Below are 144,179 nucleotides of genomic sequence, written 5' to 3' on the forward strand. Positions count from 1 at the left end.
TCATTTGATAGCAAATCATCTCCATAATACAAAAAAATGGGGGGATAAGATGAATATTGCCCTTCACAGATATTGGTATATAGTTCATAGCTTATAATACTTACAAATAAGGGCTAGGTAAACAGGGGAAAAAAAATGTTGGGGTGTAGTTCTTTCATATAAACCTAAAACGAGTGCAATGTAGATTTTAGATCAACGTAACTGTATTATTCTTTCAGAATCGAGTTTCAATATTAAACAATTTGTTATCATTTTAAATATTCTTGATATAAAGTGACTAATGCAAATGCGAAAATCATTTTTGATACAGTGGTATTATCAATATGATGTAGTTGTACCATGCAAAATACATCACAGCGTCCATATTCCACCTAATATGCTTATCTTTATATGTGCAAAATGGCAAAGTGCAAACCATCCACCCACCAAACACCAGATAAAAACAAGTAAAACCAAAATTTGGTAAAATCTGCTAAAATCCTGTACATGGAAGGTAAAACCATCTACACAAAACCACTTATATACACGTTAAGATATCATAAAAAAGGCAATAAAAACAATCCAATATATATGTACACATAAATTCATGATGAGGTAAAGTGCAATTTTTATGACATAGCAGCATAAACTATAATCAATTAGTAATATTATTCTGTAAACAAAGTTCAGCTCTAAAACTTATCACAAAATTATTACAAAAAGTTATATAAATCTTCTCCTGTATTCAAACCGTTCGGTATTTTAGTGTCAAATTGCATAATGTATCGACTTTCCAGTTGTCTCAATTTTTTATCCCGGTTTCCCCCTCTTAAATCTTTTGTCACCGCATCAAGTACAAAATAAGTTAAGTCCTTGAGATTGTTATTATGGACAAGCTTAAAGTGGCGGGCCACAGGGTAACTGGCGTCCGAATTGACAATTGCCCGTAGATGTTGTAAAATACGGTTTGCAACAGGTAATTTTGTGCTGCCAATATACTTGAGTTTGCAAGTACATTCTAGGATATATACAGCATATTCTGTCTTGCAAGAAAAAAGACTTTTTAATTCATATGGTTCAGTGGAGAAAGCATCTAGTATTTCTCTCACATTGTTTCCAAATTTACAAGCCCGACATGAGCTGCATTTATAGAAGCCTTTTCTATTGGTTAGCCAGTCACTCTTGATGTTACTTTTAGTTACTACCTCTGGCATGGTTTTCACCAATATGTCCCGCATTGATGGGGCTCTTTTATACGTAATGCTAGGGACTTTTTCAATCTCAGATGCCAGTGTAATGTCAGATTTTAGAATAGACCAATTTTTTGTTATTATCTGTCTTATTCTTTTATGTTGGCAGCTGTAAGCCATAATTAATCTGATCGGTATCTTTCCCCTGGCAGTCTCAAGACTATTGATTATCAAATTTTCATTAGGTGTGGCTATTGGAGTGTCAAGTTTTAGCAAAGCTTTTTTTAGGTCTTCCATTTTATATCCTCTGATGACAAATCTCTGTACTGATGCATCTAAACAAGTTTTTAGATCATCAGTATTATTGCAAATTCTTTTAATCCTCAAAAATTCCCCATAGGGGATGCTTTTGATAAGGTGTCTGGGATGGGTGCTGCTGGCATGCAAAATCGAATTGCCAGCCGTGGTTTTCCTATGTAGTCTGGTATTTATTATATCATTAGAGATATAGATTTCTACATCTAGGAACTCCACTTTTGTTTTACTTACATTGGCTGTGAAATTAAGATTCAATTCATTCACATTAATTTTATCAATGAAGCCTTGTGCTGATTCTGCAGATCCCTGCCAAATGACACAGACATCATCTATAAACCGCCACCAGGCAACTACTTTGTTAGGGAAGCTTTTTTCTAGGATGGGCTTGAGGACATGCTCCTCCCACCATCCCACATGCAAGCATGCAAAACTGGGGGAGAAGCATGCCCCCATTGCCACACCCCTAAGTTGTTGGTATACTGTTGCATTAAAAAGGAAGTAATTGTGTTTTAGACATATTTCAATCATTCTCAGGATCATTTTATTGTGTTCATGGAATTTAATTTCTCTCTTAGATAGGTAGAAATTAACTGCATCTAAACCCTGTTCATGGTTGATACTGGTATATAGGGCACAGATATCCATGACAATGAAACAGTATTGATCACACCAGGCTATTTCACTAAGTTTTTTCAAAAAATGACCTGTATCCTTAATGTATGAGTCCAGGGCTTCAACATAGCTTTTAATAAAAAAGTCCACATATTTAGAGATAGGCTCCAACAGTCCTCCCTGGGCAGATATAATTGGCCGCCCTGGTATAGGATCCACCTGTTTATGTACTTTGGGAAGAAAGTATAGGGTAGGGGTCGTTGGGAAATCATTTTTTAGAAAGTCATATTCCTCCTTGTTAATAAAACCTCTCCTTTTCCAATTGACCATTCCTTAAATAGTAGGTCTTTAGTTGTCGACAGTTCCCTAGTACTGGCTTTTTTATAGCATTCTAGATCATTCAAATGCTTATTAGCTTCATCAATGTACATGTTTCTAGGCCAAAGAACTATGTTTCCGCCCTTATCCGCATTTTTTACAATTACATTGTCCGCATCAATTTTTTGTATATTGTTGCTCCTTGTAGCTTTTATTAGATTTTTTAGTTTTCATGTCTCTGTTAAGTTGCTTGAGGTCATCAATGACCACCTCACTAAAAATGTCTATCGCATTGCGTGGCATAATGGGTACAAAGGTAGAGCCCGGCTTGAAGGGGCTCTCTGCATGACATGTGCTTATTATACCCATATCTCTTAACTCCTGTTGAGTATTTTCATAATCATCACCATCAGATGTCGCCGCCAATGCTTGTACTGTTCTTAACCCAGCGATATCAGAGACTTGAAATTTTGTGCTAGGTGTGTTAGAAAGCCTGATGTCCATTGCCCTGTCATTGGCGTTTTTAAGTTTGTGAAACTTGACCAATTTTAGTTTTCGTATAAATTTGAACACATCAATTCTAGCTTGAGTGTATTGGAAGTCAGTTTTTGGACAGAAAGATAGACCCAAAGCAAGTAGCTGTAATTCTGCCTTGTCCAAGTCCAAGTTACTTAGGTTGATCACTGTGTTATGACTATTTATACCTTCTTGTCCTATTGGGGTTGTTGCACCTTCCCTCTCCCTTTCCCTCCTCTGTTTCTCCAATTGCCTCTTGCGTTTCCGCCTCTGGTTGCGGCGTTTGTTCCGGTTTGATTGTGCGATTTTTGTTGTGTCCCCCTCGAACGTAGGGAATATCTGCGGTCTTCCACCATAAACCCCAATTCCTCAGAGGGGGTAAAGCTTGCTTCGCTCAGATTTATTCCCACGTCATCTATGGATTCCACACTGCCACTGTTGCTGCTTATTGGGGTGGTTATTGAATTTGTATCCTCAGTAGAGATAGAAGATATTTCCCTTTCAACATTGCTTGCAGTTGTTGCAACTTTTTTGGGCAAGAGCGCTTTTCTTTTTACACTATCGAATTTTTTCGAAAAGGTAAAGATTTTCCCGGTCTCGTAGTCCTTTTTGTCTCTTGCAAATTTATAGATTTTCCTATTTTTGATGACTTCCTGTTGTTTATTCAAGCGTTTGGTGATATTTTCCTTTTCTTTTTTGATCAGATCTTGCTCCTCAAATGCTTCTAATTCCAGTAAAACTTAATCTATCTCTTTTAAAATCTCCACTCTGTCAATTTCAGCGTATTTTATCAGCAGGCTCACCATGTTCATTGAGGCATCAAGATTATTTATTGCCCATTCTTTTAACAGCTCAGGATTTGGTTTTTTGAAGGAGGGTGCTATTAGTACTCTCAACCCTCTGGGGACTCTTCCAGCTTCTTTAAACTTTTGTAGGGATTTACTCTCCCACCATTTGGTAAGTTCCGATTTCTGCAATTTCTCTAATTTTTTCAAAACACTTCTTACATTTGCATCTTTTTTGTCACTTTGTAAGTTTTCCTTAGGTTTGTTTTTATCAATCACATCCACACTCGAATAGAGAGCTTCAGCCATTGCTTCGCGGTCACGAAGCACGTCCGCTGTCTCCGCCATTGAAGCGCTGATGAGGAAATATTTATGAGCACTGCAGTTCCCTGTGAACGCGAGTTGTCACGAACAACAAACTGTCTCAATATTTTACTTGCACTAGCGTATTCCCTCTCCCACAACAGAATGCTTTATATTGCACGTTTAACGTTCAAGCGGTTATCGCTCACCTCGCACACTGCTTTTTCTTCTAGCCGTATTCAAAGTCTTCAATCCTTTCGTTTTCACGGCTTTGCATTCAAGCAGGTCCCGGCTTCAGCGTATACCGCGAACGTCTTGCACGAATCACTTTCAAGGGGGGACTGTCTCCTATTACTCCTTCCGAGTTCACAGAAATGCCGTCAAGACGGCGTCCACCACATTGAGACAACCAACAGCGAGGGAGGGTCCGTTAAAGCCGGTTGCAGCAGAAAACCGGCCGGATTGTATGCAGAAAGACACTTCCTAGTGTTCACCGCCTCACGGACGCCAAACCAGGACACGGACCACACGGCAAGTTTCGATTTCAAAGTGCTTTTATTTCCTCACACCAACAGACATGACGCGTTTCGTCCGGTAAGCCCGGACTTGATCACATACCATGCCGTGACCACCACAGTGAATAAATACAGTTTTCCCTTTTACAAGGCTCCTCCCATCTCTATCATAGACATGAAAGATAGACTAAGCTTCAACCAACTGATTCTATTAACAATGTTGTTTAACTTTCCTTTTTACGAGCTTGCCAATAATTTTCTTTAAAAGTGGCTTTATCCTGGAACATATATATCAATACATATACAATATATATTTCGTCATTTTGTCAGATATACACATTCAGGGCTTAATATCAGACAGTGAATTTCAACTGCATTTGTACCACTTAGTAATGGTGGATTTTTTGCAAGGAATGTGTCCTTTCTTTATGTTCAGGAATGGATGTATTTAAATTCTGCCTAATGGTGGCGCCGCCCTCTAATTGATAAAGGCGGCTGGCAAAACGCGTCTTTGAAGTGTGTTTGTCCAATAAAGAATATTGGACGCATCCCTGCGAGTGCTGTGTGCTGTGTACGTTCTGTACCCAATAGCTTTGGTCTGCAAGGGACCAGCTTGGTGTCCGTCGCCCCGCCTGAGCAGCACCCGGTAGCGAGTGAAGGGAAGGTGATGGAAGACAAGCCTACAATATATATATATATATATTCACTGAAAAAACCATAGGTTATAGACCATATATAGTTAGGAATTCGCATTTACAAAACCTTATTTTACTCACACAAAACCATTGAAATTCCATATATAGTTAGTTGCACTAACTATATATCGCGCACCCGCAATCCACTGCTGATGATGTCACATATTACATCATTCATGACATGGTCAGTGACATCACTGATGACATCACTGATGACATCTCAAATGACATCACTGATGACATCTCAAATGACATCACTGATAACATCTCATTTGACATTACTGATCACATCACTGATGATATCATTCATGTGATAATACGATGAACATCTTCAGACTCTAATATAACCTTAGATACAATCAGTGTAAACAGACACTCACAGACTGTCACTCATCCATGGAGTTACTCACACACCTAGTCAGTCATGCAAAGAATCAATCACACCTCCATTTCCTCAACTATACAGTTATACAAACTTTACTTATTCAAACATATACTAACACATATTTACTCTCTTATACAATCCCTGATACAAGTTCACAATGATCCATACAGCCACTCACACATTCACTGGCTCTTATGCACAGTTATTTATATATGTCAACTCTCACATGTACTGTGTTTTACATATGTACTTACTTTGACATGTAGCACTGAGATATCCATTCACTCACCAATACACTCATGCACACAGTCAACCGCCCATACAGCTGTCTCCACATGCACTTTTGAAACCATACATCTAGTGAATCAACTGCTCACACATCTATGCACAGAGTCATACACCTCCCAGCCACCCACACACACACTCAGTCTCCCATACAAATACTTGGGCAACCAATCAATAACCCATATAGTTACTCATATAGCTACTTATCAACACATGCAACAGGTTACAGAACAACAGACATAATGATGCACAAATTAAGACAGTTTAGTCACTAACCCATGCACTCAGTGAGACACATTTCATCACTCACTCATACAGTCAGTCATGCACCTACTAAATCCTTCATCCAGACACTTATACATCCACTCATTCTTCAATATGTAAGACATATTTTAACTTTACAGAAACATACAGTCACTGGATGTTGTCATCAGTGATGTCATCAGTGATGTCATTTGAGATGTCATCAGTGATGTCATCAGTGATGTCACTGACCATGTCATGAATGATGTAATATGTGACATCATCAAGCAGTGGATTGCGGGTGCGCGATATATAGTTAGTGCAACTAACTATATATGGAATTTCAATGGTTTTTTGTGAGTAAAATAAGGTTTTGTAAATGCGAATTCCTAACTATATATGGTCTATAACCAATGTTCCCTCTAATTATTTTCCTCTGTGTGCGGCAGAGTAAGGTCTCTGTGCGCTGCAGCCAAGGCTATGTGCGCCTAGAACCTGACCGCACGTGTAGACCAGGGCTTTGAGTGGGATGAAAATACTCGGAGATCTTTCAAAGGGGCGTAACCAATGCAATTAAGGGTGTGGCTTAAAAGCAATTAACATAAAAATACGTGCTTCGCATAGTGTGCCACCCTACTGATATTTTGCTGCTTTTCTGTCATTGCATCCAGATATATAATACAAGTAACATTACACCTACAAGAAGCCAAGACTATTGGCTTTGTCAATGGTTGTTTCATGCATCAAGTTGTATATAATATTGAAAATGCTTCCGCTCTTGTGGTTGGGGTTGTGGCTTAATACTCGAGCTGTCAATTTAGGAGATGGATTTTAAGTCTTGGGTGAGCCTAACATCGTGTGATTCTGGGCAAATCAATTATTCTCCCCATGCATACAAAAAATATATAATAATAAATCATGTAAAGTGCTCCAAAACTTTTGGATGGAGTTTGCACTATATAAAAACTTGCTACATTTCTTTTCTAAATGCGGGGTAGAAACCATACCAGATGGAGAAAGAATGAGGAAAATAGAGGCAAAGAGAAAGGGAGGGCAGAAAGGAAGAATGAAATATAGGAAATATGAAAAGAAGGAAGAAACTGCGACAAGAAGGCGAGGTCCATAAAAGGATGGACACAAAGGTGAAAGGTTTGAGAGATGGAAGAATAAAGTTATATTTGTATAGGTGGGTGCACGTAAGAATGGATTGAAGGATGAATGTTTGGATAGATGGATGGAAACCTGGATGGAAGGGTGAAAGGATGGGTGATTGATAAAAGGTGGGTGAAATGATGGATGGCTGGATGGATGGGTGGGTGGATGGATAGATGAATGGATGCAATGGTAAAGGAAGGATGGATGGATTAGATGAAAAGACAGACGAATGGGAACATTAATAGACAGATGAAATGGACGCTGGATGAAAGGCTTAAAGGGTGGAGAGATTAATAGATAGGAGGGATGAAAGGACCTATTTTAGGGAGGACAGACCTTACTAGGTTCACTCTCCTGATGGAATTTGAGGTACCAGTCGAATTTGGGGGGGAGGCGGTTTAGTTTGCTATTTGCCCACAATACATCTTCGACAACAGCTAAAGGCTGTCTATAGGCGAGACATGAAAAAGCCTGGCGAGGGATGTGGCCTAAGGGCTAAAGCTGCTGACTTTAGCACCAGGGAAACAGGTTCGAATCCCAACCTTGGCTCACCATCCTGTGATTCTGGGCAAAATCACTTAATCTTCCGGTGCCTCAAAAATAATGTGTAATATCTGGTTCTCTTGGAAAGTGCTCTTATGCCCCTGGGCCATGCCTGTGCAAAAGAAAACAGCAAAAAATGAAATAATAGCATAAACCCCTAGATTCAAGTTAGAGCCAATCAGATAATAATAATTGAATACACTCCCTCTACAATTGTGTACTATGGGACTCATTAGCCAATTAATGCCAACTCTACAAGACACTCTAAAAGAACAAACTCTACTAAGGGTTAAATAAAGACAGTTACCTGCTTCTAGACTGCACGCTAGGGATGCTGTATTACACATGTATAAATGATTGTGATGATCTGGTAAAACACAGGTATCGCAGAAGCTACATTAGCGATTTTTAAGTAATGCCATCGAAGGTGACACGGTGAGTGAGAATGTTCCTCTCCAGCCCACCCTCTAAGTGAGTCAAATATGCCTGCAATTAAAAAAAAATCAGGCTCAAAACCTACCCATTAGTCATTCAGCTTCAAAGGCCCAAATTAAGAGACTACAAAGCCATGTCAGTATTATTCTAAATGCCCCATCAAGCTGTAAATCAATGTTTCCAAGAACACACCCTTGGTGTGCTATGAAAGGGAAGATCTGCTGTTGCTCTACCACCCTGTTGTTTAAAGTGGTTAGCCCCTTGTGATAACCCCCATGCAGAATCTGTAATAGTTTTTGCGATGCACACAGGAAAGCTGGTTACTGGCCACACAGTTGAAAATTAGCCCAGATGCTTAGAGTAGAGAGGGTGGAAGCCCATTTATCTTTATTTTGTAGAGTGACTGGGATGTTCACGAAAATTATGTGCATACTTTTCTTCAATATTGATCTTTGGACTGAGAGCCTTTATTCCCGCAGCCTCAGCCTTAGAGTCGTCGACGCAGCTACAGTGAAATGGGTGCCATTCTGCTCCATCATACATACTCTAGCTTCCCACTCACCCACTCTGGCCATATCGCATTGTGTCAGGAACCGAGCTTCTGGGGGCTATCCACAAGCAGCAAAAGCTGTCAAGATCCACACCTCCAAAGTTCATCTTGTTTCCCCTGAGAGCCTTAGATTTGCATATTGCAATATTCTGTTTGGCAGATGTGAGCCTGGACATAAAATGGCCTCTTACATTGATAGGCAGCAGGCGCTAGTCTGACTTGAACATTGCATACCCACCTCCTGTGAAGCTCTCAAATGTACTAGCATGCTGCTAATGGGAGAGGCCTGTCAGAGCCTGCACTGGCCATTCTGTAAGGGAGCTAGCAATCTGGCAGATGTGTCAACAGAGGCTCATGAGGCTCAGCAGGTGTTCAAGTAGGACCCCCCAACATACCTACAGCTGTAGAAGAGAGGTGCTGGCATAGGAAGAGCAGGCAGGCATAAGCATCACGTGGCAGGAGCTGGCCACAGAGAGGGAACCCCAAAGGATGATAAGATGCACTCCGTCAGAGCAGGATTCTGGGAAGGCAGCAGGCCACAAGCAGCAGATTAATGGAATTATGCGAGACACTACTCACGCGCAGGGCAGCCCTCCTTCGACAGGGTGATGGGGTACAATGAAAGCAGGGTCAGATTGGGATCACAATTAGGCCTGGGCACTCCCAAAAAGTGGCCCATGTTCCAAACCTGGTTAGTCTCACTGGAATCTGACTCGTTATTTTTTGTTATGGTTTTGTATAGCGTGAACTCGGTCCAAAGTCATTCGAGGTTTGAGCACCAGTTACATTACACAATATCTCTCTGTAACCCTGGAATATTCCATTATGATTTCTGTGGAACTCCCTCGTCCATGCATGAATTCACAGAATTATATGTCTCTCTGTGCACCTATGCCCCAGTCATCCATCTGTTTATTCATCTATTTGCTCTGTAATCCGCCCATAGATCCATCTTTGGCATCATTCTTGCAAGGTCTCAATCCCCCATCTGCACAACCCTACATGCGAAATGGTTAATCAGCAGTGACTGCACTGGGAGGAGGAATGCAACTTTAAAAAGAAAAATTTAAAGTGCGCTGTTAGCACATTGTATCCTATTTCTGCCAGAGAGAAGGGCCTGTGTGAAGTTGCAGCGGCCCCAGTGCCTATGTTTGGGCGGCCCGTGGCCAGTGCACGGAGGCAGGGTGTTGCACTTTTTTCCACCTCGTGCTGCTTCTCTGGCATCCTGCTGTTGTGCAAATGAAGCAAGTGTGAAAGCACATGTGCTTCACACGTCGTGCTTTCAGACGCGCTTCATTTCTTTTCTAAATACAGCGCTGCTGGGTGCTGATTGTGGGCAATTGTGAAAATATTCCTGTTAATTGCAGCGCATGACGGGCGCTGTGATTAACAGGAATACTTTCACAAAGGTCCGGGACCCCGGACCTTCATTTTCAGGGTCAAAACTTGAAATAGGAGGAATTTATTGCACCCAGTAAAATATTTACTAGGGCGTTATAATACAACATATGTGGAAAGCTTACCCCGGTCAATTGGTGAAGGGCAAACCCAAAATAATCTTCCTTTACTATGGCGGGAATTGACGAACGATAACCGCTGCTCTTTATAATGTTTGTGTACATTAGATATATAGATGCACCATTGTTTAGTGTTTAGCATTGGTATTTTTCTCGACGCCAACACCTCTGTGCCTATTGATTCCCGCGCTGCTAAAAGGGGCCATCTGCTAATGTGCTGCGAATAGTAAAGAACCCTATCTTCTAATCCCCGTCATTTCCCTCGATGTGTCAGCCTCTGACGATAGTGTCAGCGGCATATGAGACATACGTAGGATTCTCCCCACTGCCTCTCGTTTCGCAGTTCTTCAAAGTCTGTGTCAGAAGAGAGATTAGGTAAATTCCTTCCCTGCTTTGCTGCCACAGACGTGAAGTCAATCCACAATAAAATGCTGCACAAGCACAGTGCTTCATATCGCACAACGGCGGCTGACCCTCATTTGTGACGTACTTTACAGTTGATGAGGACCCATGTGAGAAACCATGCAATGCAGCCACTTTTACTTACTAACTGAGCTAGTCAGATAATGCGATACGACAATTAAAGTGGTGTGTTTTTCTGGAGTGTGTTTGCAGGTTCCCTATGCCTTTTGGTGATGAAATAACAAAGCTCATTAACATGCAAATTGTCGTTTAAAGAGCCGTGAAGTACTCGGTGGCTGTTGGGTACCCGGGAAGCTTTCTTAGCCGGGCTGACACACGACGGGGGTGTGGGGGGCTGAAACTGAAGCCCTTTAAGCACAAAGGGCTTTAAGTGCCTGCACGCACCATGTCTCTTCCTCTGTCTCCCGCCTGGATTTCGCGCCGCTCGCGTTTAAAAAGCGGCGACGCGAACGATCTTGTAGGGATGTCTCGGACAGTGTGCGCGCTAAATCTAGGACACTGCGCGCTCCGGTTGACCATCGTGGGCGCGCGCTCACGCGCGCAGGTTAGTGGGAACGGTGTCTATAACCTATGGTTTTTTCAGTGAATTTTCAAGGTTTTGTAAATGCTAATTCCTAACTATATATGGTCTATAACCTATGGTTTTTTCAGTGAATTTTCAAGGTTTTGTAAATGCTAATTCCTAACTATATATGTCTATAGCCTATGGTTTTTTCAGTGAATATATATATATATATAAACATATATCATCTGTATATCTATATAAATGCAAACATAAATGCATGCATACATATACTTATATGCATACAGATGCATGTTATTTACATGAAAGTTGAAAAAACACTAATAAAAGCAAAGCTAAAAAGCCACCTCATTACAAACAGAATGGCTTTAACTTAAACGAGGGCGAGATCTATTGCATTTTCAATGCTTGTTTACTTTGGTTCCATCAAGAAGGCATTCAGATGTGTCACACATTTGCCATAAATTCTGAATGTTAGCACTCTAGTTGCACATTAGATCACTGTAGTAAAGCTACTGCTCACCAGGGACGTCTGCTGCTGGTATTCAAAGTGCATGTTTCAGTCTGCATGTCAGAATTTTTTTAATGAAATAGAAGAGGATTTGAGAAGTCACTCAAAATGTGCCCTAATTTTTCTTTCTGCAGCACTAATAATACCTTCTATTGCATAATATACCCCCTCATTTTGTTCCTTTTTAAATTAAATGTTTTAAGAGTTACCACTTTATTCCCATCACGATGGCTCCAGGTGTGCTATACCTTTGTAATAAGTAGGACTGTTAGCGCTCTAGTTGTTCTTTAGAACACTCTGGGACATTCTGTCATTGGGCTATACTTGGGCTACATCTGGGTGATATTTGGGCTACATTTGGGCTCTTTTGTCTCTGGTGGCCATTTTGGGAGACTGCATGTCAGAATTTTTTAATGAAATAGAAGAGGATTTGAAAAGTCACTCAAAATGTGCCCTAATTTTTCTTTCTGCAGCACTAATAATACCTTCTATTGCATAATATACCCCCTCATTTTGTTCCTTTTTAAATTAAATGTTTTAAGAGTTACCACTTTATTCCCATCACGATGGCTCCAGGTGTGCTATACCTTTGTAATAAGTAGGACTGTTAGCGCTCTAGTTGTTCTTTAGAACACTCTGGGACATTCTGTCATTGGGCTATACTTGGGCTACATCTGGGTGATATTTGGGCTACATTTGGGCTCTTTTGGCTCTGGTGGCCATTTTGGGAGACTGCATGTCAGAATGTTTTAATGAAATAGAAAAGGATTTGAGAAGTCACTCAAAATGTGCCCTAATTTTTCATTCTGCAGCACTAATCATACTTTCTATGGCAAAATATACCCCCTCATGTTGTTTCTTTTTAAATTAAATGTTTTAAGAGTTACCACTTTATTCCAATCAAGATGGCTTCAGGTGTGCCATACCTTTGTAATAAGTAGGACTGTTAGCGCTCTAGTTGTTCTTTAGAACACTCTGGGACATTCTGTCATTGGGCTATACTTGGGCTACATCTGGGTGATATTTGGGCTACATTTGGGCTCTTTTGTCTCTGGTGGCCATTTTGGGAGACTGCATGTCAGAATGTTTTAATGAAATAGAAAAGGATTTGAGAAGTCACTCAAAATGTGCCCTAATTTTTCATTCTGCAGCACTAATCATACTCTCTATGGCAAAATATACCCCCTCATGTTGTTTCTTTTTAAATTAAATGTTTTAAGAGTTACCACTTTATTCCAATCAAGATGGCTTCAGGTGTGCCATACCTTTGTAATAAGTAGGACTGTTAGCGCTCTAGTTGTTCTTTAGAACACTCTAGGAGGCTGCAGTAGAACACAAAGGAATCAACTGACAGTCTCTGTCCTTGTTGGATGTACATGTTTTACTGAGAATGTCAGACTTCATTTTCACATGACTGAGAAAGATAATGTGAATTTACAGAAAATATGCTTTCAGTTTAGCTTATAGATCCCCTTCCAAACCACTGTGGGAAAATCATGAGATATTAGTTTTCTTTCAAACAATATTCATGATATCACAGCAGAAGGTTTTTTCACATGGTAAAATCACCTTAGAACCCACCACAATTCCTAAAACGAGTATGGTACCATCAACAAATGATTTATAATGTAACTAAAGTCCTAAAACCCTCTATTAACTACAATGCTTTTTAATGAGGTGCTATCATGTATATTGGTCCCAAGATGGCTGCCAACACTTCTTGGATGAAGTGCTGACAGCCAATCAGATCAGATGTGTAGTTAGGCTCTGCCCAGATATATATCTTTTTTTTAACCTAAATTACTCAAAATCCACTGGAGCACATATATTGAGACCTAGCAAAGGCACATCGGGCTAACAGTCCCTACAATTTTGCCAAGTTTCGTGCAAATCCATTCAGCCGTTCGAGCTAAAAGTGAGGCCAACCGCCCTATGGGAATTAACATGGGAAAAACGCGTTTTGGGACCCCCCTTTTTTCTCGGCCCCCCCTTAATGAAACCCCCCCAAATTGTCAGGGGCTGCTCAGAAACAAAATGTTCCATTTTCCTGAAAATTTCAGCCAATTCCGTCCACAAACGCCAAAGTTATTAGACATAGAATTTTCAAAAATCCCATAGAGAAAAAATCCTAACTATATATACCTACTGGCGACCGCCAGTAGGTAATATATATATATGACCACCATTCTCAATAGTTTTTTCATTTTGCAAATGTTGTTCATAGAAATCTCTGGCAACTGGATACTGTCTGTTATTGTGCCGGATAGCCTTAATATGTTCAAGGACACGTTTTTTGACACAATGAATCGTGCTGCCAATGTATGCCTTAATGTCCTGAGAATGGTGGTCATCGATGATGTTCCTACTAACATACGGGGGGCAATCGCAAGCTTGCTCTGCGGAACCTAGAGTCCAAATATATCATTGACCTGGAAACCATGATTCCGCATGGACTTAATACCAGTGAGGAGTTAGCTATCCACCTGCACTGATCATTTTTCCTTGTTATGTAAATAGAGAAGTTTTGATATAACAGTACAATCATATAATGTATATAGATTTTTGGGATATATATGCTGTATTTTTATATCTGCTGCCGTTCGAATTTTAAATTTCCTAGTGTATTTTGATACAATTAGTTGATTGTATTATTTTGTTTTATTTTTAGGTTGTGGCACATTTTATGGTGAAGGTGGTTTTCTCTTTTGGACGTTACCTGATACGAGATTATCTGTATATTCATATCGTGAAGTACTGCTGTTAAAACATGCCCACTGGGGCGAGACCTTCCCTTTCTCCTTTTGATACAGCTTATTATGGGACCGTTATGATGACGGACTATGTGTTTTCCCACTTGGGCGAGATGTATGCTTTTTTGATTACAAATTATGCAAAAATCCCGTATATGCAATGAATTGTTGAATATAGTTTAAGCTGACAATTAGAGATATACTATTGAACATATGTGGTATTTCCCCAATTGAACTTACTGACGATATTGATAGGCTAAAATGGCGGTACCACCATACATCACTGTTTTACTTTACTTTATCACGGTGGTTTAAGTCCTTAGTTTGTGTTTATTCACTGAAATGTATTTGAATGTGCTAACTGTGATGCTTCCTTAGCGTGATCAAGACGTAAAGTCGAAACGCGTTGCTGTGCAGTCTAACATACGAATAAATTACCTGCAATCCATGCGAGGAGTCCGTGATAAGTCTTCCTAAGTGGGGAAGTGCTGTGGTGCAATATTGTACAGGGCTGCCGGTGCCCTGATCACGGACCGCCCTGCAAGACGGCTTCTTTCACTACCGGAGCCTTTGCTGTTCATATATATATATATATACATATAAAAATAAAATATATAATAATATTTATTTGTAAAAAAATTATTTTACACTACATTAACTATAACAGTAGGGAAAAAGTTGGAGAGCGTAGGGGATACAATTACAATTCCCACTCCAGAGAGTGCAACAGCAGGGAAAGTGTTGGATAGCGAAGCGGAATAATTTACTATTCCAACTCCACATACTGTAACAGTAGGGAAAGTATTGGATAGCGGGTGGATAAAAATTACTATCCCCACTCCAACAAGTGTAAATGTAGGGAAAGTGTTGGATAGCAGGTAAAAATTACTATTCCCACTCCAGTAATTGCAACAGTAAGGAAGGTGTTGGATAGCTGGTAGGGTTAAAAATTACTGTTCCCACTCCAGTGAGTGCAACAGTGAGGAAAGTATTGGATAGAGAGGGGGTAAAAATTACTATTCCCACTCCAGTGAGTGCAACAGTAGGGAAAGTATTGGATAGCGGGTGGGCAAAAATTACAATTCCCTCTTCAACGAGTGCAACAGTAGAGAAAGTGTTGGATAGCGGGTGGGAGTAATTTACTATTCCCACTCCAGTAAATGCAACAGTAGGGAAAATGTTGGATAGCCGAGGGGAATTAGTATTCCCACTCCTGCAAAATAATTGATATTAATTAAGAAATAATTAATTGGTGAAATAATTTACCTCCCACCATATTCCCCTACAAACAACAACACCCATTTGGTAAAATAATACACAATTAACAAAATTAATTAACAATTAATTAATTAATAACAATTAACAAGCAGTTTATAAAACACCACAAATAAATTATATCACACAATTAACACTATAAAATAACTTTAAATAAAAATTATATAAAAAATAATAAAAACTTTATTAAAATTAAATTACTTCCCACCCACCCTACTCCCCTTTCAACAAACAACCCACTCCTGAATTAATAACACTTTAATTAACACAATTAGCAATATAAATAAATACATTCAAAAATATTAATTAATAAAAGTTTTAACTAATTAATTTTAATTAAATAACTTCCCACTCTATTCCCCTATAAACCCACAACCCACTACGGAACTGAAACACAAAATTATTATTTTTTCAATTAATAACTTTACAAAAATTACTAATTAATATATTATTATTAAAATACTTCCCACCCTATTCCCCTATAAACCCACAACCTGCTACAGAGCTAAAATACGCAAAAATGTATTAAAATAAAATTATTACTTGTATAAAATTCAAACATACATTAGAAAAATAAGCTATACTTTTAACGCATATACTAACATACAGAACACCGAAAACAAATGTGATATTATAAACAACAATATTTTTACTTACTATATTACTAACTTCAATATTAAGTAAAACGACATTTCTTACCTGCATGTCGATATTCTTGTTGACGATATTCTTGCAGGTCGATATTCTGTCACATCGAAATTCAAACATCAATATTATTGCATATCGATATTCAAAACTCGATATTATGTCTGCATACCCCGTTCCCCTTCCACCACTCCTGGGAATACATCTACAAACCCTCAAAGGGATGCACTCAACAGTTTGAAGTTCTCTGTGCTATGGTAAAGTATAGGAATTGTTTTAAAAAAGTATACTAAACTTTGTAATAAATTAGTAAAAATATTTTATGTTAGATATTAATGTAAATACATTTCCACCAGCGTATGATGCAAAAAGGAGATGTGCTGCTTCAGTGCTTTGATGGCACCTCAAACATTTCAGATAATCGGGGAGCATGGACAGTGACGGTTGCCTTTTTTGCTTGCTCTCAGACTTAACCCAAATTGGTTTGTGATCTTTGATAAATTGGTTACGTATGCTGAGCTGAAACGTCAACTGTATCCAGGTGGCATATGAGTATTTGTTTTCTGGCCACAATTACTGTGGAGACGTTGGCCTTTACTCAAAACCTTTATCAACCATTTGCTTATTTGTGGGCAATTATATGATTTCAAACAACTGCGTCTCTGCAAAATGTAGGTTCTTGAACAATTTGCACTAGCCTCTACGCCATTCAATTTGCTTTAATCCCTTCATATATAGTAGCATAGCCAAGTTTATGTTTAAATAGAAAATAAAAATCTTTCTTGTCTATGTCTCCATAAAACAAAATGTAGTTAAATTGTTTTGATTCTTACACCGTTCCAACTAATATGATGGATATTTACATAATCTCACATACTGATGTGTGGATTAATTGATACGGGTACAAAATATTCTAATAACCGAGGAGTAGCCATTGTTCCTATTTAACATCAAGCATGTAAGGATTGAAATGTTGCATGAAAATTACCTAACCTTTAGGGCACATACAATGTTTAGTATTGGTTATCTTTTTAAAGGAGGAAAATTGAGTGAAGAAAATCTTACTTTTTTCAAGAATATTCTCCTGTAGAGCTTGTTTAACATTTTTGTTTCTCAAACTGAATATGAATGGATTAAGTGCAGGTGTCACAAAAATGGTAAGGACGCTTACAATCTTGTTATACTCTACTGAAGATCCTCGGATTGGTCTGACATATATGAAGGTCACGCTGCCATAGCCCAGACTGACTGTGGTGAGATGGGCAGCACAGGTAGAGAAAGCCTTCCGGCGCCCACCAGCTGAGGGCATCCGGAGGATTGTTATGATGATGTAAGCATACGAAACTATTGTCATGATTAATGAACCCAAAACGACCAGAGTGAATGTAATGAAATCAACTAATTTAAGAAGCTTTGCATCTACACATGAAAGTTTGATCAGTGCCACTGCATCACAAAAGAAATGGTTTATTTTGTTGGATCCACAGAATACCAGCCAGAATTTTAAAACAGTAGGCAGAAGTGTGGACAGAAAAGCTCCAGCCCAACTAAAAATTAGCAGAGAAATACAGGTTCTCCAACTCATGAAGGTCAAATAACGCAGCGGAATACAGATTGCCACATACCGGTCCAAAGACATGGCCGCCAGTAAAAGGAATTCAACAGTCCCCAGTAAAAAGTAAAAGTAGCACTGAGTGAGGCACCCAGCAAATGAGATGGTCTCATCCTGAAGCAGAAGGTTAGCTATGACTTTTGGGACCACCACAGTTGTCATCATAATCTCCAAGAACGAAAAGTTTGCAAGGAAAAAATACATTGGATTATGAAGGCGATAATCCATGATGATCAAGGCTATTATGAGAAGATTTCCCATCCATATCAGAAGATATATCAGCAAAAATAGCAGAAGCAATACCATCTCCACTTTGCGGAGTGTGGGAAGTCCCACCAGAAGGAAATGTGTCACCGTAGTCTGATTGTACCTTTCCATGCTTAACTTCACGCTCATCTGCAAAGAAAGGAAATGATGGGCAATAATTAGTGTGCTATAGGAACGCTAAATATAATGAAGTACAGACTAACCAGAACCCACTCTTTACACTTCAACAGATGCAAACTAATGTATAGTTAGTTAATGCCAGACATGGAATACCCACAAACAGGCTCAGAGGAGCTCTGTGAAGTCCCAAAAAGCGGAGGCATGCAAAATGGAATAAGCCTGCAGTCTGCCGGTGTATACCCATTATTTTCTTCACACCCTGGCCTGCAGCAGAGGTCATGTTGTTTTCATCAGATTGCAGGGTAGAATTCTGGTACAACTGCTATAAAAGGTCAGCATATTTGCAGCAGGCGTGACACAAGGTTTGGAGGTTTCCTTTGTCAACTGTAGAGTAAGGAGTGTAACATGCAGGTCACAGGTTTTTATTCAGGTAGTAACGTTTTGAAAGACTGGAAGGTGAAGAAACATAGAAGCAAAATAGTTTTTTCAATGAAGATGTATTGCTCAGAGTGATGTCAAAGACCACCAGCAGAGCGGTGAAGGGTGCCTTTGCAAGCATCAAAGGCTGTCAAAGCAGTTAGACGGGCGGAGGAGCATCAGATCAGACAATGAAAGTGTACCCAAGATAGTAAAATTCCTTGCTCAAGAACAGCTTTGGGCAGCATAGAAATAAGTGTATTCCACCAGGTTGATTGTTAGTATACAATAAAGACTCACTGCTGAGAGCGTGTGCAGTAGAACTGAGTTTGGAATAGGATTACATTTCTTTGGAGCCTGTAGATGAAAGTTAAACACTTTTGAAATTCTTTCTGTAAAAGGCATCATGGATAGTGAAGTATCAAGAGGCAACCAAGTGAGTGGGATTACAGAGGGAGGGAGAGTGTTGTAAACAGGAATCACGCTTCAGGGAGACACATCTGGTAAATATTAAGTATTTATTTGTAGAGCAAGGAAACAACGTGGACCTCGCCAGCTGACCAGATCTTAACTGTCAAGACTGGAATATCACTAGGCAGAGGTAGAACACTAGAATGTGCAAAGGTTCTACATACTACTTAAAGGGATAGCATAAGTGAGATGCAATAATAAGTATTTTACAACACACCTCCTTTCCTTAGGGTAATAAACATTTTGGTATAACATTTAACATATATAATCATTCAAATATACTGGAAGTCTACGAGAACGTGAACATCTTGTATTACCTGAATTTGAATAGTCCTGTAATACATCAAAAGCATTACCACCACCTTCCTCCCTACGATTCACCGCAGTTGAACTTGAAGGTACTCACATTCCTTCTGGAGTAGAAATCATGTAACCACTATTATACATTGAATCATGAATATTTTGACTGGATACTGAATCATGAATACTTTGACTTGTGGTTTCAGAAGATGTTGATTTCTGATACAGAGCCACTCTGTGAATATTCCACTTCTCATCATTGTCCAGAAATACATAGTGTGGAAAAACTTTTTTAACATAATAAGGTCCTCTGAATTTGGAGAGACCTTTAGTTATCCTTCCTGGTTTAACTTTTACCAAATCGCCTACCGATATTGTACTCATGCAGGTACTACGGGATGAAGAAGATATCTTTTCAACTAGACTATTCTTAAGCCAAGAGGGTGTAAGTTTCGTGCTAGCACGTCTACCTCGCACGAGTTCAAAGGGACATTTTCAATTTTTTTAATGAGCAGTAGTACGATAAGCCCACACCATCTCTTGTACTATATAATTTGAAAAAGAGTTTGAAGAACATGTCATTTGTATTATGCCTTTTACAACTCTGTTGGCCCTCTCATAAATACCATTTCCTTGAGGATTATAAAGCGTTGTTTGATGAAGTGACACTCCACAGCTAGATAAAAACATCCACATTTTTTTGGACGTAAGTTGCATACCATTATCTGTAATGAGTACAGATGGGAAGCTCTCATCGAAAAATAATTTTCTAAGAAAGTATATAGTACAATCAGTGGTTATTTCTTTTACAAACTCAACAACAAGCCACTTTGAAAACACATCAATTGCCACAATTGCAAAGCGATGAGAGAATGGTAATTCATCCATTAGACCCATAAAGTCCAGACAAACACTGTGTCAAGCCTGACCTGGAGATGAAATGTGACCTTCATTAGACTTACCAGCAACTTTTAGTCTTTTTTCTCCTTCCTTACAACAAGAACAATTTTCAACCTAAGATGCTGTTTGAGTGTCAATCCCTGGCCACCCAAACTCTGCTTTAATTTTGAGTTTGGTAAAAGTCTGACCTAAGTGTCCCTCGTTGCCACCACGGAAAAGCATTTGAAAATGCCCATAGTAATATGGCGGGCGGTGTAACTCATTGTCCGCCCCGGCCGCAAGGCAACCGGGCGGAAAACAGACGGGCGGTGTTTGACACCGCCGCGGTCCCCCCGCCATCCAAATATGGCGGGGGGAATTGGCCAGTGGATGTCAGGCGGATTTTACCGCCAGGCTGGCGGTGACCACCGCCAGCCTGGCGGACGAAATCCACCCGACATCGCAATGACCCCCTAAGTATTTATTTGTAGAGCAAGGAAGCAACGTGGACCTCGCCAGCTGACCAGATCTTAACTGTCAAGACTGGAATATCACTAGGCAGAGGCAGAACACTAGAATATGCAAAGGTTCTACATACTACTTAAAGGGATAGCATAAGTGAGATGCACTAATAAGTATTTTACAACAGAGAGCAAGCAAAATATCTATTGACTTTTGTTCCTTAAAAAGTGCAGGATCAAAGGTGTTTTTGAATTTGGATGAGAACAGAATGAACACTGTCTTTTTGAGTTGAGTTTTAGAGATAGTTGGTTCCCCTCCATGTTTGTAGATTGGTGAGCAATGCACGCATCACAATGATGGTTTGAATCAATGAGGTTTATAAAAAGAGCTGTATTTTCAGAGAGTATTGATAAGACTTGTACCCTCATATTCAGATCCCACAAGCCCAGTGTACAGTTAAATAACATGGGTGCCACAATAAAAACCTTGAGCTGTGGCAGCAAACCTGGCAATGAAAGGAAGGAGAAAAACCAGTTCAACCCTGTGCCATGGCTTCCCATGTGGAATTCCAAGACCAACAGTGGGTGCCCATGGTCAACAGAGTCTAAAGGTACCAAGACAAGAGTCACCCCAACCAGTATTCAATTAACATTTTCCAGGAAGTTTAGCTGTCTCAATGATCCGACCCACATGGAAACAAGATTGGCAGCAAAATATTCTGAATTAGAAAGGGTGGTTAGCTGTAGGCATGCATATTTGTTGGTAGCTTTGCCTCACTATGGTGGGTTGGTTACAGGTCTGTTATTGGAAGGGAGAATCTGATCGAGGTAAAAAAAAATAAGAATATATGTAATCTGAACACATTTAAGATTTATTGTGAAACTGCCCAGATAGGCAGGCCCATTATTTCACAGCAACAATGGAATCTTCTGGTTGATAATGTTCAATGGTACCAATTCTTGAGGGTAATGGATAAGACGGAGGTTCTGTCTAATCCGGGTGAGCTCTACTGGGAGTAGATTCGAAGCGAGACTATTGTGTGGTTGTTTTGGGACTAAATTGCTTCTGGAGATGTGTCAGAGAAGACTGAGATTCTAATTGTGTAGATCTTATTGTTGAAATTAGTCAGAAATTTATTTCTGCCATCTGTGGAGAATAGCACCAGTGCTTAATTTGAGGCGGTAGTTTTGGGTGCTCAGCACAGCACTTAATTGACACAAGACTCAAGACACTACCACATGGTGGCGCTGTTTGTATAATATGGAGAGGACCACAACTGTTGTTTATTAAGCAAATACACATTTAAACAACTAGTACCTGCCTCACAAGCCATTCTTACAGCATTGGGGGCCTCAAACACTCTGAATTGTCACACTTGTAGCATTCTGATGGCTAGTATTTTTGTAGGATGTTGCAAAAAACACAGTTGATGGACAGAATGCAGAACAATGTCTTACATTCACCCCAGTACAAAGATCTGGGCCTACATCCATCGTTTTTTTGCACTCCACACCACCCTAGGTCAGAAAAATGGCTATATGTAAATCAGCCTTCACCCTGTGCCTCATGGGAACAGTCCAGCCCGAACTACCAAGCTATGTCTTTCCTAGACCGGAATCAAGCATCCAAGGACCGGTTTCTGGCTATCAGCCTTCTTCAGCCTGAATAGCTTGACTCCAGTGATGTGGAGATCCTGGGACTAACGTCTGAGCATACCCAGCCCACTCGGTTGAAAATTGCAAAAAACACAGTTGATGGACAGAATGTAGAACAATGTCTTACATTCACCCCAGTACAAAGATCTGGGCCTAAATCCATTGTTTTCTTGCACTCCACACCACCCTAGGTCAGACAATGGCTATATGCAAATCAGCCTTGACCCTGTGCCTCATGGGAACAGCCCAGTCCGAACTACCAAGCCATGTCTTTCCTAGACCGGAATCAAGCATCCAAGGACCGGTTTCTGGCTATCAGACTTCTTCAGCCTGGATAGCTTGACTCCAGTGATGTGGAGAGCCTGGGACTCACGTCTGAGCATACCCAGCCCACTCGGAGTGAAAATTGCAAAAAACACAGTTGATTGACAGAATGCAGAACAATGTCTTACATTCACCCTAGTACAAAGATCTGGGCCTAAATCCATCGTTTTTTTTGCACTCCACACCACCCCAGGTCAGACAATGGCTATATGCAAATCAGCCTTGACCCTGTGCCTCATGGGAACAGTCCAGCCCAAACTACCAAGCCTTGTCTTTCCTAGACCGGAATCAAGCATCCAAGGACCGGTTTCTGGCTATCAGCCTTCTTCAGCCTGGATAGCTTGACTCCAGTGATGTGGAGAGCCTGGGACTCACGTCTGAGCATACCCAGCCCACTCGGGGTGAAAATTGCAAAAAACACAGTTGATGGACAGAATGCAGAACAATGTCTTACATTCACCCCAGTACAAAGATCTGGGCCTAAATCCATCGTTTTTTTGCACTCCACACCATCCTACGTCAGCCAATGGCTATATGCAAATCAGCCTTGACCCTGTGCCTCATAGGAACCGTCAAGCCCGAACTACCAAGTCATGTCTTTCCTATACTGGAATCAAGCATCCAAGGACCGGTTTCTGGCTCTCAGCCTTCTTCAGCCTGGATAGCTTGACTCCAGTGATGTGGAGAGCCTGGTACTCACGTCTGAGCATACCCAGCCCACTCGGGGTGAAAATTGCAAAAAACACAGTTGATGGACAGAATGCAGAACAATGTCTTACATTCACCCCAGTACAAAGATCTGGGCCTAAATCCATCGTTTTCTGCACTCCACACCACCCTAGGTCAGACAATGGCTATATGCAAATCAGCCATGACCCTGTGCCTCATGGGAACAGTTCAGCCCAAACTGCCAAGCCATGTCTTTCCTGGACCAGAATCAAGCAGCCTAGGACTGGTTTCTGGCTATCAGCCGTCTTCAGCCAGGATAGCTTAACTCCAGTGGTGTGGAGAGCATGGGACTCACGTCTGAGCATACCCATCCCACTCGGGGTGACAATGCAAAAAACAACAGTTGATGGACAGAATGCAGAACAATGTCATACATTCTTCTCAGTACAGAGCTCTGGGCCTAAATCCATCGTTTTTTTGCACTCCGCACCACCCCAGTTCAGACATGGCCATGTGCAAATCAGCCTTGACCCTGTGCCTCATGGGAACAGTCCAGCCCGAACTACCAAGCCATTTCTTTCCTAGACCGGAATCAAGCGATGGATTTAGGCCCAGATCTCTGTACTGGGGTGAATGTATGACATTGTTCTGCATTCTGTCCATCAACTGTGGTTTTTGCAATAGTATTTTTGTAGGTACTGGCATTGGCAACGAAAGCAGTGGCCATGAGTGGTGCAAGCTGGGGTGGGCTCCTGATGAGGGCCCTGGAAATTATTTGTTTAACAATTTAAGCACTGAATAGTCCTCACTTATATTCAGCAGGGATGTGGGATTAAATTATCTTAAATAGAACAACAGACGATTTAGGGAATTCCTCTAATTACTTTTGTTTGAAATTTGGTTTTGCTGCTTCAATGGCATGTTTGTAATATTTCAGTCAGGATTTTAGTTTTGTTAAAACTAACTTTAAGTTTTGCCATGCATTTTATGAACGACTCTCCTTTTGGAGTTCAATTTAGCCAAGAACCATGGTTGGCTGTAAATCCTAAGTAGAGTTTTCTTTTTTTTTGTGGAACCAGTGAGTTTACTCTTGAGGCTATGCTCTTATTGTAATTGTTGGGCATGTTATTAATGTTAGTTATGGGTATGCAGAGTGGCAGTTTAGGTATGAAATGCCCATGAAGTGCTGCACAGATAAGTTCTTAAGTGGGCGTTTGCAGACTTTCTTTATAGGAGTCTGACCATTGTATGACTGTGAGTGATCCAGAGTTGTAAGGCTATTGTTGGATGGCTAGATTAGTTGATATCCCCTGATGAATAGGGTTTGATCAGTGTGAGAAGCTGGTGTGGTATATGATGTTCACTAATTAAAGTGGGCACCTTTCACTAGTCCAGACAACCCTTATAGTGATTTCATCGGTCTCAGACAACCTTAGAAAGCTATCCAAGTGGTAGCTGTGGAGAGCAGCCTTCAGGCTTAGTCTTGAAGGAGTGTAAAGCAGCTTGTTATACCAAAATGGAATCTTATAGTATAGAATAAATGAAAAGAGAACCACACAGTAGTTATAAAATATGTATTTATTATATAACACGACACAATCTAGTACGTTACAGTATCTCCTACATGGAGATAGACACAAAGCACACAATACTGTAGCAAAGAAATGACAGTAAAAAGCACTAATACACAATGGGCCCCACAGGGGGACCAAACCATAGACTAAGGAAGTGGTATAAGAACCATGGCTCGAGTCAGGTTGATGTCGAGAGGACGTAGCATTTCTGTGACCCCAATGAACCACCCATGGTGCGTAGATAGGGACCCCATGGAGTGCGTGTGCAGTGGGTGAACAAGTCTATGTGCAATTGGAATTTTAAGGATTAAGGACCCTTCCCAGTGGACTTCAAAAAAACCCCATGGAAGCACAGAAGGTTGAAGAGCCACCCCACCAGTGAATACCGAAGTACCCAACTTACCTATCCTATAGGGGAGAAGTGGTGTCGGAAACCGCTGCCAAACCCAATGGAGGACTTCGAGAAAGTGCCGCTGCTGGAAGAGGAGAAGGTGTCCGTTGAAATCCAAGCACGGAACCTTGTCGATGAGTACCTGAAAGAAGATGGGACAGAGTCAGGGTCACTTGAGAGTGACCAGAGGCATGGTAGACGAACGCCCACCAATGTTGGGTGCTTCAGGATAGTTGACGATGACCTTGACTCTGCAGCTGCGGGGACCAGGAGGCGTTGAGAAAAATCAGGAGCCAGATGCAAGATGTCCTACAAAGGATGTCTAGTGCTGAGGGGTCGGGGTCCAGCGGGGGCACCAACAAGCCTTGGCAAAAGCAACCCACGCAAGAGGTCAAGGAAGTGTACAGTTCGGATCAGTAAGGCCCAGGAGACTCACCACCGCCAGGGGAGTCAGGGCAAGCCTGGAGCAACAAGAGGAGCCCAAGAAAATCAAAGTTGACCCTCAATTGGACACACAGGCTGGAGGCACAGGAGTTGCAAGAGGACCTTGAGCAGCTTCACAAAACAACAGGCCACAGAGCAAGGTGGTTGAAGAACTTTCTAGGAAAGGTTTACCAGAGGTTGGGGCTTTTCGGAGCCCAATGCACTTGCACATGCACTTGGACCCCAGTATCCAATCTGGAGTGCACATAACATAACAGTTTAGGGAGAAAGCAGATAGACTGGGGTCCTGATTAGCAGGATTCCAGTCAGACTAGTCAAAAACAGCATCACATAAAACAATAAGTGAGGGTAACCATAAGAAGAAGATCCTACTTTCCTACAATTATCGATGGGTTGGCAATGATGAAATAAAGTGTGTCCTTTTGTGTGTGTGTATGTTGATAATGTTTGTGTAACAAAGGAAAGTCAATTTCAAAGTCACGTAGGAAGGTGTTATTCGGGGATAACCTGAGGTTTGTTAATACATATTCAAAAACTGTGACTGAAATAGGTCTTTAGGATATGTGGGCCGTAGATATATGTATGTAATTAGTGCATGATAAAGAAATGATGTTGACACCACCAACTTGCTTAATCTGTGTGTTCTTTCAGATTATGGCATTTCTTTGTGGTACTGACAGGTGCTATCATTAAATCATTCATACAGCATAAGTAAATACATAGAGACAGCTAAACATCATTGCAACAGGAGACTCAATCAAAGGAAGGAAAGGTATTCTTATGTTCTTTCAAATCCCACTGCTACTTAGACACACAAGAAAATATACATTCTAGGAAATGTAGATTCTCTGGTGAGGAATGCACAGTTCTTGTCAATGAGTTGGTCAAAAAGGTGCTTGGCATCTGTGAAAGCCTATTCACTGAGACCGGCCCCTTGCACAAATTGTGATGGATATGACCAACTAATTCAATGTTCCTATGATGCTTTCCACATCAGAGCAAGGATGCAAAGAAGCATTAGAATTACCTGAAATTGCCGGTGCCTGATGGGATAGGCAGGTGATTGTATGGAATTCTGGATAGAGGGTGCATGTGCTGATAATAAATACAGCGCAAATTATTGGAGAAAAATGCTATGTCCATACTTGGCTTGACAGGAGTTTCAGGAGAGCTCTTGGGTCACGGAAGCCTATAGATGGTAAGTGTATGGGCTGTGTGAAATTTTAACCAGGCACACATGAGTGGGCTAATCCTACTACACTGCATGATTAAAATCTATGCCCTTAATTCTAATCCAGTGTACACCACTCGGCTCCTAGATATTCGCACTGGAAGACAAGACGAGTGCTACCTTGGATGTATCAGGATTCAAGAGAGAATACGCTTAACAGAATGGATCTGAATAACTATTTTGAGTGGTGACATTGGAAAAGGACAGGCTCGAATACTGTTGGGGCCACAACCACCATATGAATGAGCGAAATACATACTATACACATCTTCACTACAAGCGCTATCTTTCGCTATTATCTGTTGGGGGACTATAGCATCACATCTGAGAAGAGTGAATTAATAGCCTTGAAAAAGCCCTGCGGGCGAAACGCTCGTCGGCTGCTGTTTTTCCTCATATGAACTTTGGATATTAAATACCAGATCTCAACCTAAGAAGATTTGTGTGGGTACTCTTTTGAGAAGCTTTGGGTTTTAGAAACTTACTGGATGCTGAGACTTCATGGACTGTTCTAGAAAAACATTGACATTACTTGATTTGTTATAACTATATGGTGTGCTTGGGTGTTATGCATACATATTGCTGCAGGAATCAGTTGGCCTCTATACCCAAGCTTCTTTTTTATCTGGATCCTGGAGCTCTTCTTTTGTCCTCTTAGTGGAATTCCATTAGCCAGAAAGGTCCTTAAGGAGTTTTGGAGTTCCTGTCAGACCCCACAGGATATTGCAGCATTTAATTTAAATATTTTGAGGAATAAAAATGGAAATGTTGCGCCACACAATTACATATAGTACTTCATTTTTGCTGTAAATACAGTGATTAAAATGTAGTTGTTTTTCATCTTTTTATTCTTTTTGCAACCTTGGAGACAGTCTACTATGCCTCTTCATGCAATCCAAGGCTTAAAAAACAGGTACCTGATTGGCAAACCTTGCACTCCCACTTTGAAAACGATTGTCGACTATGGGCTGGAAATCACCAACAGCCTACCTCTCAATCAATAAAGGCTATGGGTAAAAGAATGGCCCAAAGCTTAAAGGATGATGCTGTATAGGGAAAAATATTGAGCTTGATGCTAGCTAACATGTATCGGGCTATAGATGTACAATATGGGGGAGAACCAGCGGGGCAATCAAAGCAGTTCTTTAATAGAATAGAATAGAATAGAAGCCATTGTAGAGCGCCTGGTTACTCAAAACAGAGTGTCCCCGCGCTGAAATATACCTTCCATAATGCACCCAGTGTGACCCAAAAGGCATGGATTGTGAAAGTAAAAGACTGAATCCTGGGCTCCTTGAATTTGCACACAGGGGACCCGACACATGGAGTATAAATCAAGCTACCACTGAATCATTACCCTACCATGACTATTCACAGACAGTAAAGTTAAAAAGATAAAGTGCACATACCAGTCTTCGCCTACGCCATATTAGACATACTCAGCGCCAGTGCAGAGTGACCCAAAATCTTTTAGTTGAAAAGGTGACACAGCTGAATGGCTGTGAGATTCAACTGTGAGAAGGTGTCCTGGTATATGCTGTCAACTAAATAAAGTGGGCACCTTGTACCAGTCCACACGACCCTTATTATGTATGAGGTCAAAAATACCCTTTAGAAAGCTATCCTAGTGGGAGCTGTGGAGAGCAGCCTTCAGGCTTAATCTTGAAGGAATGTAAAACAGCTTGGTTTACCAGAAAATCACCTCCTGAATGACTAAATAAAGGAGAACCAGACAGTAGGTATATAAAAATATGTATTTACTAGTATAACACTCTCTACTATCTCCTACACAAGGATAGAACACAAAGCACACAATATGTAATCAAAAGAACAATCGTAAGTAGCACAATACACAGTGGGCTCAAGGAGGGAGACCAAACCATATCCTAAAGTAGTGGTATAACAATCACAACTTGGATCAAGACACAGTCTAGAACACGTAGAATGCTGGGACACCAAGGAACCACCCAAGGTGAGTAGATAGGGACCCCAGAGAGGATGGGTGCAGTGTGGGAACATGACCGCGGGCTCCCCACTATTCTATGGGAAAGTCATGGTTGCAGTTTTAAATTTTAAGGACCCTTCTAAGAGGACTTTGAGCAAACCCTTTGGAACTTGAGAGTTTGAAGAGCCACCCCACCCGTGGATACCGTAGTGCCCGAATTACCTATCCCAGGGAAGCCGGTGCATGGGTCTGAAGTGGCGTCGGAAACTCTTGTCGTTCTCAATGAAAGGCAGTGAAGAAGCACTGCTGACTTGAAGGTGAAAAACATCCGGTGGAATCCGAGCCTGGCTTCTAGCAACCTGAAAGCAGAGGAGACAGAGTCTTGTTCACTTCAGAGTGACCTGGGGCTCGGGAGACGAATGTCCACCGATATCAGGTGCTTCAGGTGCAAAAAAGGGATGCTTGACTCGAGGACCAGGAGCTGGAGATGAGCTGTCCCATTAAGGATGTCGAGTGCTGAGGGGTCGGTGTCTGGCAGGAGCATCAACAAGCCTTGGAACAAGCAACCCACGCAGGAAGGTCAAGCAGGTTAGGATGTGGACCAGCAAGGTCCAGGAGACTCACCAAGCAATGGAGAGTAAGGGCATGTCTGGAGCAACCAGGGAAGCCCAACGGAAATCAAGATGACCTTCAGGAGGACCCACAGGCCAAAGGTCCTCGAGTAATATTGCAAAGTACCACCAACAAAGCACTCAGTGTGAGGAGGCCGCAGTTCTTTGGTCCAAATACTGCGCAGGGTCAGGACTACACAGAGTCCAAAGCAGAAGCTCGGGAATCAACTGCAACTGCAAATGGACGCAGTGCACAGGAGCTCAGGTTATGCAGACCCCACAAAGGTATACTGGCCTCAAACTCGGTGAGAGGGCAGATCAACCTCAGGGACCTTCGGGAACCAACCTCCTGTGTTGCTGAAATCTTAAGAGTCTGCAGGACCTCATGAGCAGCTGACCAATCAGTTGCGGTTAGGTGCCTGCGAAGCAGGGGAGTGACTCCTTCACTCCGTGGGAGATTCTTCAGTTGTCTTAAGCGCACCACAGGTCCTACATGGAGCCTGTATGGAGCAAAGGCCAAAACTAAGCTTTGGACGGAAAGGGGGATGAAGTCGAGCCCAGTCGAGGTTCAGCGAAGTCCAAGGTGTCCAGACGGTCGACGGTCAGTGGTTTCTTCTTGTAGAATATTTTCCACGTAAAATCTAAAGTCTTACAGCCAGGTACACCCTTTTGTACCCACGGGAGAGGGTTGGACAGATTCAGGGGACCATTCTAGGGGAGGGGCAGGACAGAGGGTTGGCTACACCCATGTCCTTAGTCCAGTTTCACACCAGAGGAGCCAATGGCTCCCAGAACTAGTTTGGGCGGGACTATGCACAGGGACACCAAATGTGTCCCAAGTGCAGACTTTCAGGCACTCTCAGAGTGCACCTACCCAGCCCCAATACACTAAATCTTGTCTGGGAGGTGGTCACACCTCCCCATGACAGGATGCCAATTGTGCTGCCTTTCTCTGCTCGAGCTTGGCTCAGCAGAAGGAGGGCAAAAATGTGTTTCTGGTTGGCAGCATCCATTTTGTGCCGTCCGGGTCGAGAAGGTTGGCACCAGTAAGACCAGTGACCTCACAAAACTCGCTTCAGAGGGGTGGAATCACACTCCCACACCTGTTACTGATTCCAAGGTGCTTGATGCTAAACACAATATGTTTCTATGCAGCCATTTTCGAGATAGCATTTACCGCGAGGTTATAATGCACCTCTACCTATATGTCCGGCTGAGTAACAGACAACCCAGGAGAATGGTTTCCGAAGGCTGCAGAGAGGCTCTGTTCATGCAGGGGTACCCTTTCACATAAAACTCAGAACCCTCCTTTCGGGATTGTTAAGTTCTGCTGTAGGGGTGACTTACATGTTTTAAGTGTAGTGATTAATAGATATAGCGAATCTATATCTATAGTGAGTGGTGCAAGCACCATCGTACGCAAGATGCAGGAGCAGACCTAGAGTTCCAGTTTGCATGGTCTCTCAGGGGTGGCATAATACATGCTTCAGACCATGGGAGGCCTCTGGGGTACCTATGCACTGGAACATGGGTACCATATACTAGGGACTGATAAGGGTACCCCAGTATCCAATCTGGAGTGTGCCAAAGTACATGCATGTCAATTTAAGGGAGAAAGCAGATAGACTTGAGTGCTGATTAGCAAGATCCCAGTTAGACTAGTCGAAAACAGTGAGACATCAACAAAAAGTGGGGGTAACCATAAGCAGCCGATCACAATTTCCTACACCAACCTCAGTCCTACCAGAGAAAGGTAGGACTTTTTTTGCATCAATTTAAAGAAAGACAAAGGTAAGATAGTAACTAACTATAAATGCAGAGGGCCAAGTATACCAACACTGCATTGGTTTGTAATGCAAACCAGGCACAAAGTACTGATTCTGGAATTTACTTTCAAGCACAAAACATTTTTTTACACTGAAAAGCAGCTTCAAAGTAACACAAAGTAACTCTTTGCACTACTTTGCGCTACTTCGGATCAATGGGAGCATACAATGGTGATATTTGGGCATTCCCATGCACCACCCACGGGCTTTTGATGAAAATCCTTATCTACTAATAATCACAACAGATTTGCGACAAAAATATACACCTCCTTGAGGCAGGAGTTAGATTAGAGAAACATTTTCCTTTGTCAAAACCTTTCTAAATGTTCATGTATTCTGTACTGCAAAAAACTCATACAAAATAAGTGTTAAAATAATTAAAAGCATAATATTTCGTACTGGAAGGGTCTTTTTCCAATCCACAACCTAGGTTTTACATCATACACACTCTTGCACCATGGTGCAAGAGTGTGTTGTTTAGTGCAAGGCAGCTTACAGTGCACCAGGGCAGGGAGATAGAAAAATAGTGCTATATCTTATTAGATAGGGTGCTGCTCTGCTCTCTCCCTTTGCACACAATACGGCACAGCAGTTTTTTTTGCTGTTCTGTGTTGCCAAAGTTCTGTGTAAATTTAGGGTAGAAAATATATTAATTGCACAGCAAGGATGACAAGTTCTCTGAGAAATTGATGTAAGGAAGTTGGGTTTATCGGAAACAGTGATAAGTGATACCAATGTGCTAAACAATTTTCATAAATTACTTTAAAAGTGATATAAGTCTGTCAGTGTAACTATTTGTTGTGCAACATTTTATATTTGTTATATATAGGACCTGAAGATACCAGTACTTGACAAATATTTTAAACCATTGACCTTGTCAACCTCTAAGTTACAAGTGAGGTTTCATGATTTTTTTTCAACCAAGAATCATATAATACACAAAACAGACAATGTGCTGACAGTTTTATAGCACATTTCCTTAGTCTATGTCACTTAATTCAACAGACTGCAAGGTTTCTCTGCTTTTATTGCAGCAGATACCAGGAAAAATGCGGGGATCAGGTTTCACAGTCAATTTCTCATTTATTTAGCAAAATGCGAAAAGCTGGAGTGTCTGTTCTGTTGTCAGATAAGAGAGGAGTAAGACATCAGAACAAGCACAAGCATTTGCAATGCAATCTGTCTCGTCTTTGGGACCTTATATGTCTATAGCTATGCAGCACATTAGCCTGGGTGCTGAAGCATCTACTCTTCTTTAACATGGAGGGAAAGTAAGCACCAAACTGCGTGACACGCCTGGAGAGAAATATTGCCTTTCAGCAGTAAATGTTATAGTCCAAGGCTCTGTGTTAATGTAAAATCTGGGCCTTCAGTGGTCATATCACTGAAAATACAAGATTTGAAAAAATATATATTATGTTCTATTGGTGCTCGTGGAAGACAATTTTTATGGACTGGAATTTAGAGAATGCTAAAGTGCCTCTAGTGTTTTACTGACCTCTGCTGGTCGTTTTCTATCAAAAAAGTTAAATAGAGGCAGTTGCCAGGAAAATTCAAAAAAAGAAAGTCCCTCAGCAGAAAGCAATTTCAGTATTTTACTGACCTCTATTGGACGTTTTCTATCAAGACAGTTAAATTGAGGCAGTTTAACAAGCAGAAAGCAATTCTGGTATTTTACTGACCTCTACTGGCCGTGTTCTATCAAGGCAGTTAAATAGTCTCAGTTGAACGGGAAAAGAGTCCCTAAGGGGAAGCAGACAAGTCCTAGAGCTGATCTCCAGAGCCCACAAAGTACATACACATATGAGTATATACTAAAGTTTATACAAGTGGTCTCGAATATTCGACCTAAAATACGCTCTACTGCTCCTGTCACTGCACAGTAGCAGGAGAGTTTCCACTGCCACACACAGCCCCATATTCTTTTTTAAATTGACATGTTTTTAAGATGGCACAAGCTACCTGGTAAGTGTAGCTAGTTAATGTTTAAATACTCTTAAATGTTCGTCTGTGATGGCTACCAGTCTTACATCTCTGCACAGCCATAAGAAATGCACTAGGGACTTCATATACAAGATGTAATATTCACAAGAACAAAACACACTAATTTCACCATATTCTCTTAAGATGACAGATAGGAGGCATATTTCTTCACAGTGACCCGGACAAGGGTTCTATAGTTCCACAAGCTGGAAGACTGAACTGACTCTGCCGACTGTCTTACGGATCTTACGAATCAAGGGTTCAGTGCCACTGATGTAACTGTCAGCAAGTCAATCCAGTAGGCCCCCTCCATGTGCTGGAAGAGGAAAACACTTGGGATAACCAAGAAGATATTAACAGGTAACACCACACAGACCCCAAAAACAATATTGAACTGAGCTACCATTATGCATAGTGTCACCACCAGTTACCGACCAGGTCAATGCCATCATATACCGGTACATCACACTTTGCAACCAAGAGGCCAAGCAGCATGCCTTGACTGATATGGAGGCCTAATGGTTTGTCATACAGGTGCATGGCCAGATGAAGCAGGCTCCTGAAGACTGAACGACAAAGGACAGCAAACAGTGCATGAATCACTGCTCATCCCTCTGTCAGAAGCCACATTGAAGCTTAAAATATATCAGCTGGCTATTCAATCCAATGACATAATAACCAAGTTGTTGGGGGTATTATCCATGCTTCTCAAGAGGCAGGTGATGACTCTTTCAGAAATTTCCCTTTTTGATGTCTCTGACAAATCTACTCTATTAGGAATGCAATGAACCTTCCCAGTGTTCCTCCCTGACCCAGAAGGTTCTCAGCTGACATCACCTAAATTCCCAGTCCCCTTTACAGACAGAGTGCTTTACAGTTGAATAGAGCAGGGGTCCCCAAACTTTTCAGTAGGATGGCCATATCGTATATTTTAAAAATATTCACAGGCTGACAATCAAATTAAAAATGAATGAATAAGGTTTATTTGGTTCTTTTTTGTAATCCACAGGATGTGATTCAGACAAAAGAGAAATGTTACAATTCCAAAGAAAAATGTTGTGTTTAAACTAAGAAATGATATATAATGAGTAAAGAAAGTTAAACATTAGCTTACACACTGACAAAATAATCAATTACATAACTGTAGATAAGAAAGCAGGCTGTTCATTTCTTAATTAATTTTAACCCGTTAAACGCTGCGTAGAATCCGCCACAGTGCAGGCATTTACATGCGCGTGCGGGGCGTGTCGGCCAACGGACGTGTGCAGCACTACCGAGCTAGTGCTCGCGACGGCCGATTGCCGACGCACGCAGCAAATGGGTTAAAGAATAGTGAAGATTCAAGAGGCTCTGCTGCCACATAAAGGCTGCTAAAGGAATTAGATATATATTTTTCTTTAATCATCGGAATCCAAGGCTTTGAAATACAACAGAGAAATGACATTAAAGCCTATCAATGCTAAAATTGCTGCGACTGGATAAAATCTTGTCGCGGACTGGATCTGGCCTCCAGGCCATAGTTTGAAGACCTCAGAATTAGAGGGAAACTTAGTCATCTTGAAAATTATTCCTGGAGTGTGTCTGAAGTATGAAGGTGAATGATGCCACTCTGCATTGATCTCTGTCCCAGCACCAGGGTTGCTTGGCTGTTGTTAATAACATAAGAGAGTGATGGAGTACGATGGCTTTTGATGCGTGGGTAATGTTTCATATGTACAGTGGATAAGTGTGGCTCACTGGTTAGAGCGGCAGACTCTGAAGCAGAGATCAGGCCTGGGACCAGGGTTCAAGTCCCGACGCGGCAGGGTCTTGGGCTCAATGTCCGCGGACTTGATAATTCTCGCCTCGGCGCCTACTCTAATCATGCGTCCCACTCTGCTACTCTGGGCAATAGCTTGCTTAATCTCCACAATGGCCCCTACATCACTGGGATGCCTGGCTTCACCTTGGGGGAGCCCAGGAGGGGCATCTCACAGGGAGAGCCAGGAAGGGTTCCACAGCATTATACAGCGCCGGGACGCCCCGTTGGGGCAGCTGTGCGCTTTACAAAATACACTACACTACATATACATGTGAGCCAGGATCTGTGCGACTAATGCCAGTTCATATAGTGAGCAGAAAAGGGAGTGACTGGACCTTTATGATTTATACACGTTATTGAATTAACATGAAGACCAAACACATTTCTTCTATTTTTTGATCAGGTATTTTTATTTTACCTTATTATTCAACCTATTTTTATCTGATTTTCAGAGTTTATGTGAAAAAGAACACAGTGTGGTCATATCAAGTTTTCATACATAAATGCAATATAATCATTACATTAATTACTACATATTTACAAGTAACATGGACAGTGCAACATTGCTACAAAAAACATCCAACAAAACGACAAAATCAATTTCTAGGCCAAACTCAAGGGGTATGGTACATTCTTCTGGATCCTAGACACTCTTAAGAAGTACTATTATTATATTCGGATTTGTAACGGGCATGGCTGCCCCAGCGATGGGTCGTCCCAGCGCCACCAATGACAGTTGAGAGTGAGCGTGGAGGGAAAAAAGTTACACCGGGAAGAGCCAGGTCTTTATGGCTTTTTCGAAATGCAGAATGATTCTGGATCACTCTGATAGAGACAGGGAGGGAGTTCCACAGTTTCGCAGCAAGACTGCGAAAAGAACGACCTCTGGCTATAGCTCTTGAAACTCGAGGAATACAGACCGGGGCTTGGTCGGCAGACCTTAAGCTGCACCGGGGCACATAGAACGCTAGCAAATTAGCCAGACCCAAAGGTGCTTGTTGAGTCAGAATCCTGTGAGACACACAGAGTGTTTTAAACTGGATTCGTTTTTCGACTGTCAGATAGTGTAATTTAGGAAGAACATGAGAAACAGAGCAACATTTCGGGAGTGCCACAAGAATGCGTGCCGCTGCATTCTGAATTCTCTGCAGGCACCTAATACTGGACTTATTAGCCCCAAGATAGAGAGAATTACCATAGTCCACTCTAGATCTAGACAAAATCGTCGCCTGGACAAGGGTTTGACGCACTTTAGGAGGCAAAAAACCCAAGAGAAGTTTTAAACCTTGTAGGAGCCCGAAACAGATCCCTGCCACAGCTTTTGATTAAATGTTGAAGGTAAGAACACTGTCAATCCACACACCAAGGTTCTTTACTGCCTCTATGGGCAAAGGTTCTGGTTGGATCCGGCCAGCAGTGGGCGGACCACATGTCCCGGTCCTTCCGAACAGCAAAACCTCTGACTTACTGGCATTTAACTGCAAGCAGTTTAAAGCCATCCAATCTGCAACCTCTAGCAGGTCCTCCTTAAACTTTTCCAGGTTGTGACTACATTTGTTAGAGAAGGCAATCACCAATTGGGTGTCGTCAGCATACTACTTTTAGCCACCAAAGCAAGAGGGTGAACAAAAATGTTAAAAAGCAAGGGGTTCAGTATTGAGCCCTGAGGCACCCCCTGTTGCAGGGCATGCTCCTGCGAGAAGAAAGGTGGCACCAAGACCTGGAAAGATCACCCCTCCAAGAAGGAACAAAACCAGGCCAAAGCCAAACCCCTGATTCATATTTCCTGTAAGCGCTTTAAAAGTATCAGGTGGGAGACAGTGTCGAAAGCGGCACTTAGGTCCAAAAGAGCTAAGGTCTCGGAATCGCCAACATCAAGACTCCCCCGGATTTCTTCTGTCACTAACAACAGATCTGATTCTGTACTATGGCGAGCTCGGAAACCATTCTGCGAAGGATCCAAGATGGCATTATGCTCAATAAACTCAGTGAGAGTTGTATTCACATGAGATTCAACCATCTTAACCAAGAAAGGCAGCTGGGATATAGGGCGATAGTATAAATGAGGTCTCTTACACAAACAAGGGGAACATTTCAATATCTATGGCAGGGGTAGATGAACATAATGCTCCGTCTAGAAAGAAATTAAGTTCTCAAACCCTCAATGTTTTATATTTTGCCAACACATTTCAAGTCCTGGGCAATAAGTACAAGGGCTTGTCATATAGTTACTTCTTTTCAATATATTGTGTTAAGTTAGCATGAGTTTATTAAATGTTTGCACGCCGTTTTTCATTCTTGCTTCACTTTTGCACACAACACATAATTGTTGTTTTAGCTTTCAACCCAGAAGAGCTTCGTGATTTACTAGAGAAATAATATGTTATTGCTCTGATATCAGTTTTGTTCTGCACTCTGTCTGCACACCGAGTGCTGAAGGCTACACGGATAACTTAACCCAGTGTTATTGTAAGGTCTGATCTTCGCACCCTTATAGACATAATACACATGCTGTTGCCAAATTCGGGCTCTAGGCGAGTTTTATATTGTGATGCTGCACGCACAAAAACACACTTGATATGCTTCGCATGCAGAGAGCTGGTGGGAGGTGATGTGATTATCCTGCCACTGAGATTTTAAGGTATGGGCCCGCCCTGCTAAAACCCAAATGAGACCTTCATAGATATAATATACTATGCTAAATAGGGAGAGTGTGAATTAGACATTGTTAACTTCTATTCATTTCAGCATATTAGTATGCTCTCACCATTCGCCTTTTATGGACTGATAACTATGCTGATAACTTTGTTGCTTATAATATGTTTGTTAGTATTATACAAGATACTGCATTTGAGAACCTTGCATTAGTAAATAAATATTTCAAACATGCACGTGTCCTCTTTTACTCCTCGTTCTGGTTTGTGATGATTATATAACGAAAGAGTGTTCATGTGTTCCACGATTCCTGAGGTACTCTAAGTTCATGTTCTGGTCTGTCTAAGCATTGGGAGTTTGTTATGACCAATGAGACACTGTAGCTAGCTCGGTAAGGGGATTTTGGGTACTGAGGTGAGTTTTGGGCCATCCTAATTCACAGAGGTTCCCGGTCTCTATGCACAGTTCTGTAGGAGAACAGAATTCCTGCTACATGGCGCCCATACGTTGTTGGCCTTATATCATGACACTCGAGTAGTATATCATTCAATCCTTAACCCCTTCACTGACGTTTCCGGTAAACGGTGGTGTCGGAAAGACCTACCTATTTTTGAAATAGGTCTTTTAAAGCTTGAATCTTTCTAAAAACGGTTTCCTTGAATTACTACCCAGTTGTGCTACAAAGTTTACTTTGTTTTTTCTCTTTCCTGTGCGGTCATGGCTTCCGTGGACATTCCGCTGCATAGTCGCATTGCGGTGCGAGATCATTTGCGGGCTTACAATGTTCCTCTTGAATGCTTGGCTGTGATTATGGTGGTGAGTGAGTTTCCGCATGCGCCATTGTGGTCGGTGCCATGGTGAACGATGGGTTCAAGTCCAGTGTCGTGCACATGCAGACACTTGGAGACTGCACTGCACAATTGGCAGAGCTTTGTGCTTTGATGCTTGCATTGGAGTACGCAGATCCTAGGGTGACTACTCTTATCGTAAGTGATTCTTACTACTGTGTCCAGTCATACAATGAGAACTTAATCTATTGGATTCAGAATGAATTTCGTGATTCCAAGGGTAGCACAATAAAACATAAAATTATCTGGGTCCGAGTGGCTGAGCTTAAAGAGCAGTTGCCACTTGTGTTTGTGATTCATACTCTCGGCCATCAGCGCGTGGGAGTCCACGCTGTCGGTAATTCGCTTGCTGATGAAGCAGCGAAATCAGCAGTATCCTAATATTTAGTTGCAGCAGTTACACGGTCCAAAAGTAAAATAGATGATGACATCTTGGCGGCTGTTGCTGCCACTGAGAAGGGAGGTAAATATCCTGCGGGGTTCCCTTCGAAGTACACATACCACTTAAGTCCCGATAAGGTTCCTTACGTGAAAATTGCTGATGTTGGCGAACGTTTAATTCCCAACTCGGAACGCAGAGCTACTTTGATTACAGTGGCTCATGAAGGTATGGCGTCTGCGCATGCGGGCGTCTCGGCCACTGTAACTCAGCTACAACAGAGGTTCTGGTGGCGGGGACTGTACAAACAGACGCGTGATTATGTCCTTCAATGTGACATTTGCCAGCAGATCAAGCCTTCGACTGCTGCGCGTCCGCCACAGACACAGTTGTACATTTCTAATAAACCAATAGGATGCCTTTATTTAGATCACTGCGGTCCTTTTTCTTCTGATACTGCGTATAAGTGCATCTTAGTAGCAGTTGATTCATGCACACGCTTTGTGTGGGTATGGCCCCATCGCAGCGCTGATTCACGGACTGTCATAAGAGATTTGCGTGTCTTTGTAGGGATTTTTGCCTGTGGTACCTTCCATTCGGATCAGAGTCCGGCTTTCGCCTCTAAGGCGTATAAGGATGCTATGGTTTTGTTGGGGGTCCAAGTCAAGTTTTCGTCTCCGTACAGACCTGAGGGTAACAGTGTAGTGGAACGAATGAACCGTGACTTAAAGCAATCTTTGACAGCTCGAGTTATAGGCACTGGCAGAAACTGGCTGGCCCACCTCAATGGCGTGCAGCGTGCTCTTAATAATCTCCCTAGAAGGTCTCTGGGTGGGCGGACCCCGTACGAAATGCTCTTGGGTATCAAGATGTACGTCCCTGACCTCGACGGTCTAGTCTGCGTGGCTCAAGCCATGGCCTTTGACGTAGATGAACATTGTGCTGTTTTACAGGACATACAAAAGACCAGAGACATTCTTGCAAAAGAACATTTGCCCTTCACATCGGATGATGCCTTGCAGATCCCGGTAGTTGGCTGGCTACCCAAAGTGGGAGAACTGGTTCGAGAGAAGATCGACAACAGGAAAGAATTTGGTCCTTCCTATCGAGCACCGGTCCCCGTTCTTGGAGTGAAGGGCACGAGAACAGTCATTTTACCACCACTTCCAGGTCGTAAGGAAAACAGGTTTATCTCAATTGACAATGTCAAGATACACAGGGTGACCGATTCTTCATAGTATGACACCGGCAGTCTCATGTCCTTCGATTGTGAGAAATTCTGTTTTGGCCATTACTGCAGCTGCTGAGCCAGAAGTGGCCTTAGAGATGCCTGTCATTTCCAATCCTTTGCTAAACAATTTCCCAGTTAATAACAATGATGACCTCCATTATTCCTTTCCTGCTGATTTATCGATGCCTGATTTACAAACACGTTTGGCCACAGACTCTAGATTCTCATTTGACTCTGCTTCAGTGACTTCGACAAAACCCTCCAGTTGTGCAATCTATGCCTCTTTATTCAAGAAACATTTTTTGGTTCCCCCTTGGACATATATTTGGCTAATGCTTTTTTCAGTATACCTTTTTATGTCAATTGGTTTTGTGTTTTATTTTTTTGGACTCATGGATGGACACTATGTTGAGGAGAGAACATGCATTCGGCATCTTAATGGAACTTTGGCCCCCTTATCCTCTTCACATTCTGCACACAGGCTGAAAAGAGACTTGAACTTTGTTAACATCACAGCATAGCCGGTTCTTGATGGGATTGTGTGGGATGCAGTTAAATTTCAAATTCATGGCCCAACTGAAGTGGTTAATGTCCCAAATGTACTTAGAGTAAACATGGGGGATGTGGTTAAACAAAACATACGTTCTGATGATTGGAATGTTCAGGCCGTAGAATCATTATTTACTGATTTAAAATATTATGCTGCCTTTGATGCTGAGGATTTATATTTAGAATCTGCTAATTATGGTGGCTTATTTTGCTTTCAACATTATGGTAATCATTTCCTGCATAAAACAAGTTCCAGAAGGAGTACTGTAAATTACACACAGTGGGAACATTGCCCAGCACCATTACAAGGCAGCTCCAATATGTTTTTGAAAAAATACACTTACTTTATCGACTTTAATCAATCAAGTCCTGAGTCCTTTTATTTTAAGATGACACAGAAGCCCATGTCCAAAGTTAGACTTACCAATACTAAATTGTTGTATTCGAAGTCCTTCCTAGACAAGTTAGCTGTAGAAGGCCATGAGCTATGGAAGGAAACCATTGACCTTAAATCGGTTTGGGGTTCTAAAAGTTGGCAGGTACAAGGCACTGAGGCTTTGCACCGTGCATGTCTCATACCGAATCACATGTTGTATTTGAATTCTACTATTTCTCAGACAACGTGCTTTGGATTGGCTACTTCAAAAAAGTTAAATACCCCTACTGTCCCTGATTTGGAGGAATATCCTGGTTGGGATAATTATACAAAATTTTCCATTAGAGAATTGCAAACGTTACTAGGTAATGCATCATTTAATGTGTCCAGTTTTGATCCAAAGGGATGGCTGCTATGGCACAGAAGCTCTGACTCTTGCCAGCATCGCTTTCTGGGTTTAACTGAAGCTTTTACACGAATCAGGCCTGATCCACGTTTTGATCCTGACCACACTGTTACAACATATTCAGTTGGCAAATTATGTCAAAATTGGTTACAACATTCTACATTAGCTGCTGTTAAATTACATCTATCTAAGCTGACTAATGAGGTGGATATTAATGATTTCATTAAAGGCCCGGCAAGTGGTAGATCTAAACGTTGGATTTATGCTGCTTACAATGAAATTTGGAAGCTATCACAGATTGAAGCTGCTAAGCGCCTGCGAGCAATTGATCAAGCAAATTTAGAAAAGGTGCTTGCAGTTGTCGATAACAGTATTAATATGCTTTCTTCCCGCATATACACGTTGAATAACATTGTTTCTTCTGTAGTTGATATTGTAAATGATGAGGTGTCTGTTTTATACCATGGCCAAAATCAACTGCGTTCTGTGATGCTGTTTGCATGGACTCTACAGACTCTCAAATCTGGCCGTGTGCCATGGAATTACATGAACGTTTCCTCCCTCTTTGCCCCATTTAATTTGACTGACAAACAGCGCATGCTTTCAATGCGAGATGCATCATTTTCCATGTTACACATTGAGAGGTTGGAATCTTTACTGTTCTCTGTTGCTGAGGCCGCTGATGCAACGTGGCTTATCCACGGATTAATTACATTACCATTCGCGTTGTACAAATTCACTAGTTGTATGCGACATGTGGCAATAGGACGCTATGAACCGTTAGGAGGTGCCTTCCTCCATGAAGCATGGTCTCTTCCCTTCACATATAGGTGCCTGAAGACGGCAGAGAAGTTTATCTGAATGGAGAAGAATGCACAGAGTCCCCTGACCATTCATTAATATGCAGACACATTCAATTGCATGGTTCCTGCAACCAGGAGCGGCCTAATCTGGCCTGTGTTTTGAAAGGGACTCCTGTACCCGCAATAGTTCCCACGTTTACACTTTTGGCAAATGGTAGTTATTTGCTGTTGAATAACGAGGAGTGTTGTGGTCTTATTGTCGGTATCGCTTATGTGGTAACTGTATCTGAGTGTGTGGTGTGCTGCAAAAATTTAATGTATCCCCCTACGCATGGGAATTCAGTTGTTTCCATCTGGCCACGCATCCCAACCTTGAAAGCAGAGTTCAATGGTATGACTAGAATAAGAGCCCTTTTGTCTCAGAAAGAGGTGGCCCTGAGTTCGGCCCGAGAAACATTCGTCCTTCACATAGCTAACACACGCACAGAAGTGCAAGCGCTTTTAAATACTGATTTACCGTTACATTTCAGCGAGTTGGTTCATCAAATCTTTAATGCCTCCTCCACTTCCGGCCTGGCTCACTTTTTTAAATTAGTTTGCAGTGGTCTCGTGACTTCATTTGAAAAAATATTTGGGGTCATCCCTGCCATTTTTCATTCTATTTTTTCGAGCTTGTTCGGAGGATTCCCTGTCTTGCTGGCTTTAGCTGCAGGCGTTTTGGTGATATTTTGCTTCATTAAAATTGGCTGCCCATCCTGCATTAGGAGCAGAAGAGCCCCTCCTGTCACTGCTGCGCAATCGGATGTTTGATTACTATGGCACCCTGCCGCTTGCGACCTTAAGCACGGCGTTTGGATTATCATTTCGATTTTCCTGTTTCTCATGTGTCCAGCCTGTGTTTCATTGCCTGAGCTGCGATTTCCACTGGGCCCTTGATTTGTGTCTCCGTTTGGCGGTGTCTCCTGAAGTCGACTTTAATCATCTGATGAGCCCCGTAGTTGCTCACGAGTTGGTTTGTACTGGCGAAAGGATTATGGCCTTGGCAGCGATGCATGGACTAATGGGTCGTTGGGATATAATTGCAGCAGCGCATGAGTTCTTGGCAAGGAGCTTTCTTGAGAACCCACTGAGTTGTCCTCTGATGTTAATAGAGGATCCAGTGACGGAGCAGCACGTATGTTCCTTCCCACTAATTAATTGGATGGCTGAACTGTTTTCGGATGATGACAGTGATTTCTTATTGGAGGCTGTGGCTGCATATTTTGCATATTCGATTCTATCGTAAGATGCCATAGAGTTTATTCTACTTATTTCGGCACGTGCTTTTTATATTTTTGGACAGTGCCATTCTTTCATGTGTGAACAATTTTTATATACGTCCCAGACCTATTGGCTTATATTTTCAAAGGTTGGATCACTTACATTTGGCCACTATAGGCCTGCATTTATACGTTTGGAGAATAGATTAGTTCATTATTATTATTGAACTCTGTTTTCAGGTTAAGCCCCTTCCAGGTTCTGCCTTTAGATGATTTTTTACAGTGCTCTGATCATTGGGGGGGGGGTGTCATACAGTTACTTCTTTTCTATATATTGTGTTAAGTTAGCATGAGTTTATTAAATGTTTGCACGCCGTTTTTCATTCTTGCTTCACTTTTGCACACGACAAATAATTGTTGTTTTAGCTTTCAACCCAGAAGAGCTTCGTGATTTACTAGAGAAATAATATGTTATTGCTCTGATATCAGTTTTGTTCTGCACTCTGTCTGCACACCGAGTGCTGAAGGCTACACGGATAACTTAACCCAGTGTTATTGTAAGGTCTGATCTTCGCACCCTTATAGACATAATGCACATGCTGTTGCCAAAATCGGACTCTAGGCGAGTTTTATATTGTGATGCTGCACGCACAAAAACACACTTGATATGCTTCGCATGCAGAGAGCTGGTGGGAGGTGGTGTGATCGTCCTGCCATTGAGATTTTAAGGTATGGGCCCCCCCTGCTAAAACCCAAATGAGACCTTCATAGATATAATATACTATGCTAAATAGGGAGAGTGTGAATTAGACATTGTTAATTTCTATTCATTTCAGCATATTAGTATGCTCTCACCATTCGCCTTTTATGGACTGATAACTATGCTGATAACTTTGTTGCTTATAATATGTTTATTAGTATTATACAAGATACTGCGTTTGAGAACCTTGCATTAGTAAATAAATATTTCAAATGTGCACGTGTCCTCTTTTACTCCTCGTTCTGGTTTGTGATGATTATATAACGAAAGAGTGTTCATGTGTTCCACGATTCCTGAGGTACTCTAAGTTCATGTTCTGGTCTGTCTAAGCATTGGGAGTTTGTTATGACCAATGAGACACTGTAGCTAGCTCGGTAAGGGGATTTTCGGTACTGAGGTGAGTTTTGGGCCATCCTAATTCACAGAGGTTCCAGGTCTCTATGCACAGTTCTGTAGGAGAACGGAATTCCTGCTACAGGCTCTCATCAGGGCTTCTGACTTTTTTGGTCGATGGTGTTGTCTGGTAATTGGTATTGTTTCTATCAGACTTGGGCTTCAGTGAAAGGGGTTGAAATGAATTCTTGAAGAATTATAATATATTGAATACCCCATATTGAAGAAGCTACACACTGAGTACGTGCTTAAAGGTAATAAGGATTATGGGAGTGTGAATAGCCTGTTATTTATAAATATGGCTTTAGGTATAATTAGACCTTGATGCCATACGTTTTCCTATTGCAGAGGCGTAGAGCAGCCGTTTTTACATTTTAATCCTTGAGGTGCCAAGAGTATAAAGGTGGAAGGTAATGTTTCCTCTGGTTTTTAATAACCACCATTGACCAGAAGAATAAGCTTTGGTCTTTCAGTAATAAAGGTCTTTATCTTTACAGAATAATCCCCAATTAAAGAGTGATGCCTTAGTGAGAGAATAATGAACCGTCACATAAGATTCTGCAAGGAATATATCCTGCAGTTAAAATCGGATGTGTCCCCTGATATCCCGACAGGTACATATCACATGATAACTAGGAATGCTTATATACATGAGTTTAGATACATTTAGATATGTATGTACTATGGTATAAAAACATTTTTTTTTAAAGGGGGGGATGGAGGAACATCCTTTACTCCTGATGGATGGAGAAAGACTTTTCCCTCTTCTTTTTATTTATAAACTCCATCTGTGTGTAGACTGAGTGAAAGAGGTATATGTTATTCTATGTATGCGTATATATTTTGTTGTATGTATCACCAGGATATAAACACTGCATTTATTTACATCTTTCAAGGGTTAACTGATTCTTTTTTGTGATTGTGTATATATCCAAAATTCCATGTGGGAGATATTATTCCTTGTCCTGAGTAAGCTGGTGTTTCAAGCAGTGATACCGACCGAAATGTGTCAACACAACTGTGTGAAGGCACGCTGCAGATTGTGAAAACATTTGTTACTTTTATTGTTCACGCTTTCTGTATAACAATTACATGTTGAGCAAATTATCTTGATTTAATGTATGGGCCTTTATTGATGATTAGAAACTATAGTCTTGAAGGTTCTCCATATTATCAATTTTGTTTAATAAATGTCAGAATGTTTTTAACTTAACCATGGTATGATAATTTACTGTATTTGACCATATGTTTGGTTAATTTTAATAAAATATTTTCATAATTGTGAGCACTTGCCCTTTGATAATGGTGGTGTTATGTTCTGGTGATATATTTGTTCACATAAGTGTTTTTACCTTGGTGTACTAAGCTGCCCAAAGGTTATCTTTTCTTGCCTACTGTCCATTTGGTGCCCTACTCTTTTGGTGTTATAGGGGCCCCTCTCATTGTTTTTGTTTTCAGTTCATTACCCGACTGACAAATTTCAGTGGTTTACTCGCTGGTGCCAAAAATATAACTTGTTTCTCTGAATTTCATTGTTTTTTACACGTTCCAATCCCAACCAGCTGTGGTTGCTGAGCTAGGTGCAGCAAGGGTGGATGGGCACAATAACTAACCTGTGGCCAAGTCCTACTCCAAACTACCACAGGTGAGCAACACCACTGTTTGCAGCCTTTGCCACGTGCAGCAGCAGTTCGGCACCCAACAACCACTGCGCATGGCCTCTGGCCATGTGCAGCAAAGGTTGGTTGCAGTGAGGCACTATGCCAACCTGCAGCAGGCATTGTGCAGCATGGGTTATGCACAGGGCTGGCTTGTAGCCAGGCCCTACCTCCTGCCTTCAAAGCAAAGTACTCCTTTTAGTGTTTGGGTTTATTTGTGTATTGTTATATATGTATATATATATATATATATATATGCTGCCTGAAACCTGCAAGTGGGAGAAAAATGGTGGTTGAACCCAGCTACTAAAAGAGCTGTGGGCGAACTCTCGAGTTGGCTCTGACTAGTGAGTTTTCCGCTGTGTTAATCACTTTTTTCTCTGAAGTTGCTTCATTTTTTCACACATGTGGGTAGCCCTGTCCACTGCCCTGAGTTTGGTCACCTTTGCCGTTGGGCCCCCTTGCTGTCGAATATTGTTATCATACCATGAAACTCATGAGTGAAAGCCAGTGAGACTAAATAATAGAAATGCAAAGTTTAACAAGAATTGGAAATGCAATAGGCCGTGCATTTGCATGAGTTACAGCTATTGGCGTTGTAAATGATAATGTTGTTTACCCATGTGTTATGGAGTGTATGCATGTGGCGTGCAGTGTAAATATGTGGGTTGTATTGGAATTGTTAGTTGTGGAATTGGCTGCTTTGTAGTGGAATTATGTGGTATGGTGTGCAGGGGAATTATGTGGTATGGTGTGCAATTGAAGTATGTGGATAGTTACTGTTTTGTAATTATGTAAATGGAGCTGGAAATAGGTATAACCACAAGAAATGCCTTTAAGCAGAACAACCTAAGGACCTTAAATTGATGCTCACCGATTATGACCTTAACGCCTGACTCACATAATAAATACGACAATTATACTAAGAAGGGAAAAAAGGCCTAAAGAAAACGATTAATTCATCAGTAATAACACAACTACTTAAGCAAATTAAAATTAACATTGCCTGTAAACGGGAAAAAGGCCTAAGGAAGAAAACACATTATATACCTATAGCGTTGAAAAGCGTTTCAGAGGATACCAATGTCCTCATCTTGAATTCTGTTACAAGGGATGGAGGGTGGGGAAAATTACAAGCCCCACGGCGGGGCGAGGAGCGAGCCCAGGAAGTATGGGGCACAAAGAGGATGCTTCCCGCGCTCCCCAGGCTCTTAAACCCCCCCTTTGCCACGGGTCCCGCCCCCTTGACCCGGAAGCATAAAACCGCTTCCGGGCCAAACGGCGGGACCAATCAGGACGGATGAAGGGTGGCCGGGCCCAGCCATGTGTGCGTTTCGTTAATGGTGCCGCCCCCTAAGGACCTTAAATTGGTGCTCACAGATTATGAACTTACCGCCACAGGCCGGCATAGTTGACCGACTATCTGGCCCCCCAACCTCATACACTGAAAGGTCATACCCTCCTAGCAGAACCTTCTACCCATGCCATTATGTTCCCTATCAATAGGGCATTCCCTGACTCTGTCAAGTGGACCCGATCCCGCAATTAGAACTGTTCCCCCCAAATGCACCCATGAGGTATACTCTGTAGATGAGGAGTTCGAAAAAGCTTGTCTATTTTATTGTTGACCCTCTTTACAGAGTGATTCAACGCCCTGACTGATTCACCACCCCTCCATTGAAGCCTCGGTATCAACTGTGACCACACTATAGTGCAATCCGGTAACAGTTTCGCCAGCCAACCTGCCGCTGAGATGATTTCTTCCAAAAGGACCCTTCTGCCCAAGTCGACTAAATCATTCCCCCCCAGGTGCAGGATGACCACTGAGGGCGGTGAGGTGTGTCTTCTGAGTAACTCTGACATGTAACCCCTAAGTTGATTAAGGCGGAGCCCCCCTCTGCCATAGAAGGAAACACTGAGACCCCCGCACTCCGCCCTCCGTCTGCCCTCTCCTGCAAGGAAAATTGGTTTAGCACGTTTCACTTAAGAATGACCGACTACCCATACTTCAGGTGTCCTCCTTTTGTCTTCCTGCTGTTGTCAAGATGTTGATGATTGGCTCCGATGACCCTGAAGAAGTTTCCGCCCTTCGTCACAGGCCCGAGAAACTAGAAGATAAACAAAGGCAAAGCAGGCATCAGGGGGTGTCGACTGACCTTACAACATGTGCAACCGCACATAACGCTTATAGGCATTGGAAGACCATCTCCCAATCCTCTTCACACTATTGACATTCAAACTCCTCGCAGTGGCCTCGGTGGTTGCCCCTATCCAGGAAAGGTGTCCCAAAATCCTTGGGGTATAAACCTGCCTTGGCAATACACATAGTTAAGACTCTTTGAAACTGAAACCTGGTCAGATGGGTACCATCCGCATGCATTAGCAATGCTCCCCTCGCCTCACCTGCTCGTTGCTTGATTAACGCTTCTACATGTGACACCGGGCAGCACGGGTTATTCGGTGCCCGATGCAGTACTAAGCTCTCCCCCCTGGCCTCTTGATCAATCTTGGATTTCTGGATGGTGACCCGCATTGTGTCACCCCGTATACTGGTATCTCTCAGCTGAAGACCTCCTATTGTGTCAAGTTTGTTGCTAGCAACTAGTTCGCCTACTCAGAAAGCCCCGTAAAAGGCCAGGGAGAAGGCAGCCTTGAATAATATCACCTCTCCCGAAGAACTGCATGTGTTGGGGAGGGCGGGGAATACTGCTGCCAACCGTTCTAGACCAATCGGTCTTCTGCTATCGGCGGTGTTTGCCTGTAAGCGCCGCCATCCCTTGAAAGCCTTTTGTATTATGAAGCTGTCCGTAGGATCCCTGGTTCCCCTTGCTTGTGCGAAAAAGGAAACTGCTGCCTTATGTCTGCTGGCTGTCGCCGCTGAGCACCCTTCCTTGTGTAATGTGTCCATGTACCCATTAAAACTAGCCTCCTGATCCCATCTGTCCTCCCAATCATGACCCAGAAATGTACAGTAAGACCTGAACGCCCCTTCGTAAGCTGTCCTGGTCCTGGGAGCTAGGCTGGCTGCCACAAGGTCATGTAGTTGGAACCCTACCTGATTAAATGAAGAATATATGATGTCAAGGCTTCTCAGTGAGAAAAGTGGTAAGATTATCCTTTCCCTGTTAATCTACTTTGACAGGCCACGATGGGTTCTATTCCTCTCCATGGGCATCTAAGGGCCACCTTGTCGATATCAAGATCCCGCCCTCAGATCTCTAGCCACCTCTGTGAAACCCCTTGCTAAAATTATCTTTACCCTTTAATTGTAGATACTCTGATGCTCTAGTAATTGTATGTTCTGAATGCCTGCCTAGTTGGTTTCTGCTGGCCCTGGGCTTATCCATAGTTGCCCTTAGTGTCCCTCCTATTGAGGAGAAATAGTAAGAATTCTTACGCTGTGAGTGACAACGCTTTCGGAGCCTTGATACACACTTCAAATGAGTTTATCATCTCAACTCCTTTTGCAATATATATATGTATCATGAAATCATATCTTGCCTGTTGAAATATGTCTAAATCTATCTTTATTGCTTTGGTTCCACGGCCTTGACTGCGCCCCCGCAGTTCGCTGGACCTGTTTGGGGAGAAATCGGTGCGCCCGGCGTGCTGCTTTCGCCGCTAGCCAACATGATTTGTGCAACCGTTCTCTGTGCCTCTGCACTAGGGTCAGCCGCCGTGGGTAACATTTCCCCAATCCCCAACCATGGAAGCACTGTGGCTATCTGTGCCGCTAATTCTGGTGGCACCTGACCCGCCCCAGGTGATGGGCTTGCTGGAAGTACCGGCGGGACAGTGACGGGGACTGGGTTACTCGGTGGCGCGACTGGCAGCAGGACAATGACGAGGACAGGGTTACTCAGTGGCGGGACCGGCAGCGGTACAATGACAGGGACTGGGTTAATGGGTGGCATGACTGGCGCTATTGGCACGCTCACTGGGATTTGCGGAGAGGGCGTGGGTGACCCAGGTGCCACAGGCGCTCTATTTGGTACCAGCCTCGGAGACCCCCACCCACAATGGGCTTGGGAGGGCAACCACCACCCTTCCTAGGTCTGCTACGTTTCGGTGGCGTCTCGAAATCCCCCCTTGGTTTGGGCGGTACTATGGTCCGTTTAGGCCTTCCCGTCAGACCTGCCTGAGTCTCAACCTTCGCATCCAGCTCAGCGACAGTCCTATCCAATTTGTCCACTTTCCCCAATCTCTTGTCCATTGCTGACATTCTGCGCATCATTGTTCTAAACATTAATTCCATGGGCGAATTCCTTGCACCCCGTCTGGCAGACATATTGCTCTTACACCTACACTACACAGTGCGTTCTGTTAGCTACAGGCACAGTGTGCGCTGTACCTGTCCAAGTCGGAGGCTCATGAGCTGGCCGTAGGCACCACGCAACTGTGACCGCACACACCAGCTAGCCTGGAGTGTTTGGGCGAGCGAACTCTGGCCCCGCGGCCCACCAGAAGCAGTGAAATGCAGGCCTGCCCGCGTCCTCAGGATCCGCCGTCCACCGTGAGCTCCCCAGCTACCCGGTCCGCAGCGGCCCTTGTCTTTTTCTCCTAAAATGAGAAAAATTGTTAAAAACCGAATTCAGGTTATTCAAAAGGTTGGGGAATTTTTTGTCCCAAACTGTGTAAATGCTTCCTAAATGCTTTGCATTGACATTTTTAAATCACACGGGCTGATTTAAATGCAAAATGTGCTCCCCGCGGGTCCCTTAATCAAAAGCCTGCCAGTGGGATGTAGCCAACAGTATGCTAAGCAAAACAAACTGCTATACAAAGAGTATAATGTAAAACTTGGCCTGATCAGAAGGTATGCTAATGCAAAACACGCAGTTGTAAAAGGAAAATACTGTTGTCTTAAAACTGTTTTATCAAGTGCAAAAATGTATGACCAGAAACAGCTATCAAGCTTTCTCTGGCCCCAACAAAGTTCACCTGGTTAAGTGATTTGCCCAGAATCACACCTTACAAACAATTGTGTTTAATGCACAGTGATTTGCCCAGAATCACACTTTTCTCAGCCTGACCTTTTCAAGTTACAATTACAATCATTTAATATGTAACTATAGTCTGCCCCCGCCTAAATAAACAGCAATCCGATATTTGCAAACAGCAAACCCAGCACTGGTCTCCCATTCATTTGCTGCCCGAGCCGACCCTGCTTCGCACCGCCCTAATTGCCGAGAGACTCGTTACGAGTATATTTCCCCGCTTCCTCTCGCTCTGCCGGGCCAATCTTCTAACGGCGTACCGCGAATGCCCGCAACGTACCTGTATGTTGTTTAACCTGTTCCACATAAAAACCCGCTCTTTGTGCCTGATGCCCAATGCTCAGATTCGCTCCCCACACCGCACAGCTTGACACGAAGCTCCGGCTGCAGTCCCGGAAACCTGGAAAATGTGAAAACCTGCAATGAAATAAAGAATGAAAATTACAAGCCCCACAGCGGGGCGAGGAGCGAGCCCGGTAAGCGCCGGGCACAAAGAGGTCGCTTCCCGCGCTCCCCAGGCTCTTAAACCCCTTCTTTGCCACGGGTCCCGCCCCCTTGACCCAGAAGCGTAAAACCGCTTCCGGGCCAAACGGCGGGACCAATCAGGACGGATGAAGGGGACCCGGGCCCAGCCATGTGTGCGTGGGGGCCGGGCGGCCCCCCCTTTCCTTTCCAGCTCTTTAAATGCGGCCCCCTGGGGAAGTAGGGTCGGCAGAGGTGTTTGCACATAAACAGGAAGGACAAGGTGTTTTTATTGTCAAGGGTTTGGGCTTGGGGTGGGGTTTAGGGCTAGGGCTTATAGGGATCAAGGGAGGAGGTTTTCATCCTCTTCTTGTCCATAGCGCCAATGGTGAAGGGTCAAGAAAATTGTTGGAGGATAGTAGGAGGTATAGTGGTAGATTTGTAGGCCCAATCGGTCGAATAGTGTGGGTAGTGTGCGAGAGGCAGCCCTGTTGTGCGGTGATCGTGTTTAGCAGCCCCCTCCCATACCCCCCCTCAACCTTTCCACCCCCGACATGTAATTCAGCGTAGTGTTGCCGCTCACCGACCGGCCGGGATGGCTGCTCTCAATGCAGAGGCAGTCCGTGTCGCTTTGCAGGTCCTGAGCCGGGCAGGGAGGGCGGATCTCCTGCGGCCTGGAATCTTGGATCAGGCGTGGGTCGGGATGACCCGACCCCGAGGTCTGCATCCATGGGGGTCACCGCCGGGGTGGTGGCATGCCAGAAGCGCTGAGGTTGAACCAGAGGAACAATTGGATTATGATGAGGAGATCAATGATTTGAAGGAAGGGGAAGTGCGTGACAGTGTGGAATGTCACATTGACAAGGCCAATAGCTTGGCATTACTGAGACCCATTTGCTTTGCTAATGCTTATTCTTTATAGTTGCTGTCTCTTCTTGACCTCTCACAAGTCACTCATGTCAATCTGAGTGCGACACGTCTGCACCCAGTTTTTAGGATGGACGAGTGTCTGGGATCTGTAACCTAAGCCTCATTGCCCAGTACACTGTCCCCTGGGTCAGGTTATCACCTGCTATTGAAAGTTCCCTACAACCCATCTCCACTTCAGCCCATGTTAGCATATCCCTCATCCAACTGCTTATCTGTGTTTCTTGTAGCCTAATCCAGTGAATTCCTATTTTGGATATAAATAAACTACTTTTTATCAATTTCCTTCTACAAGGAAGTCACTTTACAAAACTGATTCCGTATTTCTTCGGTATGCCTTCAGGATACTCTCTCCATGGGACACTTGATAACAGTGTTCAGATCAGAAATCCCTTTTTTCAGTTCTTTGCTCAAACCTATGAAATAATTAAAGTTTCATCAGCCACGTATCACAATGAGCAGTATCAGACTACAGGAGGTAGCCCATATACCCCAAGGAGACTAGGGCAGTAATGTGTCGCAAACCACTGTGTAAAAAGGGTGTTATTTAAAGGTCAAATACATGTAGCACAATAAATTGCTGAGAATTACATCTAGAGGGGAGAAAAATAGGGAGACAGTCTCTTGTGAAATAAATTGTATTTCAGTAAATATACGTTTGACATATTAAATTTCATATGTACAAGCCCATGGGGTGGTAGCACTGTGTTACATTGAATGTCATGAAACCTACACGATACTGTGCACAAGTGCTCGTGAAGGGTTTTGACGGGCGCAGGTGACACCTTACTTGGTATATATAGCGATAGTGACGGGTGCACCACAGAACAAGTGGGATGAAAATTCTTTACGTATTTAGGCTACCCTAACAGTTAATGGTATAGAGTACAAAAATAATCGAATGGGGTATCCGTGAAGGAGGGCGCCAGGAGCTCCGCTGTGGAAGTCAACGCGGATTTAGCCTGTAGAAGTATTAGGCCATCATCGGGACCAGGTTACGGTTACATATATTGCAGTGTTAATATCCATTGTTGCGATATATGATAAAGTCCAGAATGACTGATAATAGAACCTGAAGATAAACTTAGTTGGATGTCGGTAGGAGTACAAGGATTTGAGCCTGACTAATGCCGGCCGATTGATGTGCCTTGCCTCTGCTGACTCCGTAAAGTAACATTAGCAGCATCTTCTTGGCTTTCGCAGTTGGAGCGATGCCTTGGACCCCTACGGACATCCAACTAAGTTTATCTTCAGTTCCTATTCTCAGTCACTTTGGACCTAGTCATACATCACAACTCTGGATCTTAACACTGCAATACAAGAAACCGTAACATGGTCCTGACGATGGCCTAATACTTCTACCGGCCGAAACGCCGTGAACTTTGACAGCGGAACTCCTGGTGCCCTCCTTCACGGATACCCCATTCGATTATATTTGTACTCTATACCATTAACTGTTAGGGTATTCTAAACATGTAAAGAATTTTAATCCCACTTGTTTCGTGTTGCGCCCATCACTATCGATGTATATACCACGTCACGTGTCACTTGTGCCGTCACAATCCTTCACGAGCACTTGTGCACAGTATCTTATAGGTTACATGACATTCAATGTAGCACAGTACTACCGCCCCATGTGCTTATACATATGAAATGTAATATGTCAAACATGTATATTTACTGAAATACAATTTATTTCACAAGAGAACGTCTCCCTGTTGTTTTCCCCTCTGGATTTAATTCTCAGAAATGTATTGTGCTACATTATATTTGACCTTTAAATAACAGCCTTTTGAAAAGCTGTTGTTTGCTATGTTTCACAATGATGCAGTCTTTTTAACCACATTTTAAAAGTGTGTCCTTAAGATAATACTCCAATAGCGAGGTGGTCTCAGCTAGGGACATTGTGTTCATAGATTATCTTTGTCACATCATGCAAGTATTCTCCTATTCTCATTTTCATATTCAGTGGACTTGGGATTTTTATTTATTTTTTTATTATTTATTTTATTTTTTACATTTGTACGGCGCACAGATACCCACAAAGGGTTTCCCGGCGCCGAGACTGTGATACTGAGCTGCACCTTTGAAGAGTGGAGGACAAACTGACAGTTATTTGTCAAAAAGCCAGGTCTTAATGCTTTTCCTGAAGCTGGAGAAATTTTCTTCCTTGCGGATATGGGGGGGAAGAGAATTCCAAAGGGTAGGCCCCAAATAAGAAAAGGATCTTCCTCCAATTCTAGCCAATTTGAACCTGGGCACTGCAAAGTTCGCTGCAGTTAAAGATCGCAGGCTGCGTTTAGGAAGGTAGGGACTGGCAAGATCTTGTAAATATTTGGGAGCAGTGCCGGCTTTAATTTTAAACATGTAGCTCAGGGCTTTGAACCTAACTCGGTTCTCCACCCTGAGACAATGCAGGTCCCTGAGGTGCTTTGAGATCCTTGCTGTTCTGGGGATTTTGCACAGCAACCTAGCAGCGGAATTTTGGACGAGTTGGAGTCGTCTTAACACTGCTTGGTTTGAGCCCAGGTAGAGGATGTTACCGTAGTCAAGCCGAGTTGTAATAAGAGCATTGACTACAGTCTTCTGGGTGGCAGGAGGCAGCATCCATAAGATTTTACGCAACCATTTAAGGATGGTAAAACAAATGCCCGCCACTTTATTGGCCTGCTGCTTCTTGGATAGTGAGTTGTCAATGGAGACCCCAAGGTTTCTGACCTGGGTAGCTGGTGTAGGAAGAGTGCCCAAAGACGGTGGCCAGTGGAGGGCACTCCAGAGGTCCTTATTCTTTCCTAGTAGGAGGATCTCCGTTTTCTCTCCATTAAGCTTCAGCTGGTTGTTTGACATCCAGCTGAAGATTTCCTGAAGACCTTGATTGAGCACAGATGGAGCTAGAGGGTCAGACTTTGAAAGTGAAAAAATAATCTGTGAATCATCTGCGTAGGTCATTAAGGCAAGACCGGATCTCTCCGCTAGATCGGCAAGTGGACGGAGATAAAGATTAAAAAACAGCTGACTCAAAATTGAGCCCTGTGGCACACCATGGGGGGAGTTAAATGTGTCAGAACAGGCCTGGGAGGAAGAAATCTGGAAGGTGCGATGGGACAGATATGACCTTATCCATTCCAGCGCTGCGCCACCGATACCATTTTCCCCCAGCCTGGCTAGCAGTCTGGAGTGAGAAATGGTATCGAAGGCCGCACTTAAGTCCAGCAAGATACGTGCAACAGTTTGGCCATCGTCTAAGAGTTCCCTGATCTTCTCTGTTACTCCAAGAAGGGCAGTTTCTGTGGAGTACCCTGCCCTAAATCCGGACTGAGAGGAGTGGAGTAAACAGTTGTTTTCTGTGAATGTTGTGAGAGCACCATGAATGTGTTTCTCGAGGCTTTTAGAGAAAGCGGGAAGCAGGGAAATCGGGCGATAATTGGCCAAGACCTCCGGGTCGGCAGTGGGCTTTTTTAACAATGGACTCACCATGGCATGTTTCCATGCCGCTGGGACTGTAGCAAGTTGAATGGATGCATTGAGTGTCTCCGTGATGATTGATAAAGAATAATCATCCATCTGATTTATGACACTCATTGGAATTGGGTCACGTGGGGAGCCTGATTTGATGGATTTCAGTAGTGGTTTCAGAGTGTCCAAGGTGATGAGGGGCCAAGATTCTAAACAATGCCCTCCTGTATTAGCTAGAGTAGTGTCTTCCTGACCATCCATAACTGTATTGTTTTTATTGATATTGGAGATAATAATTTCAATCTTATCAACAAGAAAAGAGGCCAAATCTTGGCATTTTGGAGTACTAAGAGGACAGGCCGCTGCCATAGATTTTTCCCCGGCCAATTCCTACACAGTATCAAAAAGCGTATGAGCTCTATTGGTGGCCGCATTGATGGTATCTGCAACATAGGAGGCTTTGGCTTTCATACAGGCCGAATGATAGATGTTCCTAGCCTTGCGATAGGCCTCCTTTTTGCTCGGGTCATACTTTTTGCGCCATTGCCTTTCAAGTGCTTTGCATTTTGATTTTTCTAACTTCAAAGACTCGGAGTACCAAGGGGCAGGAGGGCGATGCGCCTTCCCTCTACAGCGGGATGTGGGAAGGCAAGCGTCAACTGCATCCTCAAGCCACTTATGTGTAGCGAGTGCAGTGCTTTCCATGTCTTGGTCGTGGACAGGGGGATTTTTCCTCAGTGCAGTATGCAGCTCAGTCATGTTTAATGTTTTCCAGTTCCTCATGAGGATCCCTGGGCGAACCGAGGAAGGGCGTGTGGGCTCCTTTAATGTAATACTGAAGAGTGTAAGATAATGGTCGGACCAAAAAATAGGGTCAGTCGTTAGCCATTTCAGTTCCTGCATATTAGAGATAATAGGGTCTAATAGGTGACCAGCTTTGTGTGTGGGGCCCTTATTAAGCAAAGTCATATTTAATGCTGCAAAATCCTCTAAAAGATTTGTACAGGCAGTATTGGTTACATCCTCCAAATGGAGGTTGAGGTCCCCCAATGCAGTAAGGTTTTGAGCATTAAGGTGGTAAGGTGAGATATGGTTAGCAAGATTTGCGGCCCATGAGGTACCAGTCCCAGGTGGCCGATAAATCAACACTCCGGAAAACGTGAAGTTGGGACTAAGAGCAATTTTGAAGAATGCCGCTTCGCAGTCGGGTATATCGGCTGTTTCAATGTTGCACGTAAGCTCTCTACTATAGATAATTGCGATGCCCCCTCCCACTTGTCCCACTCGATCCCTTCTGACGATGGCATAATTCGGGGGAAGGGAGGTAGCCACATCAGGTCCTGCACTGTCATGTAGCCAAGTCTCTGTCAGGAATACAGCACTCGGCTTTTCATCTAATAAAAGGTGAAAGATATCAAGTTTGTGCTGCGGTAATGATCTGCAATTGACGGTGTAGAACCTACATTCCTTTGGGTTCTTCTCAGGGGGGTGGGCTGTCTTACTGATACTATGCCTAACCCCAGGGTATGGCTGTAGATTGGTCAGAGTAAAAGCGCAGTGAGGGGAAGATAGCAGTTCTGGGTGGGATGGGCTTAAAATAGAGCAGTTCCTATGTCTGCTGGGGCGCAGAGCCCTTAGCTGGTCAGCAGATATCATACCTGTAGTGTCTTGGACTGAAATGAGCAGAGGTCCTTGCCCCGAGACCCGGCCTGGGGCGCAGGATTGGCGCCACCCTGCGCGCCAACGCTGCATGCTGGGGCCGACGAGGGGCTAAATAGCCCTGCAGAAGCGGAGGTCTAGGCCCTTGTTACAGAGCCATTGAGGGACAAGTTCTCTCCCCTATTTTATCCATGTGTGCCCTTCTGACTAATTCGTTCTGCCATTTCATAAAGCATCCATCTGTATTTATTGTTTCCTGGTCATCTATCTGTGGCATTATCAAGTCGCATGCCAGGCCCAGAAGGAGGAACAAAAAGTGGCCCTCCCTGCATGTTATGGCTATTGTATTTTCTTCTCACAAACAAAGCCCCTGCTTTGGTGGTTTATAGCTCGAAAAGAAAAAAGTAGGCTGGGCTCAGACTGATAGTCATGGGTGTACTTGCGACTTCGCCAAAGGCCTACATTGACCTGGCAGGGTGGTGGGCCACCAACCACAATTTAAGTGACTCCCAGAATTATTATCTGATTCTATATAAAGATTTAGAAAATTATCAAATACATTTATACCGTTTTCTGTCATAAGAAACGTAGATATTTGTTTACCACTGACTCCCATTACTGTCATTGTATGTTAAAATGTCAACATAACTACATATTAGTGGCACTAAATATACTACGTAATTTACCTTTGAACGCTTAGAAGGCTACCTAATTTTACTATTTATGCTGTATAAGTCAGCCAACCATGCTCCACAACTCCAGTAGTTCTCAATAAACGATAGCTGTCCAATATTCCAGTTATGCTGCACAAATATCGTCAACTTTCATTTATGCCACGGGGATGAGGACTTCCGAAGGTCACAAGTTGCCACTAGATTAACGATTTTAGTTGGTATGGGAGCAGGGATAGCCCTCATGCTAAGGATATTGCCATAAATATACAATTTTCTATATCTCCCCAATGCCTCCTTTTTTTCTTCGCTTCCAATGAACAACACAGTGTCGGTGAGCAGAGGGGTCGCAAATATGAGCAAAGGACACAGACATGTTATGATGGCACTTTATGGCAAAGTAGTAATTTGGGGTGGTGGATGAGAAACTGCAACTTCCCTATTTCCGCACCCAGCCAGGGGCAGCCTTAAGACGCTATGACTGGTACGGCCACATTGGGCGCTGACTTGGAGAGGGGGCGCCAACCTGTCGGGTAGGGAGGCAGGGGGTGTGGGGGGAGCGCTGTATTTAGCATTAATAGGGTGACCAACCGTGCGAAAATTTCACAGACTGCCCGTTATTTGGGCCTCTTGTCCGTTGTCCATCAGGAAATCTTTCACGCACGCCTTTTGTCCGTAATTCTGGGCCTTGGTGCAAGCTGTCGCCCCTGCAAGCAGCCACATAGTTCTCTCACTGCAGGAGGCCAGCTCGCACTGCTGTGAACTGAAAGGCTCGCGGCACAGATTGCTAACGGCCATTATCATTCTGTTGTCTGCCTGATTATCAAATACATAATGATAATGGGACCCTCTGTACAGATACAACACTTGCTGAGTCTCCTCCTGCCAGAGGTCTTCATACAGTGAGGCGTGCCCCCCTGGGGGTCTATGACTGAATTCCCAGGGGGGTGCAAATGCCTTAGCAAAGAACTGTAAATGAAAACGGCCTGGAAGTGTGGCCTTCTTTATTGGTGCAATTCCAGGCGGTTTTCATTTACAGACTTAAAGTGTAAAATGTACAAATCATGCTATGGGGGTTGGGGTCATTGAGAGTGGTGGCAGGGTCAAAGAGGTGGCTGAGGAGAACAAACTTCTGTAAGGGCTTTGTTATTTCATATTCAATTATGACGGCAAAAAAGTAACCCACACACAATGAAATAAAAAATAAATTCAGGTTTAAACATCGTGTTATTCTGGCAAATCCCTTAATCTCCGGTGCCTACAAACTAATGTGACCTTGTGTAATGTAATAGGTGCTCATGGCAGTCTGCATTTGTTCAGAAACTAGTGGTAAATGAAGGCATCCAAAGGTATTAATGTAAGACGTCTGATATTTCTCAGAAGATACATCTACTATGTCACAGCAGTAGGTACACTGAAAAAACCTGGAAGGGTCCAGAAAGATACAAATGAAAAAGAATCCAAATTGGTATAACATACATTATATTTGCGAACAGTGTGGCAAATTCAACAAATGGATATGCTAGGGTCAGTTCACCCAAACCGATTTACGTGTTCCTGAGTGTCTGCATGATGCTGGTGCCTCATCTTCAGCACAAGGGACAGGATTCCTCTCTGTTCATAACAAGTTGTGCAGCCTGTAATAGATTTACTCAAAACACAGCTGTGATAGAACTGGCTCTGGTCTAATACCCCTGAGGTAGTTGAGCCTGTGGATGAGTGTTCTCAAGTAAATTTAAGAAACTTAGAATCTGAGGTCAGTTTCCCAATGCTGCAAAAGTGCTCCATTTTCCAAAGTCTTTTGCCTTCATCTTATTAGGGACTTTTGCTGTGTACACCACACCCAGAGCGGGGAAGGTGTCTTATTTTTTTTTTTTAGACTCGCTGGGCTGCCTGCTCTTCTGCCACTGTAAAATGCTGACTCTGCAAATATAGGAGTCAATAACAAAGCACATATGATTTTAATGTATGGTTTGCGACGGTGAGAGGTATGCATGTTTGTGTTATTTTAGCAACTTTTGACGTCATTGAATTTATGTGAGTTCCTACTCTGTGCATATGATGTGGCATGTGTGTGTGATGGTCTGTGTGTGTATGTGAGGGTGCATCTTTATGTGATTATGTATGAAGTAGGGTGACTAACCATCTGTAAATTTCACGGTCCGTCCGTAATTTGGACCTCACGTCCGTTGTCTGTGAGGATCCCTTTTACATCGCCTTTTGTCCGTAATTTTGGGCATTGCAAGGAACAGCACTGTTCCCTGCATGAAGCCTCAACTCCCTGATGGGGCCGCCTTGCACTCCTCCTCAGAGCACAAGAGCAGCCCCACCTGCCTATTATCATTCTGAATGCCTGCTGATTGCCACATACAGAATGACATGGTCCAGTCTAGGCTGGTAAAACATGTGGTGGGCCTTCCCCAGGGTCTGTCTAGGGCAGGACATTCTGTCAGACAGAAGAAATGTGCAAAAGCGCCAATGTTGCTGCATGAGAATACAGCTCATCAGAAGGAGCTGGTGAAATAAGATAAAAAGAAGGGGCTAGAGTTCTCTCACAGTCTCGTAATTTTAGAACTGATGCATTTTTAATATTATATTCAAGGAAGCCACAAATGCTACTTTTTTATTTTTTGCAACTAACAACCATTAACAAAGCCAATAGTTCTGGCTTGTTGCAGGTGTAACATTACTTGTTATATATCTGGATACAATGACAGAAGAGGCAAAATACCTGTCAGGCAGCACACTATACTAAGCACAGATTTTTAGCTTATGTGTTTTAAGCCACACCCTTGACTACATTGAACACCCCCTTTGGAGAGAACCCCCCGGTATTTTCATCCAACTTAAAGACCTGGAAACAACACCACTGTGCATCATGCAGGACCCATGAATTTCACGTTTTCAGATTTCCTATGTGCAGGGGCATAGGGAACCCTGCCCCCACGCATTGCTTTAGGAACTACAGCAAGGGTGACATTCTTGATGGGCCTCTTCTGTCTGCAACTCTACAGACAAAGGCTCAGCTCATAATTAATATGAAAAGGTGGGCGAGTGAGTAAATGAAGGGATGGGTGGATGGCTGGATAGATTAGTGAAAGAGTGAATGGATGAATGAAAGGATTAATCCATGGATAATGAGAGAAAGGATGTATGGATGAGTGAGTGGAAGGATGGGTGAGAGAAACGGTAAACAGATGTATGTATGGGTGGAAGGGTAGATCGATGGGTAAAAGGGTGGATGGATGAGTGGAAGGATGAATGGATGAGTGAACGGGTGGGTGATGGGTGAATGGATGAGTGAAATGATGGATGGATTGATAAATTGATAAGTAAAAGGGTGAATGGCTGGACAGATGAGTGAGCGTGTGGATGTAGGGATGAATGAGGGAGTGAGAGGGAGGGTAGATGGACAAATGGATGGATAGATGAGTGAAGGAGTGAAAGGGTGGATGGATGACTGATAGGGTCATTGGATAGATTCATGAGTGTATGAGTAGATGATGGGTGGAAGGAAGGATGGCTAAGTGAAAGGGTCAATGGAGAGAGAAAGGGAGGATGGATTGATGACTGAAACAGTGAATTGGTGAAAGGATGAGTGACTGGGTGGATGAATGAGTGAGTGAAAGGATGGCTGGATGGGTGAAAGGATACAAGGCTGTATGGATGAGTAAATGGATGGGTGAAAGAGTGGATGGATGAGTGTTCTGATGGATAGGGTGAAAGGATGGATGGATGGATAATGGATGGATGAGTGAAAGGGTGGATGGAAGGATGGATGAGTGAGCTGATTGATAGATTGATACATGATGGATAGGCTTGAAAATGATTGAATATGTTTGGTTATAGATGGGCTGAATTATATTCTATTGCGCAACCTCCTCTGATGTGTCTGTAAAACATACCTTTTATCCCGAAGTTTTGTCCTAAAGTTTGACCCTTTGTCCTGAATTTTTAAACTCACCGTTCTGAATTTGCACCCATGTCAGTTGGTCACCCTATTTAGCAATAACATTGTGGTAAAGTGATGAGTGTCTTGTGATAAGCAGACGTTATTGGTTCAACCCTTTCAGCTTCACAGCAGCAACTGCCACAAGAGGGAACGTAGCAAACCAGATCCTTCTGTATTCCACATTCCAAGGTTCATCAACCTGGAATGCATCACATCACAACACATATGATTTAAAAAACACATGAAGCAGAGTTCCTTGTGTGTCTAGTTTTCAGACAGCATTAAAAATGTCAAGATACTCCTGCGATTAATGTTCATGCTCAGGAGAGAGACAGAGTTGTGTCTAGGGGCACTGTTGACACACCATAAAGTAGGGAAAAGGGTTAATAAGCCTGCTGGAGAGAACGTGTCCTGTGCAGATCGCAGATCTGTACTTTATGTGGATAGCTGAGTGAATTACTCAGCTATCCACGGTGGGCTGGCAGGGTGGGTGCCGCTTTCTCTGTTAGTGAGGGTAGGTTTAGTTGCCGGACACTGGGCATCCACGTTTCTGCTTTCATCTCTTAAAAATAAACCATCCAAAGAGGATGCTTTACAACCACTTTTCGGGGGGTTTGGGTGGTTCCTGTCTCCTACAGATAGGAACCTGTCAACCTGGTCGGCTTATCCACAGCAACAAAACCGGCCCCTACCCTGTCAGCCCACCGGAGACAAGCTGCGCTTTTCACTACATACTGCTTAGGGGCTTATCATGGTGCCCAGTCAGTCCCTGCATATATGTAATGTTCTGGACGTGGCCTGCTCATATGGTCTGTGAGCAGAGGAAGTCTAACATTTGTCACACTTTACAAACTTTGTTTATCAGTACATTTCACACTTTACAAACGTTGCTTATCAGTAAATGTATCACTACTAAAATATGTGCACCGCCACCCTCATAGAACATATTTGAAAAAGACATAGGGTATCTTAAGTACTTCTTCTTCCAATTGCATGGGTTTGCTGCGGCCAATCATGCAAGAGACAACGCCAGCCAATCCGTCGGGCAAAAACATTCCAGTACCATGCCAGTGTACGATGGCTCCAGAATCAGGCCTCTGCTTTGCCGGCAGCTTCTCAAGAACGACCCTGCTCGTCGCAGTGAATGGTCTGTGTGTAAAATAATATTAAATGTGACTGCGATTGAACCTACCTTCTTTCAGAATTCAGGACTTAGGATCCGGCACTTGCTTTATCACTGACAAAACAGATCCTAAGGAGAAATAAAATGTTATTTTCTTAAATAAAATCGCCCAGGGCGAATCTTGACTCCTAATTCATTTCTTGCCTTATTCAACAAGTTTGTTCATCACCTATATTGTGCTCATGCCTATGAACTGTTTCTGATATCCTCTGGATGCTGTTCCCAGTGTTAATGATGGCAAAGCTTAATATGACTTTTTACCGTGGCCCTCATGTAAAGTGTGTGCAGATCTTAAGCATATGTTATCAGTCTTATCATTTGCTGAATAATTTTACTGACTGGCTCAAATGAATTAAGCAGATGAATTTTCTGATGCTGTTTTACTGCATCCCTTGTCTGTTAGATGGATATGAAATTTATCTCTTCAGGGTGGACTCTGCAATATGTGATTGTTCATATCATAGCTCGCTTTTCTACAGATTTTAGGATCTGGCTTTTCTCCTTCTAATCCATGGCATGTCGTGAATCTTTTAACAGTTGCAAACGAAGACTTTATTGATTCTTCAAATAGATGGAACTCTGGCCAACAACATGATCTGATCCAAACACATTCTGTGTATAGCCCATCGGCACATATAACGTTGGATAGAAAAAAAACATCCTTGATCATGGAAGATCAGAAGTACCCCTGGTAACTTTGAAATGGTTTATGCTAGAAGCATGTAAGGTATTTGAGAGGAGAAGTAGGAATGCCCCTACCTTTAGTTGCATTGGCACACACCTTTGAGAAGACAGAAGAACTTTGCCTGGTGCTTAAGGCTGTCTTCAGCAGGCCCTGAAGCACTGCCTTGACTTCATGCCCAAAGTAGGTTGCTTTTTATGTTGTTGCTAATGAGCTAGTTGTCATTTGGCATAATTTTATTCTAGTTAAATGTTCCCCAAGCAAATTCAAAGCCCTTATGGTGCTGATTAGCTAGAGACTCTCTTGTTTAAAGAACCACTGCATTTAAAACAGGATTGTCAACAATAACCTCTGAGGTAAAAGATACCTGAAGTCCATAATTATCTCAGCAGTCAATTGAAGTGTGTTGATGATACGCTCACAATAAGATCCACATAGCAATAAAATAATAATTTACTTGGTTTTTTTAACTTGTTAAAAACATATATAGCGTGGGTAGAGATTTTGTGATAGTTCTTTGGGTAGCCTGGTTAAATTGTTGGAATGATTATGGTAGAACGAATGAGTGTCATAATAGGCAAACAATGTTTGTGTTCAAGTGCAATGTTTGTGTTTGTGTAGCAACAGCTGGAGGTAAAGAGTATAGTGACTAGTGTGCACTCTTTGACTTCTGCTAGGAACCTGCATCTACCCAAAAATACGTTCCATTAAATCACCCTTTTCCTCTCTTTCTTAGATGCAACACTGGCAACAAGGATTGTATTCAAACCCATTTGTACAAGAATGCTCCCATATTGGTAGAATTTGTGGAAATGTTAAGACAGTTAACATGGTAACTGAGGTAGATTCTCAGTCTCTGAATTTAATTGTGACTGAAACACAATACAAGTAAAGGTATCTTCCAGTGGGTATAGTCAATATAGATGACAAAACATTTCCATTAGGAACAATTATTGTGCATGGTATACAGGGCTCGAGTCGGGGTACCACGCGGGTGGACGGCGTCCCCCACTTATTTTACCTGGGGGACGCCATCCCCCCTGCCAAACAGCTGTACTTAACTCTTTGGCCTCTTTGGGACGAGGAGCTCGGCAGCTTTCGTGACGTCACTTCCTGGTGTGACGTCACTTCCGGTGACAGCGTCCCCCCACTTTTTTTTCAGGACTTGTGCCCTGATGGTATAGTAGCTTAGGGAAGCCATTTGGTTTGATAGGAAATTGTCGATGCAGTGTGAACACTGTTTACAAGATTTATGTCGATAACCACTGGATGAGCCAACAAAATTACACGAGTGTGAATGTGCGTCATGCACATGTTTAGTAAAATAACAATGATATTGTGCAAAGACAAAATACAAGCACCATAAAGGAGTGTTGTTGAAATCTAAAGGAATTCATATATTGTGTGTATAACATGTCTAATAATCGGTTTTACTGCTGGCTTACAATGTCGAAATGAAAATTCATATAAATACACTGATAAACATGCAACCTAATGTGAACTAATAATAATATTAATAAAATAATAATACATAATGTGAACTAAAACGATAAGTCACATACGCACGTATGCATGTTTCGATTTCATTGTGCAATGTTTGTAACAAATGTAAAAGCCCTCTTTAAATGCTTCCATTGTAAGGCACCATAGGGATCGGAAAACTAGTGAAATAGCTTTGTGATATAACTTACATGAATAACATTTTCTTTGTAATTGATTTACATTAATAATAATCTCAATAGATAATGATAAGGCAATGGTTATATGTTTGATAAAAATAATTTTAATATAGGTACTTCGCGATTTGTGGTAATAGGCCAAAGTTAGGACTTAACATTTATATGCAGTCACTTATGAGAACTTGTAATACTTGATTATTTGGTATGAATACCTAAATGAAGGTACTATACTTGGGTCTAATTGTACGTCCATCTATTAATACAAATTGCATTTTTTTATATATGTGTTAAAGCATTTTTCCTTTAGGATTGTATTTTCACTTCTTGGACTGATGTGAACGGATTTTGCTTGCCTATTCTTGTAAGTTATTCTGTTCTTTCATATGACATTACTGATACCTAAAGGATACTTTTTCGACTCTTCAACATGGCCTAATGTGGGGGAACGTAAACGTTTGACACCAGTACGTGGAAAGTAAACATTCTGAATCGATCTTTGTAGACTAACCTGTGAGTCCTTGAAACGTAACTTGAAATATTTTTTCTACAAAGACCATGCATATAGTAGCTTAGACTCTTTTGCATAATGGGGACAGTCATAGATTATTCTCTGAACACCAGATTCTCTTGCTATTATTTTGCACTGCTATGGCGGAGTTGTTGGCTTTCATGACTTTGGCCTGGCTGAACTTCTTAGGTGGTTTGAGGTTTCTGTGGGTATTCTATACATTTACAGTATAATCATGAGAGTGTTTTATTTGAATTTGATTTCCAATTTGTGAGTTTGTTACCAATTAATTGGTCCTCATTGGGTAACCAATCATGGAAATCCAGATACCTCGCCCTTCAATGAGACTAGCAAGGTCCATCAGAGGACCAAAGTCTCTGTGGGTGTGAGCAGAGATTACAATTGAGAAAGGGATAAAACGAGAGAAAATAAAGAATAATATGGGCCCAGTGAAGTTAATATAAAATAAAGTAAAATACAATTGAGTTTCTTCTGCAACAATATAGGCTTGCCCTATGTTGGCGACTTGCCTGTCCTCATCCTAATCCTCCTGTCTTGAGAATTGGAATGCTGTGGCAATCATGGAATGTGTTTGGTGGGGTGTTTGGCGGGGTGGTTTGAGATCAGTAGTTGCTGCCTGATGCTCAGTGCTGGAGGAGTAATAAACTTAGCTTCTAGAATCTCGTCTTTACGTACTTTCAGTAGCGACAAAGATGGGATAGCATCAATCCTAAACCTTTAGTAGAATTATTTAATACTGTCAACTGTGGAAGTGCTACCCGAGTATTGCGAAATTTTCCCCTTAGAGTGTCTTTCAGATTACCAATAGTGGAGGGTGAAAACAGTGAGAAAGAAGATGATGATGGTGTGGACTTTGTATGTGCTGTCAGTGTGGTTACATCTTGAGTGTTTTTTTGAGGAAGAATGGCAGGTGGCTGCCTGCAAGGATAAGGTGTTGCAGGAAGTGATGTAGTGCATGACTGATCATTGGCCCAGTGCACGTGAAATGAATGAGGAGCTGGTTCCATTTTGGATAACTGCCAATGAGTTGTCCATCATTAATGGCATTTTCTTAAAATGTGAACGTTTGGAGGTTCCTGTGGAAATTAAATTGAAGGTCCTCTAGTTGGCATATGAGGGACATGTTGGCATGTGTGCAATGAAACAAAGGGTCAGGAAGGATTTTTGGTGGCCTGGACTAGACAAAGCAGTTGAACACTGTGTAAGGGAATGTAGTGAATGTTTTTTCAGCAATAAGTTGCACGTCGACATATCATCTCCTGTTACTACTGTGGTCAGCAATGGGGTGCTAAGATACAAATCAGCATTTGATGTGTCCAGTTCTTTTAGGGCTTTAGGCAGTTTGACTAAGTATGGCTTGGTATTAATCAACTATATGTCAAGTGGACGGAGATCAAATTTGTCAATACTGCCAATTTGAAAGTAGTTATCGATTTTTTCCAAACTGTCTTCATTAGAGAAGGCTTCAGATAAGAATTGGTACAACAATATCCAATTGGTGTCCAATGAAATGTGTGACTTCTTTAAATCATGTGGTATGAAACACATAAGCTTAAAAAAGAGAGAGTTTTCCCTGTTTAACCCAGAAAGGACCGGGACATATAGCAAAAAAAAAAAGAAAATTCCTTTCTGTGTATTCAAGTTTTTAAGTAAACAATAGCTTTTGTTGTAGTCAATTATATCAACAGCCCACCCAACATTGTATTTAAATCAAAACATAACATTTTGTATATCTGAATGTTGTTTTATTGCTTTCTTTTTTAAAATCAGTTTCCTTCATATACACAATAAACACAATTTATTTAAAACATATAAACTTTTTCAAAGAATCAATTTGCATGGGCCCACTCAGTACATCGTGACAAAATGCATAATAAAAACAAAATAATACAATTAAAAACTTGTTGACGCATTTCGGTGCTTCGTTATTTCAAATTGGAACACCTTCCTCAGGACTATTTTAAAGCATCTTCTTTGTGTAAAGCAATTTTTACTTTGCGGGACCAGAATATATCCAGGAGTGGTTGTATAATTAATGACTCCTCCTCCCTGCTTTTTCGTCAGAGACTTTCTCGTTTGCGCAGAAGCAGTTCTGGATACGGGCAACCAGGGAGACCGGACGGCCGGAGCATTTGCTGAAACGAGAGATGCTGCTGACCACCTCAATTGAAAAAGAGGATTGATCAGACCGTTTCTTGAATCCGTGAAGAATCTAGGACAACGTTTGGCCAGACCTAAACATGGAACAAATAGAACTAGAAGTTTAGAAAAGAGCAGCAAGTGTCACGAACTGCTTCTGCGCAAACGAGAAAGTCTCTGACGAAAAAGCAGGGAGGAGGAGTCATTAATTATACAACCACTCCTGGATATATTCTGGTCCCGCAGGGTCCCTCAGGATTTAAGGAATATTAATTCCCCAACTTAAAGCGTGCCACAGGGCGTGTTTGCACACATGTCCCCTCAGGCCCACCCCCTCCCTTTACCACTGTGCAAACGCACCCCGTGGCGGGATTTAAGTTGGGGGATTAAGTCCCCTTGAATCCTGAGGGTCCCTGGGGTCCAAGTAGCCCACTAGGTACCTCCAGTAAGCGCCACAGAGGTGCGTTCTAGAGGTGTAAAAAGGGGCATGGCATGGACCACCTCTCTGCAAATCAGCCCTGTGGCGCTTATTGGAGGTACCTGGTGGGCTAGTTGGCCCACAAGGACCCCTAATATTGAAGGGGAATTAATTCCCCAATTGAAAACTCACCACAGGGCGCATTGGAGAGTGTGGCCCCCCTCCCGTGGCCAATTCTGGCCCTGGGGACCCCATTCCCCGGGGCATGGACACATTTATTTTCTTTTTTTATGGAGGGGGTTTTGTGGCCCCCCTCCACAGTCCTCTATGGCCCCTGGGGACCCCATCCCCTGGGACCGGCCTTTATTTATTTATTTATTAATTTTTTTAATTTTGGGAAAGGGGGCCCATCATCCGGGGCAGGCCCTATCTGTTGCGCACCATGGAGTGAGTCCCAATGCCCCCACGGTCCGGCCGGCTCCCCGCGTCCTGCGGGAGCCAGCATTACTTTTCCACATGGTGAGCTGGTGATATGCAGCTTCCCTTGTGGAAAAGCAATCTGCTTTACTTCATTGAAGCGAGAGCAGGTTTCCCTGCTCTTGATTCAATGAAGCAAAGCAGTTTGCTATGACAGGGCGGGAGCCTCCCGGCTCGCACCCTGTCATTGCAAACAGCAGTGTCCCAGGGGTGGGCACCCTGAGACACTGCAGGAGCTGGCCCTGGGGGTGGCAGTCCCCAGGGCCATCGCTGGCTCCAGGAGGGGGGCTGTGTGGCCCCCTTACCTACATCTGCACAACCCCGGGGAGGTGGTCGTCCCCGGGGCTAGGGAGCAAAGCCCCCCACACATAAAAAAACATACCCCTGGGGTGGCGGTCCCCGCAAATATTTTATGAAAGCCCAGAGGGGTGGTGGTCCCCGAGGCTGCGGGGGCCTGCCAGGGCCCCCGCAATTTCAATTTTGCCCGGGGGCTAAATAATAATGAAGCGAGGGAGCCCGCTCTTTGTTTTTTTTATTTTCGGTCGAAATGTTCGACAATTTATTTTTTTTAATGCTTTTTTGGGCCTGGGAGTCCTTGTGGGACCCCCTGAGCAGGCCTAGGGGGTCAGGGCGTTTCTCCCCTGCCCCCTTTTCTTGTTTTATGCCTTTGTTTCCCTGTTTTCTTGTGCCTCACTTCCTAGTTTGGAGTGTTTACAGTCAATTAGAATAAAGCGTGTGGTCGGGAGGGTGCGCGGATCCTCTGTGCCTCTATATATCGAAACTTTTATTTTTTGATTTTCTCAGCAACTACTGAACAGATTTACACCATTTAAGAAAAAGAGTTATTTCTGAAACAAGGGCTATCTTTAAGCCAAATTTGGTGTAATTCCGTTCAGCAGTTCGAGCTGTAGCCGTGTCTAAATTTTTTTACCTCTTTTTTTTTAATTTCTCAGGAACTTCTGAACGGAATTACACCATTTAAGAAAAAATAGTTATTTCTGAAACAAGGGCTACCTTTTTGGCAAATTTGGTGTAATTCCGTTCTTCGATTCTGGTTGTAGCTGTGTCTAAAGTTTCCTATGGAAAAAAAACGTTTTGGGACACCTCTTTTTACTCGGCCCTCGTTTGGCAAATCACCCCGAAACTTTCAGGATAGGAGCTGACCAGAACCAGCCACAAAGTTTGAAAATTTTGTGACAATTCGTCAACCAGCGCCAAAGTTATTGGGAAAACAAAAAATGCTTTTCCTATGGAAACTAGGTCCTAACTATAACTATCTACTGGCGACTGCCAGTAGATATTATATTTTATGTGTGTGTATATATATATTAAACCTGGCAGGTGCGTGTGGGGTGCGCGGACTGTGGAGTAAAATAAATAAAATAAAACAGAGGTTTTTTTTAATAATTAGTCCCGGGGGTTAAATATCAGGGGCAACATTATTAAATTTTATGTGGGGCCCAGAGGGGCCCCCCAGCATTGGGGATCGTCACCCCCTGGGGCTAAAAAGAAAAAAATGGTGGGTGGAGGGGGTCAAAGGTCCTCAAAGCCGCGGGGACCACCACCCCCTGGGGCTTTATGTATTGTGGGATGGGGACTGCGTGGCCACCCTCTTGGAGCACTCGAGGGCCCCCTTAGCTCCTGGGGCTTCAAAAAAAATGGTTGGGGGGCCTGTAAGGTCTCCAAAGCCCCGGGGACCACCACTCCCCTGGGCTTTATGTATTGTGGGAGGGCCGGTTCCTGCAATGTCCAGGGGTGTCTATTCCACCCCCCCATAGCAAGGAAATCTGTTCTCTCTTTCAAAATGTAAATGAGATTGCTCTTCTGCATGGGGAGCTGCATATTAGTAGCTCGCCATGTGGAAAAGTAATGTTGGCTCCCAAACGTGTAGAAGTTGTGCAGCAGAGGCGCTGGAGTCGTGCACCCTACAGATTATGAGTCGTGCATCCAGCGCATGCACACCAGGGGGCCCCACTGAGCGCTGGGCTGGGTGCACGACTTTTATTTTTCCGTAAAAATGGCCTTATCAGTCATTTCGAATATTCTCAGGGACCGTATTCCCCGTGTCATATAAAAAATGTTGGGGATCATGGGGGGAGCCACAATGTCTCCACGGTCTCACCGGCTCCCGCATTATTTTTAAGATGGGAAAAGTGAAGCGAAAGTGGGGTAAGGTTGTTGTAAATCTGGTTTGGATTTTGAAAGAGAGAGCAGGGTGCATCTGTAGGGTAAGTGCAGGTTAGTGTAGGGGTAGCAATTACTATTCTAAGTCCAGGGGGGTGCATCTGTAGGGTAAGTGCATGTTAGTGTAGGAGTAACAATTGCCTTTCACTGCGTGTACTTGGAAGGTCATCTGATTTGCTCGTATGTTAAAAACAGAAACTTTCTACGCCTCTTTTTCATTGGTTGTGAAGAAGACGTATTACCGACCAATCCGTTTCCTTGTGCAGATTTTGAAAAACATTTGATTGGCTGTTGTGTGGTTAACTCTACCTTCCTGATCCTAATGTTGATAGGCTTGTTTTTTTCTATGTGACGGTATGATACCCTCACCATGTATGTAGCCCATTTTGTGATGCACTTTATTTTACAATGCGTTTCAAACCCTCCTTGATGATATGCCCCCAGTTGTGGTAGGGTGTTTTTAATTTAAACTGTCTACTGTGCTTACGAGTTTGTTGACTGTGAAGGTATTTAAAAATATTATTCTATTTTCTATTCTATCATAATTGTGCTGACTTTTCTCCTTTAGCATGGAGTACTTGGTCCTTTCATTAAATGTATAATTCTTCAAACCATCCTTGCACACGTTTTCAAAATATTTTTATTGAGTCTTTATATTCATCACATGGTTGAATTGCAAAATCTTTTTGTCAATTATTGGTATCACGTAATGGATCACATTTATTTTATTTTATCATACGCACTCATTCCTTATGTTTACATTATATAAGTGTTGCCCCATCATTTTTATTTAAATGTTTGGGCTTTTTTTACTTTCAGATAAAGTAGAATAGAAGTGCTACGACAAACACTCCCTCACTACTTCATCTTTCTGTTTTTTATGTACATTTAATTTCAATGTTACATTTAACAATCATTTTTAAAAATGTAAAGAATTATTAACATTTGAAGCCACAATTATATTATTTTTTTCAAAAAAAGTGCTTGCGACGATAATCCTCCTGTTCTTCCCGAGTGAAATTAGGACAAAGCACTACTCAATAAAAATACTTTTAGCCCATTTTCACTCTAGAAGATAAAGAGTATTCTCTTTTATTCCAAAGTATTTCATTTTTCTGTCAATACTTAATTTATACTACATTTTTCAAACATTAAGAAATACTTGCATACTAAAAAAAATATTATCTATTATGTTTTGAAATCCTCTGTTGAAAGTCATTCACTCCAGTTGAAGGATCATAAAGTTATATATAAATTAAAATATACATTAACAATATGATCCCTCTGTGGAAATGAAAGATAAATTCAATATGATGGCTTCGCTCCAAGTTATTACTTTACACGTAGTAATTCATTAATTAACATATTTCTTGTAATGGTTGCTTCGTCAACTTGTTATTATATTACATTTAAACTTAATCATTCCACATTCTATATTCATTTACATTTTTTGCTTTCTTTTTTAAAAATATCAAACATATACCCATTCAGATAATTTACCTCTCTTCGATATTCTTTCCTTCCTCCATCGAAATTCATCCAACTCCTCTGGAGGGGACATAATGTTTTATGTATTTTTAAAGATATATAAACAATATGCTCCCTATGAGGAAATGAAAGATATTCTCAAGATGCTTCGGCAGCCCCGAAACATTACCTTGCTCATAGTTTCTTTGCCCTTATTAATTCTCTAAAATGAATCTAATTTTCCAACGGGTGTGGTTTATATACTTTTTGGTTACTTAACACTCTATGGGATCAATGTATTGCTCCTCCCACTTTTAAGGCACTTTTTCAATTGACAGGTGTTCTCATTTCCTCTGTTTTAGTGGGTCACATGTTTATGTAAACGTGCCTCTTTCCATACTTTTTAACTTTTGTATAATTTCTAAAATGCTGTATTTAAATTTGTTTTTCTTATTAAAGCATTCATATAGGTTACTTTTTTTAAAATGAGTATTAACATTCATTCCCCTTTTTTTCGAATTATCATTGTAGTAACTTCCCTTTTTTTGTAAAACTTTTTTTATTATTATTCATTACCCTAAACCTCTATTTTCCTTGTATCCCATGCCAGAGATACTCTCTATTAAACTTTGAGTATTCTAATTTATATCCGACTATTAATTTCTTTCATTCCATTACTGCGAGTTTTAATACATTTGTTTATCTAATATTTTTAATCTTGTTTTATACACTGCAAGGGTTACTGTTATTTATCTAGAATCACACTATGAATCAGTGTACATTTGGCAAAATTGAGAGAGAATGATTTGGTTTGTTGATGTGTTTGCAGTTACACAAGTACGTACACTGGTCATACCTTACCGTCCGGTACGTAATCTCTGTTCCTCCCATCGCCTATTGCTAGCTGTCCCTTCTACCAAACTTTAAAAAACTGGCGGTCGTAGATTCGCTTATCTTGCCCCCGCCTTCTGGAATCAGTTGCCCCTCCCTATCAAATCTGTAAATTCCCTCCTGGCATTTAGAAAACATCTGAAAACTCACCTCTTCACACAGACTGGCTAGACCCCCGTCTCCCCATCTCACAGCACTCAGCCAGCACCAGGAAACCTTTTGGTGTCAGTGCGCTATATAAGAGCCCCTTAAGATAAGATAAGATAAGATAAGCCAGGCTTTAGGGTATGCACTGCTTCAAACTACTATGCATTATGCATGTAGTGGTGTAACCAGCTTCACACTTGTGCTTTAGTCCTACAATTCCACAGTCACTATTTACATACTCCAGAAAACACAGTGTGACTGCTGTTGTAATTTCAAAATTAGTTTTTCAGTACATGTAGTAATTCACTCACTAAAGTAATAATCAACCAACTAATAATTCACCCAGTGTCTTTACTTATATTAATGTAATCATTCAGTCAGTAACCATGTACTCATGCAGTGAGCCAGGATTTAGGGAATGGAGTGATTCGAAGAGCTGTGTATTTTGCATGTAGTTGTGTAATAACCTTCACATTTGTGCCTCAGGACTATAATTTCCCCCTCTCTATACATACCAGGGGTCTCCAACTAGTATATATATATATTTAACATAGATTGAAGCACTCCAACTTCTAATAGCCCAAATTTAGCTTAGTCCATACACAAAGACATCCAAAAAGTTTCCATGAAGATTTTCTTCTTTTATTTCTTTTTTTGTTCAGATCCAATCCCAACCAACGCGTTTCGCCGAGGTTATTAAATACCTCTCGGCTTCGTCAGGGCTGGCAATAAAACAAAATAATATGCTTTTACCATTATGTACATTTCCATAGATTTGAAAAAGAGGATAGAGCCCCACATGGCCCATTAGAAAACCTGTGTCCATATTTACAACAGGAGTGAGTACATGCAACTTCAAACATTAACAACCAATTGATCAACACAAGAACAAATTCCAGTGTATAAAAACAACACCTGCCTTCACCCTTTTGGTGAACACTGTTCATGCACATTGCAAGTGACAAAGACATCATGTGAATTTGCTCCCACAATTTCTTATAATTCATTAACTACCAGATTTATGTACCAATGTTTTACCTTATCTTCAAATTGAACCTGCCTAAAAGGGGAGACAGATCCTTACTCTCGAGTTTTGGCAAGAGGCCAAACTTAGATCTAATACAATCCTATTCAATGCATTGTTCATGTAGATATATCATATTTAGGCTGTCCGGATTTCGGTTTTAACCGACTCTAAACGATAATACCCTACCGACTGAAAATCAGCTGACCTGGTTTAAAACCGAGTGTCACTGATTTTTTACATATTTGTTGCACCGCTTGGCCACTTGAGGGAGCCAAAGGAGTACAAACCAGGTTGGTACCGCAGACGGTTTTCTCTTTTAAGAGGCATTCTTGCTACTGCTTAAGTAAAAGAGTCGCACGAACTTCAGAAACCTGAAAGCATGTTATCATAGTACCAAGTGTATACTTACAGGGACAACTAAACCGAAAGACATTTTCTATTATGTCACGCTGTTTACAACCAGTGTGCAAGGGGCGGCCGCTTTCTCTTCGCAGTGCATTTGATCTGTTCTTGCCGGCGATTCCTGTGAGTGCTTTGTGTGTAAAGTCCCAGCGACGGCTTTTCATGCGTGCTGGTATAAATTTAATATTTGGGTGCAGGAACAGACTGCAGCATTCCTGCCTGTGGGCCTAAGGGTTGGAAGGTTCAACGCTGGATAGAAAGCGCAGTCATTTGTCTCTTCATTAGTCAAACAGACCCACATTTCAAACCCTTGCAGCTGCTCGGCTCCTAACCCGACCTCTAAAGTTTACTTCTGCAAAGAGCTTGTTCTGATCTGACTTGGTAACCCGAGGTGAAGCTGTATAAACTCGCCCTGCTCTTCAAAAGTGCGTTTTGGAAATGTTTTCAGGGTCAGCATAGCAGCCATCCGAGGAGCCCCCTTCCTCTGTTTCACTGCTCACTCAGGAGTGTGCCAGTGATTTCGGCTCACTGCAGAGTGCCTCTGAGTTGCCAGGACTGCATAGGCGCTTGATTTCAGGCATTGTTACCTGCCTGCCAGGGCTGCCCCCTTTAGATTCTCGTGTGAGGCTACTAATATCGGGATGCCCGGCCCCGCGGCATTATCTCGGGTGGTCTCAGATAGCACCCCGCATGACTTTGCGGGCTTGGCAAGGATGCGGCAGAATGGGGGGGCCAGGGTCTCAATATCAGGCACAGTTCATGAGAAGTTCATGGAGCTGCGGGGGCTAGAAATGCTGCAACCATCGCTCCCACACGTTGCCTCAGCCAAGCACAGCCCATCTTTCAATACAGAGGTGTGCAGGCAGGCACATGCACAGAGAGCGCGGGCCCTGCACTGCTGAGAGCCATGGGGCTGCAGGACGACAGATAAACGGTACACGAAGAAAGGGGAAGAGAGGTAGATAGCTTGGTAGATAGAGAAGAGACAGGCAGGCAAGATAGATAGATAGACTGGTAAATGTGGGGATACAGAAACACACGTGCATAGGTCTGGTAGGCAGAGGCACACATAGGATGGGTGGATGTTCTGGGCCGGGCACGCAACACCCATTGGGCTCACTGGGCTTCAGCCCCCTCCCCCCCTGTCGTGCCTGTCAGCCCGGGCTGACACAGCTTCACGGGCTGGCAAGCATTTAATTGCAGGCGCGCCAGAGGACTTAACAGGTCGTTAAAAGACCATTTAGTTGTAAATTAGGCTTTTGTTGTGTGGTCATCCCTTCTCACAGCCACTTTGCCCGTGGTTGGAAGAATTAGCGCCCCCTCCCCCACCCCGAAATTTGGCTCTTGCTGCCCGCCTGCTCTGGGCACATTCTCATACAGAAACAGGAGGAGATAGGGTGAAGTCATAAATAGGGCTGGGGAGAAAGAGGGAAGATCGAGAAATATGGGGAGAAAGCATGGGGCGTGAGGGGTAGCTGGAGGGATAGTACACAGAGAGCTGGATATACAGATAGATAACCAGAGACCTAGACGGGTAATCAGATAGATAGATGACTACAAGAAAGAAGAAATACAGAAGGCAATATAGATAAAAAATGATGAAACAAAATAGAAGTAGAAGGCAAGCAGTGGGTGGGCAGATAGGAAGTAAACAAGAAGAGACAGATTTCAAGAGAGAAAAGTTAAGTATGTATTCTTTATTTGTGAGTCTTATAACTGTAACACGTTTCCTAAGCCAGAGTCAAGACAGGCCAAATCTTGTGAGGATGGCAGCTAGTTACAGAAAGCGAGAGGCTCACATGATTGACAGACCGACAGACAGGGGCACGGTCTGATAGCACTCCTCCTGCCAGGGGCAGGTATGGAGTCAGACACTAGAGTATTCACTTAAGGCATTATCTTTACCGCCGACAGTTCGCAGGTCGTGGCTGACTGTTGTCATGGTGCCTTACACAGCTGAGAACTGAGCGGAACACTTTAGGGGTATTTCTTATTGGTAAATGGAAGCTGGGACATTTATTGGGGGCACCCATGCTGCCCCAGAGAGCACAGGCAGGCCACAGCCTGCCTCTGCTCCCTTCCTCGCCCCTCCCAGCCCCGCGTGGGTAAACGTTTGCGTGGGACTGCGAAGCAGGCCTGCGAACGGGTACCTCGATTGCAGTGGGTTTTATTCCTATAAGGGTTTCCGTCAGGCATCTGCTGCTGCGTCTCTTAACAGGTTGTCTTCTCGCTTTGCCGGAGTTGGGATTAAATGTCCTGAAAAGGTCTGCCCTGTGGTTCCTGCGGGAAACTTACTCCACAACAGCTTCAATTGCATCTGGGAAGAACGCACCCCGACTTCTGGCAAAGCCCCAGCAGTATGCTCTGCGGGTTCATCGGGTTACAGGGCCCGAGGAGTCAGTGCCAGATCGATCACATTTTCCAGGGTCTGCTCTGCCTCTCATCATTCTGTGGTCGATGGGCTGATTCAGCTTCCCGGGCACACACAGAGCCCCACCAGTCTGCTGTCTGTCTTACTGTTGGTCGCACCCGCAGGTCTTTAAAAAGACCATTTACTTATCGAGGCTTTGTTGTTCTTTGGCCTTTCTTAGAGCCCCTGCAGCTACACTCTTACATGGAAAACAGCTAGAGCTCGAGCACTCTGCCCCCAAAAAACAAAGGTAATTCATTTATTTTTTCTAATTCACGTGAGCGTGTTTTTTTGTTGGGAATACAGTGGCACAGATCTGTTCTAATGAATGAAATCTTTGTTTAAAGCGCTATGTGCCCTGCAGTGTAAATCGTGTTGTATTTAACGTGCAACAAGCATCTCAAGTCTGGCAAGTTATATACGTTGTTTGTGGAAGGAAATGTGAAATGATAAAAACAGCCATAGGCGGCCTTTAGTTTCCACCTGTATACATTTTAGTTCACAACAGTTCTATAAATTTGTCTGACTACGGTGTTTTTTGTGAAATATTCGTAGATTTTTTTTAATTGGAAGTTTCTTTTCCAACCATTGGTTTGTGCATATTTGCCATTGATTACATGGTTGGTTTGCCTCGAAGGTATTTAGGTGTTGGTTGAACACTCTAATCATTGCTGCCACAAGAACTTATGACCCACACGAACTTGAATGATCTTTGTAATGTTTTTCAAAATAGGCTTTCTCATTGTTGTTTCTCCTTGTTACTTATTTTGAATGTTCCCATTTTCATTGTTTCTCAGTACACCCTATGTAAAGCGCTCTGATACCCTGGCGTGGGTCTGGTTTGCGCTATATAAAACTCTAAAAATAAAATAAAATAAAATAATCAATTGCATTCCATGTGCAATATGCATTGGTTAGCCCGCTCATTTGATTCCCTGAACGGCAAGCCTTCTGTGTTTTCCCTTGACAGTTGTTTCCTGTTTGCGTAGGCCACCCCTTCTGTATTTTTCCCCCAGTCACGTGACCGCATCGCTTCTATTGTTTTGCAGAACTTTAAATATTCCGATTTTCCTTAGCTGTACATTTTGATTGCAGCGATATCCGGCCTAAAAATGTGTCTCATGATATGATCAAGGAATGCATGGTCACTCTCTTGTGTTGCACGAAGTTCTGTAAAATAACATCTTACCATATGTGACGGTTAATGGTGTTGGCATACATTTTTTGCATTCTAAAATTGATTTGAATGTAAACGTGGAAATGCACGGGCTTTGTGTACAGATATGCATGCATGTAGTAAATACAATATGAGTGTCTGTGCGGATAGAATATTCCCATCTGGTTAGGTCACTAGGTAGGTAGAACATATGTCCAGCACATCAGTAGACATATGTTCGTGACAGATGTGTCTTGCCAAACCATTGGGGATAGTGACATAACAAGCACATATTCTACATCATGCCGGGTAACCCTCCCCCACCTTTGAGAACCACAAACTTTTATTTCATGGTGTATCTTTAGGATTTATTTTGGTATGTGATCAGGGCATTGGAGGCACCCCTTGGAGAATTTCTTAATTCCCCTATGCATCAGTTTTGCTGTCTCTCCTATTGTAGCATGTGCCCTTTTTGCTGTGACCAGTGTTATTTGCATTTGCTTCCTTGAAATTGTGTAGTTTATGACAGATGTCAATAGATGACAAAATAAAGCATAACAGAATGGCATGTTATCTGCATGCAAGCCCCAAACACAGGCCTCGTCTACTTAGTTGACTAGACAATGCATTTTATTGTCATTTGAATATTATCCATTTGAGCACGCCTCAATGTGTGCCCTGCACATTATCATCCCTTCCCCATTAATGTTGGAAGCTGCTTGTGTAGTCAAATATTTTGGTGGCGGCTGCTGCTCCATCCACGTGATCTTGCAGTTAAACCAAGACGATAATTTGAAATGTTGGTGGGAAACTCAATTTTACTGTTTATGCGGTGGGATTATTGTAATATGAGCTTTGGGTTACGTATCATAGGGAGGTGCCCCAGTATTGGCATGGAAAGCTACGTCAGTGGCCAGAGTTGGCAAATTATGTACTGGCTGTTTTGGCGTTGCCAGTCTCAATTGCCAATGAAGAGAGAGCACGAATGACCAAAGACTCACTGAAGAAATATTGTATGGTGTACTACAATAAGTTTGACTTGTAAGATTGTATTTGGACCTCATATACACTGTAAGTACACTGTCCATATATCATGCATCAATCAAGCAAGCAAGCAATAATAAAAGCAAAGCGTTCCATAAACACCGGTAAAACACTGTGTCAGTTGTTTTTTATGGCGCGAAAATGAGTAACCACTGAAAAGCACTGTTTTTTTGAGGTATTGAAATCACTGGAAAGCACTGACAAAACACCACCAGAATTTACCAAAAATAGAAACTGAAAACAGGAAAGCCTAATCATATTGCATACCTCCAGTTTTTCATGCGGGTGCTTTTATGTATTATCTGTCGCAATTTAGCTTGGCGGAGGGAATAATATCCTTATACTTGCAAGTCCTAAAAGAAAATACGTATCCATGTGTAAAAGCAACTCTTAACATCCCTACTGGCTTATTTACCTCTAAATCCTGACATCACTAAAAGTTTACATAATTTAAAGTCTCACCTGCACTTCTATCTAAAGTCTCCAAATTGATTTCACTTGTATATATCACCTTCTATCACAATTACCGCAATCCACTCTTCCTAAAAGTAAAGAGCCATCATCAGATAACCAACTCTTACAACCGGATTACATTAGCTGCTAACCTATTTATGTCAGTTCATTAAAACTCATACCTGTCGTTATCTGCTTAGTGCTGATTTGAACACATTTCCACTCCGCTGCCCTTCATAAGTCTGCTCCCATTCTCTGTTAATCAAAAGCGCGTCATTAGCATTTCGAAATCATGACCGCTTTCTATCATATTCCAAATATTACATCATTAGCGCCCTTACCTCTCTTCTCGAACTGGCGTCCCGTGTACAGGCAGCGCCATCACCTCGTCTCACGCCCGTTAAGTGGCGTCCCTAGACATCAAAAAGGGACTACCCTTTAAAATCTACGCGCCATCTTAGAGTGGGGATAGACTAGCCTCGGCGTCTCTTTATTGTTCGGTTACCAAATATTGTAACCGTTAGCGCCCTTACCTGACTTCTCGAACCGGCGTCCCGTGTACAGGCAACGCCACCAGCTTGTCTCATGCCCGTTTGTGTGGTGTCCCTAGATATCAAGAAAGGACTAACTCCGTAAAAAACCTGAGCGCCATTTTAGAGTGGGGATAAACTTGACTCATGCATCTGTCTATCTTCCATTACTATTACTGTTCATACAGTCCCACTCTAATTCGGAACCAAAATATCTTCCACATTAGAATATTAGTTTTCTGTGTCTTTAAATACATTCTATATCAAGAATCTAATATTAGCCACATAGCAATGGTATTATTATCAGCTCTCATTTTTCATAGTTACCATAATATGATGGCATAATTACGATTGATATCACATAAGTTCCTAAAGTCTGCTAATCCCCTAAAAAGAATTCCAGCTCCCGATCATAATTCAAGCCGTCCTCCACGGCCCGCAATTTCATAATCCATCTTGCCTCTTGCCTCCTCAATTTCAGTTCTCTGTTACCTCCTCTAGGGTCCACATTCACATGATCAATTCCATAAAACTTAAAGTTTTTACTCTGATCCTGCTTTTTACATGTATGTACATGTTCTGCTATTGGATACCTCATGTCATTATTTTTCACCACTCTCAAGTGTTCACTCACTCTATCTTTTAGCATGCGAATTGTGCTGCCTACATAAATTCTTGAACATTTGCACTCTATGACATAAATCACAAATTTCGTGCTACAGGTTATGTTGGTTCTTATTTCATAGTCCTTACTATTCGGCACTTGAAAAGCCTTTGTCTTATCCTTGGCATGCCTGCACATCCCACAATGTCCGCATTTATAGAAACCCTTTGAATGCTCATCCAACCAAGTAACTTGTTGCTTTTCTATCGGGTAACTGGGGCTTAATACTGTCCCTAGGGTCTTCCCTTTTCTGTAGGTGATCTGAGGTCTCCCTCCCACGAAATCACAGAGCATCCTATCCATTCTCAGGGCATTCCAATGCCTTATCATGCTCTCCAATAATACCTTACTTAATGGAGTATAACTGGTAATTAATCTTACTGGTTGGTCTTCCTTGTTCACTCTAAATTTGGGTTTCAATGTCTCAATTCTTTCCACGTTCTTCACTCTCCGTGTGGCTGCCATAACATTTCTCTTACCATAACCTCTTGTCAAAAATCTTTTTTCCATATCGCTTATACATTCAACAAAATTTTGATTTTCGCTACAGTTCCGCCTAGCTCTTAACATTTCACCAAATGGAATTCCTTTTATTTGGTGAGGCGGGTGAGCACTCTTCGCATGCAGAATTGCATTGCATGAGGTTGGCTTGCGATACAGTCTACTCTCTATGCAATCATTCTTAACATACAGTTCCAGATCTAAAAATACAATACTAGTAGTACTATCATTAGTGGTGAATCTAATGTTCATGTCATTATTGTTCAAATATTCATAAAATTCAGTCAAAGACTGCTTTGATCCAGTCCATACCAGTATACAATCGTCAATGAACCTACCCCAAAATAGGATAGATTCAATCCATTTACTTGCTCCAGGGCCCCAAACAACCTTTTCTTCTAACCAACCCATGAATATATTGGCAAAGGCTGGAGAAAATTTGGAGCCCATAGCCACCCCTTGTTTCTGCTTGTACCACTCATTTTTGAACAGAAAGTAATTATTATCCAATATTAATTCTGTCATAGCCAAAATCATCTGTGTATGGTGCCAATGAGTGGCTGGTTTTTTAGAGAAAAAATGGTCTAGAGCCTTGAGTCCTAACTCATTTCTAATACTCGTATGTAACGAGATCACGTCTAGAGTTACCAATGTCATCCCTGGTTCCCATTTGATGTCTCCCAGGATATTCAAAATATGCTGTGTATCCTTAATAAAGGAGGGCAAGTTCATCATGATCGGTTGAAGGAAGACATCCACAAACTGTGAGAGTCGTTCCGTTGGCCCTCCTATACCTGATACTATTGGCCTCCCTGGTGGAAAGGGTAGGCCTTTGTGAATTTTTGGTAAAGTATACAAACATGGGTATCGAGGACGATTCACCTGCAGAAAAAAATATTCATCCTCATCTAATAGACCCATATCACGCCACTGTTTCAGATGATTATTTATCTTGCTAGTAAGGGAAAATATAGGGTTATGAACTACCTTCTCATAACATATGTTGTCACTTAACTGTGAAAAGATTTCACACTCATAATCTTCCTTGTTCATAATCACTATATTTCCTCCTTTATCAGCTTTTCTGATAATTAGTTCCGTATCATTCATTAGAGTATTCAGGGCGTCTCTTTCTAATACTAATATTGTCAAATTATCTTTCAAATGACCTCCTGGGAGAGATCTTTTCGTTTGTTTATCTAAATCTAAGGTCACCAACTTATGAAATACCTCAATACAGTTACCACTTGTCAGGTTAGGTGACCATTTGGATTTGCTCTTAAGGCCACTTGATATGGATAAATCCGGCCCGATCTCTAGGTCCTCAAGAACCTTAGCCATTGTTATAGGATCTTCCTCTAGTTCTGTGATTGATAAAAGAGACACTGTGTCTTGAATATTCCCAATTGTACAAAATTCAGACATACCGCCAGATGCTTGCGTAGTCACATTTTTATTGGTCTTTGGATTCATAGCAAAGTGCTTTTTCAGTTTTAGTCTCCTAATGTATTTGAATAGATCTATTTTTACATTACAAACATCACCTTTCTCAACAGGGCAAAAGCTTAAACCCTTAGTAAGCAAAGCAAAATTTGTGATTTATGTCATAGAGTGCAAATGTTCAAGAATTTATGTGGGCAGCACAATTCGCATGCTAAAAGATAGAGTGAGTGAACACTTGAGAGCGGTGAAAAATAATAACATGAGGTATCCAATAGCAGAACATGTACATACATGTAAAAAGCAGGATCAGAGTAAAAACTTTAAGTTTTATGGAATTGATCATGTGAATGTGGGCCCTAGAGGAGGTAACAGAGAACTGAAATTGAGGAGGCAAGAGGCAAGATGGATTATGAAATTGCGGGCCGTGGAGGACGGCTTGAATTATGATCGGGAGCTGGAATTCTTTTTAGGGGATTAGCAGACTTTAGGAACTTATGTGATATCAATCGTAATTATGTCATCATATTATGGTAACTATGAAAAATGAGAGCTGATAATAATACCATTGCTATGTGGCTAATATTAGATTCTTGATATAGAATGTATTTAAAGACACAGAAAACTAATATTCTAATGTGGAAGATATTTTGGTTCCGAATTAGAGTGGGACTGTATGAACAGTAATAGTAATGGAAGATAGACAGATGCATGAGTCAAGTTTATCCCCACTCTAAAATGGCGCTCAGGTTTTTTACGGAGTTAGTCCTTTCTTGATATCTAGGGACACCACACAAACGGGCATGAGACAAGCTGGTGGCGTTACCTGTACACGGGACGCCGGTTCGAGAAGTGAGGTAAGGGCGCTAACGGTTACAATATTTGGTAACCGAACAATAAAGAGGCGCCGAGGCTAGTCTATCCCCACTCTAAGATGGCGCGTAGATTTTAAAGGGTAGTCCCTTTTTGATGTCTAGGGACGCCACTTAACGGGCGTGGGACGAGGTGATGGCGCTGCCTGTACACGGGACGCCAGTTCGAGAAGAGAGGTAAGGGCGGTAATGATGTAATATTTGGAACATGATAGAAAGCGGTCATGATTTCGAAATGCTAATGACGCGCTTTTGATTAACAGAGAATGGGTGCAGACTTATGAAGGGCAGCGGAGTGGAAATGTGTTCAAATCAGCACTAAGCAGAGAACGACAGGTATGAGTTTTAATGAACTGACATAAATAGGTTAGCAGCTAATGTAATCAGGTTGTAAGAGTTGGTTATCTGATGATGGCTCTTTACTTTTAGGAAGAGTGGATTGCGGTAATTGTGATAGAAGGCGATATATACAAGTGAAATCAATCTGGAGACTTTAGATAGAAGTGCAGGTGAGACTTTAAATTATGTAAACTTTTAGTGATGTCAGGATTTAGAGGTAAATAAGCCAGTAGGGATGTTAAGAGTTGCTTTTACACATGGATACGTATTTTCTTTTAGGACTTGCGAGTATAAGGATATTATTCCCTCCGCCAAGCTAAATTGCGACAGATAATACATAAAAGCACCCGCATGAAAAACTGGAGGTATGCAATATGATATATCTACATGAACAATGCATTGAATAGGATTGTAATAGATCTAAGTTTGTCCTCTTGCCAAAACTCGAGAGTAAGGATCTGTCTCCCCTTTTAGGCAGGTTCAATTTGAAGATAAGGTAAAACATAGGTACATAAATCTGGTAGTTAATGAATTATAAGAAATTGTGGGAGCAAATTCACATGATGTCTTTGTCACTTGCAATGTGCATGAACAGTGTTCACCAAAAGAGTGAAGGCAGGTGTTGTTTTTATACACTGGAATTTGTTCTTGTGTTGATCAATTGGTTGTTAATGTTTGAAGTTGCATGTATTCACTCCTGTTGTAAATATGGACACAGGGTTTCTAATGGGCCATGTGGGGCTCTATCCTCTTTTTCAAATCTATGGAAATGTACATAATGGTAAAAGCATATTATTTGGTTTTATTGCCAGCCCTGAGGAAGCCGAGAGGTATTTAATAACCTCGGCGAAACGCGTTGGTTGGGATTGGATCTGAACAAAAAAAGAAATAAAAGAAGAAAATCGTCATGGAAACTTTTTGGATGTCTTTGTGTATGGACTAAGCTAAATTTGGGCTATTAGAAGTTGGAGTGCTTCAATCTATGTTAAATTTGAATGTGCTTAATCGTCAGATTACACAGTGAGGAGTTGGGTGTTTTCCTCCCCTGAACTTTGAAGCACCCAGTGTTTGCATTTGTGGTCGAGTAATAAAATAGAAGGTGGAATACTTCTAGAGCGCTGGTAATCTCCAACTGCACCCAAAGTTTAATTCATTTGTATTGGAGGGCTGCTCAGAGGGCACCACATAATCAGTAACAACATGAGTGATAACAGCGATAGGGATAAAGTAGCCGCAGAACTGTTTGAAAACCTGTGCAAGGGTAGTTCAGTCACTCAAGCAATTAGAAGTGTGACGCAATCAAAAGATATAGGACTACGGGCCAAGTTAATCAAATTAGAAAGATTGAAAAAATCAGAAATTTCTAAATGGTGGGACGGGGCGACCCTCAAGCAATATGCAAAGTTGAATAGAATACCAAGAGGTCTCCGTTCTCAGATTATGCCAACCTTTGATGATCTTGATGACGATCTGTTAGGAGCATGTGAGAAAGAGCTTGTTTCAAGCTCAATGAGACTAATGGATATATTAATTGAGAATTCTGTTAGGAAAGTGGCAAAGCTTCAGGCTGAAATTGCTCAATTAGAGGCAGAAATAATTGATCTCAATCTTCCTGACCCAACCGCCAAAAATTATGAGATACTTAAAGATGTCTTAAATAACCATCAGAATGATATCAAGCAGAGGAAAGCGTGTAAGCTTAAACGAGATGAGGTAGATTATAGTAGTGGGAGAATTTTCACATTCTCCAAGAAATATGATCATTTAATGCAGAGTGATAGGAAGAAGCAACAGCAACAAACTGCATCTCTAAGCTCAAGCAGTACCTCTCTGAGCAGTATCCCTACTAGTGGAAGTTAATATGAGGGAGCCTCGGGATCAGCGGCAGGGCAAGCTCACCCTTTAGGGAACTCGTCCTTCTCTTTAGAAGTAAACAGAATGAAGAGAGGGAATCGAGAATAGATGAGGCGCCCAGGTCCCCAAAAACCAGAAGAGGAGGGAAAGCAGGCAGACGCAGGAGGGTGGGCAGGAATGAAGCTGAGGTCTTGGGACAATAAAGCACAATAGTGGAAACTAATAATGAGATAGAAGTGGTGAATCTATCTAAGACTCATTTAACTAAACATATGACTGATTTGCTTACTAAGGGTTTAAGCTTTTGCCCTGTTGAGAAAGGTGATGTTTGTAATGTAAAAATAGATCTATTCAAATACATTAGGAGACTAAAACTGAAAAAGCACTTTGCTATGAATCCAAAGACCAATAAAAATGTGACTACGCAAGCATCTGGTGGTGTGTCTGAATTTTGTACAATTGGGAATATTCAAGACACAGTGTCTCTTTTATCAATCACAGAACTAGAGGAAGATCCTATAAAAATGGCTAAGGTTCTTGAGGACCTAGAGATCGGGCCGGATTTATCCATATCAAGTGGCCTTAAGAGCAAATCCAAATGGTCACCTAACCTGACAAGTGGTAACTGTATTGAGGTATTTCATAAGTTGGTGACCTTAGATTTAGATAAACAAATGAAAAGATCTCTCCCAGGAGGTCATTTGAAAGATAATTTGACAAGATTAGATAGAGACGCCCTGAATACTCTAATGAATGATACGGAACTAATTATCAGAAAAGCTGATAAAGGAGGAAATATAGTGATTATGAACAAGGAAGATTATGAGTGTGAAATCTTTTCACAGTTAAGTGACAACATATGTTATGAGAAGGTAGTTCATAACCCTATATTTTCCCTTACTAGCAAGATAAATAATCATCTGAAACAGTGGCGTGATATGGGTCTATTAGATGAGGATGAATATTTTTTTCTGCAGGTGAATCGTCCTCGATACCCATGTTTGTATACTTTACCAAAAATTCACAAAGGCCTACCCTTTCCACCAGGGAGGCCAATAGTATCAGGTATAGGAGGGCCAACGGAACGACTCTCACAGTTTGTGGATGTCTTCCTTCAACCGATCATGATGAACTTGCCCTCCTTTATTAAGGATACACAGCATATTTTGAATATCCTGGGAGACATCAAATGGGAACCAGGGATGACATTGGTAACTCTAGACGTGATCTCATTATATACGAGTATTAGAAATGAGTTAGGACTCAAGGCTCTAGACCATTTTTTCTCTAAAAAACCAGCCACTCATTGGCACCATACACAGATGATTTTGGCTATGACAGAATTAATATTGGATAATAATTACTTTCTGTTCAAAAATGAGTGGTACAAGCAGAAACAAGGGGTGGCTATGGGCTCCAAATTTTCTCCAGCCTATGCCAATATATTCATGGGTTGGTTAGAAGAAAAGGTTGTTTGGGGCCCTGGAGCAAGTAAATGGATTGAATCTATCCTATTTTGGGGTAGATTCATTGACGATTGTATAATGGTATGGACTGGATCAAAGCAGTCTTTGACTGAATTTTATGAATATTTGAACAATAATGACATGAACATTAGATTCACCACTAATGATAGTACTACTAGTATTGTATTTTTAGATCTGGAACTGTATGTTAAGAATGATTGCATAGAGAGTAGACTGTATCGCAAGCCAACCTCATGCAATGCAATTCTGCATGCGAAGAGTGCTCACCCGCCTCACCAAATAAAAGGAATTCCATTTGGTGAAATTTTAAGAGCTAGGCGGAACTGTAGCGAAAATCAAAATTTTGTTGAATGTATAAGCGATATGGAAAAAAGATTTTTGACAAGAGGTTATGGTAAGAGAAATGTTATGGCAGCCACACGGAGAGTGAAGAACGTGGAAAGAAGTGAGACATTGAAACCCAAATTTAGAGTGAACAAGGAAGACCAACCAGTAAGATTAATTACCAGTTATACTCCATTAAGTAAGGTATTATTGGAGAGCATGATAAGGCATTGGAATGCCCTGAGAATGGATAGGATGCTCTGTGATTTCGTGGGAGGGAGACCTCAGATCACCTACAGAAAAGGGAAGACCCTAGGGACAGTATTAAGCCCCAGTTACCCGATAGAAAAGCAACAAGTTACTTGGTCGGATGAGCATTCAAAGGGTTTCTATAAATGCGGACATTGTGGGATGTGCAGGCATGCCAAGGATAAGACAAAGGCTTTTCAAGTGCCGAATAGTAAGGACTATGAAATAAGAACCAACATAACCTGTAGCACGAAATTTGTGATTTATGTCATAGAGTGCAAATGTTCAAGAATTTATGTGGGCAGCACAATTCGCATGCTAAAAGATAGAGTGAGTGAACACTTGAGAGCGGTGAAAAATAATGACATGAGGTATCCAATAGCAGAACATGTACATACATGTAAAAAGCAGGATCAGAGTAAAAACTTTAAGTTTTATGGAATTGATCATGTGAATGTGGACCCTAGAGGAGGTAACAGAGAACTGAAATTGAGGAGGCAAGAGGCAAGATGGATTATGAAATAGCGGGCCATGGAGGACGGCTTGAATTATGATCGGGAGCTGGAATTCTTTTTAGGGGATTAGCAGACTTTAGGAACTTATGTGATATCAATCGTAATTATGTCATCATATTATGGTAACTATGAAAAATGAGAGCTGATAATAATACCATTGCTATGTGGCTAATATTAGATTCTTGATATAGAATGTATTTAAAGACACAGAAAACTAATATTCTAATGTGGAAGATATTTTGGTTCCGAATTAGAGTGGGACTGTATGAACAGTAATAGTAATGGAAGATAGACAGATGCATGAGTCAAGTTTATCCCCACTCTAAAATGGCGCTCAGGTTTTTTTATGGAGTTAGTCCTTTCTTGATATCTAGGGACACCACACAAACGGGCATGAGACAAGCTGGTGGCGTTACCTGTACACGGGACGCCGGTTCGAGAAGTGAGGTAAGGGTGCTAACTTTTACAATATTTGGTAACCGAACAATAAAGAGACGCCGAGGCTAGTCTATCCCCACTCTAAGATGGCGCGTAGATTTTAAAGGGTAGTCCCTTTTTGATGTCTAGGGACGCCACTTAACGGGCGTGAGACGAGGTGATGGCGCTGCCTGTACACGGGACGCCAGTTCGAGAAGAGAGGTAAGGGCGCTAATGATGTAATATTTGGAACATGATAGAAAGCGGTCATGATTTCGAAATGCTAATGACGCGCTTTTGATTAACAGAGAATGGGTGCAGACTTATGAAGGGCAGCGGAGTGGAAATGTGTTCAAATCAGCACTAAGCAGAGAACGACAGGTATGAGTTTTAATGAACTGACATAAATAGGTTAGCAGCTAATGTAATCAGGTTGTAAGAGTTGGTTATCTGATGATGGCTCTTTACTTTTAGGAAGAGTGGATTGCGGTAATTGTGATAGAAGGCGATATATACAAGTGAAATCAATTTGGAGACTTTAGATAGAAGTGCAGGTGAGACTTTAAATTATGTAAACTTTTAGTGATGTCAGGATTTAGAGGTAAATAAGCCAGTAGGGATGTTAAGAGTTGCTTTTACACATGGATACGTATTTTCTTTTAGGACTTGCGAGTATAAGGATATTATTCCCTCCGCCAAGCTAAATTGCGACAGATAATACATAAAAGCACCCGCATGAAAAACTGGAGGTATGCAATATGATATATCTACATGAACAATGCATTGAATAGGATTGTAATAGATCTAAGTTTGTCCTCTTGCCAAAACTCGAGAGTAAGGATCTGTCTCCCCTTTTAGGCAGGTTCAATTTGAAGATAAGGTAAAACATTGGTACATAAATCTGGTAGTTAATGAATTATAAGAAATTGTGGGAGCAAATTCACATGATGTCTTTGTCACTTGCAATGTGCATGAACAGTGTTCACCAAAAGGGTGAAGGCAGGTGTTGTTTTTATACACTGGAATTTGTTCTTGTGTTGATCAATTGGTTGTTAATGTTTGAAGTTGCATGTACTCACTCCTGTTGTAAATATGGACACAGGTTTTCTAATGGGCCATGTGGGGCTCTATCCTCTTTTTCAAATCTATGGAAATGTACGTAATGGTAAAAGCATATTATTTTGTTTTATTGCCAGCCCTGACGAAGCCGAGAGGTATTTAATAACCTCGGCGAAACGCGTTGGTTGGGATTGGATCTGAACAAAAAAAGAAATAAAAGAAGAAAATCGTCATGGAAACTTTTTGGGTGTCTTTGTGTATGGACTAAGCTAAATTTGGGCTATTAGAAGTTGGAGTGCTTCAATCTATGTTAAATTTGAATGTGCTTAATCGTCAGATTACACAGTGAGGAGTTGGGTGTTTTCCTCCCCTGAACTTTGAAGCACCCAGTGTTTGCATTTGTGGTCGAGTAATAAAATAGAAGGTGGAATACTTCTAGAGCGCTGGTAATCTCCAACTGCACCCAAAGTCTCCAACTAGTAGCCCGGGAGCTACTGGTAACTCACCAGCACTCTGAATGTAGCTCTCAGAGGTGAAACCAAACCAATCCAATCTCAGAGATTCTGTGTATATTAAAGAAGGTAGTACTGCTCATTTCTCTACCCTTAAGAGTTACAGACAGCCAAACGAATGGCAGGGCCTGTTGATAACACTCAAAAACAGACTGTGGTGGCATATCAATTAATCAATTAGGGATGAATAGAGCGCAGTACTCACCTATGAGGGTTTACAGGCACTGGGGTAGTATGTGAGGGGGATTTGTGCAGCTTTGGTGATTCGAAAAGCCAGGTCTTATAGGTCATACTGAATGCTTTAAGTGTGGGGGTTCATCTGATGCTGAGGGGGAGTTCATTCCAAGTCTTTGCCATGATGTTGGAGAAGGGTATGCCTCCTTTCTGGTTCTGTGGATACGGAGAATTTCGCGGAGTGGAGGTTTCTTTTGGGGGTGTAGAAGGAGATTGAGGTATTGGAGTCCGGTGTTGTGGAGGGCTTTATAGGTGTCTGTGAGCAGCTTGAAGGTCACTCATTTTTCAACGGGGAGCAAGTAGAGTGCTTGTTTGTGCTGGGTAATGTGGTCTTGTTGTGGGATGCTGAGGATGAGTCTGGCTGCGGTGTTCTGGACAGTCTATGGAGTAGAAATGTGTTGATTCCAGTAGAGAGGGCGTTCCCATAGTACAGCCTGATGGTGATGAGTGCTTGGGTGATGGTCTTCCCTGATTCGAGGGGGGGGGGGGGTGGGTCTATTTGAAGGTCTTGCTGAGAGTGTTGAGGGTGTTGAAGCATGTGGAAGCTGCAGCGTTGGCCTATGGGTCTGTCACATGAAACATGTTTATCCACTTTAAATGTAAGTTGTGGAGATATTCTGTTGTGGTAATATCATTTGTGGGACACTGCATGTAATGATTTGAAATTTACTTAATTAGAAGCATTTCATATTGATAAACGTTTTTCTAGCATTCTGCTGATAACTTCACCTGGAATGTTTGGGTGGTTAGTAGTGATAACTGTGCTTTGAGTGGTCATAGTGTAATGTTAATACATACCCCCAGCCAAATGCCCTGCATTTCACAAACACAACTACACTACCCTTAACCTTATAACACTTCTCACAGCATGGACCTCTATACATAAACACCACTGCACTTCTTTAAACCCTAAAACACTATCCCCTACAGTAGACGAACACCACTGCTCTATTCTAAACCTTAAAACACTACCCTCGGCACGACCCCCTACAGTACACAAACACCAGTGTTCTACCCTAAACGCTAAATCTACCACCAACACGATCCCCTACTCTACACAAAGACCAATGCACTACCTTAAACACTAAATCTATCCCCAGCACCACCCATTCAGCACACAAACACCACTACACTACCCTAAACCTTAAAACACTACCCCTAACACAAACAGCACTTAGATAGTAACTCATAGTTAGTGTTATAAAATCACTATTACAAGTATACAGGTATCCATACAGTTACTGATGTAATAACTTAGTTATATGTATACTTCTTTATATACAACAAATGTCACACAAAATGGCTTTTATTTTTGTACTTTGTTGTACATGTAGCATTGAGAGATACATTTGCTCATTACCACACCCATAAAGATATTAACTCGCCCAAACAATTGTTATAACATGTAGTCTTAACGTCATAAAGCTACTGAATCAACTATTCACACATCTTTGGGCAGTCAGACACCCCCCAGCGACCCACTCACACATTCACTCTTCCATACAAATACTCAGTTAACTAATTAGTAAGTAATATAGATTTTAGAAGATATTAACCAACTGGTGCAGCAGTTTACAGAACAATTGACAAAGTAATACAGATATTCACTCAGTTTAGTCACTATCCAATATATTTAATGAGACACTATAAATTATTCAAGTAAATAATCAATCACACTGCTACTAAATCATTTATCCAGATTGTTTTATATCCAATCATTCTTCAATGCAGATTGATATATATATATATATAATACATATTTAAATAACAAACCAAACCACATACACTGGATGCTGTCATCAGTGATGTCATAAGTGATGTCATGTGACGTGTCATCAGTGATGTTATCAGGATGTCACTAACCATGTCATGAATGATGTAATATATATACGTAAAGAGTTGTGTATGAATGGGCAGTTTTTAGAAGGAAAGGAAACGTTATGCAGGGTAACTTTTTGTCTCCTTGTAAATATGGAGGAGCCACCTGCGAAACCAGTACGTCACAAAAAGTGGCGTACTGGTGGCGGACAGAGCTCGTAAATCTGCTGTACAATTGTTTTCATTTCTCATAATTTTTTTCTTACAATATACGCTACAATGCACATCATACATTGTAGGAGAAAAATGTCTTCACTGATTGTTCTTGTGCAGGAAGGTGTGTCTTACTGCGCAAAAGCAAACTCCACACGATACAGATATTGTTGCACTATGGTGCAAGGGTGCGTGTATCAACACATGCTTGCAGTTCAAACAGCAGTACAGAGGGAAGGACAGATTTCCAACATACTTATGTACATATGTAGCATCTCTGTCTTTCGGAAGTAGCTCAGCACGCTGTAGCTAAAGAGCTTACAGTGTCATGCTACAGCACTTCCTCATAGTTCTGCGGTTATACATTCACCATATATGACAAATGTATTCTTTACTGAATTATGCAGTATACATACATTTATGTAAACTTTCACACACTAGCATATACATTTAGCTCTTTCTTTAACCAGAGTAGTTAGTTCTGAAAATAACTTTTTTTATTTTACTTTTATATATTTTTTTATTTTTAGAACGATTTTTTGTTTTTTTGAGTTTTTTTAGAAAAAAAATGACAACTGGACGAACAAAACCATGAACTTTGAGGGAATTAAAAAAAAACTAGCATTGATGGTTATCAATTGCTCTGCAAACTAGGTCTACTGATTGCTCCCCATAGCAAATTAAACGATTGCAGTTCACACAGTTCACCAATTGGGGACGTATGTCTGGTCGTGATGTTGAAGGTAATGCTGCAGAGGTACTTGGTATTGCTGGTGGTGGAGGTATATTTTGGCACAATCTTCTACAGTCTTCGTGAGCATAGTTCACAGGATGCATGGATTGGAGGTGCTTGCGCATACTAGCAGTGCCACAGGAGTATTTCTTGTTTGGATCTCCTCTGGACAGTACTGCTTGGCAAATCTTGCATGTTACTTTGGTAGCATTCCATTTCTTTTGCGCCTCTGGAAAACAATAAAATTTCCATATGATGGATGTGTATCTTTTGGGAGGGTGAGGTTCTGGTAGAAATTGTTCAGTAACAAAATCATCAGAATCAGATGATTCTTGCAGTGGTGTAGCCATTTTTTAATCCAAACAAGAAGTTCAGGTTTTCAATGAACAAAAAGTGATGTTCTTTTCAGGATAGGTCTTCTTGTAAGGAAGGTCTAAGAAGAGTCATTGAAATTGGTAGGGTTCTTCAATAAATAGAAGAGTAAGTATTATAAACCAATGAAATCTCTTTTTTTTATTCACATGGGATCCGCGTTGGGTGCGTACACGCAGCATGCATCTAGCGCAACTTCTTCAAATTGCATTTAAAAGTAATAAAAGTTTATTAAAACTAAAAGAATAATACTTTTATCCCCTTAATATTTATAGTAAACATATATATATATATATACTTTTTTTATATCGAAAAATTTCGCGGAAGTCGCTTGCTCACCGTGTTGAACATGTACATGACGTCATGTGGAAATGCGCGTGCGCGGTGGGGTGTCATACGTATATGTTGCGCATACGCTTCAAGTCACTTACGGGTCGCATAGCAATCGTGCATAAAAATTTGTACCTATCGCACACAATACGTGCATCCTACAGAACATTGAAAAATGGCAGCTACGTTCTGCGCAGCAATCGAAAGAGGTGCGCTTTTGTAAAAAAAAAAACAGACAATATTATAAAAATATTTTAAAAAATATACAAAAGTTATATATATTAAAAATTTTCTAAAATTATATATTCAAAATATGTAATGTGATCTTAAAAATAAGATATATAAAAATGAATTGATTTAAAATAAATGACTAAAACAGTATCAAAGAAATAAATATAACAATTAATAGATTTTAAAATTGTTATTGAATAAATCTTTCAAAATCACTGAAAAAAACTTTGGGTTTCAGGCAGGTTATACTTTGGAATTATCATTTAAAAAACCTTTGAAATTCACTGAAAAACTATAGGTTTCAAGCAGTTTATAGTCAGGAATTATCATTTAAAAAACCTTAAAAATTCACTTAAAAAAACACAGGTTTTAGGAGTGTTATAGTTAGCTGGACATTTCACTCATACAAAACAATTGAAATTCCTACGTTATAGTTCACTGATGACACCTCAAATTACATCACTGATGACATCAAAGAGTACCAGCAGAGCGTCATGGAGTATCATTCCTTAATATCGAAATGGCACAATAAACGATTGCTAGACATTGATGACTTTCTATTTTTGAGATGATTGAACCCGATTATCCCCACATTCTACCACCTGCCGAAAGTGCATAAAAACAAGGAGGCACCGCCTCCTATTGTGACACAACAGACTTGCTTGGGAAATGATCCTCCTTGAAATGGGTAGAAGGATACACTATGTTGGTTCTTGATATCACCAGTCTGTACACTTCGATAAAACATGAAGATGGCCTGGTAGCGACGAAGTACTTTTTGGACAAACGTCCTTTGAAGTTTACAGAGCACAGTGTCATGGTTCTGGAGTTTGCGAAATTTTGTTTGTCTCACAACATTTTTCTTTTTCAGACTCAGCTGTACAGACAGATGTCTGGTACGGCCATGGGCACCTGCTTCGCCCTCAGCTACGCGAACTTGTTTGTGGGCTGGTGGGAGGAGCAGGTAGCCTGGGGCATGGCAAACAATGAATGGACCAAGAGAGTCTTTGGATTGGACCCTTTCATAGATGAGTTATTCATCGTGTGGAACGGGCCAACCGAGACTGCTAGGAATTATATCAGGGTCCTCATATGAATGAGGTCAATCTAGAATTTTCAAGCGATGTCAGCACGACATCTGTCAATTACCTAGATGTGAACATCTACGTGGAGGAAGGCCAGCTTAAGACTAAACTGTACCGTAAGGTTACAGCAGGGAATTCTGTTCTTCAAGCCACCAGTAGCCATCCCACGAACCTGGTGAGAAGTATCCCCTATAGGGAACTCCTCAGGATTAAACGCAATTGTGCAGATGATAGCGTGTTCCAGATTGCCGCCAGAGATAGCATGCAACGCTTTAAGACATGCAGCTACAGCTAGGAAATCCTGAATGAAGCATACAGGAGAGCAAATGCTCTCAAAAGAGAGAATTTTTTGAAGAATAAGGACATACATCACAGTGACCTGAGTATCAGTGAGGGCAAATTTCGCCTCATTACCACATTTTCTAGGAGTGCGACTAATTTAAAAAGGATTATGAAAAAAAGCTGGCACATATTACAGATGGATGAGGTTTTAGGTGAAGATCTTCCTCCCAATCCCCTTATCACCTTTAGAAAGGCAAGGTCATTAAAAAATGACCTGGTACATAGCTATCTAACCGATGTGCCCAAGTCTGTATTTTGCCCTCTGCAGGGGTTCTTCGCGTGCGGGAAGTGTAAGGCCTGCAAGATGAGCAAGAGAGTCTTAACCTATGAAATTCCAACTGTAGGCAGGAACATCAGGAAGTTTCTAACTTACACCACTCCCTACACGGTGTATAGTCTCACATGTCCATGCGGCCTACGTTATGTGGGAAGCACTAACCACCTCACTAAAATGAGGATACTTGAACACATGCAGGCGATAGTAAAGGGAGATGAAGCTTACCCTGTTGCATGACACTTTGATAAAAAACATCAGAACAGCAGGGATTTGCTCAGTTACTTCAGCCTGGATCATGTACCAGCAACCCCAGGGGTAGTGACATGGTTCTAGGGCTTCAAAGGTTGGAGTCACGGTACATTATCGATCTCCAGACCAAGGCTCCATTAGGCTCAATAGCACTGAGGAACTAGCCATGCATCTGGGGGAATGATGCCCTAGCGATGCTTACCTACACCTTGCTGTATCAGGTACACAGTACACTTATATTGGTCTGGGGGATAACATTGTATATAATCTGACAATCTCCATCCTTTTTATTATTATTCTCGTTCTCCTTTTCCTAATGGAATTCCTCTCCTATTCCTTAAAATATTATATATATATATATATATATATATATATATATATATATATATATATATATATATATATATATATATATTTTCGATTCTTCCCCCCTTTTTTGATTTCTTTCCTGTCATCTTAATGAGATTTTTCTGAGATTTTTTGAGAATTTTTTTTTTCACATGATGAACTGCAGTATAAGCACGCTTGTATATATGTATATATTGTAACATGTTTGGAGCTATAGATTAGACATGGAGATATAAAGTGTAAATACATGATGAATTGGATTACACTCTTTTCCTTTGGCCCATACAGGGCGTGGTTGAGTGAAATTTTCTGTTTCTAGCACTGATAATGTATTAGTTTAAAAAAAGCCCATTTGCGTATGTGATGATATTACTAATTTCGTTCAGATTTCTGAATTATGTTGGTTCTGCCATATTATCCTGCATTAATAATCTTTTTGTTTGTATCTATGGACATTCAAAGATGGCGCTATGGTTAAGACAGGGAAGAAGCGATCCTTGCTTTGGTCCCTTGTTTATTTCGTCAATGGGTGTTTAAAAGCATGTCTACACAGCGCTTCGGTAAACATGGAAAAAGGTTTTTACCGAAACGTGTCTGTTGCTGTGTGAGTTTGCTGTCATTAAATTGACTCAAACGGCCCTCGCAAGTGTTTTTCTTCTTTGGATGAAAGTCTGGTTGAGAGGAGAGTTGAGCGGCAATAGATATGTGGGAGCACCCCCGCATTTGAAGCACCCACCTGCCAGTGCACCACCTTGGTGTTCTGGAAGCTGTGAGATATATATAATTCAGCAAAAAGGTGGCCCTTGGTTCAGAAAAAGTCCTTTTTGTTAAATGGTGTAAATCCGTTCAGTAGTTCATGAGTAGTACAAAAAATAAAAGTCTGAAAATCTATTTCCGATAGGAAACTTTAGCCAAGGCTACAGCCCGAACTGCTGAACAGAATTACCTCAAATTTGGCAAAAAGGTAGTGCTTAGTTCAGAAAGCAAACTTTTTTAAATGGTGTAAATCTGTTCAGTAGTTGCTGAGCAATTCAAAAAATAAAAGTTTCGATATCTGGGGCAGCAGTGAATTCACGAACCCTCCAGAGCACAAACTTCACTTTGATTGGCTGCCAACACTCCAAACCAGGAAGTGTTGGCAGCCATCTAGTGACTCGGTAGAACTGAATCACAAGAACACAGCAAAATAAGGCACACAAACAAGAAAAGGGGGCAGGGTACAGACACCCTGACCCCCTAGGCCTGCTAAGGGGTCCCACAGGGACACCCAGGGTGAAAGAACGCATTTTTTTTAAAATGCCAAATTCGTGCTGGGTGCGCGAATGTGGACAAAAAAAGAAAAAAACCCGAAGCACGGGCCCCAATGCTTCATTATTTTTAAGCCCCTGGATGTGCCAGGCCCCGGGGCCAATGCCAAAATGTAAGGGTCCGAGGCCATGCCCCTTTTTACACCTCTCTGCAATTCAGCTCTGTGGCGCTTACTGGAGATATTTGGTGTGCTAGTTGGACCTCAGGGACCCTCAGAATTTAAGGGGACTTAATCCCCCAACTTAAAACAAGCCACTTCACGTGTTTGCACAGTGGTGAAGGCAGGGGGCGGGGCCTGATATGACAAGTGTGCAGACTCGCTACGAAGCGTGTTTTAAGTTGGGTGATTAAGTCCTCTGGCATTCTGAGGGTCCCTTGGGGTCAACTAGCCCACTAGGTACCTTCAGTAAAAGCAACAGAGTTGCGTTGCAGAGAGCTGTAAAAAGGGGTGTGGCCTCAGACCACCTCTCTGCAACGCAGCTCTGTGCTGCTTACTGGAGGAACCTGGTGGGCTAGTTGGGCCCCAGGGCCCCTCAGGATTAAAGGGGATGTAATCTCCCAACTTAGAACGCGCCACCGGGTGCATTTGCACACTTTTTACATCAGCCCTACCCCCCTCTCTTCACCACGGTACAAAAGGGCCCTCTGGGGTGTTGTAAATTTGGGGGATTAAGCCCTCTTGAATTCTGAGGGTCTCTTGGATCCAACTAGCCCACCATGTACCTCAGTAAGCACCACAGAGCTGCATTACAGAGAGGTGTAAAAAGGGGCGTGGCCTTAGACCACCTCTCTGCAACACAGCTCTGTGGAACTTACTGGAGGTAATTAGTGGGCTAGTTGGCCCTCAGGGACCCTCAGAATTCAAGGGGAATTAATCCCCAAACTTAAAACCTGCCAGGGGGCACATTTGCACAGTGGTGAAGGGAGGGGGTGGGCCTGATGTAACTAGTGTGTACTTATGCAATCACTCCACCAAAACCCAAGCACTTATAAATTCACCATGCACTCTCCTTGCAGCACTGTAATCGTCCAGTCACTACCAATGCTCTCATGCAATGACCCATGCACAAACTCATCCACTGCTATGACACCCTGAGTACTTCCCATGCAGTCCAGCCATTGCCCTGTCACTTGTAAATTCACCATGCACTCTCCTTGCAGTACTCAAATCATACAATCACTACCCATGTACTCATGCAATGACCCAGACACTAACACATGCACTGCTACAATCCCCTGAGCATTACTGATGCAGTCCAGCCATCGCCCTGTCACTACCCATGCACTCCTCCAATCACCCAGCCAGTTCCATGTACTTATCCAATCACTCGACCAAAACCCACGCACTTATAAATTCACCATGCACTCTCCTTGTAGTACTCTAATCATCCAGTCACCACCCATGTACTCATGCAATGATCCAGGAACTAACACGTGTACTGCAAAAATCTCCTGAGCATTACTGGTGCAGTCCAGCCATCTCCTTGTCACTACCCATGCGCTCCTCCAATTACCTAGCCAGTTCCATGTCCTTATCTAATTACTGCACCAAAAACAAGCACTTATGAGTTCACCATGCACTCTCCTTGCAGTACTCTAATCATCCAGTCAGTACCCATGTACTTATGCAATGGCTCATGCACTAACACATGCACTGCTACAATCCCCTGAGCACTACTGATGCAGTCCAGCCATCTCCTGGTCACTCCCCATGCACTCCTCCAATCACCCAGCTAGTCCCATGTCCTTATCTAATCACTGAGCCAAAACACAAGCACTTACACGTTCATCATGCACTCTCCTTGCAGTACTCTAATCATCCAGTAACTACCCATGTACTCATGCAATGACCCAGGCACTAACACATGCACTGCTACAATTACACGAGTACTAGTCATGCAGACCAGCCATCTCCTTTTCATTACCCATGCAATCCTCCAATCATTCCATCGAGCATCATGTACTTATCCAATCACTCCACCAAAACCCAAGCACTTATAAATTCACCCTGAACTCTCCTTGCAGTACTATAATCATCCAGTCATTACCCATGTACTCATGCAATGACCCAGGCACTAACACATGTGCTGCTACAATCCCCTGAGCCCATGCAGTCGAGCCATCTCTGAGTCACTGTTTTTTCACTCCTCCAATCAACCAGTCAGCATCATGTACTTATCCATTCACTGCCAACATTGAAGAACTTTTACATTCACCATGCTCCCTCCTTGCAGTACTTTCATAATCCAGTCAGTACCCATGTACTTCGCCAAAACCCAAGCACTTATAATTTCAACTTACACTCTCTTTGCAGCACTCTAATCATCCTGTCACTACCCATGCACTCATGCAATGACCAAGGCACTAACTTATGCACTGCTACAATCCCCTGAGCACTACCCATGCAGCCCAGCTATCGTCCTGTCACTAGACATGCACTTCCCCAATCACCCATCCAGCACTATGTACTTATGCAATGCCCAGGCACTAAGACATGCACTGCTACAATCATCTGAGCACTTTCCATGCAAACCTCTAACCACCTACACACTACTGATTCACTCCTCCAATTACCCAGGTAGTACCCATGCACTCTAGAAATCCCCCTGTTACTACCCATGCACTCCTCCAATTACCCATCCAGAATCATGTACATATCTAATCACTCCGCCAATACTCAAGCAGTTATAAAATCACCATGCACTGTCCTTGTAGCACTCTAATCATCAAGTCACTACCCAAGTACTCATGCAATGACCAGCACATGCACTGCTACAATCCCCTGAGCACTACGGATGCAGTCCAGCCATCTCCATGTCACTACCCATGCACTCTTCCAATCACCCAGCCCGCATCATGTACTTATCTAATCACTCCGCTAAAACCAAAGCACTCATAAATTCATCTTGCACTCTCCTTGCAGAACTCTAATCATCCAGTCGGTACCCATGTACTCATGCAATGACCCAGGCACTAACTCATAGCAAATACAGAGGAGGTCATGCTAATCACAGGCATACCCAAACACAGAGTGTTCCCTAGTGTATGTAGGTGTTTTCACTGTATTCTAATTGTCTTTTAGCGTAGCACTGGCTCTAGGCTTGGTTAGTCAGAGTCAGTTACCACCAGTACCGTCAGCAAAAAGTTGGGGGCACAGGAGGACTTTCTGCTCCTCTGTTGCATCTTTCTGCATTTGTCGTGCTTCTTTCTGCACTTTTCTTCTTCTTTCTTCAGATGTCCTACCTTTTTAGGCATAGTTACAAATTAGCATTTAAAAAAACATTGAAATTCACAGAAAAACCATAGGTTTCAGGCACGTTATAGTTAGAAATTAGCATTTACAAAACCTTTGAAATTCGCTGAAAAAAAACATAGGTTTCAGGCATGTTATAGTTAGGAATTAGCATTTAAAATACCTTAGAAATTCACAGAAGAAAACATATGTTTCAGAGACGTTATAGTTAGCTGGATATTTCACTCATACAAATCCAGAGATATTCAGCTGTTATAGTTAGTTAGGCTAACTATAACTCGCGCCAGTGGCTCTTCGAAAACAGAGTCCCGGGTTTCCCAGCCAGTTCCTCTCAGAGTCAGCAATTAAATTTGCGGCGGCGGCTGGGGGTCGAGTGTACAGCAATTGCTCAGCTCCACGCACAGAGACAGCTGAGCTACACAGTGACATAGGAGGCGGCGGCCGGCGGTGAGAGAAGGCAGCGCTGCTGGCCTGGGGTCCCACCACAATTATTTGCAGTAATGCCTTTGCTTAATTCCCCCCACAAACTCCTAGCCTTCGGCAGCAGGACGTGAGCTCACGTCTCCCGGCAGCGCCTGGTATCATGGCTTTATCTGACTCAGGCCTGCCCTCGCTGCCCTGGGCAGCCTGGGTCTCACAGGCCACGTGCGGGAGGCCTTCCTCGCTATTCCCTCTAACGGACGGACCTCCAGTGCTGCATGGTAGCCGCCCCTAAAATCGTGCCGCGTGGGGCGGACCGCCGCCTCCGCCCCCCTAGCTACGCCACTGCTCTAGACTTACATCGTGCCCCTAGTCTGACCAGTGAGTGCTGAGCCGCCAAGGTTATCAAAACATGTTAGCTGTTTTTTGACATGTCCGTGTAACGCTCTCTAGACACAACAGTTTGGCAGCTGTGAGCCAAGTAAGATTCTGGCGTCCTTCTTATCACAGACTCGCCATGATTTCACACACTTGGAAGATTCTCGTTTCCAGGGATGCAGTGAGACTATGCTGATCCAGATGTAATTTACTCTTTCTGAGCGGAAAGGTAATGGGGTCCCCCAAAACAAGCCCAATAGACCATCTTTAGTTTATAATACATAGTTCCTATATAGCGAGGTTGTTAAACCTAGGCGCTATGGTACCTGTTTTCACTATCATTGTAATATGATTCCTCCTTTTGTATTTTATGGAATTGTAACCATGCTGACCATATTATTCTTAATCATATGTCTGCTTATGTTGGCTGAAATAATGCACATGAGATCATGTTGTTAAAATAAATATTTTAACCTTACTGTGTCTCTTATTTACTCCTGTTGTGGACTGGTATGAGAGTATAACAAGAGTGTTTTCACTTCCCACCATTCCTGAGATGGTCGTAAGTCGCATGTTCTCGGTTGTCTAATCATTGGTTACTTTGCTATAGTACGAAGAGCTATATTGGGTGGGGTTTTCTAGGTAATGAGGTGAGTTTCTGGTACACCACAATTCACTAATGTCCTAGGTCTCTGTGCACAGTTCTGTGTATGAGCAGAAATCCTTGCAACAGTGTTGTGCTGCTTTTGTTGCATTGGTTCTTCAGTGGGTCCGAGAGGTTGTGCCTAAAAGTCTTTGTTGCACCTTCGTTCTCTTTTGCCTGTGCCCGTCTGACCCCTAGAGTAGGTAGCTCTCCCACCATTGGGGCTGAAATGCCTCCTGCCTCCCATGTGCCTAGCCATTCGCTCGCTGCCTCAGGGGAGTTAAAGAACTGAGTCTTGCCGTTCACTACCACCCGGAGTCTAGCCAGGAATAGTAGAGAATATTTGAGTTCCTACTGTTGGAGCCGGCGTTTCACAGCCATAAAGGAGTACATTTGTCGTTGGACCATCACCGTGAAGTTTGGAAAAAACATGATGGTGCTGTTACCTACTGGGATATTCTGCAGTTTTCTGGTTTCCTGGAGGATGGTGTTTCTGTCTCTATAATTTAATACTCAGATCAGAAGTGGTCTGGGGTTGGCTCCTGGAGGCGGAGGTTTAGACGGGACTCTGTGTGCTCTCTCGATTACAAAATGAGGGGAAAGCACATCTGCTGGAATCAGGTCTCGAAGCTTGGATTCAGCATATGTCACAGCGTCCCTTCCCTCCTCGCCTTCCGGAAGGCCCATGGGGGAGGGGGGGTATTTTGCAGTATCTAAATGATATCTATTTGATGCACAGCAGCAGTTTCGTGTGCCGATATTAGGGCAAGAAGGGGTGCCTGTGTCTAGTTCTATTGCGTGGAGCTTGGATGTCCCTCAAGCACAGCAGCAGTTTTACATGGCCTAGTAGCACCACTGTTACAGTGTTATGAGGTAAATGTAGGAGTGTAAACTCTTGTCTTCGCTCATCCTGGCAGGTTTTGTGGCCAAGCAGGTACTTGAGTACCGGATTAATGAAGTCTAGCAGTACCGGATTAATTGCGGGCCGACCGACACGTCTCCGCAGGGGACACACATAAGAGGGCGGCCCCTTAGTGCCACAAGATGGCACATGGGGCAGCCCAGTGTTCCACGACCCTAACGGGTCCTCGACGTCACTTCCGGCCGTGGTGGGAGGCGGAGAGAGGTATATATTCCTCCCCCGCCCACCTGGCGGCCTCTTTGTCCCCTCACCCTGACGCCGTTTCTTATAGGGACGGGATGCCAAGGGAGTTAGCTTGGTCGGGACACAGGCAGGTGATTTCTTCAGGGGCTTTTCTAAGCCTGCGGCCAGGCATGGGCTTGCACAACTAAGGTGATTACATTAAGGGCAAGCATGCATCAAGTGTTGGATGCTCAAGTCCTTTCAAGACTGACAATCACACCTGCGCAAGAACAAGGGAGCTAGGCAGTGGTGGTAGCTACTGGTTAATTGTGGGTTGCGGTGCAATACCCTGAGGAGAACGTGGGGTCAACATAATTTGGCTACAATGATTGAAAAGTTTGTTTTGGCGTTCCGACTGCCCAAAAAATGGACAAGTGTTTTGCGTTCAGGTGTTTCCCCCTTTATACGACAAGGACACATGGACACCCGTTTCTATGTCACTTATCCCATGGCAAATGATGGACACCTTACACTTATTCCCTCAAACCTGCTGTGACACTATTGCCCGGTGCACCAGGGATAAGTTGTAAATAACTATGAAACTGTATGGTCAATGTGGCAAAGTATGAACCAGACAGGAAGACCACAATAACAACACGGGGCAAATTAGCAACCAGTAGGGGCAGGTAAACATCAGTGGTCGGAAAACACCCCTGGCTCCGGTGGCAGGGGAGACGATGGAGCCTGCGCGCAGGAAGCTAAGCTATGCGTAAATTTACTGGGCAGAGGAGACTTGGCTTCAGTAGACGTGGATGCTACATGCCAAATTCACAGGGTATTTTGTGAACAAAAGGGTACATCTGCCCAGAATAAGTATGGACCGGTTCTTGCTGGATAGGGGAGAGGCCCTAGAAATAGTAGGATGTAAGTAGGAATGCCAGCCTTGGTGGGGGGCCCTGGCTGCGACGGTCGCCAAACCCAGGGTGTGGCGTAGTTACAGGGCGATCCAGAGGCTAAAAGGTAGTCAGGGGTACCCTCTTCAGGAGCACAAATGGTGCTGAGGCCTAATATCCCAAGGAAGTCTGTGCGGTGGATCCTGGGGTACGACGGCGCCCCGTCTGTCCTATGGGCGCTTGGAAACCTGTACAACCGGGGGTCGCTTGAACGCTCCGCCCCTCGTAGGGGGGGTGTGAGCCAGAGGGTGGACCGTTGGTTCACCGGAAGTGGGAGTGGCTATCCACTCACCACAACAGCTAAGCACCGATTGGCTAAGGCCACAATGCAAGTTGGCCCATCAGGTGGTAGGACGCGAGGGGCGGCTTGCCTTTGGATCATCTGTAAGATAACCCCCCATGTTGGCATATGTTTATGCTAATAAATCTGCAGCGACTTTATCCCAACAAAAAGTTGTCTTGTCTGCTTATTTACGATACATGCATGTTGCTGCGGGAAGGCTGGTGAGTGGGCCGATATTGGCACTAGAAGTGTGGGCAGAAACCCTGCTCGGAAGGGCCTCCCGTCTGCGCGTCAGTCTGCACTGCTGCCTCGGCTAGCGGGATACGTCTCTGTGTCGGCAGCTAGCAGGTATTGCAGGTGCGCTTCTCAGCAGTCGCATGGGCCCTAGTTACTTATCTATGCCCAGTACAAACAGATGTTGGGTGTATCCGCTGCGGTTGATGTCGCTGATAGAGGTGCCGTGTTTTGGTCCTGGTAGGCGTGGCTCAGCACCAGGGTTGCTTCAGTGTGAAGGCCGGGCTCCTTGTTCTTCTGCCCAGCCTCGCTCCTGACGTTGTGGCTGTGGCTGTGGTATAAGGTAGTCTCATGTCTTGAAAATCACTAGCTACATTCCGGACAGTTACAATCAGGGATTATTAGCGCCACATGCTGGCCCCGGTTGAGTGCTGTAGCTGATGATAGCGACGGAGTTCAGGGAGGTCTGATTGGAGCTCTAGCAGAGCACATCCGCCGCCATCGCTTGCTTGGCCACGCCCAGGCACATTTCTTCCCTAATGAGGTCTGTTTTCTCATGTGCAATTTGAGAAGTTGAGCTGGGCTGTGTTTTGTGAGCTTTCCCATTGGCTTCCATATGTGGTGTTGACGAACGTTATACATCCTTTTGCGATGGAGACATCCCACATGTTGCTGTAGCTTGATGCCTCATAGACCTCATTCCAGACAAAGGTAAGTCATCAAGTAGTCACGCAAGACCGCTGTGGTGGAGAGCACTGTACAAAGTGTCATCTAAAAGTATATATATATGGCACAACATTGATTCCCACCCCGTTAGCCTACTTTTGTCTTTTTTGTCAGGATCATTCCTATTGTCATATTTCCATAATGTCTTGTTTTATTTCATGATGAAACAAAAAATACAGCCTACAAACTGTCCTTTTCAAGCTGAACCATCTGGCACTGCCAGGCTGGCAGACTGCACGAAAGTCCAGCTCACCTTAGTGACCCACCATTCACTCCTTCATCGCCTCCTTTCTGTTTTTCGCAGCTATCACTGTGCTTACACTTATTATTCTTTTAGAAGCATTACCCTATCCTTCACTCACCATTCTGTCAAGTTCTCCAAACCCTATTTGTCAAATCACATTAAAAAAATTCTGTCTTTTTGAAAAAAACTAAGAATTTGCATCTTACATTCTCACTGCTGCTGCAGCATCTTCTTGTGCACGATGGGCTGTAGCCTTGTACAGATGCACATAGGCAAGAAGAACATGACTTTCTGCTAATAATATACATTTTCAAAATCATTGCTAATATTTTTAGGAATTGTTCTGAACACTTCTTTATGTGGTGCTGTTGTTGGCACTGGATCATTTCTAATGGAGACAGTGGTGTCACAGATGCAATGTAGAGATAAGTCACTATAAAAAGTGGCAACTGCTTTGTCAATGTCGTCTGGAAAATCCTTGGTCCGAGGTAGTCAAAGTAAAATTTAAACAACACAAACAAGCTTAGGTTTATTGGTTTAAGTAACTATAGCAATGTTTCTGCAGCCTATGAAAAAGCAACTTTGTAATTCCTCACAGTGGGGCTGTAACATTATATTATAGATAAGGCAAAGTCTGTGGCCTATTCACCTGGATATTTTCTGGATATGCAGACCAACCAATAGTCTCCAGGTTCACTCTTTGCTCCTGAGTATTCTGTTGCATCACCAACAGTCTTTCATTTAGTTTACTGTTTTCTCCACAGCCTACTGAGACACTCACGATAAGTTGAAGGCATTCCTCTCAAAATGATCATTCCGGGTGGAATTCTGCCACTCACCATTATGGGCGGCCCAGTATCTTCAACCCATAAGCAGGTCTGCAAAGGGAACTCCAGACCCAATAATTCCAGGCCTGGAGAAGGCCTTACAAGATTTTACTGGGTCTTGATGTACACCAGATGAAGCCTAACTGCAGGGACAGGGGTTGGAGCTGACGCGGAGCACAGCCCCACTGCAGCCAGACTCTTGTTACACTCCAAGCATGCAATCAATGCAAGACCTATTTTTCATCATCATACTTTGACCCAGAGCAAGAGAAAGAAAGGGAGAAAAATTAGAAAGAAAAAGAAAAGGGAATGCAGTAAAGAAATAACAATGGTTGAAAGCAGTAATGAAAAACAACCTGCAACAGTAAAATAAAGAGATTGAAAGTGTAGGGTGGTGCAAATAAAGGAATGTAAAGGACTGTATGCTGAGAAAGGCTTCTTAGTGCACGTCTAAATTGCCTGAGGAAAAGAGAACTCCTCTTGGTAGTCACAGTCCCATACCGCAGAGGAAAATGTATGAAATAGGTGACAAGCATATCCTTTAAAGGGTCACAGGCAAGAGGCTAAACCACACAGGGTAAAAACATCCTTTGCAATATTATACAATTTTGATTAAGAAAAGCTTTGGTGAATATAGGAACTAAACTCCTCCTAAATTTCATAATAGAGAAAAAAGGCAAGCAAAGCAAGCAGTGCAGAGGAATGAGCCACAAAGACAAAGAAAATGATCCAATCTGACAGAGGAAAAATCAGGGGAAAAAATTAATAGAAAACAGGTGTTGAATTCAATGTAAAATCAGGAAATTAAATGCTTCACGAAGCACCAGGCTCTTCAAAGTGCTGCCTTATACATGCTTAATGCAAAAACAACAGTTGATGGACAGAATGCAGAACAATGTCATACATTTACCCCAATACAGAGATCTGGGCCTAAATCCATCGTTTTTTTGCACTCCACACCACCCCAGTTCAGACATGGCCATATGCAAATCAGCCCTAACCCTGTGCCTCATGAGAACAGTCCATGCCGAATTGCCAAGCCATGTCTTTCCTGGACCGGAATCAAGCATCCTAGGACCGGTTTGTGGCTATCAGCCATCTTCAGCCCGGATAGCTTGACTCCAGTGGTGTGGAGAGCATGGGACTCACGTCTGAGCATACCCATCCCACTCGGGTGACAAATGCAAAAACAACAGTTGATGGACAGAATGCAGAACACTGTCATACATTCACCCCAGTACAGAAATCTGGGCCTAAATCCATCATTTTTTGCACTCCGCACCACCACAGTTCAGACATGGCCATATGCAAATCAGCGTTGACCCTGTGCCTCATGAGAACAGTCCAGCCCGAACTGCCAAGCCATGTCTTTCCTGGACCGGAATCAAGCATCCTAGGACCAGTTTCTGTTTATCAGCCGTCATCAGCCAGGATAGTTTGACTCCAGTGGTGTGGAGAGCATGGGACTCACGTCTGAGCATACCCATCCCACTCGGGGTGACAAATGCAAAAACAACAGTTGATGGACAGAATGCAGAACAATGTCATACATTCACCCCAGTACAGAGATCTGGGCCTAATTCCATTGTTTTTTGCACTCCACACCACCCCAGTTCAGACATGGCCATATGCAAATCAGCCTTGACCCTGTGCCTCATGAGAACAGTCCAGCCCGAACTGCCAAGCCATGTCTTTCCTGGACCGGAATCAAGCATCCTAGGACCGTTTTCTGGCTATCAGCCGTCTTCAGCCTGGATAGCTTGACTCCAGTGGTATGGAGAGCATGGGACTCACGTCTGAGCATACCCATCCCACTCAGGTTGACAAATGCAAAAACAACAGTTGATGGACAGAATGCAGAACAATGTCATACATTCACCCCAGTACAGAGATCTGGGCCTAAATCCATCGTTTTTTTGCACTCCACACCACCCCAGTTCAGACATGCTTAAGACACAAACTGATATCACTGGGAGACATGCTCCATGCAGCATTCTGAAAATCTGCTGCCGCCACCGGCACTCAAAACGTTCACCAAGGCAAGCCCCTCCAGGCTACGGCAAGCATAAAAGACGTCCAGGAAGTTCCATATCATATTTGACATGGCGCTCTGCAATATGCTGATGTGAAGAGACTTCTTTTGCTTTTGAATTTACCTGGGTAGTTAAATTCTAGGTACTATTTTCCTCACAAATGTGGCAATAAGGGATATTGAATTATGACCAGGTAGAGTTTGCAGTCATCAGTCTGTGCATCTGACCGTGTTGGTGGAGGGCTCATGCAGTGATTTCTATGCCTCTCAATCAGGGCCACTGGAATTATGTATTTGTGCGGATGTGGCAATGTTCTCATAATAATAGATTTGCGGCATTTGCCACATGTTCCATCATCTGCTGCATAATCTGCAGATTTTAACAAAAAAATTGTTACAAGCTGTTCAAATGTTACTAAAAAAGGCAACAACGCACGTTGTAGCAGAGTGGAGTCTCCTTTGCAAAGGTTAGCTAGTCACTTTCTGTTGCTTATTATTATATTTGGGTATTAAACTTGTTCTAATGAGATGCACCAACACCCAGACAGTGTTAATAAGTTTAACAAGCATTAACAATCCAGTAGGTTTTGCATTTGTGAGAGTTTAAGATATTGGCATTCTAAATTACAATGCCTTTAATGTATGTATTTTGAAAACCTGCAAGAGGTGCGTAAACACCTACTTTGTACTTATAGTCGTTGCTTATGAGAAGCAAGGCTGACAGTAACTGCACTTCTTTTACTGCCAGCTTTGCTTCTCTTAAGGAAGAACTATAAGTGCAAAAAGTGGGTTTATGCACCACTTGCAGGTTTTCAAAATACATAAATAAAAGGCATTGTCATTTACAATGCCAATAGCTCAAACTCTCGCAAATGCGAGACTAATTGCATTGCAAATGCTTGTTGTAACTTGTAAAGACACGCTGTATAGATGTTTTGCAAAGTATGGGAGACTGCATGCATTTGTGTTTGCAGCTGACAATGCTTATGGTAATATCAGGGTAATCAGTAATAAAAACCGACCCATCTGACCATAAAACCGGCCCACAAACCCGTAATAAAATGGCTCACACAATGATATGGCTGAGATACCCGCCACCCCCTCTCAACACAATCCCCAAGAATGGGAATACGGAAACATTTCTGAACTTTTGGAAGGCGGGAGGGAGTTACCCTCCCGGCCGTATTTATTAAAATATGAAACAAAATTAAAACATTAAAATAACAGTTTCATATCATGTACAATTTCATTTCCACATTACGATGTTTTGGCTGACCTTAACACATTTCTAATACAAAGGTTCTCCTAGCCGATACTAACATCCTACAAATGCATTTTCAAATTGAAATTGTACATCCTAACGTTAAGGGCCAACGGCAAGGTCGTAACCGGTGTCAGATCCCTAAACCAGAACTCCCCCCTCACTTGTGAGGGGCGGCCGCACAGAGGACTGCACCTCATGTGCACATACCAATTTCCCTTTTCTTGACGGGGGCCCCAATTAACTCGACGCCATCTTATTGGTCGTACGAGGACTCGTGTGAGGTGTCTAGAAGGTAGCGTAGACCCCCCTCCCCACCCCACACAACTTACCACATCTGCCATCGCAGATGTCCTGGCCCCGGGAAATTCCCAGGAGGGGCCCGTAGCCCCTCCTATCCAGGGAGGGGCCTTGACCGCCTTCCCTTTCCTTTCGGCGTCCCATCCTTAGAAGGGACCGCCTCCCCGTTGAGGGGCCAATGGCCACCTCCCCCCGGGCGCTCCCATCCGTAATGGGTGACGCCCCCCCCTAGGGATCTTCCAATTACTGCTCACCGATCATGACCTTACCGCCCGACCAAATGATAAATACGACAAACTAAACTAGAGAGACTAATTACTAAAGAGGAAAAGACAAAAAGATATTCAAAGTATGAACTTTCTAAACATCACTGATCAACTCTGGTGCAAATACTTTTATTCGATCAAACATACTGTAAAGAATTATCCACTTTATTGCATACTGAATCACAACTTTATTCAGAACAACCTGTAAAAAAGTGAATTACCACGTCAAATAACTTTATTTCAAAAACAACTTGCTGTCTTCAGGGGCTGGTGGGTGGGTCAAAATTGGCTCTTCGTTCTGTCTCGAGCTCACGTACAGCGGGGAGGTGCAGCTTCAGAGCACAGGAACAAGAGGATGCTTCCATGGCTTGTCGCTCCTTTTATCCTTCTTCGGACGGGCGTAAACCCGCCTCCGCCCGCCTCCGGGGGCGTGGCTGGCGGCTTCAGTGTCTAGGACAACCCACTCTTGGGCGGGAAAAAGCGCGCCCCGGCTACGCCGCTTTGGGCATACCAGCCGAGACTCGCCTCCCGCCCAAGATGGCTTCCCGGGGGGATCGGGGTACTCCACCATACGTTCGGGGGGACCGAGTGGTCGCCCCTTTCCATATGGCTGAGATACCCGCCACCCCCTCTCAACACAATCCCCAAGAATGGGAATACGGAAACATTTCTGAACTTTTGGAAGGCGGGAGGGAGTTACCCTCCCGGCCGTATTTATTAAAATATGAAACAAAATTAAAACATTAAAATAACAGTTTCATATCATGTACAATTTCATTTCCACATTACGATGTTTTGGCTGACCTTAACACATTTCTAATACAAAGGTTCTCCTAGCCGATACTAACATCCTACAAATGCATTTTCAAATTGAAATTGTACATCCTAACGTTAAGGGCCAACGGCAAGGTCGTAACCGGTGTCAGATCCCTAAACCAGAACTCCCCCCTCACTTGTGAGGGGCGGCCGCACAGAGGACTGCACCTCATGTGCACATACCAATTTCCCTTTTCTTGACGGGGCCCCAATTAACTCGATGCCATCTTATTGGTCGTCCGAGGACTCGTGTGAGGTGTCTAGAAGGTAGCGTAGACCCCCCTCCCCACCCCACACAACTTACCACATCTGTCGTCGCAGATGTCCTCGCCCCGGGAAATTCCCAGGAGGGGCCCGTAGCCCCTCCTATCCAGGGAGGGGCCTTGACCGCCTTCCCTTTCCTTTCGGCGTCCCATCCTTAGAAGGGACCGCCTCCCCGTTGAGGGGCCAATGGCCACCTCCCCCCGGGCGCTCCCATCCGTAATGGGTGACGCCCCCCCCCTAGGGATCTTCCAATTACTGCTCACCGATCATGACCTTACCGCCACAGGCCGGATAGTTGACCGGCTATCCGGACCCCCCACAAAACTCCTACCTAAAGGTCATGCTGTAAACTCTTTAACCAAGCTACGAAGTCTCCTATGAGTAAAGAATTCCCCACCCGGGACAAATGGACCCCATCTTCTAGATACATATGGTCCCCCCTGATACACCCATGAGGAATCGAATGCAATGTACTTGTACGGAACAGTCTACCAAGCTTGTTATTTACCTTCTTCACAGAATAATTTATAGCAGACACTGAATTAGCCCCCCGCCACACCTTTCGTGGAATCATATGGGACCATGCAATCGTGCACCCTGGAACCCTTCTCGCCAACCAGCTTACTGTGGATAGTACCGCCTCGAGAAGTAGTCGTCTACCAGTGGTCACCAAATCCTTGCCCCCCAGATGCACTATGATTATAGATGGCGGTGACCTTGTCCGCCCTAACAAACCCTCGAAAAAAGGTTGAAACTGGTCAATACAGAGCCCGCCCCTTCCATAGAAGGTCACCCTGTACCCGTATTCCCCAGCCATGTGAATCATGTCACCTGCTTTGAATACGTCCGCGGCACGCCTCACGTATGAGTGGCCCACGACCCACACCACTTTTTCCTCAGCCGGTGATCTTTGACTGCTGGTTCCCAGGTGTCGGGTCGACTGCACAGTCCGCCCCGCCTCGTAAGCTTGCGAAACTGAAAAAACCAAACAAAAACAAGAAGCGTGAGTACATGATATCAGCTTCACAACATGTGCAACCGCACATACCTTTTGTAACAATTCGAGGACCAACGCCCCAACTGTTTCACCTTTTCCACACTCAGACCCCTGGCTGTAGCCTCTGTAGCAGCCCCTATCCGGAAGGAATGGGTCCCAAACTCGCCCGGGTTCAAGCCCGCGGCCGAAATTGCCATTGCAAGCACCCGCTGGAACTGAAACCTCGTCAGTGGGGTGGCATCAGCGTGTCTCAACAAGGTCCCCCCCCATGATGACGCCCTCTGCGCCAAATATTCCTCAACGCATACGATGGGGCACATGGGAGATCCGGGAATCCGATGGATTACTACGCTGTCCCCGATCGCACCCTGATCGGTCTTGGACCTGGCAAACGAGACAATCATCGTCTCCCCCTTAACTTGAATGTGCTCTCGGCACAGTCCCCCCCCGTATCCTGCTTGTTCTTTGCCACCAGTTCGCTTACCCGCATAGCCCCATGGAATGCTAATGCAAAAGCGGCCCGGAATAACACTGTTTCTGACTGGGATGAACATGTCGCAGGGAGTACGGACAGTAACAGGGCCAACCTCTCCAGACCTATCGGGTGCCTTTCATCTACTCTGCGACCCTCAAGGCGTTGCCACCCACGCAGCGCCTTCTGTACTACGAAAGACGCTGTAGGGTCCTGGATACCATGAGCCCGTGCCATGAAGGAAATGCCGGCCCGATGCCTCTGGGCCGTGGCTACCGATTTGCCTGCCTGATGTAATGACAGCAAAAACTTTACGACAAACTCTTCCTGGCCCCAAAGCTCCCCCCTAGCAGAACCCCCCAAAAAGGACCAATAGGAACGGAACGCCCCTTCGTATGCCTTCCTTGTCCTGGGTGCTAAACTCTCTCCCACGAGGTTTTGTAGTTCGGGGCACCGAGAGACCAGAGCGCTTCGGGAAATGGCGCCGCCACTGGGTCCGCTGTGGGCAGAAAACCCCAGAAGGCCTGCATACGGAAACGAGAAAGCGCATCAGCAGCCTGATTCAGCACCCCTGGCACATGTCTCGCCCTGAAGAGCACATTCAATTGCATACATAGTAAAACAATTTCAGAATCTCAGAATCCATTTGCATCGTGCTGCCTGACTATTGATACACTCAACCACGGTCATGTTATCAGACCAGAACACCACAGAGTGATCCCGAAAACCCTCAGGCCATGTTTTCAAGGCCACCAGAATAGGGAACAGTTCGAGAAAAGCAATGTTACTTGTAAGCCCACACTCGTGCCACCATGACGGCCACATTTGAGCTGACCAGTGATCACCAAATATGGCGCCAAAGCCTATACTCCCCGCCGAATCTGTCCACAGCCCCAACTCCTCGGAGGACACCGCCGGCTTGTTCCAGACCACCCGACCATTGAAATCCACCAGAAATGCCAACCAAATGCGCATGTCCTGGCGAATCTCGGCCGAGAGCCTCGTGCGATGGTGCCCTTCTTTAAGACCGACCATGGCTTGAGCAATCGAGCGGGAGAAAGGGCGGGCCATTGGCATTACTCTAAGGGCAAAATTCAACTGACCCACAGTTTGCTGCAATTGATGCAAGTTCACCTTGGTTTCCCGAATACATGCCTCAAGGGAGGCCCTGAATCTCCCCACTTTTTCTTTGGGCAGCCGGAAGCAACCATCCAGTGAATCGAGCTCTATTCCGAGAAACTCGAGCGAAGTTGATGGCCCCACCGTCTTACCTGGTGCCAATGGCACACCGAACTGATTCATCAGACCACAAAATTCATTTAAAGCTTGTGCACATTCTGGATCCCCAGCTGCACCCAGGAACAGAAAATCGTCAAGATAATGCATAACATGTTGAAACCCCGTCATTCTTGTGAATACCCATTGCAGAAAACAACTGAATTTCTCGAAATAAGCACAAGATATGGAGCATCCCATTGGCATACATTTATCCATGTAATAGCGACCCTGAAACATAAAACCGAGGAGACGCTGATCGTCTGGGTGTACCGGGAGCAACCGGAACGCTGACTCGATATCTGATTTGGCCATCAGCGCTCCGGGCCCCAGGCGATTCAACATGGCGACGGCCTCATCGAAAGATGCGTACCGCACCGAACACACCTCCGGGTCTATCGCATCATTCACCGAAAGACCTCTCGGGGCGGACAAGTTATGTATTAATCGAAACTCACCCGGGTCCTTCTTGGGGACCACTCTCAAGGGGGAACAAACAAAATTAGCAACTGGTGGCGTGTCGAATGGTCCGGCAACCCGACCCCGGGTCAACTCTTTCACAATCTTCGCCTGTACCACCGCCGTATTCTGCAGGACCGACAGTTGGTTCCTACACTGTGCCTTACCCTGAAAATTCCCCACTGGAATGCGGAAACCATACGAAAACCCATCTCGCAACACCCCAGCGGAGACATGATCCGGGTATTCATTGAGCCAAGGAATCATTGCCATGGTATCAACCGGGGTAGGTAAAGGCGCCCCTCGGACTATTTCAGACCTGTTTGGCGCTTCCCCTACCTCCGTTATCACCCGTTTTGGCTCTGCACATGGTCTCAGGATGCGAGGATTGCCCACACCCCCCACAGTCGTGCCTAAACTTGCATGACCCCTGGGGCCTCGTACACTTTCCTCTGTTAAAATTCCAGCAGATGCCTTTTTTGCCTGTATTGCCACTCGATCTCGAGTGATGCTCATCACCTGAACCTGCCCGAAAGGGCGCCCCAGATGAATGGCGGGAAAACTCTCCCCCGCTTCCCTTCACCAATGGTGCCTTTAACATGCCTGATTTCTCCATCTTTTGCCAAGAAATGGAGTCGTAACAATCCCACGTCAGAAATGTGTCGAACTCCTTGGCCTTCCGAAAAACATTATCATAACAAAACCACTGATTTCCCTCATATGACTGAGAATACTCCATAATACGTGTCTGGTACACGGGTAACTCGGCCAACATTTCAGGCCTTCGTTCCCCCATAATTGAAGTGAAAATGCCAAATGCTCTGCCCCAATTACCTATGTTCTCATCAACCTTAAAAGCGGCCATCTTGGCGCGCCAAACACTCGGGTGCAAAAACTCTTTTTGACCCTTCACATGCTCGATCTCATAATGATCAGTTAGCAAAGAAAACATGTTCACATATTTCTCAGCCCATATCCTCTCTTTGATTTCAATCGGAATATGCTGAGCCACTTTCTCCCTTCTCGAGGGTACTGACCCCTCCCCCGCAATCGGCAGTAGCTGCTTACCTGAACCAGAAGCTGTAACCGTAGTCGCTGCCGAACTCATGCCCGCTGCGGGTTGGCCCACTGGAGCCTGCGGGGGAACAAAAGGACATGGAGCCTTTGCAGCCTCTCTTGATTGCCGCAACTGCCTCATTACTGCCCTGGCATCATCTGCCGTAGCCCCCTTACTCCCTTTCCCCAGCCACGCTGCCAGCTGTGCAGCCAACTCGGGAGGCATATCCTCCCCGTTCACAGGGGTGACTACAACGGGAATTGGTTGCCCCTCCTTCGGGACCGGGATCGGCTCTTCAGTCGGTGTATCAGGGTGCGCCGGCGGTGCCTCGGGAACCGGGGCCTCTTCCCCAGGCGCTCCCTTCCTGGCCCTTCTACCTCTCCCATTAGGGACTACTCCCGGCAATGCTGGTCCGACGACTCGCTTAGGGCCCCCTACACCGTTCATTGCCGCCATCTGCTTCTTCATCTCGGCCATGTCTTTTACGAGCATGCGGAGCATCTGATCCGTTCCGACCCGCTTTCCGGCCTTCTTGCCCGGCATTGTCCAACGATGATTCTCTGAAAGAGCAAAGACAAGAATTAAAACGCTCAAAATTGGCTCTTCGTTCTGTCTCGAGCTCACGTACAGCGGGGAGGTGCAGCTTCAGAGCACAGGAACAAGAGGATGCTTCCATGGCTTGTCGCTCCTTTTATCCTTCTTCGGACGGGCGTAAACCCGCCTCCGCCCGCCTCCGGGGGCGTGGCTGGCGGCTTCAGTGTCTAGGACAACCCACTCTTGGGCGGGAAAAAGCGCGCCCCGGCTACGCCGCTTTGGGCATACCAGCCGAGACTCGCCTCCCGCCCAAGATGGCTTCCCGGGGGGATCGGGGTACTCCACCATACGTTCGGGGGGACCGAGTGGTCGCCCCTTTCCATTTGTTAGACCAGCCCATCAGGCACTGCCTGATTGCCCTGTAGGCCGGTTTGATTCTGATTGTGAAGTTTTTCTTTGTTTAACATGCGTACTCCTGCCAACTGGTCCCATGCCGTGTATGGCCTCTTAATTCTTCCCTGAGTTTTATCCAACAGCACTACGTTTAGGCGGAGATGATTCACAAATAAAAAGGTTGTCAGCTATGGAACCAGCACTGATTGAAGCAGCAATGTGTGCCATGTTGGCACTTGAAATGTCCTCATAGGCAAGGCATAGTTGTTATGAGTTTGTTTGGCCAATGCTGCTTGTGCTTCCCTGTATCTAATCTGTATTCCACTTCATGGCTCTCTGAACTTAAAGTGAGTCACACGTACAGCTAGAGGTTCTGGAGCAGCTGAGAATTTAAAGTGGCTTTACTTTAATTCGTTGAGTGCTGCTCTGGCAGCATTCGCACAGGCCAATTAATAACTACAGAAACTGGGTGCAAAGTTCACACAAAAATTATAACAAGGGATACCGGCCTTACATCGTAGAGCTGAGAGCCTAAATCAACTCAGTGTGTCTGTTAGAACTGGGGGTCGCTAGTTGGCAATGGTATACACCTTTGTCCAAATATGGACCCTTGCTTCTAAGTCAGGATAAGGGGATTACACTCCTAGAAAACCCCTTCTCACCCCCTTGGTAGCTTGGCACGAGCAGACAGGCTTATCCCGAAGGCAGTGTGTTAAGCATTTGTGAATATACACAGTAATACAGTGAAAACACTACAGATGGACACCGCACAGGTTTCATAAAAATAAGTATTCTTTAAATAGCATTAACATAAGACCATAAATGACAAAAATCCACAATACTGTACTTAAGATTGACTTAAAGATGGTAGAAGTTACTTAGTTCAAGTTGGTGATAAATGCGAAACAGTTCTCACAAAAGTACCTGGATGTGTAACACAAGACAAACTAAAGGCTCGCAGAGTGGAAGATGTGTTGGTTCCGTGCTCCGGGGGGGATGATGCGTCGCGCCTCAATGTTTGGGCAGAGCAGGGGATGCATCATTATCCTTACCGGTGCAGGGGTGATGCGTAGGTTCTCGGCCTGTGGGCCAGTTGCGCAAGATGGCGCCAAGACGCGATGCAACAATCCTGCTGCGATGCGAGAAAATTGCTCCTTGATGCGATGATGCGAAGACCATGCGTACACGCCCTGGCAGCCTTGCGACGACTTGTTCTTTGGAGCTTCTTTGGAGGCCCTGCGACACGCTTCTCTGATGATGCAACGGCGACCCTCTTGATGGCGTCACGCTTATCCGGTGATGCGACAGCAGACAGCTGCAACGAAGACACGCTTCTGGGGAGATGCGGCACGCTTCTCCGGCCATGCGACGACTACAGCTGCGGCGGTGACACACTTCTCGTTGCGTCGCACTTCCAGTTCCCAGCAACACGCAGGCTTCTGCAGATAGAATTCCTAGCAAGGAAATTCAGAGGAGAGCTGGTGGTGAAGTCTTTTGTCCCTGAGCCTTCAGCAGGAGGCAAGCACAAGTTCAAGCCCTTGGAGAAATATTCAGTAAGACGAAAGTTCTTTGAAAGTTCCTTTTACTTTACTTCCACTGCAGGCCAACCCAGCAAATAGCGCACTGGCAGAGGGGCAGTTCAAACTCCTGCAGCTTCCTTTGTTCTTCTCCTTGGCAAAAGGTTCGTCTTGTTCCCAGAAGTGATCTAAAGTTCTTGGGTCTGGGACCCAATATTTATAATACTTTTCTCTTTGTTCTCTGAAGGCAGAGGGGCATTTGCCCAGTCCAAACCAGTTCTGGAGCACTCTGTTGATATGACTCCTTCTTTCCTTTCATAGTGCAGGGCAGAAACATCAGACGCCCCACAAGAGGTGGAGTCATCGTTGTGGAGGGAAAGCACAGCCCTGGAGCACTTTGTAGACATGATTCCTTCTCTTCTTTCACAGTGCAGGGCAGAGACATCAGCCGCACCCCAGAGGGTGGAGCCAGCATTGTGGAGGGAAGGCCCAGCCATATTCAGGTCCCAGGTGCAACTCCTCCCTCCCATCCAGATGCGGATCTCCCTATTCACCACTGGGCTGACTCATTCTGTCTCCTGGAAACCCCCAGCCCTGTCACTCAAACTCCAAACAAGGAATACACAACCTAGCAGAGGCAGGCTTGGATATTTAGACAAGAAAATACCTACTTTCTAAAAGTGGTATTTTCAAACACGGAATGTTAAAACCAACTTCACTAAAATATGTATTTTATCATTCTGAGTCCAGGCATACTAAACTCAAATTTCTACCATGTTCACTGAGTCAGTTAGGATTATAAAATGTAATAATCTAACTGCCCATTCTTGCCTACGGAGAACAGGTAGCCTTGCACTAGTGAAAAACGAAAATGGCTGTAGTTCACTATTAGGACATGCCACACACACCAGCACATGTTCTACCTTATACTTACAATGCACCCTGCCCTTGGGACTACCATAGGGGTATCTGATATGACGAAAAGGGTAGGTTTTGGGACTGGCAAGTGGGTGCACTAGCCAAATCGACATGGCAGTACTAGACTGCACATAGGCTCTGCAATGGCAGGCCTGAGACACACTTTAGAAGCTGCTTCTGTGGTTGGCACAGCCAGTGCTGCAAGCCCACGAACAGCATTTCATTTACAAGCCCTGGTCACACATGGTGCACTGTACTACGGTCTAACAAGAAAATCAAATAACCCAATCATGGAGTCACTAATCAATACATCAATTTAACATAGGGAGCACTTACACTGTGGCACTGAATAGCAGTGGCACAGTGCCCAAAACATATAACTTAAAAAATTGTGAGTCTCTCACCCGAATCTGGTATGTTGGCATGAATGCATTTTATACTCAATGTAGCACAACTATGTATTACGCAAAACTTTTAGAATCAGGATTGCGAGTAAAAATGTCAAATTGTCCAAATCCTTTAATTTATTTTGTCACATTAGTGTGTAGTCTTGGTCAAGCGCCAACTCAATGATCAAACAGGCAGATTATGGGGTCTTACATCATATGAGGCTGAGGCAATCTTTCTTTTTAACCTGACTTTGTCTCTGCTGTCAGTCACACCGGTGGCTAAAGGAAGGGCAGTCTAATCGTATTTCGAAATTGAGTGGTTTTAGTAATAAGAAAATTTAAAAAACGAGCAGGGGCATGTAAGACACAAGCTAGAATCTACTGCAGGCAAGGGTAGCAGTAGAAAGTGAGAAAATGAAGGCACGCACGCAGCGTGCAATCCCTGCCATGAAAGGTGGGACATGCACCCACCAGTAGCCATTTGCGGGTTACGATTTGAAAGGACACAAGTGAAAGCCAATCTAAAGTGTGGGATGAGTCAGACCCCACAAAGTACAGACAACAGATCTCAAATAGCGCAAGTGCTGTTTAGGCTCGAAATAAAAATGACAAAATAGTGCAGTAATACTATCACAAAATGTGGCGAATCATGCAGCATAATTTGTCATTCCTTGCTGCATAATTTACTCAAACCTCAACCATCAACCCTGCTGCATTATTTGGCTGTCGCCTGCCGCATATTTCCAGTGGCCCTGCGCTCAATCATTAATTCAGCATCCATCTTGTTCTCACTTTTGCCCAGTTTTTATAGTTTATCCATTTTTAAAAAGCCATCCATTAAAAAAACAATTCTCTTTACGTAGTCCTGAATTGCTAAAAACCACTAATAAAAGGCATCCAAGTTCCTGTTTGATAATTACTGGAGATTTATGACCTACTGTGAGATCATGGGCTTTAGTGATCCCAATTATCCTCCCCTCTCTTTTGAGCTCACTGAGAGTGAGAGCCCTTTTTTCTATATAGAATGTTTGTTTCAAGAATATAAGAAAGTAAAAAAGTGGCCACCACCACTTCATATTTTTGTGGAATGATGCTGCTAACTTTTGAGCTCCGCACTCTGGAGTAATGCTGTCCAGGCCTCAGTGTATATGGTCCTGGCCCTTAAAACATGACAGAATTTCCTAACTCCTAATTGGTATATTTAACTTTCCCATAAAGCTTTAGTATATGGTGTGGAAAATACACCAGATGTATGGGATGTTGAGTGTCACCTGTGGACCTTAGCCCATAGTGTGCTATCCACTAGACTGACAAAGAAAACATGGCTTGAGTCCTATCTGTGTGGCTTGGACCTCCTGTGTGGCTACACGGACACAACGAGCTGCAAGAGGCCTTTTTCCCTGATGTGCCCAGGTAACCAGTAGCAACTGGATCTGGACAGGACTCTAATGATGGTCTATGCTGGAGCAGATCCTGGCCCATAAGAGTAGCCCTGAGGACCTAGGATCCTTAGAAGAGACCAAGAGAAACTGCTCCAGAAAGTCTGAAAAGTTGGGACTTCGAATTTCTTTTAGACTTCACGAACTCCAGATCATCTGCGGTACTTTGCAGCATAAGTGTCCAATTTAGAGAGGACTTAGTTGGACACAGCTTCAGGCTTGCACTGCTAGAGAATGTTAAGCTCCATAAAAAATGCTGGGCTAGATTTAAAATTTGCTGGCTGGAACTCTGTCCATCAGGATTATGTCTTCCAACCAGACTGCCAAATCTGCTAAAAAACTGCTGGGCCAGCAATGATCTCTGTACCTTGACAGGCACCACCGTCATGGCAATTCAAGTTAGAAAGTTCGGTGGATGGCCGCCATTGGTGCTGATGGCCTTCTACCACACCTTAACAAACTCTTTGTTTTTCAAAATTATTGAAAAGCATAAAACTAATGACCCCACTACACTCATGGGTTTTTCTCTTACTGTGGGAGTCATTGTTTTTTATGTCCCTCACTGCCAGCAGTGACAGACAGAATGAAAGTACATTACACTGTCCAACTTAAATAGGATGGGAAATGTAATGCCCCCTCCTAACATCCTCTACAACGTGGGTCTGTCGGATGAAGCTTTCATTCCATTGAGCCAATGAGGGTTTGGTCAACGGAAAGCTCGTGGTCTGCCCAACTCTGTATGAGGCGGTGGATCAAGGGTTTGGTGGACAAGGTACACCATCAGATATGCGTTGGCTTACCCTCTCTGTCAAACTCTATAACAGGCCCTCATTCCAAAGTTTAGAATCTTGACCAGGGAAAGGCAGGATAAGTATGTGGCTGACGAGTGGAGTTCAGAGGGTGCGAAATTATGAATTGCCCAGCCAAAAGCAACAGCTTTAGCAGGACCTCATCCAGCAGTTATCCAACTTTTACTGGATTTTGCCTAATAAAGCATGTCGCCTTGCCCTGCTGGAGAACTTTGACTTCTATTTCAGAGACTAATTCCTTAGAGACAGACAGAGCATCATTTTTCTGTCAATTGAACTACCTTTGTCTCCATGAATGGAAATGTTCCTCAGATGGTCCCATGGAGTAGAGGCCATCAGAGGAAGGACATTACACAGCCTGCCCTATTTAGGTAGATATGTAATGTCTTCCTTTTCCTGTCTATCACTGCCAGGAAGCTGGTGGTGAAGGACAAAAAAACTACTGAGCCTCTGGTCATCTCCAGGTTTGAAGGACTAGAGTCTATCAGAATGACAGAAGTAATGTCCGCTGCCACCCTTAATGACGTAGTACTATCTGTTAAATGCTAAATCTTGCCCTATATCAGAAGGTTAAATCTTTTACTGAAACGGCCCACTTGGTGTATTTCACCGCTGCTCCATGGCTTCAAAAATTCATTTCTCCTGTTCTGCTTTTTGGATTTTAGTTGTTTAGTTGCCATCTTTCAAATTAAATGTTTCTCAATTTTTTGAATTTTGTTGTGGGATGTCTGTTGTAGTATGGTTTGACTTTATAATTGTTTTGGTATTGCTAAATACTTTCCACACTTTTCCTTAATGTAACAGGAGTCTGAACTTATTATTTGGGAATGACTAACATCCTCCCCAATTAATAGCCCATTTTCTTATTAAGATTTCTTTGCTGCTACTTCTAGATCTTCACTTAATTAACTGTAGCTTTATACATCACAATGATGAGTAAGCCTTGGACAGGTATATTTTGCAAGGTATCCACTGTTGAAGTTGTATGTTTATCTAGCTTTGCCGCTACCCTAAGACTCTCTACAGGCTCTTTCAGAATTCCCAAGTCACCTGCGAGATCCTGCCCTTAACACAATCACAGAGAAGTGTTCAGATAGCTCACTAATACATTTGGCAGCATCAACCATAATATCATGAGAATGATGAGTAAGGGGTACAGCTCAGCAATGGTCAACATACCTTTTACAAGATTGGATTAATTGTTACAAGCCCCCCTGATCACCACTAAACGATCTGGAGTTCCCAGCACTGTTCCTATTACTATTTAATATGTACTTGCCACCCCTAGTAAACAACTAAACTTCTTTGATGTCACAGCGTATAATTATGTTGATGATATGCAGCTCATCCTTACACTTATGCCATCAAACCAAGTCAATGACCAATGGGATGTGATACTTAGTCTACAGTTAAAGCCATCTAGTCCTTAAATCATAATGATGGATGCCCCCTCTTCAACATAGTCTCAAGAAAATTGACCGGCTGAAATTGAAAGATTCCCAAACCCTACCTCTATATTTTTGAAAATAAGGGAACGCCACAATTAGAGAACCTGGGGTATTTAAGGTATGTTTTGTGAACAGTCGTTCAGTTGAGACAGTGGTCCTGTATAAGCTCCTTTTTTGAAAAAGGGAAAAATAATAGAAAATAGGTTCTGTATGTTTTTGACTCGGGAGTCTATAATAATGAGAAAATCGCAACAATTATAAAGTACAACAACCTCCGAACAGTTTAATGTATATGCAATCAATTTATTCATTGCAGTATATCGGATGATCTTTCAATATAATCTTTTTGTCTATATAGCTCCCAAACACCATTTTATCAAACATCATAATCACAAATTCATAATTCTTGGAAGGGAGTGGAAATTGTCACCATACATAACAAGGGGAGTAAAGACAACTACTCAAACTACAAGTCCATGAGCCTGATCAATAACTTGCAGAAAGTTTTCTGCAAGCAAGTCTTATCTACTTTGAATGATTGGATGGTTGGAAATAATATATTGGCTGGTTTAAAGCAGGATTTCAGCCAAAAGTGAGCACACTTGACCAGAAGGATTCCTATAGGCAAGGGTGTCAGACAGGCATCCGTTTTGGTCCCTACAGTATTTGGAATGGCCATCACTGGTGTGGTTGACTGACTGAATAAGTGTCAAAACGGCGCTCCCAAAGCAGGGAAGTTATTCATACCTGCATTAATGTTGCCGACGAATCCCTGTTGATATCAAGAACCTCAATGGAGTTGAAAGCACTGCTGGACCAATTCCCTCATTTGTGCCCCAGTCAAGGTCTTGAGATTAATGCAGGGTAAGCTAAATATGTCGCTCTGAACCCACGTCACTTTTATAAAGGAGGAAGATTGTTAGTAGAGGATTTTTTACTGGAGAAAGTCAAGAGCTTTGACTATTTAGGAGTAAAGGCTATCTGACACTTTGTTCTGGGGTCCGCAAAGAGATAAAAACAAGATGATACTAAAACGTAGATCAAAGAGGTATAACGCAACATCATGTAGGCAAAGTTCCCTGACCCTGGTTGTCTACAGTGTGAAGGCATTATGGCGGTTTGATATGGGGCTTTATTCTGGGCTATGGGGATATGGTGTCGTTAGAAGTATGTAAAAAGTAATTCATAAGATCACTATTAATTCTTACCAATAGTGCCCCATTGATCCTGAAACACTTAGACCTGGCCTTACCCAGGGTTTGACCATGTGGCCTGTCTTAGGCCACTGTTGTACTGGATAAGAATCTGGTCTGTAAATAAAATGATATCATATTGATTATTGCTAACAGATCTGATTCACCTGGATAAATATTGCTCTACCCCTTGGATTTGCTTTGTTAGAGATTTGTTATTGAGGCTAAACCTTGGAGAATTATTGAAAAAACACAGAAACCAAAAAAAGAGTAGCACTAGATTGAGGGTGAAGAATTGTTACTGGAAGTATGTTAGGGGATAACCTGAATTGAACAGAGAGAGGGAGGGTTACCTGAAAAATGTTTATCTCACAAATGTATTCCGGAATTTAAAACCTATATGAACAAAATTATACCATATAATGTCATTATCAGTACTCAGATTCAGAGCTTCACAGTAGGGGGGCCGAGGCCCCTTCTAGCTTAAGGGCCAGCTTATTAAATACACGGTCCCTGCAGAAGCAGAATTTTGAAATCTTTGGCCTGCTCCCGGTGAGCGAACAAGATATCCTTGCCCTAACGGAAACATGGCTAGTCAATGCTTCAGGGCCAGACATAGTGGCTTCCCTCCCCCCAAACTATGATGTTTTGACATTTAATCGCCCGGGGAAGAAAAGAGAAGGGGGAGTAGCGATAATTTGTCGTAAGATGCTGACTACTGAGAAAATAGTAGAAGAGTGCCTGGACGGGGCAGAGGTCCTGGGGATTTGGATTGGACTAAAAGCATCCTGCCTAATGGTGTTAGTAGTACATCGTCCACCCTGGCCATCCCCCTCATTTAATGATCAGTTTACTGAAGTAATCAGTGGTCTATGCTCCAGATATCAACGGATCATAGTGATGGGGGACTGTAACTATCACTGGGATCTGACTCTGAAGGATCAGACAACCAACAGGTTGGCAGAGGCTATAACCACAATGGGTTGAAACAAATTGTGGAGAACCGCACTCACGAGTAGGCCCATACTTTGGACCTTATTTGTACTACATCTGCCGGTGCGCTAATTACAGATTGTAGACCATGCAGCTGGTCAGACCATTATCTGATCAGCTTTGAGATCCTTGTGCTTAGTCGCCCTAATCCCCTTCCAACAGTATGGAGAAAGGTGCGGAACTGGCACAAGATTGAAGATGCTAGTTTGAGGGAGGCACTACACGAGACAGTGCCCGAGGGAAACAATCTGGGGATCTGGATATGGAATATGCGAAACTCTCATGCAGGTTGAAGCCAGCCATGGTCATAGTAGCACCAGCATGGAGGGAAAAGATAGTGAGCAGAGCAAATTACGCCCCGTGGTACTCGGAGGAATTAAGAAGGGAAAAACAGGCCCTCCGCAAGTGTGAAAAGCACTGGCGAAAATCATATGAACCAAAAGCCAGGGATAAATATAAAGGAATATTAGCTCTCTATAAATGATCTAATATTGCAACGAAATCTGTGTACTATGAACTAAAGATCAGGGAAGCCACATATATTCAGAATGAGACCTTCAATGTGCTTAAAAAGCTGAGCTAGAAAAAAGAGCAGAGGATGGTGGCTAATCCAGATGATATGCAATAAAATGCAGGACTTTGTTTTAGCCAAAGTCAAAGACATCCTCATTGAGATTGGCAACACTAGTATAGCACTGTGCCCCCTCTCCGAGACAGATCAACTAGACTTCCACGACGGAACGCTCGCAGGCTTTCCTGCTCTGACTCCTCAGAGGGCCTAGCATACATCATGGCTAAAGTGAAATCTGGCTCACCAGAAGACCCTGCCTGCCGCGGGTGCTCAAAGGGGCCCTACCTATGATAGAACCAGAGACACTCTCCCTGTTAAACCTCTCTCTGAGATCGGGAAACGTTCCTCTCAAATTTAAGAAAGCTATTGTGACCCCGCTGCTGAAGAAGGCTGGGGGGGATACTAACAGCCTGAAGAATTTTTGACCTTTATATAGACTTCCATTCCTGGCCAAAATAACTTGAGCAGCATGTGCTCAGAGCACCTTCCTCCTTTTTGGAGACACATCAGCTGTTACACGTCCGACAAGCGGGCTTTAAGGCCCACAGCAGCACTGAGCTGGTAATGCTGTCAGTGCTGGATGAGCTGAGGCTTTCAGCAGATAAGAAGGAATCATCAGCTTTGATCATTCTGGATCTCTCTGCCGCATTCAACACAATGAACCATACTCACCATCTGGCCGTTATCGGAGGTTGGGAATCCCTGGCAGAGTACTCCAATGGATCGCTTCTTTCCCGAAGGATCGGTCACAAAGAGTACAACTGGGAGGGGGGGGGCCTATCCAGGAAGGGTGCCCTGCTATGTGGGGTCCCGCAGGGCTCTGCACCATCCCCTCTGCTTTTCAACAGTTACCTCCAGACACTGGTTGAAGCTCTGGCAAAATTGTACTGTCAGGTGTTTAATTAAGCCGATGACACTCAGTTAATCGTGAGGATTGACAGCTCTTCACTGACACAGGCCAACGTGCAAAATATTCTCAGGTTAGCCATGGAGATTCTCACCATCACAACAGGGGTTAATCCCTGGTTTGATGCTTTCTGGCCGCAGGAGCTAGACACAACTCCAACACCAGAGCCAGTGGTAAAGAGCCTGGGCATTAGATTGGCTCCAAGTTAACACTGAACACTCAGGTGACCTCCATAGTAGGAAGCTGCGTGAGTCTTATGAGGCAGCTTCGGAGACTGGTACCCCTGTTATCTATCTCTACCTTGCGTACTGTGGTGTCGGCCTTAATCGTGTTGTGCTTGGACTATGGTAACGCAGACAAGCTTCTGGGGAGACTTCAGGTGGTAATTAATGACGCAGCACGACTGATTTTTAAACTCCTGAGAAGAGCACATGCTACACCCTTGTTACAACTACTCCACTGACTCCCAATAAGGCAGAGGGACAAGTTCAAGGGGCTGTGCATTGCACGCAACTCCCTCCATGGAGCAGCACCCGGTTACATCAAAGATCGTCTGAAGAAATATGTGCCCGGACGATGCCTCTGATCGGCTGAGGCAAGCCTGCTGGCATGCCCACGCTTTGATAAAAATACTCTGGGGTGGGCGTGCCTTTTCGGTTGTGATTCCCCAGCTCTGAAATAAGTTCCTGGATAGCCTGCATGGGTAAACTTCCTTACTTCCGTTTAGGAAGGGTCTTAAGACCTTCCTTTTTACTCAGGCGCTCAGATAGGCTTATCCGGGGATGTGAAGCTTTGGGAAGCATGTTAAGTTTCAAGTTTAGGGTCTGTTTTGCACCTAGAGACCTGTTGGTGATTTGGCGCTATATAAATATAAATTAACAATAACAATAGCACTGTAAAAATGTATGTATAAAATTTAGAATAGACATTCTGCCAGTTAACTCCTCTTCTAAATGGTAGAATCAGTAGCGAATGAGACCTGTCCAGGTTGATCCACACTAAAGGAAACTGAACACATTTGTTATTCTTTTACCCATCTTACAGAGCTACTAGTCTTTTAATTTGATTCTGTGCCTTATGATATTGCAGTGTCACTCGCTTTGTCATTTATTTGCCTGATTGCGCTGCCCAGTAGATTGCCTCCTACATCGTGCCCAATCTCATCCTGTTCCCTAGCGTGGCTTGCAGCCATCTTGTTGATTGTTAGTTTGTTGTGCCTCTCAGGCCGGCCCTCGACCCCGCCTCCCGCCTCCCAGCTGCTCCGCCCTCGCCCCTCCCCCTCCCCCTCCACTATCCTATATGACTGATGTCTTTCCGCGCAGCGTTCACGCGCAGCGGTCGCGGCCCATGCGCGCCGATGGTGCGCCAACGGTAAGCCCGTCTACGCCCGTCCGCGCCTGGACCGCGCCCAGCGCCAGACCCCCTGTTCCCCGCAGTACACAACCCTCTAGAATCACATATGATGCCGCAACTCTCCTCGCCCTCAACCCCGGACGCACACCACAATGCTGCGAAGCCACCCCAGGACGTACCCACGGCCCATTCGCCTGCCTCTCCTGCAAGTTCAACTGCTTCAGGACCCTCACCAAACCCACTTCCTCCACACACAGCTCCGACTCCAACCACCCGAAGTGCATCCTGCTGAACACCCGCTCGGTCCACAGACACGCAACTGAACTCTGGGACCTACTCGACACTGCGGCACCGGACTTCGCCTTCCTCACAGAAACATGGATGAACACATCATCAGCACCCGACATCGCCATAGCCATACCGGACGCCTACAAGATTATCCGAAAAGACCGCATCAATCAAACAGGAGGAGGCATCGCCATCATCCACAGGAACACCATCAAAATCACGACCAGCTCTGACGATAATCTTGCAACCGCCGAACATCTCCACTTCCAGATCCACACCGACCCCAGGACCACACTTAGAGGCACCCTCATCTACAGGCCTCCAGGTACCCTCACCCAATTCAGCGATGACATCACGGACTTCGTCAGCCCACATGCCCTCGCCTCCGAGAACTACATTCTTTTAGGAGACCTCAACTACCACCTTGAAAACAAACACGACAGCAACACCACCTCCCTCCTGGACAACCTAGCCAACCTCGGACTCAAACAACTCGTTGACACCCCCACCCATGTTGCCGGACACACACTCGACCCTATCTTCACTTCCAGCAAGCACATCTCCTTCGATCGCACCACAGCTCTCCATTGGACGGACCACAGCTGTGTTCACTTTAGCTACAAAACCACCCTGAACCACAACCGCCCACATCCTATTCCTCTTAGAAACTGGAACAAAATCACGTCCGACCAACTCCTCACATCACTAAACCAAAACCCTCCCTCCCTCTCACTGGACCCAAACCAAGCAGCCACCAATCTCAAGCAATGGATCACCCACAGTGCTGACGAATTAGCACCCCTGAGAAAGCACCAGATCAAATCAGACAGCAAAAAGGCTCCCTGGTTCAATGATGACCTTAAAAAATCCAAGAAGCTATGCCGCACCCTGGAGAAAACATGGAGAAAAAACCCAACCACCGACAACATGGCCACCCTCAAGGCAGCCACCTGCAAACACCACCAACTGATTCGATCCGCCAAGAAATCAGCATTCAAGGATCGCCTCGACAACAACTCTCACAACAGCAAGGAACTCTTCAACATCGTCAAAGAATTCACCAACCCCACCGCTGCATCTAACGACATCACTCCCTCCCAAGACCTCTGCGATGCGCTATCCTCCTTCTTCTACAACAAAATTGCCGACATCCACAACAGCTTCGAGAATACCCCCAGCGATCAGCCCCACCACCCCCCTCTGATCCTACTCCGCCAACTAACAACCTTAGCAACTGGAATCCAATCACCACTGAAGAAACCACCCGCCTAATGAACTCAATCCACTCTGGCTCGCCAACCGACCCCTGCCCCCACTACATCTTCAACAAAGCTGATTCCATCATCGCACCCCATCTCCGTGACGTCATCAACTGCTCGTTCAACTCTGCCACCTTTCCAGACAGCTGGAAACACGCTGAACTCAGCGCCCTTCTGAAGAAACCCACAGCAGACCCCTCTGAACTTAAAAACTACCGACCCATATCCCTCCTCCCATTCCCGGCCAAAGTCATTGAGAAAGCCGTCAATAGCCAACTCGCCGCCTTCCTTGAATCCAACAACTCCCTCGATCCATCTCAATCCGGATTTCGAGCCAAACACAGCACCGAAACCGCCCTCATCGCAGCGACTGACGACATCCGAACACTACTTGACAATGGAGAAACGGTGGCCCTCATTCTACTCGACCTCTCCGCCGCTTTCGACACAGTCTGCCATTGCACCCTCATACAACGCCTCAGCAACATCGGCATACAAGGAAAAGCCTTGGACTGGATCATTTCATTCCTCGCTGGGAAAACTCAAAGAGTTCGACTTCCCCCATTCAACTCAGAGGCCACTGAAGTCATCTGTGGCGTACCACAATGATCTTCACTCAGTCCCACCCTCTTCAACGTTTACATGAGTCCTCTGGCCTCCATCGCACGTCAACACAACCTCAACATCATCTCTTACGCCGACGATACCCAGCTAATCCTTTCCCTCACCAAAGACCCCAACACCGCCAAAACCAATCTTCACGAAGGCATGAAAGAAGTAGCCGAATGGATGAAACATAGCCGCCTAAAACTCAACTCAGACAAAACCGAGGTGCTCATCCTAGGATCTTCCCCCTCTGCCTGGGATGACTCTTGGTGGCCCTCCGCTTTGGGCCAGCACCCACTCCCACAGACCATACACGTAACCTTGGCTTCATCCTTGACTCCTCTCTCTCGATGTCCAGACAAGTCAACGCAGTCTCAACCTCCTGCTTCAACTTACTTCGCATTCTCAAAAAGATCTTCCGCTGGATTCCCCTCGAGACAAGAAAGACTGTCACCCACGCACTGGTCACGAGTTGACTGGATTATGGAAACACCCTGCACGCCGGAATCACAACAAAATTACAGAAAAAACTCCAACGCATCCAAAACGCATCAGCGAGACTCATATTAGACATCCCTCACCAAGATCACATCACCGGACACCTAAAAGACCTCCACTGCCAACTAAGATTGTCCAATCAAGCCCTCGCCGCAGTCCCGCGCATCCGAAAATCTACCATGGGTGGCAGATCATTCTCCTTCCTTGCTGCCAAGACCTGGAACTCACTCCCCACTCCGCCTTACTCAAAACCACATCTCCTTCAGAAAAGAACTTAAAACCTGGCTATTCGACAAATAATGAACCCCTTCCACAAGCGCCTTGAGACCCTCTGGGTGAGTAGTGCGCTATACAAATGCCAGAACTTGAACTTGAACTTGGACTTGAACTATGTTGTATATTGAGAGTAAGACACATTTGGGAGGCGATGAGGATACTTAAAAAATAGATACTTCAGAAAAGATTGCTTTTGCACTATCAAGGTTTTTACTGTGGGTCTAGTCAATAAGCTTGTGTATAACATAATCTTTATATGAAACACTGCATTTTGATTATAATTCTAGTGGGCATTTGGATTATATGAGAGAATGTGTATTAGTTTCACTATTTTTAAACTGTATTCAATGTTTAACATTTTGATCATAAGGTACATTATGTGCTTTTTAATTAGAATATTTTACAGTTTTATTGATGTAAGTCAATGACTGTATGAATTGATGTATATTTTATGGGGATACACACGGAAATAAACAATTTATGGTAACAACTTGCTTGCTCTTCAGCTGCCTATATCTCATCACCTTCAGAACAACCGGAAATGAAGAGGTCGCTCTGTAGGTAGAGCACTTTACAGAGTGGGTGCTGTGTTGTTTTGACCCCACTCTGTAAATTGTTTGTTTTTTAGGAAACAAATTCCCAAATTGTGAGTATTTGTTTGAAAGAAGGAAAAACCTTTGGCTTTGATACACAGTGAGTTTTCTAGCTTTGCATCAAGGGACTTATTTGATTTGCTTGTCAGGGACTCCTATGTCCTGCACGGTGGTCCTAGGCAAGGAAATCGATTGATGGTCTCTGCACCCAAAATATGGCAGGGCGAGCATTGTTAAGAACTGGTGGCCCATTGGTGGATGGACTGCCATGTCAAGGGTTTTCACTGAAGGTATCAGTTGAGGTTCTGCTGGTGAAAACCTGTTCCACCTCTAAATGGGGTCCGGCATCATGAGGAATGGTAGTTCATTTGCACTGCTTAATTCTAATTCTGTCAGACCCAGAAGTGGGTGTCATGGTGCAGTTCTTGACAGCAAATGAATCTTTATCACTGGTAATTGGTCTAGGAAGAATCATATTCAATCATTTATTTGCTTATCTGTGCATAAGGGGATAAGCCATTTGCAAATCAGTCTTGGCCACCATCACAAAAATATATTTATCCCAAACTCCTATGCCACATCATTTGACTACTTATAGGGCCTCATCTTAGAAATGGGCGCTTTTGCAATCGTCCTACCACCAACTGCCCTGATCATTGCACAGAACACAGACCCAAGCATCACATTCCCTCGTTACAGAGTAAGCACCATGTAGAGACTGTGGCCATTGTAGGGGGATGAAGTAGCAGTCCACATATAAAAAGGCTCCGGAAACACGGACACAGTGCAGGACCTGGAAGCTTCTGGAAAGTGAGCTCTGCCTTTATAGTGGTAAGACACCCTCCTCTTTCTCACATACCCAGCCAGCTCACCTGGCACCAATTAGTAGACAGGAAAAGACCTACAAAAAGGCATAGAAGAGCAGTGTTTCAGCAACTTCATATTTCTTTCATGGCACCTACCCTATAAATCACCAACTTTTCCATGTCTGGAAGATCCCTAGTAGCAGCCTCTCGGATGTGAGGTGTTGTAACCCAATGTTTAAGCTGGAGATAGTGGAAATGTTCAATCTGGAGGATTGTGAATTCCCTCTTACAACTGTCAAATGTCAGGACCTCATCATTATGAAACATATCAGATAATTTGAGGCATCCCCCCTCCTTTCAACAGTCAAAGGGCTCCTTGTGTAGCGCCGGAGGCAATGCCGGATTAAAATGGATGGGTGTGTGAGGGGAAGGGAATGAGGTCCAACCCTCCCTATGTGTGATTTTGTCCCAGAAGGTCAGTCGTGCGAGGAGGAGTGCTAATATATGCAATGGGGGGACGATCTCTCCTCGGCTTCCAGAGGACATTCCATATAGATCTTCCCACTACGGAGCGGTCCATATGGAGCCACTGCTTGTCTGATTTCCTCGCTGACCATTCTGCTCCCACTCATAACTGTGTAGCCTGATAGTATAAGGTGAAATTAGGCAGGGCCAAGCCTACCTTATCCCTTGGACATCGAAGCACATGATGGGGCAGGTGCGCCCTCCCGCCTTGCCAGATTAATTTAGTGACCAGTGTGCAGAGGAGTGGCAATAGAGTTTGCTCAAGTTTGATGGGTAGTGCTTGGAATTGATATAGGAATGTGGGTAAAACAGCCATTTTAATTGCATTTTTTCACCCAAGCCACGAAATGTAGAGGGGCGACCACCATTTGAGGTCATGTTGAAGTTGTGTCAGCAGGGGAGGGTAATTCGCTTTATAAAGATCGCCTACGTTATCCGTGAGTTGTACTCCCAGATAGAGTAAGGAGTGTTTAGCCCATTGAAAAGTCATCTGGGTTTTCAAACTAAGCACTTCAGCGGTAGGAAGGGTAAGGTTAAGTATAGAGGATTTAGCAAAATTTACCTTAAACCCCGCCACCTGCTCAAAGCGGCTTAATTCTCCCTGTACTGCCTGCAGCGAGGATACCGGGTACGTAAGCGTGAGCAGGATGTCATCGGCAAAAAAAGATGCCTTGTGCTCATATCCGCTAAAGGGGACACCTTGAATATCGTTGTTAGATCTGAACCTGATCGTCAGGGATTCAATACTGAGGGCAAACAGCAGGGGCGAAAGAGGGCACCACTGTAGGGTGCCTCTGCTCAGGTCAAAGGGGGAGGAGGGGCAACCATTGACCATCCCTCAAGAGGTGGGGAGGTGATAGTTGGCCTTCACCATATTAAGGAATGTATCTCCAAACCCAAACCCCCACATAGTTAAAAAGAGGAAGCCAAATCCACTCTAATAAAGGATTTTTCTGCATCTAAGCCCACTAAAACTGCAGGGATTTTAAATCTAGAAGCCTTCTCAATCAGATGAATGGTGCATCTGGTGTTGTCATGCATTTGCCTGCCTTTTATAAATCTCGACTGGTCTGGGTGTATTAGCTCCAGCATCAGATTTTCAAGTCGCGCTGCTAAGATTGCGGAGTAAAGTTTTGCGTCTAAATTAAGCAGCGCAATGGGTCTATAGGAGCCGCAAAGCTGTGGATCTTTACCAGGTTTGGGTTTTACCGTAATCATTTCTTCCGCCATAGAACCCGAGACCCGTGCGTCTGATGCAATTGGCTGAAATAGAGCTGTGCGGTGAGGAATGAGCTCTGCAGAGAAATACCTATAGAATTGAGCCATAAGGCCGTCAGGCCCAGGGGCTTTATGCAGTTTGAGTCTGTAAATAGCCTCCCAAACCTCCTCCTGTGTTATGGGGGAGTCCAGTGCTTCAGCTGACGTACGGGATAGCCGCGGAAGTGTGAGGTCATCTAAAAATTGTTGTTGCCGTGCCAAGTCTGGAATGGTGCCTTGGCTGTAAAAATCCCCCAAAATATTTGTTTTAATGGAGTCGGAGTGTGTGAGTTGTCCCTGGTGATCTAGAATCCCCCTGATGAAGTCCCTTTCACTTTTTACCCTAAGATGAGAGCCCACCTTATCTCCCAGTGCGAAGGAGGACTGACATAACTTTAACAGTGTGTATTCTGCCCGATTGGAATAGATGCACCTAAGTTTACCCCGAAGTGCGGTGAGTTGTCTCTGGAGAGCTCGGTTTGTGGTGGCTTTGTGTTCTTGTTCCACAAGCTTCAGTTCCTTCTCAAGGGCCTCCCTTTCACTCGTCCTCTGTTTTTTTAGGATCAAATTACGTTGAATGCACTTCCCTCTTAGTACTGCCTTAAATGCATCCCAGTTGTTCTGCGGGGATGTGTCTTGCGGGTCATTGTGCGCGAAGAAGTCAGCGATAGCCGCCCTTATGTCCTCCCTTTCAACCGCATCCCGAGTGAGAGCTAAGGGGAAATACCACTGATAAGGCCCCGTAGAAGGCCCGCTCCAGGGAAGGCCCAGCGTTATCAGACTATAGTCTGAGACAGCTATCAGAAGTATCTGTGCAGCCTGTACTGCCCCCAAGAGGGATTGGCTGACAAAGATGTAGTCAATTCTGGAGTACGTCCGATGGACATGGGAGAAATATATATAGTCCTTGGTAGTAGGGTGTAAGAATCGCCAGGCATTGTTTAACCCCAGGTCAGTTATTTTCTGTCTAACCTTTTTGGAAAAGGTGTTGATGGCCGCTCTATTAGTACTAGTGCTGTCAAGGGACCCATGCCACATAAGGTTAAAGTCCCCCATGAGTACAATAGGATCTTCAGCGAAAACCCCTATCTGATCAAGAGTATTGGAAAGGAAAACAGATTACCCAAATTTAGGAGTGTATAGTGAGATAAATGTGCATAGCGTGCCCCTCAGTCGTCCTTTAACTATCAATAATCTCCCCTCTCGGTCTGTTTTGACAGCCTCGGGTTGAAAATTTGCTGTGCTAGGGAAGAGCAAAGCAACTCTGTTGTGTTTAGTGGCGGCGGATGATGTATAAATCAGCGGGTAAGCCCTGTGACGAAGCCTAGTGACCTCCACCCTCTTGAGATGTGTCTCCTGCAATGCTACTACCTCAAGTTTGCGGTCATTTAAGTATTTCCAAATTTTCTGGCGCTTCTGGGGGGAGTTCAGCCCCTTGACATTCCAGGAAGCTACATTAACCATCAACAAGGACACACCTGCCCCCCTCCCCATACGGCCAACAGACCCCAACCCCTCAGGCCGAGCCACTATAAATAGACAACATAGCAATAGCCCACAGCATGTTCCACAGCCCACCCACAGCAAAGCCATAATGCAAAAAGCCTGGCAGTCAAAAAAAGCAAGTAACAACCCCCGACAGTCACCACCGGGACCCCTCCTTCCCAAAAAGAAACCCCCTCCAACTTCCCCAAAAACGAAAGACCGGTGGACCAATGGGTCCTCGGCATGAGCATCCTCCAAGAACAAAAGCAGGAATGGTGGGTAGCACGGGCAAGGCCCGGACCCCCCTATCGCAAAGCCATGAGTTACTAGGGAGCAGTACAGTGTTGAGTGGAAGAAAAAATTAAAACCTCAGTGTCCTTAGTGATCAAGTCATGCTTCCACCGCTGCCAATGTGGCCACTCCCGGCGATAAGCTGGACACAGGCACTGCCTTCATCAGTCTCCACGTGGAAAGTCCAATTCCAGTGTGACCGTGGTTCGTATTGATACGAACCCCCGGTGGGGTAAAGAAGCATCAGCGGATCCTCATAACTGTGTGCCAAGGGTTGGGGGTTCTCCTGAGTGGTGCTGCTTCCGCTGACGTCCCCAGGGTCGGGGACTCCTCTGGCAAGGGTAGCCCCAAGATATGGAGACCTTCAGAGAGCTCAGATATGTAGTGTGCCTTGTTTCCATGTTCAAAGACGAGGCCGAAGGGGAAGGTCCATCGGTATCGAATGTTATCTTCTTGCAGCTTGGCGGTAATCAGTTGCAGTGTTTACCAGCGGGCCAAGGTCGGGGGGACCAGGTCCTGGAAGAGGGAGCAACCGTGGTTTTGAAAGGACACCTATTTTTTTTCCTGCCAGCAGAGAGGATGGCTTCTTTCATTTTGAAGGAGTGAAGCTTGACTAGGACATCCCTTGGGCATTCACCGCTTCCTGACTCTAGTGTGCCCACACGATGAGACCTGTCCAGTTTGATTTTGGGTTGTTGCGGGGAAAGAGGTTCTGCAAAGAGGCCTATTACAAATGCCTCCAGATCGGGCCCCTGCTCCCCCTCCTCCAGCTCCCGAAACCGAATATTTTCTCTCTGAGTTCTGTTCTCCAAGTCCTCCACTTTGAGCATTACTTGCTGAAGGTGGTCTTGAAGAGTCTGTTGCGTGTCTTGCACTTTGGAGTTGGCCGCCATCAGATCCTGCATTTGTGCCTCCACCTCCAGTATTCGGGTTCCCACTGCGGTCACATCCTGACAGAGGGTGGTGAGTTTTTCGGTGAGGTCGGCTTTCAGTTGGTCCACTGATGATCTAAGGTCCTGTTTAATTTCCAGACAAAGCTCAGCTTTGAAGTTGCGGAGGGCAGCCACCAAATCGTCTCGTGTGAGAGCCATATCTGGCAGTTGGACGGTATCTTCTGGGGTGGGGGTCTTCTCAGAAGCCTTAAAGTACCGGGAGACTTTGTTGGTGTTTTTCTTGGGAGGCATAGGTTCACCTCCTCTGAGATGTGGGGGCCCTAAAGTTTCCCAGAGCCTGGTGGTGAGCTGAGCAGCGGGAACCAGGGTCTTAGTGAGTGTTCTTCGTGCGCAAATGATTTAGACCCCTGCCGGTTGAACTGTGCCCAGGCCCTCGGGCGGAAATCGAGTCTGTGCCGCCTATTAATTATTTGATTCTTGCTGATGTCCTGGTTAAGAGTAGGCAGCTGTAGCCCCCGCCCACTGATAGATCCAGGGGGGGGGGGCCCACCAGAAGGCTGGTTGCAGCCACCTTTTGCTGTGTCTCACTGACTGCTGCTCACTCAGGGCCCGCTCCCCACGCCGCTGCCACCACCCGTCACAATATCGCCGCCATCTTGAGGTCAGGCAAACTCTCCATGGTCCCTCTCATCTCATTTGTGGACATCACTCAGGTCTGGTCCTAATGTTAAGTGAGGGGGCCCAACTGCGCTGCACTCCTAAAGCGTGAGGCGCCCCCCGCAGCCGCTCCAGTCCGCATCTGTGATTGCGGTGCGTTACCTCCAAAATGGCACCACCACGCGATCGCCCACACTCATCCCTGCCGGATCGACGCATCACTACGGCGTGGTCCCCGTCTCACAGATCCCCAGCGTTTCCTACATCGCTGACGGTCCAGGCAGCCCTCGAGAAGCAGCGGGTACCTGAGAGGTAAGTGGATCGCTCCCTAGACTCCAGAAAAGCCCATTTCTTGATCGGTGGGGTCAGCAGCTGAGATGGTTCACAACTGCTCCGCCTTCTTACTTGGCCACGCCCCAGCAACTTCTTATTTCAAAACATATTTTGTATTACAATTCTTGATTGTTTATCAAGATAAAGGTTTATAACATGTTTCCAGTTACCTATCACAATATAAATTAAACCACACAAAACCTCATAATGATGATTTATTTAAAGCCTTAATGTGGTTTTCTGAAAAGTGTTTGCAAATAGTGCGAATGCAAATATTACATCCATAAATTGCATTTGAGTGGGGTACTCGCAGTATCCCAATACCCAATATCACATGAATCAGCAGGAGCATGATGTAGGGTTGTGCTTATCTAAATAAAATCAAACACTGTGATCCAAGACAACACATTGACCAATTGGCTCTACCGTATGGGTCATTCATATTAACCTACAAATCGATGCTGATCTCGCAGGGCATCTGAAGGATGTAGCTCAATATTCATGTAAAAAGATGTGCACAGTGACCTGTGAACGTAAGTTCATGTAAAAATAGATAGATATTATCAAGTATGCGTGAAGGGACTGGAGAACTGAAGAATTCTAGTGACTGGAGAACTGATTCTAGGGAATGCACAGTATTGAACCTTCATGACAATTATTTGCGGGGCACAGAGAAATGTGCAACTAAACAGACAAATAGAAATGTTGAGCATTTGGAAGAATCAGAAAGGGCGGGGAAAGCTGCAAGCATTACATTAGAAGATATTGTGTTTGTAGTTGGAGCGAGGGTATGTATGCAGCAACCTCTAACTGGGTTGATAAAATCAGAAAGTACACAAGCTTAATGCAGCCGGCCAAAGGCAGCGAGTGTGCAGTAAATCTGGAGACCATGCAGCGTCTGCGCACCGAGCAGAACTACAAAGCAACGCCAGATCCTTCTACTCCACACGTTACTCACCTAACCGCATGTATCACCGTGCAACACACCACCCATGATGCATGCCAGCCACATAAATAAGCATGTGATATGGAAATGAATCACCATTAATAAAGGAATCAGAAATGTTTATGTACATGAATGTTTCTCATCCAAGTTGAATTACACATAAATATGTAAAGTTTTGTTTCCTTCTGCAGACAAAGCCCTTTTCTTTCTCCAGTCCCTCTCAGTTGGGGGTGTTTACATCTGGGCAATACTGCCAGATCATTGGAGTGTGCATACAGTAACTAAAGCAGACAAGGAGACCAATTAACTCTAGCAAAATGTTTGGCATTGTATTTCACCCCATGTAGCCGGTTTTAATAACTTTCGATCCAACTGAGCTACAAATCTTTTTTGTTAAATTTTGAAAATTATGTGACCGATAATGCATTGTGTGGCAGGTACTACAAATCTTCATGCACAGATAAACACTTCCCCCACGGATTCACATAATTTTAGTGTTCAACGGTCACGAGTCAATGGCTTGATTTTAGTGCCTAAGATTAATTCATAATAAAGCACACTTGAGAAATCTGCTCAAAGTATGTAGCAATCTTAAAATGTGTGCCCTTGTAAAATTCTGGACGGACAAAGTTTAACCTTGACGACTTTCTTATATTGTATCTGTGATAAGTGAGCTTTCTCCCCCTCATTCTAAGCTGCTGTGTAATATCTGAAGGACATATCATCCCATGCTATTGTGCCATGAACACTGGAAGGCCTTGGATGTGCTCTTTTAGTGCGGGTCCCATTCCCTCGGCCGTTGACCTACGCATTCCGTCTGTGAACCAGATCTTTGCTACTTGCTGCTTACAGTTACCAGTATGGCCAGCCCTGTATCTCAGGTGGCCAAAAGGGAAAAGAGTGGCTGAAGGCCTCTCGCTGTGAGGAAACAAGCCGATGAAATCAAGAGGGATTTTGTTTGAAAACTGACTCCATCCGGACTATTACTAAAATGTTATTGGATGATTGTTGTAAAAGCTTTTTGGGAAGAGCAGAGCCTAGCTTGAGTTTCTCCTGCTTTTTCATAGGGCGTGTGTCTCCAGGAAACCTTCAACCAGCCCTAATGCACGACAGTCTCTGGATTTAGGATGCATTTCTGGTGTTACAACTGATGTTGCTACTGCTGCCTTATCATCCAATGGACGCTCACTGGAGGGCACCTCAGCTAAACATTCACTCCCTCTATAGGCTCGCTTTTCAAAGGCTGCGAAGGGTACCCGGACAAAGACACCTTGCAATGAGGCTCCACGGCCTACATCTCAACCATCTATTGCCTACAAAGGCCATGGAGATAAAGCTCAGCAGCTGGAATGGGGAAGAGCACCAAGTTCCGGCAGGAGTCTTGTGCAGGCTGTCACCATTAACCTGCTTGTCCCTACGTGCAGTACTTAATTTCTTTTAGTGGTTTCCAGGGCTTAGAACTGGCACTTAATCATGGATCATAAGCAACAGGTAAGGACACGTTCATTTATGGTAGGCATGGGGAGATTAAGTGATTTGCCAAGAAGCACAGGATGTTTAGCTGATGCCAAGACTTGAACCTGGCTCCCCATCTCCGAAGTTGGCAGCTCTTGCCATTACGCCACACCTCTTCCCACTCTTGTGGTTCTGTTTTAGGGGGTACTAACAGGAGAAATTAGCTGGTGCAAGCTGCCTCCTGGCGAGAGCCCCGGCACTTATTTTTTTTTTTTTTACAAATTAACCACAGACTACGTTTTAGTACTGATACGGTCCCCAAACGTTTGTATGAACAATCTCAGACTGTTGTAAAACTCTCCAAGAAGGTGTTCGAACCAATTGGTTAGGAAGAAAGGTTTCCTCTTTTCTGCTGCTTCTGGGATCATTATGGTATGCAGAATAGGCTGGATTGGTTCATTCCTAAAAAACTGTGAAGGGGATTGTGTCATCATCAGTTTTAGGCACCTCGAGATGGCCTGCCGTTTGTTTGCCTGTTCTTTTGAGTGGGCACATAATGAAAAAAAGATTCTGATGGTCCTGTTGATTTATTTCTATAAACCTCAGTTTTTTTGGCCATGCCTACTCTTTGTACATCTGAGTACCCCCAGGGGCTATTGGGTTTCAAGGTAGATGTTGTAACCCCCAACTCAAAACTTGATCAGCTTGTTGCCACAGGCGAAAATGAAAACCTTTATGCACTCAGCTAAGGGCATCTCTTTAGCTAATCATTATGCAGTTATTTCGAGTTGCTCTCAAATTGATTGACTGTTTACTTCTCCCTTAGAAGACATAGCAAAGCCTGTTCCTGTTACCTGTTCATTAGTGGTAAAGTAGCTCTGACACGAGAGGTGCCCTGCTCCTTTGTGCCCTCTTTTTTTCACTGATTAGCTGAAACATATCAGGGATTAGCTCCAAGATTAATGATCTGGATTGGTTGACGACTATTAGTCGCTTTAATATTATTCTTTTCTTAGAGACCTGGGCTAATTGCCCTGTATCATGTGGTGGATTTGCATGCTAATCAGTTATCGCCACCCCCTCTTCTCATGGTCGAGCTAACGGTGGTCTCTCAATTTGGATTAATCAGTCGCTTAATATTTCAGTAGCTGAATTGGATGCCCATTGTTCTGCTTTTGAGACTGTGTTGATCTTGTATCAGATTACTTTTTATAACAATGATTTTACTACTGCAGCCAGTGGTAATTGTGCTAATTTGTTTTCTTTTATAGAGGAACTCAAGGCCCCGAGGTCTGGGAGGGAAGCACAACCAAACTATTCTATATGTGGCGATTTCAACACTAACCTAAGGCTAAATACAGTGAGTTGGAGCAGTGGGGCAGGGGGTCGTGACTGCATAACCCATCCTGCAGACTTGGACCCTATTGCTGCTGAGCTACCATCTTATATAGCAGTGTGTGATCTTTTTAACAATATTCAGCTGTTTAGTCAGAGGGTCTCTTAGAGGCTTTCGATTTTAGAACCGTTGGTTGTTTGTGGGTTCTGTTGTTTTTTATATAAAAAAATATTTATTATATGTTTTCTACATTTTAAAACTACACCTTGTGCATGTATTTATTTTATCATGCTACCTGAAATGTTATTTTATTCTTTCATGTATGATGTATTTTGTAAATGCACTTTTAGTATTTTTCTTAAAATCTAATGAAGATTTACAAACTGAAACTGAAAAGGTGCAGCTGTCCGATATCACAGTATCGCATAATTGCTACAGAGTTAAAATCATTCTTTGAGAAGACAAATCTTATAGACGTTTTA

At 43.6% G+C, this 144,179-nt stretch overlaps 1 protein-coding gene across 1 annotated transcript; it reads right to left on the minus strand.

The window, feature by feature from the left end:
* Positions 1-7,877: 7,877 nt before the first annotated feature.
* Positions 7,878-84,302, minus strand: LOC147712329 (olfactory receptor 6M1-like). The gene is made up of 3 exons (XM_086919638.1): positions 83,865-84,302; positions 17,537-18,479; positions 7,878-7,954 (listed from the first exon to the last, which is right to left on the minus strand). The coding sequence occupies exons 1-3, from the start codon at positions 84,300-84,302 to the stop codon at positions 7,878-7,880; spliced, it is 1,458 nt and encodes a 485-aa protein (XP_086775764.1).
* Between the last annotated feature and the right edge of the window lie 59,877 nt (positions 84,303-144,179).

This window comes from Lissotriton vulgaris, chromosome 5, assembly GCF_964263255.1.
Source record: "Lissotriton vulgaris chromosome 5, aLisVul1.2, whole genome shotgun sequence".
Taxonomy (NCBI): Eukaryota; Metazoa; Chordata; class Amphibia; order Caudata; family Salamandridae; genus Lissotriton; species Lissotriton vulgaris.

What these genes read in the sequence shown, in the direction of transcription:
- LOC147712329 (XM_086919638.1), bottom strand. Translation starts at nt 84,302, where the DNA reads ATGTCTGAATTTTGTACAATTGGGAATATTCAAGACACAGTGTCTCTT. An exon ending in ACAACATATGTTATGAGAAG is followed by an intron (nt 18,480 to 83,864) that starts GTAGTTCATAAC and finishes CTTTCTTTGCAG; the next exon opens with ATGAGCGTGAAGTTAAGCAT. An exon ending in GGAGAATATTCTTGAAAAAA is followed by an intron (nt 7,955 to 17,536) that starts GTAAGATTTTCT and finishes TCTTTTGCACAG; the next exon opens with GCATGGCCCAGGGGCATAAG.